This window comes from Pseudophryne corroboree, chromosome 5 (genome assembly GCF_028390025.1).
Source record: "Pseudophryne corroboree isolate aPseCor3 chromosome 5, aPseCor3.hap2, whole genome shotgun sequence".
NCBI classification, from domain to species: Eukaryota; Metazoa; Chordata; class Amphibia; order Anura; family Myobatrachidae; genus Pseudophryne; species Pseudophryne corroboree.
In genome coordinates, this window is record NC_086448.1 from 793956819 (window position 1) to 794100997 (window position 144179).

At 45.9% G+C, this 144179-nt stretch overlaps 1 long non-coding RNA gene across 1 annotated transcript; it reads left to right on the plus strand.

Annotated features, from left to right (window-relative positions):
• The first annotated feature begins 2191 nt into the window (after window positions 1-2191).
• LOC134929475 (uncharacterized) lies at window positions 2192-120385 on the plus strand. The gene is made up of 3 exons (XR_010178580.1): window positions 2192-2324; window positions 118699-118770; window positions 120250-120385. It is a non-coding gene; the product is annotated as an uncharacterized LOC134929475 (long non-coding RNA).
• Window positions 120386-144179: the final 23794 nt, after the last annotated feature.

The following is a 144179-nucleotide window of genomic DNA, read 5'->3' on the forward strand; positions in this document are numbered from 1 at the left end:
CTTTGCAAGTGTACGATCGCAATGTGCAGCCGAGCGGGACAAAAACGTTTTGTGCAGTTTCTGAGTTGCCCAGGACTTACTCAGCCGCTGCGATCACTTCAGCCTGTCTGGGTCCGGAATTGACGTCAGACACCCTCCCTGCAAACGCCTGGACACGCCTGCGTTTTTCCAAACACTCCCAGAAAACGGTCAGTTGCCACCCACAAACGCCCTCTTCCTGTCAATCCCCTTGCAATCGGCTGTGCGAATGGATTCTTCATAAACTCTGTCGCTCAGCAACGATCCACTTTGCACCCGTACGACGCGCCTGCGCATTGTGGTGCATATGCATGCGCAGTTCGGACCTGATCGCATCGTAGCGAAAAAACCTAGCGTGCGATCAGGTCGGAATGACCCCTATAATCTCTTTCCTTCTCTCAAAATATCTCAGAATGTAGCCCTCGCTCTGACCAGGATTTTTGCTTCTCACCCACACTGTTTTTCGGCCTTCATCTGCAGAATTTACTCCTTCGTACATCAGGATTTCCCCTTTTTCCACCCAGCCTTCCAGTATTCCCTGAAATCTCCTCTCTTTCGGTGGGTTTTTAAAATTCTTTAATCATTCACATCAGGTTATTTTACAGGATTGTCCACTCTCCACAAAGTTCACTGAAAACTTTAATTTATCCTGCCCCCATACTTACACTTCCATCTGACTTCACTCCAACATTGGTGTTGGCCACTAACCACTGATGATCAGAAATCATCGATAGTCTGATGGTGATGGTAACTAGTTTCACCATTGATGGGAGGCTACTAATGTTGAACATCGGTGGTAGGGCCGCCACGGCTAGCACCGGCTACAGTCTGTGTATGGGTTGGCACCATCTGCTCATGCCCGAAAGTTAAACCATCAATGGCTCAACCACTGATGGTTACGAGTAGATGGTATACAGCCATCTTTTTCTGTTGCTTCATTCATACCCACTCTTCTTTTATTACTGTATTTTTACCCTGCCTCCTCTCATTGCAGAGTGTTTTTCCTAGTTTTTGACAGCTTGCTACATGGACATTTGGGTCGTCCAATGAGAATACAGATGTCTGTAACATTTTTCCTGGAAACCGCTGTCATGATTATGGTCCATTCTCCCATGAGCCTGGCGCAGGGCCGGAGCTACCATTAGGCAGCTGCCTATGGGCGGGGGACCTGAAGGGGCGGCCAGCAGCCGGCCAATGGCATCAGCAGTATTAGTTATGAGTCACGCTGACTGATTACAATATGCAACAGGCCCCAAAGAAGAAGGAGGTGTTCCGGCTGGAGAAGAGCAGGGGGAGTACGATCACTCCACTTACCTCCCCTGCTTCTCTTTATAGTGGCGCTATCCTCCTGTGTGAAAATAGAAACACAGTGGTCTGGTGGCAGGGGTATGTGATCTGCCCTTCAGATCTCCTCCTCCCCTCTTTTCTCCCCTGCTTCTACTGGCCAGGCGCCGCACTGCTCCACATTTGACTTACAGGCTCTGCCTCTGCACAGCACACAATCTGTCCTCCCCTGCAGGCAATAAGTGATGTCCCATCTCCCCGCCCCCTTCCATAATCCCTGCTTCAGCTCTGTAGTCTGCCCAGCAAGTCCTCTCTCCTGCTCTGCACACAGCATGTCCCGACTCGAGTCTCCCCCTCCCCCCTGCTGCTCTGCACAGCAAGTCCGCCCTCCCTCTCTCCTGCTCTGCACACAGTCTGTCCTGGGTCCCTCCCTCTCCTGCTCTGCAGAGCAAGTCCACTCCCCCTCCCTCTCTCTCCTGCTCTGCACACAGCATGTCCCGACTCGAGTCTCCCCCTCCCCCCTCCTGCTCTGCACAGCAAGTCCGCCCTCCCTCACTCCTGCTCTGCACACAGTCTGTCCTGGGTCCCTCCCTCTCCTGCTCTGCAGAGCAAGTCCATTCCCCCCCTCTCTCCTGCTCTGCACACAGCATGTCCCGACTCGAGTCTCCCCCCGGGCCCTCCCCCCTCCTGCTCTGCACAGCAAGTCCGCCCTCCCTCTCTCCTGCTCTGCACACAGCCTGCTCGGGGTCCCTCCCTCTCCTGCTCTGCACAGCAAGTCAACCCCCCCTCTGCTGCTCTGCACACAGCCTGTCCCAAGTTTACCCCCTCCTCCCCCTACCCTCTCTCCTGCTGTGCACAGAATGGCATCCCTTGCAGGCAGAAGGTCCCATTTCCTAGCCTGTATTAAGGAGTCCCAGCCACTTCCTGCACTCCATGGCCTGTACTTCCTGGGTCCTGGTCTGGATGCTGCTGCAGCTGATGTGTGAGGGAACACAGAGCCTCCTGCAATGCTGCAAACAGAGGTAAGTACCTGACGGGGCTGTGTACTTATTTATGTTATGTGGGTGAAGCGGAGGGTGTACACCTATACTGCTTGGGGGGTGAGGTGGGTTGAGGGGTGTAATGTATCTGGGGGGTGAGGTTTGGGGGGTATAGTAATTCATCAGCGGGTTTATAGATATATTATCTGGGGAGAGGAATAGGTTGAGGGGTGTAATATATCTGTGTGGTTAGTAGTTTTATATATATATATATATATATATATATATATATATATATATATATAGTGTGAGGGTGTAGTACTGTCACATGGGAGGCTGATGAAGGGGAGGGCCAAAAGTGTAATTATGCACCTGGGCCCACCACTCCCTAGTTCTGACACTGGTAGCAGTAGATTAGCAATGAAGCAATATGTTAGTGGCAGTGAAGAGAAATGTGTGACAGCTCATTATGTTATAGGATGGACCCTGCTATCAGTGTGATTGGACGATCATTGATATTAGCGACAGCCCTGTGTGCTATGGGATCGGGCTATCACTAGTGTGTACACTGTACAGATGGTCCGGACTATCAGTCTGTAGCGGTGATGGGGAAGCCATCCTCTCCCCTGGATACAAGTCACACTTCCCCACTGAGCTAACCCTGTGCCACAGGCGACATCCAGCATGGTCTGGCAGCTATGCCTCTGCAGCAGGGACAAGATCCACGAGCAATACTCATCGGTGCGACTTTGCTACACCGATGTAGTAATGCCAGACCAGAGCTGCTCGGACATCTGCATAGTGATCCGAGAGCACCTCAACCGCCACCCCAAGGGAGCGGGTCTGGTACACACTGTCCACCATGGTTGCCTGCGATGCGCCTGGAAGCCGAGACAGCAGTAGCGCCCACTGTGCACACTGCACTCTGCAGATACACTACCGCTCCCCCACACGTCCCCACATTCACTGACCATACACAGGAACAAGCCAACCGGCTGGACAATCACAGGTCCCCGCGCAGTGCCAGTATAGTGAGGTGGAGCTGAACCCTGACACAGATCTATCACCTGCACACAATTTTTGCATCTAAGGGTGTGTGAGTGGGGGACGGGGATGTGGGGCGACATAAGTTTTGCCTAGGGTGCCAAATTACCTTGCACCGGCCCTGGCCTGGTGTGACATGGTTTGATACAAAGTTAATCAAAGCAACTCTCTGGCCTGTTACACTATGATTATACTTCCCACAATGGCCCTCATTCCGAGTTGTTCACTCGTTCTTTTTTTTTCGCATCGCAGCGATTTTCCGCTAACTGCGCATGAGCAATGTTCGCACTGCGACTGCGCCAAGTAAATTTGCTATGGAGTTTGGTATTTTACTCACGGCATTACGAGGTTTTTTCTTCGTTCTGTTGATCGTAGTGTGATTGACAGGAAGTGGGTGTTTCTGGGCGGAAACTGGCCGTTTTATGGGTGTGTGTGAAAAAACGCTACCGTTTCTGTGAAAAACGCGGGAGTGGCTGAAGAAACGGGGGAGTGTCTGGGCGAACGCTGGGTGTGTTTGTGACGTCAAACCAGGAACGACAAGCACTGAACTGATCGCACTGGCAGAGTAAGTCTCGAGCTGCTCAGAAACTGCACAGAAAAACCTTTTCGCAATATTGCGAATACTTCGTTCGCAATTTTGCAAAGCTAAGATTCACTCCCAGTAGGCGGCGGCTTAGCGTGTGCAATGCTGCTAAAAGCAGCTTGCGAGCGAACAACTCGGAATGAGGGCCCATATCTGTCCCACTCACGATTATCTTGCCATTACCACTAAGGGTTAATAAAGAAGCCATTCAGCTCGCCTGAAAATTACAGTTATCACAATTATTACATTCAACGGTAATTTACTCATATGCTGTATATGCAGCATGTACAGTACCTTGGTCTTTCTCCTTCTTATGTTCCTTGATAAAAACACAGAAATCGTGCTAAAATTAAGGATTTATAATTTGAGTACAAATACACCAATGCTTAACGGTTACAAAATGATACACACAGATTAATATGCAAAAAGTGTCTAAAAATAATAAAAAAATGGATTGGTGCATCTCAGCCTCATGCAGGCTCTTCTTAGAACATGGACACTCCCTGCCAGGTCTCCCTGCCATTTACAGGCTACTAACGCCATATGCATGAATAAAATCACAAAGGACGGTAAGAGTTGTGCTTTGCAATGATAGGACTTTCTGGGTTAAGGACCCGGAGTCCTATCTAGTGATGCACGCACCACAAGGGGTGCTGGCGGGGATCCCACTGTATCCAAGTCACAGAATCTATTTCATTCTGGGGCATGGTGCCATAGGTGCCGATTTATGTTTTTGCTGGTGGGTGCTCAGCGGGAGGCGGCAGCGGGAATGAACGGGCGGCGGCGACAGTGACTAATGCCCATTACACAATATGCCACACACCGTAATGCCCATTACACAACATGCCACACACAGTAATGCCCATTACACAATATGCCACACACCGTAATGCCCATTACACAACATGCCACACACAGTAATGCCCATTACACATTATGCCGCACACCGTAATGGCCATTATACATAATGCCACACGCTGTAATGCCCATTATGCCACACACCGTATTGCCCATTATACATTATACCACACACCGTAATATCCATTATATATTAAGCCACACTCCATAATGCCCATTATGCCACACACCGTAATGCCCATTATACATTATGCAACAAACCGTAATGCCCATTACACAATATGCCACACACCGTAATGTCTATTACACATTATGCTACACACCGTAACACCCATTATGCGTTATGCCACAAACTGTAATGTCAAATACATATTATGTAAACAAAGCGCCTTGAGTCCTATTGGAGAAAGAGCGCTATATAAATAAAATTATTATTATTATTATTATTATTATTATGCCACAAACAGTTATGGCCCTGACACCATTACAAATGATGCCACACAGTAAGGCTTCTAATTACTTTAAATTACCTGACTGTTGTCAAGGGTCTCCTGCACATTGCCAGGGGTTTCATGCGCATTTCCAGGGGTTTCATATGCATTGTCAGGGGTCTCCAGCATGTTGCCAGGGGTTTCATGCGCATTGTCAGTGGTTTCCTGTGCGTTGCCAAGGGTTTCCTACTCGTTGCCAGGGGTTTCTAAGCATTGCCAGGTGTCTGCTTCACGTTGCCAGGGGACTCCTGGCTGCTGCCCCAGTAAAGTATAAGAGGGTGGGTGCGGGCATCAATAACTATAAAAGCAGCCCCCGCAGTGGATTGAGATGCACTGGGGGCTGCGGAAGCGCTTTCGTACAGTGCAGTGTTCAAAAAACCCTTAAAATGCCTTGGCGGCTGCCATTTTTTGTTGTTTTTTATACATTGCAATGTACAGAGGCACTAGCACCGGTACTTGTACAGGGGCAGCGGTTCCGTGGGTGCTCATCATTGTCCGTGGGTGTTCGGGCCTAGGAGCACCCATGGAATCGCACCTTTGCATGGTGCATATGCGGTTCACGGGCAAACCTCCGGAAACTGCATTTTCTGAGGTTTGGGCGCATTTTAAGCTTCCTGCATCCCGCCCAAAATGTTAATTAGGGTCTTTGTGAATCGCACACATGACTTGATAAGATTTCTCTATCGTCCTAAGTGGATGCTGGGGTTCCTGAAAGGACCATGGGGAATAGCGGCTCCGCAGGAGACAGGGCACAAAAAAGTAAAGCTTTTACCAGATCAGGTGGTGTGCACTGGCTCCTCCCCCTATGACCCTCCTCCAGACTCCAGTTAGATTTTGTGCCCGAACGAGAAGGGTGCAATCTAGGTGGCTCTCCTAAAGAGCTGCTTAGAGAAAGTTTAGCTTAGGTTTTTTACTTTACAGTGAGTCCTGCTGGCAACAGGATCACTGCAACGAGGGACTTAGGGGAGAAGTAGTGAACTCACCTGCGTGCAGAGTGGATTTGCTGCTTGGCTACTGGACACTAGCTCCAGAGGGACGATCACAGGTACAGCCTGGATGGTCACCGGAGCCGCGCCGCCGGCCCCCTTGCAGACGCTGAAGAGAGAAGAGGTCCAAAATCGGCGGCTGAAGACTCCTGAGTCTTCATAAAGGTAGCGCACAGCACTGCAGCTGTGCGCCATTTTCCTCTCAGCACACTTCACACAACAGTCACTGAGGGTGCAGAGCGCTGGGGGGGGCGCTCTGAGAGGCAAATAAAAACCTTATTAGAGGCAAAAAATACCTCACATATAGCCCACAGAGGCTATATGGAGATATTTAACCCCTGCCTAACTTCAAAAATAGCGGGAGACGAGCCCGCCGAAAAAGGGGCGGGCCTATCTCCTCAGCACACAGCGCCATTTTCTCTCACAGAAAAGCTGGAGAGAAGGCTCCCAGGCTCTCCCCTGCACTGCACTACAGAAACAGGGTTAAAACAGAGAGGGGGGGCACTGATTTTGGCGATATTGTATATATATAAAAGATGCTATAAGGGAGAAACACTTATATAAGGTTGTCCCTATATAATTATAGCGTTTTTGGTGTGTGCTGGCAGACTCTCCCTCTGTCTCCCCAAAGGGCTAGTGGGTCCTGTCCTCTGTCAGAGCATTCCCGGTGTGTGTGCTGTGTGTCGGTACGTGTGTGTCGACATGTATGAGGACGATGTTGGTGAGGAGGCGGAGAAATTGCCTGTAATGGTGATGTCACTCTCTAGGGAGTCGACACCGGAATGGATGGCTTATTTAGAGAATTACGTGAGAATGTCAACACGCTGCAAGGTCGGTTGACGACATGAGACGGCCGACAATCTATTAGGACCGGTCCAGGCGTCTCAGAAACACCGTCAGGGGTTTTAAAAACGCCCATTTACCTCAGTCGGTCGACACAGACACAGACACGGACACTGAATACAGTGTCGACGGTGAATAAACAAACGTATTTCTCATTAGGGCCACACGTTAAGGGCAATGAAGGAGGTGTTACGTGTTTCTGATACTACAAGTACCACAAGAAAGGGTATTATGTGGGAGTGAAAAAACTACCTGTAGTTTTCCTGAATCAGATAAAATAAAATGAAGTGTGTGATGATGCGTAGGGTTACCCCGATAGCAAATATTGGCGTTATACCCTTTCCCGCCAGAAATTAGGGTACGTTGGGAAACACCCCTTAGGGTGATAAGGCGCCCACACGCTTATCAAGTGGCGTTACCGTCTCCAGATACGGCCGCCCTCAAGGAGCCAGCTGATAGGAAGCTGGAAAAATATCCTAAAAAGTATATACACACATACGGTGGTTATACTGCGACCAGCGATCGCCATCAGCCTGGAGATGCAGTGCTGGGTTGGCTTGGTCGGATTCCCTGACTGAAAATATTTTATTCATGTAGAGCATTTAATAGGATGCATTCTATATATATGTATGTGAGATGCACAGAGGGATATTTGCTCTCTGGCATCAAGATAAGTGCGTTGTCCATATCTCCCAGAAGATGTCAGGGACACGACAGTGGTCAGGTGATACAGATCCCATACGGCAGATGGAAGTATTGCTGTATAAAGGGAAGGAGTTATTTGGGGGTCGGTCCATCGGACCTGGGGACCACAGCAACAGCTGGGAAATCCAACCTTTTTTACCCCAAGTTACATCTCAGCTAAAAAAGACACCGTCTTTTCAGCCTCAATCTTTCCTTTCCCATGAGGGCATGCAGGCAAAAGGCCAGTCATATCTGCCCAGACATAGAGGTAAGGGAAGTAGACTGCAGCAGGCAGCCCTTTCCCAGGAAAAGAAGCCCTCCACCGCGTCTGCCAAGTCCTCAGCATGACGCTGGGGCCGTGCAAGCGGACTCAAGGTGGGGGGGTAGTCTCAAGAGTCTCAGGGCGCAGTGGGATCACTCGCAAGTTGACCCCTAGATCGTACGAGTATTATCCCAGGGGTAAAGATTGGAGAGTCGAGACATCTTCTCCTCGCAGGTTCCTGAAGTCTGCTTTACCAACGGCTCCCTCCGACAGGGAGGCAGCATTGGAAACAATTCACAAGCTGTATATCCAGCAGGTGATAATCAAAGTACCCCTCCTACGACAAGGAAAAGGGTATTATTTTTCCACACTATATTGTGGTACTGAAGCCAGACGGCTTGGTGACACATAGTCTAAATCTAAAATGTTTTGAACACTTACATAAAAGGTTCAAATCGAGATAAAGTCACTCAGAGCAGTGATAGCGAACCGGAAAAAAGGGGACTATATGGTGTCCCTGGACATCAAGGATTACCTCCATGTCCAAATTTTGTCCTTCTCATCAAGGGTACCTCTGGTTCGTGGTACAGAACTGTCAATATCAGTTTCAGACGATGCCGTTTGAATTATCCACGGCACCCCGGGCCTTTTTACCAAGGTAATGGCCGAAAAGATGTTTCTTCAAAGAAAAAAGGCATCTAAATTATCCCTTACTTGCACGACCTAAAAAGGGCAAGTTCCAGAGAACAGTTGGAGGTCGGAAGAGCACTATCTAAAGTAGTTCTTCGACGGCACGACTGGATTCTAAATATTCCAAGAATCGCAGCTGTTTTCCGACGATACGTCTGCTGTTCCTAGGGATGATTCTGGACACGGTTCAGAAAAAGGTTTTTCTTCCCGAGGAAAAAGCCAAGGAGTTATCCGACCTGTCAGAAACCTCCTAAAACCAGGAAAGGTGTCTGTACATCAATGCACAAGAGTCCTGGGAAAAATGGTGGCTTTTTACGAAGCAATTCCATTCGGCAGATTCCATGCAAGAATTTTCCAAAGGGATCTGTTGGACAAATGGTCAGGGTCGCATCCTCAGATGCACCTGCGAATAACCCTGTCGCCAAGGACAAGGGTATATCTTCTGTGGTGGTTGCAAAAGGCTCATCTATTGGAGGGCCGCAGATTCGGCATACAGGATTTGATCCTGGTGACCACGGACGCCAGCCTGAGAGGTTGGGGAGCAGTCACACAAGGAAGAAACTTCCAGGGGGTATGGACGAACCTGGAAAAGTCTCTTCACATAAACATTCTGGTACTAAGAGCAATCTAAAATGCTCTAAGCCAGGCGGAACCACTCCTGCAAGGAAAACCGGTGTTGATTCAGTCGGACAACATCACGGCGGTCGCCCATGTAAACAGACAGGGCGGCACAAGAAGCAGGAGTGCAATGGCAGAAGCTGCCAAGATTCTTCGCTGGGCGGAGAATCACGTAATAGCACTGTCAGCAGTGTTCTTCCCGGGCGTGGACAACTGGGAAGCAGACTTCCTCAGCAGACACGATATTCACCCGGGAGAGGGGGGTCTTCATCCAGAAGTCTTCCACATGCTAATAAACTGTTGGGAAAGACCAATGGTAGACATGATGGCGTCTCGCCTCAACAAGAAACTGGTCAAGTATTGCGCCAGGTCAAGAGATCCACAGGCAATAGCTGTGGACGCACTGGTAACACCTTGGGTGTACAAATCAGTATATGTGTTTCCTCCTCTGCCTCTCATACCAAAGGTATTGAAGATTATACGGTGAGGAGGAGTAAGAACAATACTAGTGGCTCCGGATTGGCCAAGAAGGACTTGGTACCCGGAACTTCAAGAGTTGGTCACGGACGACCCGTGCCCTCTACTTCTGAGAAGGGACCTGCTACAACAGGGTCCCTGTCTCTTTCAAGACTTACCGCGGCTGCGTTTGACGGCATGGCGGTTGAACGCCAGATCCTAAAAGGGAAAGGCATTCCAGAAGAAGTCATTCCTACCTTGATTAAGGCAAGGAAGGAAGTCACCGCGAAACATTATCACCGCATTTGGCGAAAATATGTCGCGTGGTGCGAGGATCGGAGTGTTCCGACGGAGGAATTTCAACTGGGTCGTTTCCTACATTTCCTACAATCAGGATTGTCTATGGGTCTCAAATTGAGATCTATTAAGGTTCAAATTTCGGCCCTGTCAATATTCTTCCAAAAAGAATTGGCCTCAGTTCCTGAGGTACAGACTTTTGTTAAAGGAGTACTGCATATACAGCCTCCTGTGGTGCCTCCGGTGGCACCGTGGGATCTAAATGTAGTTTTAGATTTCCTCAAATCCCATTGGTTTGAACCATTGAAAAAGGTGGATTTTAAATATCTCACATGGAAAGTGACTATGTTACTGGCCCTGGCTTCCGCCAGGAGAGTATCTGAATTGGCGGCTTTATCTTATAAAAGCCCTTATCTAATCTTCCATTCGGATAGGGCAGAACTGAGGACTCGTCCGCATTTTCTCCCTAAGGTGGTATCAGCGTTTCACCTGAACCAACCTATTGTGGTGCCTGCGGCCACTGGCGACTTGGAGGACTCCAAGTTGTTGGACGTTGTCAGAGCCTTAAAAATATACATACTATATGCACCCAACAAGTTGGGTGCCCCTGCTTCTAAGCAGACGATTGCTCGTTGGATTTGTAACACAATTCAACTTGCTCATTCTGTGGCAGGCCTGCCACAGCCTAAATCTGTTAAGGCCCATTCCACAAGGAAGGTGGGCTCATCTTGGGCGGCTGCCCGAGGGGTCTCGGCATTACAATTCTGCCGAGCAGCTACGTGGTCGGGGGAAAACACGTTTGTAAAATTCTACAAATTTGATACCCTGGCAAAAGAGGACTTGGAATTCTCTCATTCGGTGCTGCAGAGTCATCCGCACTCTCCCGCCCGTTTGGGAGCTTTGGTATAATCCCCATGGTCCTTTCAGGAACCCCAGCATCCACTTAGGACGATAGAGAAAATAAGAATTTACTTACCGATAATTCTATTTCTCGGAGTCCGTAGTGGATGCTGGGCGCCCATCCCAAGTGCGGATTATCTGCAATACTGTACATAGTTATTGTTAACAAATTCGGGTTATATTGTTAAGGAGCCATCTTTAAGAGGCTCTTTCTGTTATCATACTGTTAACTGGGTTTAGATCACAAGTTGTACGGTGTGATTGGTGTGGCTGGTATGAGTCTTACCCGGGATTCAGATTGCCTCCCTTATTGTGTACGCTCGTCCGGGCACAGTACCTAACTGGAGTCTGGAGGAGGGTCATAGGGGGAGGAGCCAGTGCACACCACCTGATCTGGTAAAAGCTTTACTTTTTTGTGCCCTGTCTCCTGCGGAGCCGCTATTCCCCATGGTCCTTTCAGGAACCCCAGCATCCACTACGGACTCCGAGAAATAGAATTATCGGTAAGTAAATTCTTATTTTCTCAGTCAAGGAGAGAGAGATAGCACCATACTTCCAGGTATGGACAACATACACATAACATAACGTTTCATAGTGTCATCTATTTCCTGACCAGATGCTTCAAATGGGAATTTACAATCTGAGACACTCTGATTTTGTGGGTCATAAAATGGTGATGGGACTTCAGAGTAGGGGGGGGGGGAGTCTTATACACACAATCTTTACAAGGTTATCTGCCCTTTTCTGGCCTGTTCTGGCTTCAGAGATATCAGAAAGAGATCAGAGGTTGTAAATGTAATTCTACCCATAAGCACCTCTGCCTCACAGGTCACCTAAAGGACAATGGCCCAAATGTATTAACAAGAGATAAAGTGGAGAGGGATAAATGGCCAGACAACCAGCTCCTAACTGTCATAATATTCAAACACAGCCTGTAACATGGCAGCTAGGAGCTGATTGGCTGGTACTTTTATCTCCAGCGACTTTATCTCCATCCAAGGATTATTAAATAGACCCCTTAATCCATCTCCACGTTATCTCTTAAGGCTTAATATATTTGGGCCAATATTACGTTGAACCCACACACAAGTTTTGAAATAACATCTATCATGGTTACTGCCGCGCAAAACCATGACATAGTGGGGGAACTGAGTGATGAAACCTGGTGGTGGTTAGATGATTTTGTCAGGACAACGTTTAGCATCACTTTATACAATGGCCCTCATTCCGAGTTGATCGCTCGCAAGGCGATTTTAGCAGAGTTACACACGCTAAGCCGCCGCCTACTGGGAGTGAATCTTAGCTTCTTAAATTGCGACCGATGTATTCGCAATATTGCGATTACACACCTCGTAGCAGTTTCAGAGTAGCTTCAGACTTACTCGGCATCTGCGATCAGTTCAGTGCTTGTCGTTCCTGGATTGACGTCAGAAACACACCCAGCGTTCGCTCAGACACTCCCCCGTTTCTCCGGCCACTCCTGCGTTTTTTCCGGAAACGGTAGCGTTTTTATCCACACGCCCATAAAACGCCGTGTTTCCGCCCAGTAACACCCATTTCCTGTCAATCACACTACGATCGCCGGAGCGAAGAAAAAGCCGTGAGTAAAAATACTATCTTCATTGTTAAATTACTTGGCGCAGTCGCAGTGCGAATATTGCGCATGCGTACTAAGCGGAATTTCACTGCGATGCGATGAAAATTACCGAGCGAACGACTCGGAATGAGGGCCAATGTAAGGATACCACACTAAACAAGTGCAGTCATTGTGATGGCAACTGGCTCACCATTAACATCTAGCTTTCAGCTTTCAGTGGTTCCTTCCCAATAGCAATGAGCAAGGACCAGCGTGGGAATGGCGTGTACTGAAGTGTTCACAATTATCTGCTCTGCTGCTTTCAGAGTATATAATGGGGAGGGTTACATAACTCAGTACATTTGATTGAAGGATCTGCCTACAAAATATAGGATCTACACTTATGTAGCCAACTATTTGGGGGAGAGGGGTCCTTCTCAACACTGGCCAATGACTTGGGTTGTCTGCTCTTCACTTGCACTATCACGTGGTCTGCTTAACACACAAAGAGCTCAAAACCGCCATTGATGTGTGACATTTAGAAATGTCCAAAGTGCAAATGGTTTCACCTAAAAACCACAAAACTGCACCATAAACAATGGAAAGTTATCTGGCCAATCAGAAGATGAGGAGGCAATAATAAATAAATGTATTATGTGGGCAATCATTATGTACTGAATAATAGGGGAGAAAAATCTTAACAATTGTCTTATGGGGCAATATCATTTATGAAAATGTTATGGTGGTGTGGGATTAATGAGCAATTCACTTACTTAACCGGCTAATATTTTTTCACAAAAAAACGCTCAAACATTTTCGGGCATTTTTGTGATTGAATTAGGTTAACAACATCCATTTGAAACATATCTAACACAATTTTATAAAAAAAAATATATATATCTTTTTTTACAATTTATTAATAAACATTGGTTGAAAATTGATGGTCAAACTATGGGTCAATTGGTGATTGGAACATTGCAACCATCAGGAACTTACATTTTCCCAGCGGCTGCCTCTCTCTGAAGCCATGGGGGGAGCAAGGGTAAGGGGAATTCTGTTACATTACACTGGTGACCGATAATCTCTGCAGCCGCAGAGTAGGGGGTGCTGCCGGGGTACCTGATCAGCAGTGCTTGCCGGTACGGCAGTCACTGGTGAAGGGAACCAGGAAGCACATAGGGTCCGGGAAGCATAAGTGCTATCTATTGCATAAAGGTCCAGCCAGATTGCAAAGGTTCTTGGTGGGCTGTATGATATGGTGACACAGTAATGTTGGCGGATGGGAAAGTGAAGAACGAAAAAATATGTGAGCATATGAGTGGATTCTACAGTGGGGATGTAATTGGATAGAAAAATTTATGAAGGTTACGTGGGCAGTTCTGGAATTTGTATTTATTTAAAGTTTCATTAAGCACTTATTTGCAAATTATGATAAAACAATCCACAGATTCTGTTGGAATGGGAAACCTACCGTGTCATCAACACTCAAACACAGGTAATTAAAGCAGATAAAGTGGAAATCCACACGCAGCTGCTTCCTCCTATCACTAAATTAAGTAAGTGATGTTTCAAAAGTTAATATACCAAAGATATCCCAAAGATCGGAGTCTGATTAAAAACAGTTACAATTGGGCACTTCTCAATAATGTGTCATTCACAGGGATGGTCTAAATCTTAATACAATTAGTCAAGAACAATAAGAATAGAAAAAAATACATGAATAATGTAGTATAGCATCTTTTCTATCTCGTAAAATTCACCACATTCTTATAACTCACCAGCATGGCCATAACTAGGAATGGGCAGGTGGTGCCGCCATCTGGGGTGCAGGGCCTAATCCATAGCATATTCGCTGCCCCATGGCACCTATATTTGGTATGCAGGGTGTCTGGAACTGTACCCTACAGCCTAGAAAGCTGCTTCCTGGAGCATCATTTGGATGCTCTGGAAAGTCAGCGTCACCCTAGTCCAGGAGGCATGTTGCAGCAGAGTCACCCGAACCATCCTTAGGATGCTCAGCTTCTCCCGCTGCTGCCGGCAGCCCTAACCCCTCTTTATGATGTTATGAAGTCACACATTTAGTGAATGGGGGCAGCAAATGACGACTAGCCACTGTGTCATGAGCCACCGCTGTGGATCATTCCTGTTTGCATTCTGTTTGTTTTTATGTTCGCATTCAAGGTTTTCTCATGTACCTGTTTAGGCCATTATGTGGTGAGTATGTGTAATTGCAGCATGTCTCCTGTATGTGTGGCCTGTGCAGTCTCACCTGTCAGATAATTAGGCCATTACCTTGTGTCTGGCTTCCAGCCATCCTGATTGGGGCTTGCTTTCTTTATTACCCAGCCTGCCCTTCACCGAACGCCGGTGATAGATACATGTTCCTGTTTGTACTTGAATCCTGAGTTCATTACCCATCACCTGAGTTCCTGCTTCAGTTAGAACCTGTCAGCTCGTATGAGATCCTGTCTGCCTGTTTTGGACCCATGATCCGAAGACCTTGTCAGATTGGTACCTGACCAAGAACCAGCTGGTCTTGTATTCAGGTTTTTGTGGAGTTTCCACACAAACACTGCTTGCCTGCATTTCTGTATTGTGATACCTTTGAGCATTGTTGCTTTCACAGTTTATTTAGTAGCTTATAACACAAATGAGCAATGTTGCTTTTCCAGTTTATTAAGTTGCTTATAACATCTTTGAGCATTGTTGCTTTCACAGTATTTAGTTTGGGTTTCCTCTTGTTCATTCTCGGTCTCGGTTGGTGCCTTGTTATCTCGTAAGACCTGGGGGCATCGGAGTCTGGGCGGACCTAATTCACCCATTGAAACGCGGCTGCTATAGGAGAAGACTAGCTTTGCAGGTGCAAACCGACCACTGGGAGGAATAATAGAGTCAGAGGCTAGAGTAGATACTCAGATCGTAACACACTGTCTTTATATAGGAAAAATAACTCCTAAACCCTTCATCCTTTTTCAAGGTGGGATACAATCAGTTTTGAAAACTGGTGCTATCTACATGTTTGAAGAAAACCTGCAGTCATTGGGCATGGTACTTAAACCCTAGATTGCACAGTAAAGCCTTAAATTGCATACACACGGTACGATTTCCGTATGATATGAACTATATAGTCCATATCGCATGGAAACATAGTCCCTCATTCCGAGTTGTTCGCTCACAAGCTGCTTTTAGCAGCATTACACATGCTAAGCCGCCGCCTACTGGGAGTGAATCTTAGCTTATCAAAATTGCGAACGAAAGATTCGCAATATTGCGAAAAGACTTCTCTGTGCAGTTTCTGAGTAGCTCGAGACTTACTCTTCCAGTGCGATCAGTTCAGTGCTTGTCGTTCCTGGTTTGACGTCACAAACACACCCAGCGTTCGTCCAGACACTCCTCCGTTTCTCCAGTCACTCCCGCGTTTTTCCCAGAAACTGTAGCGTTTTTTCACACACTCCCATAAAACGGCCTGTTTCCGCCCAGAAACACCCACTTCCTGTCAATCACATTACGATCACCAGAACGAATAAAAAACCTCGTAATGCCGTGAGTAAAATACCAATCGTCATAGCAAATTTACTTGGCGCAGTCGCAGTGCGAACATTGCGCATGCGCAATTAGCGGAAAATCGCTGCGATGCGAAGAAAATTACCGAGCGAACAACTCGGAATGACCACCATAGAGCCTAATTCAGATCTGATCGCAGCAGCAAATTTGTTAGTAAATGGGCAAAACCATGTGCACTGCAGGGGGGCAGATATAACATGAGCAAAGAGAGTTAGATTTGGGTGGGTTATATATTGTTTCTGTGCAGGGTAAATACTGTCTACTTCATTTTTACACTGCAATTTAGATTTCAGTTTTAACACACCCCACCCAAATCTAACTCTCTCTGCACATGTTATATCTGCCCCCCCCCCCTTCCCTGCAGTGCACATGGTTTTGCCCATTTGATAACAAATTTGCTGCTGCGATCAGATCTGAATTAGGCCTATAGTGCATATCACACTGTGTGTATAACCTTGCAATGCCGATGTGCAGTCCTGCATCGCAAGAAAATAAAGTGAGTGCATGCAGGGCCGATACTGTCTACATGCCACCGGGCACAATATAGTCATTATCGACCGCAACACCCCGTCGCACTGTGTGTACGCACCTTTAGAGGAAATTGCAGGTCTTTCTACTGATTTGGACCAGAATTTCAAGGCTCTCAAAAGCGCATTGGACATTGAGATTCCGTGAATAGTAATTTGCATTGTCAACCTCTTGACAATTTCTTTTGTTTCGTTCGATTACTATGATTAAGGATGTTCTCTTATTGTGTTTATAGATATTTTGGGTCTACTATAGTAGAGTTTGATTTATTGAGTTACTTACTGTACCTTGAACGTATGATCATAGACATGATACCATTGCTACATTTATTGCTGTATATTGGAAAGCATTTTACCTATGTTTGCACCTTTGTTTTGCGTGTTGGTCTGACAACAGGGGCGTCATGCGCAATGCGTCATGATGTCTTCGGAAGATGGCAGCAATATCCCGGTAGCAGTTGCAAAAAGGGATGATTATCAGCTTTCGGGCCAATGGTGGCGGTATTTCTGACACAGCGCAGGTTGTGACCTGTTCGTGTGCTGCTGTGGTGAAGGTGTATCGTGACTGGACAAATGGCGCCATTGCGAATTACCGACGTGGAAACTGTGGAGCACCACGTGCCAATGATGTGAGAGGTGAACGTCGGCTATGAAGGTGCGTGAGGGGCGACCAACGGGCTATAGTGGAGCAGCTCACCGTCACAATGAACCTGGGGGCTACCAGACGTGTGTCTAAAATGACAGTTCAGCCCATCCAGCTGCTGCCCGTGCTGCACACGGCGGTTACTCTGGCTATTAGCTGGTGGTCATAATAATGTGACTCCACCGTGTGTATATATTTATAAATGGTTTTGTTCAATGCAAAGCCTCATCCCCAACCATGGCCGGATTAAGGCAAGAGCGAAAGGGGCGGTCGTCCCGGGGCCCCCACACATTAGGGGCCCCCACTCCCAGCTCCTGAAGCTGTCAGATGAACCCACCTGTAGCCTTAATTGGAATGTCCGGGTTTCCCTCACATACCAGCCTGCTCCATCACTCACTTGCTGGTCTTCACTACAAACTCCACCTACTACTGTCACTCCAAGTCAGGCCACTCCTCCTGGGGCTGTCTTGAGCAGGGACTCACAGTACTGTTGAGCGGAGGAGAGTCCACTTCCTTTCCCCGTTGTCACCGCCGATGCCGCCTACTTCTCCGGCTGTCGCCGGGACCCTGCAGTGACACTGAGACTGCACCGCTCACACTTTGGAGGTCACCGGAGACTATCAGGGCTATCACCATGCAGCAGCCAGCACCGTGTTGGGAGCAGCAGCTGGCACTGTGCTCCTTGTCCCCTCCCTGGTCGGTCACCCACCGTTATTGATCCACCTGCCCGCTCATCATCACTGCCAGGAGGAGCTGCGAGTCGATCCCCGGCAATATAGCAGTAGCCCGGGAGCCTAGCATGCTGTAGGGATGGCAAACCTCATTAGGCAATAGTGAGTGTATAGTTATATATATACTGGTGTATGTGCACATTTTGCACGGGGGTGGGGAGGGGCGGTTGTTGAGCAATTTTATTAATAGCGGCCCCCACAACTTCGGTGCCCATGGGCCCACACCAGTGGCAAGCACAGGATTTCTAGAGGGGGGTTTCCAAATGTAATCCAAGTCTACCACTCTGCAGAACATGGAATACAGTATTAATATGTAACACTATAGACGGTCTATAGTATAGACTGCATCAAACATTTAAATAATATAAATAAGATAAGTGGTCATGAAAAAGGTTAAACATACTATAATAAATAAATACGCCAACACAATGGAACCAGTACTACACTTTCTAAGCACACATTCTCCCACCTCATGATAAGGCTCCTGTCTCTTCTTCCTGGTAGCTACTCTCTGGTCCAGTGCACTGATTGAGTGCTCAGATCCACACACAGCAAACTTGGTAGAAGAACCTGCTACCACTGGGCATGTGTAGCAGCTCTGCTCTGTCCCTTAACTTGCATGATGTGACAGCAGCTCTAGTAATCGTATTATATACCGTTGCTATTGTTAAAATTTGAGCCAATTGCCAAGAATGGGGTGGGGGGGGTCCGGGCTACCAGACACCCCCCCCCCTGCATTTGCCTATGCCCACCATCCTTAATCCGGCCCTGTCCCCAACTGTCTGCATCCCTGGGCTCCAGCCCTTTCTTTAACACCTGTGTGTTCTTTAAACCATATCAGTTTAGGCCGGTATTGTTTTGTGTAAAATACTGAATATAAGCGAATAACATTTTTATATTGTGATAACCAATGTTCTTATAAAGGTGAGTTACTTCCAACTTAAAACCAATCACAGAGAATCACAGACCAAAAAATGAATCACCTCATTTTAAATCAGCTTGTTCCTTGCAAAACATCCATTTGAAGGGTATAGTATACAGTATGTTATCAGTAATCTTACGTACTGCGTGTCTCTAGAGATACTACTGTATGCGAGTGCAATGTATTTAAGCGTACATTCATCAATTTTTATATCTCTTTGCTGTGAACAGCGCGTTGCACTGAAGTTGATTTCAAACATATTGTTTTCCATAACTCTCTACAAAATCATTACAAACTATTGAAAGTTTAAATCACAGAAATTGTTAGAAAAAAAATATAAGACTTACTTTAACTGTCAAGGGAAAGTAGTTATAGATTGCAAAGACGTAATAGAGAAAACTCAATGTTTGCTCTGCATTTTGTGATTGCTCAGATGTTATCCATGATGGTAGGAATTCTATTATTCAGAGCGCACAAATAAACAGAAGAGCACAAAACAAAACCATCATTTAAAATGATGACATGTTTAAATAAATAGGAATTCAGTAATATTACATACTTTATTTCAAGGACAAATATATATGCCTGTGTATTCCTAAGATAAACAACATAACTGAAATAAAACCTACAGGTGGGTACACACTAGGAGATGTGCTCGGTCAGCGACATCACCTAGTGTTTCCCTCCCAGGCCGGGCCGCCCAACGGCGTGCATACACACTGTGCGATATCGCTTGCCAAGACCCATGGGGCCGTGCATTGCTTGTCGTTGGCTGCACACACTGGGCGATATACTGTAGAAAACTATATCGCGCAAGGAGCGTAAATGAGCGATATAGTTTACTATATCACTAAGTGTGTATGCACCTTTACTTTTACTTACTACCCACCAAAAGAATCAGAATTATTCAACTTGGTTAAAATTCACTTAAATTTGGCGGTTCTCGAGGGCTGTATTCATAGTACGATTTCTGATTCAATCTGGTGTAACTGTTGCTTCACCTTGCCCTTGAGCAATGAACCTTGAACTCATTGGTTGCTGTACACAGACAAATTCATATTTATAGTTTAAAGACTTTAAAATAAACTCTAATATGTTTGTTGCCTGTTATATGGATACATTTTATAATACAGTACAGTTGCTCAAATTTCACAAATTTGATTCTTAGAGCTTTACTGAATAGGCTTGAAAACCATTTTTTTTTTATTGAGTTTCTAATTGTAATGCTAAAATAAATAAAGAAAGAAAGAAATGATATGCACTGGAAAAGAAATATGGATGATGTTAACAATAAATAGGTTTGTCAAGCCAAAATGGTTACTATGGAGGGGTAGCGCTGTTCCTGAAGAAGTCCCAGCTTTGATGAGACGCGTTGGACTATGTGATTCCAATAATGTAGTAACTGGCTGGTCTAGACTAGCTAGAGCAGGCTAAGATTATTATAGAAGACTAATATAGATTGCTTAGAACTTAAGCACGGATCTCTCCGTGTGTATGCCCCACAGCGATAGCCGCACATCGCTATCATCGGTGCTAGATCTAGCAGGTCACTCACTTCAGCGCTGTGTGAAGTGAGCGGCCCCCCAAACCCCCCCCCCCCCCCCTCGCTCAGCACACATCGCGGCTGTGCTGAGCGGGGGGAGAGACGTGTGCTGAGCGGTCACTGATAGATCGCTCAGCACACATCTCTTAAAGGGGGGTACACACAGAGAGATCAGTGCTTAAATTCTAAGCAATCTCACTAGATTGCTTAGAAGTGAAGCACTGATCTCTCCGTGTGTACCCCCTACAGCGATAGCGATGCGCAGCCCCGCGCATCGCTATCGCCGGTGTTAAATTGGTGCCCCCCCCCCTACCCCTCGCTCAGCACACATCGCGCTGTGCTGAGCGGGGGGGAGAGATGTGTGCTGAGTGGTCTGTGTTAAGATCGCACATCTCTCCCGTCAGTACCCCCTTTGGCGTGTTACAAAGGACACATAGGCAAACGCAGGGGGGGGGTTCTGGTTGCCCGGAAACCCCCTCCTCTTGGCAAGTGGCTCAAATTAGGACAATAGCAATGGTATATAATATGATTACTAGAGCTGCTACCTCATCATGCAGTGTAAGGGACAGAGCAGAGCTGCTGCACATGCCCAGTCTGTGTGTGTGGTTCTCAGTCCTCAATCAGTGCAATGGACCGGAGAGTTGCTACCAGGAAGAAGAGACAGGAGCCTTACCCTGAGGTGGGAGGATGTGTGCTTAGAAAGTGCAGTATTGGTTCTATTATGTTTGTGTATTTATTACAGTATGTTTAACCTTTTCCTGACCACTTATTTATATTATTTAAATATGTTTGATACAGCCAATACTATAGGCAATCTATAGTGTTAAATATTAATATGGTATTCCATGTTCCGCAGAGTAGGAGATTGTGGATTGCATTTGGAAACCTCACTATAGAAATCCTGCGTTTGCTACTGGGACACTTTGTAACTGATATGCTTGGCACTTTAATTAATTTTATAACTGCGTTTATTTTACCTTGTCTTGTTTGAAGCACAATAAGTACAGTACTGTGAATTATTCCTTTTGGCGCAGCCTGTCTTCACTGTATCGTATATTATTTTTATAGCACACATTTTGTAAAACTAAGAAAGGCTATGGCTTTTGTAAAGGGGAACTTTATGATGTTATTTGATTGCATTATAGCTGCTTATTACTGTAAGCGTGCATACTGTCAGTGTGTTGCATTTGATCTTTGACTAAGACCAAAGGGCTTTTGGGATCTTAGAAACACCCAGGGGCCCGGGCACATCTAGCTTTTGCAATTTATCCCATGTGATTGGAACCATATAGACCAGGGGTGGGCAATTATTTCAGCTGGGGGGCCGCTTAACACTTCCAGCAAATATTCGAGGGCCACACACAAAATACTCAAAAAGAGATCCCTTTTTACACATTACGGCAGACAGCGTCCCCTTTTTAACATTACGGCAGACAGCGCCCCCGTTTTTACACATTACGGCAGACAGCGCCCCCGTTTTTAAACATTACGGCAGACAGCGTCCCCTTTTTACACATTACGGCAGACATCACCCCCGTTTTTACACATTACGGCAGACAGCGCCCCCTTTTTACACATTACGGCAGACAGCGCCCCCGTTTTTACACATTACGGCAGACAGCGTCCCCTTTTTACACATTACGGCAGACATCACCCCCGTTTTTACACATTACGGCAGACAGCGCCCCCGTTTTTACACATTACGGCAGACAGCGTCCCCGTTTTTACACATTACGGCAGACAGCGTCCCCGTTTTTACACATTACGGCAGACAGCGCCTCTGTTTTTACACATTACGGCAGACAGCGTCCCCTTTTTACACATTACGGCAGACAGCGCCCCCGTTTTTACACATTACGGCAGACAGTCCCTACTCCCTTTCCCCCCCTCCCCTAAACCCATATTGCAGTTTTTAACTCCCCTCCCTGCCCACCCCTAAACCTATATGGCAGCTTAAGCAGTGATCCAGGGGCTGGCTGGACAGGAGGTTTACCTGTTTGTCACAGTGGCAGACGATCCCTGCTGTCCGATGATCTGCGCTGCTGCCGGCCGGAGTCACTGCTGATGTGGCCTCTCCTGCTCCCGCTCGCTGCCCGCCGCTTCCTCTCCTCACTGGCCGCCCCTTCTCGGCTGCCGCTCCTGCTCACTGCAGTGCCCGCCCCCCGTGCCGCCCAGCGCATGATAACAGAGGAAATCCCGGTCAGCTGACCCTGTGACGTGACCGGGATTTTCAGAGCGGCGCCGCGTCTGAGAGCAGTGCAATGACAAGCGACATGTCGGGCCACTTGTCATTGCACTCTAGTGGGGCTCAGCGGGCCAGGCAGGATCGGTCCGCGGGCCGCATCCGGCCCGCGGGCCGCCTGTTGCCCACCCCTAATATAGACCCATATAGTAGCTAATTCAAAGTTGGGAAGCAAAAAAAAAAGCAAGCAATGTTTCAGCATGATTTGTCCAGGTACTTGATCTTTCTTACTTTTGGGGTCTATTCATGAAGCAGTGAAAAGAATGGAGAAGTGAGCTAGTGGAGACGTTACCTGTGGCAACCAATCAGCATTGAAGTAACGTTTATCAAGTGCATTTAATAAAATTATATGTAGTAGCTGATTGGTTGCCATGGGCAACTTCTCCACTGGCTCGCTTCTCCACTCTTTTCACTGCTTCATGAATAGACCCCCCCTATTACCACCGCAGACTCTTATGGTAAAGAAATAAAACATATTGTTCTGGTAACATTTATGAACATTTTTACCTTCTAAACACCCATTTCCCCTAAAATATTATCTAATTTTCTTTAAAAATGTCTGTAAAGATGTTTTGTTCATTGTTGTTAATGAAATATGAAATAATGTGCTGGAAGAATCATATTATGCACACAGCACAATAAACCCTTTGTTCTATTTTATATTTTTGGCAAATATATGGAGATTTTCAGGACATGCAGAAGAGAAGGTCAGATTTCATTCTCTAGTGGTTTAAGATGTCATTCAGTCTCCAAAACAATTGGCACCAGCTTTTAATTACACAGTATGAAGCCTTTTTTTCACCTTGATGACGGATTTGCTGTTTTTTCCTCTTTGCGGAATACAATTGATTGAAGGATAAATGAGACATTGTTTAATATGTGCTTAAAACTGAAAATGGCGAAACTTTGGTATAACAGGTGATGAAACCCATTATCTCCACGCCATACCAAAAAAGGTGGGACTACACAATAGTCTCATCAGTAAATAGGTATCGTGGTTAGGGCTATCTGCGCAACCTCTAGATGTGGTAAGAAGGGTAAATTTGTTGCAGCCTCAAAACTAGATTCCTGTTTTAGTTGTAGTATAAATGTAATGATCGAAAAAAGTGTTTTCGGCGCAAACCTTAATAGGGTGGAGGGGGAGGGGGGGGTTTATTAGAATAATAGATGAAGTGAGAAAAAGAAGAGAATAGAAAATGATTCATTTGGGGGAAATTCAAATGTTTGAAAAGTCAGTTGGGTGTCTGTCTATTAGATCGGAAAAAACAGACTCCCAACTGACTTTTCAAACAATTGAATACCCCCCATTGTATAAAATCTAATGTATTTAATGTGTTTCAATAAAAACAGATACTGTACCTTAAAAACATGCGTTGTGTATCATTGCCAATAGCATCTTGTTCTTTAAAATAAACAGCTGTTGCATATAATTCACTACAATAGTATTAATTGGGGGATGCGGTTAGCATACTGGCGGTTGGGATGTCTGCAGTCGAAAATTCCAGCACCAAAATCCCAACCCGCAGCCAGAACACCAGGGCCAAAATTGCTCTCAATGATGATGCCGAAATCCCGACTACCGGCATTCTGATCATAAGTATGCCGTCCGTGGTGGGTTAGGGTTAGGCCGCGGGGTGGAGAGAGACTAAGGGGGACATTTACTAAGCAGTGGTAAGAGCGGAGAAGTAAGCCAGTGGAGAAGTTGTCCCATCAACCAATCAGCACTGAAGTAACATCTATAATTTGCATACTATAAAAATGATACAGAGCTGCTGATTGGTTGATGGGGCAACTTCTCCACTGGCTCACTTCTCCACTCTTATCACTGCTTAGTAAATGTTCCCCTTAGGGAGGTACAGGGAGATGGTTAGGACACTTACCTCACCCGTCAGAATTCTGAGCATCGCAATGCCACTGTCAGTTTTCTGATCGCCGGCATCCCCGGTTGCCAGCCTCCCATATCTATTCCCTAATTGGTACGGATCTTGTTGTCCAGAGTATATACTGCTTTATTCTACGGAACAGTTATAGCATCCAGCTAGGTATATATCAAACAGATTTCTCAAGTTTTTTTCACAGTGCGATACAAATAAATGGCGTACCAAACGTATCAGATAGTGCACAATACTCAGAATAAACCTAGAAGGGAGTTTTTTCGTGCATCATGTATGTGTATATTCATAAGGGTTAAGTCCCACCTGAACGGAGTAAATATAGTCCAGAGATCTGTTTCCTCCTGCCTGATTGGCTGATATTAAATGAATGTAGGAGTTAGTGGCACCAAATGCACAGTTCAGTCAAAGGTTTGTACCATATCATATAATACATGGGCTCCCATTTTATGGCACTCATCCCTTGCACCCGGTCCTTAGGTATAGTGTGCTGGCCGCCTTTGCTCCGTTCCTCACTTGAGGTGGCCAGAGTCCCCGCAGTATGCTTTGTGGCTGCAGCTTCTCCTCGGTGGCCCGTATGTCGGCATCCTTCCTGGCCTGCCAGAACACAGGCTCAGAACACACGATGATGACTTCCAGTATCGCGTTTCTCCCCCTTGGGGTGTCATCAGGGATCAGTAAATAGTGTTGTTTGGCATGGTATATTATTATTATTAATACACTTTATTTATATGGCGCCACAAGGGTTCCGCAGCGCCCAATTACAGAGTACATAAACAAATAATCAAAACAGGAAAACAGCAACTTACAGTTGATGACAGTATAGGACAAGTACAGGGTAAATACACATAGTTACATCAGCAGATGACACTGGAATAAGTATCAGGTGGCAGAAGATTGCTGGATGTGGTGCAGTTGAAGATTATTAAAGTAAGAAAAAGGATAAGCACATGAGGGAAGAGGGCCCTGCTCGTGAGAGCTTACATTCTAAAGGGGAGGGGTAGACAGACATGAGGGTTAGGATGAGATTTGTACATATAGTCATCTCAATATTTACAATATCAACATGGACATACTGTAATGGCGACATGGTCATTCTATTTACATTGTGATTGTCGTCAGTCACAATGTTGACATTACAAGTTTAGATTGAGGGTTAAATTTAGGGTTAGTTTGGTTGTGGTTAGGGTTAGGGCCCTATCACTAGAAAAATGGTATGTCAACATGCTGACTGACGACATGCACAATGTCTGTTTTACATACTATCAATGGCGACATTCTGATTGTCGACATAACATACTACACCTGTTTTGCATGCAGGATCCCACTGACTGATTACAATACCTCCCAACCGTCCCAGTTTCAGCAGGAAGTCACGTTTTTTGGGCACTGTCTCACCCACAGGCTGGAATGTCCAGTGGGCGGATGGGCGGCTGGGGGAAGTCATAGCACAGCAGCGTGAATGGATGACATGTGCAAGACTGTTTTACTACAAGGAGTTTTAAAGAAAACATCCCAATTTCAAGATTCCATTAGAAAGAATGAATTCTTAGAATTTTGATGTACAATACTGAGCTTCAAAAATAAGATTTTACTTACCGGTAAATCTATTTCTCGTAGTCCGTAGTGGATGCTGGGGACTCCGTAAGGACCATGGGGAATAGACGGGCTCCTCAGGAGACAGGGCACTTTAAGAAAGAATTAGGAATACTGGTGTGCACTGGCTCCTCCCTCTATGTCCCTCCTCCAGTGCAGACAAGTCTCCTGACTTGACCACAGACCCTGGAAATGTCTTCCCTGTGTGACTGCCCCCCACCCTCGGAGGCTTGCATCCGTGGTCACCAGGACCCAGTCCTGAATGCCGAACCTGCGACCCTCGAGAAGGTGAGCACTCTGCAGCCACCACAGAAGAGACACCCTGGCCCTGGGGGATAGGGTGATCAGCCGATGCATCTGAAGATGCGATCCGGACCACTTGTCCAACAGATCCCACTGAAAGGTCCTCGCATGGAACCTGCCGAAGGGAATGGCTTCGTATGACGCCACCATCTTTCCCAGGACTTGCGTGCATTGATGCACCGACACCTGTTTTGGTTTTAAGAGGTCTCTGACCAGAGTCACGAGCTCCTGAGCCTTCTCCTCCGGGAGAAACACCTTCTTCTGGTCTGTGTCCAGAATCATGCCCAGGAAGGGCAGACGCGTCGTAGGAATCAGCTGCGACTTTGGAATATTCAGAATCCAGCCGTGCTGTTGCAACACTTCCCGAGAGTGTGCTACGCTGATCAGCAACTGCTCTCTGGACCTCGCCTTTATGAGGAGATCGTCCAAGTATGGGTTAATTGTGACTCCTTGCTTTCGCAGAAGCACCATCATTTCTGCCATTACCTTGGTAAATATTCTCGGTGCCGTGGACAGACCAAACGGCAACGTCTGGAATTGGTAATGACAGTCCTGTACCACAAATCTGAGGTACTCCTGATGAGGTGGATAAATGGGGACATGCAGGTAAGCATCCTTTATGTCCAGAGACATCATAAAATCCCCCCCTTCCAGGCTTGCAATGACCGCTCTGAGCGATTCCATCTTGAACTTGAACCTTTTCAGGTAAATGTTCAGGGATTTTAAATTCAATATGGGTCTGACCGAACCGTCCGGTTTCGGTAGCACAAACATTGTGGAATAGTAACCCCTTCCCTGTTGAAGGAGGGGAACCTTTACCACCACCTGCTGGAGATATAATTTGTGAATTGCCGCTAACACTATTTCCCTCTCTATGGGGGAAGCTGGCAGGGCCGATTTGAGGTAACGGTGAGGGGGCATCACATCGAATTCCAGCTTGTATCCCTGAGATACAATCTGTATAGCCCAGGGATCCACCCGTGAGCGAACCCACTTGTGGCTGAAATTTCGGAGACACGCCCCCACCGATCCTGGCTCCACCTGTGGAGCCCCAGCGTCATGCGGTGGATTAAGTGGAAGCCGGGAAGGACTTTTGTTCCTGGGAACTAGCTGTATTGTGCAGCTTCTTTCCTCTACCCCTGCCTCTGGCAAGAAAGGACGCACCTCGGACTTTCTTGCCTCTTTGTGATCGAAAGGACTGCATTTGGTAATATGGTGCTTTCTTAGGTTGTGAGGGAATATATGGCAAAAAATTTGACTTCCCAGCCGTAGCTGTGGAAACTAGGTCCGAGAGACCGTCCCCAAACAATTCCTCACCCTTATAAGGTAAAACCTCCATGTGCCTTTTTGAGTCGGCATCACCTGTCCATTGCCGAGTCCACAGGACCCTTCTGGCAGAAATCGACATTGCATTTATTCTAGAGCCCAGTAGGCTAATGTCTCTCTGGGCATCTCTCATATATAGGACAGCGTCTTTTATATGCCCCAGGGTCAGTAATATAGTATCCTTGTCCAAGGTATCAAGTTCCTCAGATAAAGTATCTGTCCATGCTGCTACAACACTACACATCCAGGCCGACGCAATTGCCGGCCTTAGTAGGGTACCTGAATGTGTATAAACGGACTTCAGGATACCTTCCTGCTTTCTATCCGCAGGATCTTTTAGGGTGGCCGTATCCTGTGTCGGCAGGGCTACCTTCTTAGATAAGCTTGTCAAAGCTTTGTCTACCCTAGGGGAGGATTCCCAGCGTAACCTGTCCGCTGGCGGGAAAGGATACACCATAAGCAACCGTTTGGAAATCTGCATTTTTCTATCTGGAGATTCCCAAGCTTTTTCACATAACTCATTTAACTCATGTGAAGGGGGAAAGGTCACCTCATGCCTTTTTTCCCCAAACATATAAACCCTCTTGTCAGGGACTGGGTTTTCCTCTGAGATGTGCAATACATCCTTCATTGCTATAATCATGTAGCGGATGGCTTTAGCCATTTTAGGCTGCAACTTTGCATCATCGCCATCGACACTGGAGTCAGAATCCGTGTCGATATCTGTGTCAACAATTTGGGATAGTGGGCGCTTCTGAGACCCTGACGGCCTCTGCGCTGTAGGATCAGGCATGGGTTGAGACCCTGACTGTCCCAAGGCTTCAGCTTTATCCAACCTTTTATGCAAGGAATTAACATTATCATTTAAAACCTTCCACATATCCATCCAATCGGGCGTCGGCGCCGTCGGCGGCGATCCCACATTCATTTGTACCTGCTCTGCTTCCACATAGCCTTCCTCGTCAAACATGCCGACACAAGCGTACCGACACACCACACACACAGGGGATGCTCTATTTGAGGACAGAACCCCCACAAGGCCTTTTGGAGAGACAGAGAGAGAGAGAGTATGCCAGCACACACCCCAGCGCTATATGACCCAGGAATTACACAGTAACTTAGTGTTTACCCAGTAGCTGCTGTATATACTGATTTTGCGCTAAATTTATGTGCCCCCCCCGCCCCTCTCTTTTTACCCTCTTTCTACCGTGAATCTGCAGGGGAGAGTCAGGGGAGCTTCCTCTCAGCGGAGCTGTGGAGAGAAAATGGCGCTGGTGAGTGCTGAGGAAGAAGCCCCGCCCCCTCAGCGGCGGGCTTCTGTCCCGCGATTTTGTGTAAAATAATGGCGGGGGCTCATGCATATATACAGTGCCCAACTGTATATATGCCCACTTTGCCAAGAGGTCTCTAATTGCTGCCCAGGGCCCCCCCCCTGCGCCCTGCACCCTACAGGGACCGGAGTGTGTGGGTTTAATGTGGGAGCAATGGCGCACAGCTGCAGTGCTGTGCGCTACCTCATATGAAGACTGGAGTCTTCTGCCGCCGCTTTTGAAGTCTTCTTGCTTCTCACGCCGGCTTCTGGCTCTGCGAGGGGGACTGCGGCGCGGCTCTGGGATCGGACGACCAAGGGTGCGTTCCTGTGTTCGATCCCTCTGGAGCTAATGGTGTCCAGTAGCCTAAGAAGCATGACCTATCCACAGTGAGTAGGGCTGCTTCTCTCCCCTCAGTCCCACGTAGCAGAGTCTGTTGCCAGCAGATCTCTTTGAAAATAAAAAAATCCTAACAAAAAACTTTCTATTTAGCAAGCTCAGGAGAGCTCACTAAGGTGCACCCAGCTCGTCCGGGCACAGATTCAAACTGGGGTCTGGAGGAGGGACATAGAGGGAGGAGCCAGTGCACACCAGTATTCCTAATTCTTTCTTAAAGTGCCCTGTCTCCTGCGGTGCCCGTCTATTCCCCATGGTCCTTACGGAGTCCCCAGCATCCACTAGGACGTTAGAGAAACATATTTTTCAGCATGGGTGCACGTTACTTAAAAGGTGCACACATCATGTGAGTCACTAGATCCCTGACGTTTAGCCAGTTCATCATGTTGCAGAATTAAAGGCTATAGCCTATGTTGCTGATATTTTATCATATTTAACCGCTTAGTGTCCACTCTATGCAGGGACAGATTGGGAACTTAAAGCAGCCCTGGAATTTTTTATTTTAAAGTGGCCTCTTGTAGATTGGTCAAACTCACAAATAGGCGGAATCCAACTTAGAGATTTGCGGCTCTGTTCTCCAGAAATCCAAATCCACTCGAATTTTGTGCATCCGAACCTAACTAAATCACTTTGTCACTGCCTCTCCTTGCACCATAAATTCCATTTCTACATCCACAGAAACCCCTTATGCCTGCAACTCCAATTTTACCTCAAATCCCATCATGTTCAACTCTGAGTCCCTGCTTTATGGCTGTGCACTCTCATCATACTCACCACAAACCCACAAACCCCATCAATAGCTCCATTTATTGCATTGTACCTTCATCTAACACACAATGAGCCCACGTCAACATCCATGTTTCTGTACCCCATCTCACAAATTATGGGCATCTTCTCTACTTCCCAGAATCTCTCATTTTCCACTCTATCTCAGAGTTCATAAAACTCATATTTGTATGTCTCTGCCCCCCACCTTACTGGCCATGCATGCATCACCTGAACATTGGGTCTGTTCATGAAGCAGTGAAAAGGTTGGAGAAGTGAGCCAGTGGAGAAGTTGCCCATGGCAACCAATCAGCATTGAAGTAACATTTATAATTTGCATACTATACAATTGGACGGAGCAGCTGATTGGTTGCCATGGGCAACTACTCCACAGTTTCACTTCTCCGCTCTTTTCACTGCTTCATGAATAGACCCACATATGTGGCCAGCCCTATGATGAGAGGGATCAAGTCATGTCTCTTACTAGAGACTATATTTACCGCAGTATAGAATTCTGGAAGCAATCCGGCCACTAAGTTTAGGAGGCCTCATTAGAACATCTGCCAACCTGGAAAAGTCCCAGTAGGGTATATGGCTTATCTGCATCTAGATCTACATTATGTTGCACTGGACCCTACTGCAACTGTACTGTAGATTTTGTAGGCCTGTTGAGTGGGTGCTTAGCTTTTCCCCACAAAGGTGAAACTGGGTAATCACTAACAGCATCTGGCTCAGGTAGTGGTCCTCAGAGTCTTCTGATTAAGCTACCGGGCCCATGATCATTAAACATGATCAGTAAAACACGTCGCTGAATGGCAGAACTGTTAATACAGAAGTGGGACTTACATATAAGAAAATATAATATAATACCAACTGGTTATAAAGTTATATGAAAAGGCTAATAAGAGGGAAAAGTATAAAATACAGCGGCATCCCGACCGGCACAATCCGGACACATTTTAGTAAGTGTGCTAATCCTTCTCCTTACCCAACCACAGCTTAACCCTTACCACCACCGCCACCACCCCTTCAGCCTAACCCTAACTTTCCCCCTAGTGCCTAAACCTAACCTTATGCTCCTGAGGAAGCTGGATGCTCCTTAACCAGTGAAACGCGTTGAGCCTATTCCATTCAACATAAACCACCTGGACTCCTGTCTTCTAATCTTGGTACAGTGTGGACACTTACTCCATTTCAGACTTTGCACTGCAGCACTTTATGACCGTATCATCCCTCCAGCAACCAATGGATTGTTCCTAAAGCTGAGACATCATCAAGGGATTGTGGCCACTACATATCCGGTAAGCTTTCTGATGCTAAATCTAGTGACTTAATGAATTTATTGGAGAATGTCCTAGCCAAGCTTTCAGAACCGCATATAGGAGTATACAAGTAGACAATTGTGGATTACGTATAATTTATACAGGTGGCAAAATACAGCTTCTAATGTCTTATATAAGGCTAACAATTTTTTATCATTTTTAATCTATTCTTCTGTGTATTACAGGTAATAAATTGTGATCTTATACAAGTATAACAATTTTTTATCATTTTAATTTATTCTTCTGTGTATTACAGGTTATAAATTGTGATTACTATCTTATATATCTATCTTTTATATATATATATATATATATATATATATATATATATATATATATATATATATATATATATATATATATATATATAGAAATCCAATAAATGAACGGCACTCAGAGACAGCAGCAGGTCAAATCGTGTATTAGTGTCTACGATCGTTTCGGAGCACAAAGCTCCGTCGTCAGGACAAATATCAAGACAGTATATCAACCAACATACAACCATTTACCCCCTTAAATACCTTAAAACCACTTAGTGCCGCTGCCCGCCGCGTCCACGCCCGCGTCTCACTCCCGGGTCTGTAGCCACTACCGCACTTCCGCTCCTGACGTCAGCCGTTGTCTAGGGAACCACTCAATGCGTTCCACCTAGGTCCATTTGCGTTCCAGGACCAGGAAGGGACGGACCTTTGCCGCACGGGGGGAGGAAGGGCTAAAAAACAAAACAGAGCAGCAGACACATCAGTACATTAAAACAAAAATAACAAACAACATAACTGCATAGAATGAATGAAAAACAAACATAAATACAAATATAGACATTAATCAGAATTATTCAGGACAAGATATAATACTGGATGCCCCTCTTTAGTACCCCCTACACTAGCGAATTCCAATTAATTTTTTCATTCAAGCCTCCTGGGGCACTAGTACCCAATCTAGTGATCCACCTTGCCTCTTTAAGCAAGAGCTGTTTGGCTCTGTCACCACCCCTAAGGGTTAGTGGTACGTGATCGATCATGTAATATCGAAGCAAATCGAGGGTATGGCCTGCACCTTTAAAATGTTTCGCCACCGGTTGATCTATAGGTTTACCCTCCAGGATGAGCTTAATCGCTGATCTATGTGCCGCCATGCGTTCAGAAAATTTGCGAATAGTTTGACCCACATAGAATAAACCACAGGGGCACACAATGACATAAACCACAAAGGAAGTGGAGCAGGTTAACACAAACCTAATCTCATAGTTCTTATTAACATGGGGGTGTTTGAATGTTTTACAATTAAGCATGTATTTGCAAGTAGCGCAGCCGCTACATTTGTAGCAGCCGGGTGACTTGTAATACACATTAGGGTTTCTCAAAACACCCATGCCAGTAATATCTGTTCTTACCACTATGTCTCTGATGTTTCTTCCACGGCGGAAGGACATCAGCGGAGTGGATTTATGAAATACTTTGAGGTCAGGGTCGGATGCCACAATCGGCCACAAGGCCTTGGTGGCCCTACTAACACCTGTACTGGAGGATGTAAAATCACTAGGAAATGGTACCCTTTTCTTTAAATGTTTAATGGTGGGATTAAGTAAGGTATCACGAGACATCCCCAACACTTCTTCTTTTTGTGCTACCAACATTTTGGGGTCATAACCACGGGCAACAAAGTTAGAAACTAATGTATCCAATTCATCTGGTATCTTAGATGGATCAGAGGCAATGCGTGCTACTCTCATCATCTGAGAGCGCGGGAGGCCCTTCTTGAGAGGTTCAGGATGGTGGCTAGACGCCAGCAATAGGGTGTTACGATCCGTAGGTTTATGAAAGACCTCAGTGGACACCTGTCCATTCACCAGCCGGATATTAACATCCAAAAAATTTATTTCTGAGGTACTACACGTATACGTGAATTTAATGGAAGACTCAGAGCCATTGACTTCATCGATGATGTTAACCAAGGCATCCTGACCCCCACCCCACAAAACGAAAATATCATCAATATAGCGACAAAACATCAAGATATTATCACTTATATCAGAATTATCAAAGAAAATTTTACGTTCTTGCTCAAACATGAAGATGTTAGCATATGACGGGGCCACAGGGGACCCCATCGCACATCCTCTGCGCTGCAAAAAAAAGGAACCATCAAATAAAAAATAATTCCGATTCAAAGTCAAATCAAGTAAAGCAAGAAATAAATCATGTTCAAACACACTAGATGGAAGCTCAGCCTCCAAAAATTTCCTCACAGCCAAAAGACCATCACCATGAGGGATGGACGTATATAGGCTGCAGACGTCCAAACAGCAAAGTAAAGTTCCGTCAGGAATATTGGACAACGCTTGCAGCTTCTTGAGAAAGGAGGTGGTGTCTTTCAAATAAGTGTCCCGGTGAGGAAGCAAGGGTTGCAGGATAGAGTCCAATAACAAGGCTACTGATCGGTACAAGGACTGTGGAGCCGAGATGATTGGGCGTCCGGGGGGCCTTTCATGGTTCTTATGTAATTTGGGAAGCGTATACAGAAGAGGGACCTTAGGATACTTAATGTTTAACGCTCTACAAATTTTATCAGGAAGTTTACCTGACATTTTAGCTGTATTCAAAATCCCCTCGAGCTCCTTCTGAAATTGAAAGGTAGGGTCCACAAGCAACTTCTGATAAACTTCCCTATCTGATAACTGGGAGTAGATATCATCCCTATAGTATTGTATGTCCAAAACAACAATGGCACCGCCCTTATCGGCGGGCCTAATCACTATGTCCTCATAGGTAGCGAGGGACTTAAGAGCCTTGGTTTCTCTTTTTGACAAGTTAAACTTCATCTTGGCTGGAGCGGCTGTAAATTTTGTAATGGACTCATCTAGTAATCTATGAAATGTTTTAAGTGATGCGTTCGAGGACACAGGATCAAATGAGGATCTTGATGAACGTTTCAAAAAATTGGAGAAGATTGAGGAATCACAGGAATCCGGAGAGTTCTGGAAAAACTCTTTGAGCTTGAGTCTCCGTGAGAAAGAATGGAGGTCCTTAGACCAATTAAAGGCATCATGTAAATTGGTGGGGACAAAACTCAGTCCCTTGCTGAGGACTGAGATCTCGGCCTCCTCAAGATTTCGTTGTGACAAATTGAAGATCAGCGCTGCTGTTTCAGTGTTACGACTCTTACCCCTTTGTTTTTGGCCACCCCGGCGGGTGGCAGAGAGGCTGTAGGGTTTGCAATTGCCCGGGTACGCTCCCCTAAAGGGGTCCCTCTATTACCAAAACCATCGTCGCCTTCTGATGCTGCAAATTCACTATCTGAACTTGAGTGAGGCACATCTTTATCTCTTGCAAAAGATCTTTTTTTATGCCATGGTCTTCGGGCTCTAGGCTGTTTCCGGAATGAATTGGTGGACTCTCCCCCCGACAGCCATCGGTATACCTGATAGTCCTCATAGTCGGCATCTACAGCCAATTTCTTATTCCTTTTAAACTTCAACAGCTCGTTTTTATACTGTTGGCATTGTGTCTCCAATTTCCTGATCCAATCCTGTGAAGGGTCATCCTTCAAATTTTTTATGTGATCCTTTTCAAATGCCACGATTTTAGATCTCGTAGCAATCAGTTCTTTATTTGCTTCGTCAATGACTAAAATCATAAGGTCAAATGCGCATTTATTTAAAATCGCCACCCACTTACGCACAAACTCTGGGTTATTGCGCCCAATAGTAGGGATGTTACGCACCCGGAACCCTCTGGGGATTTTGTGTTCCCGGAAATACTCAGAGAGAGAAGTCCCATGTAGGAGATAGTCAATTTCTCTACGTTTGAGTCTCCAGATTTGATGGAATAAAGTTTCAACATTACCAGTTGTATCAGAATCAGCCGGGCCTTCCTTGAATAAAATCTGATCAATCTCTGTTTGTGTGAAACTAAAAGTCTCTCCCAGATCCGAAATCTTCGTATTGCGACAACCAGGAACATCCTGGGGGAGAGATGTTGCAGTATCCATGCTAAATAAATAGCCACTGGGATAGCAGAGAGTAAACACCGTATGAATCAACAGCTTATTAATATTATGGGTGCCATGCAACGTGTGCTTATATGCAAAGCACAAACATACAGGTACAGCAGCAGCCGGCACTCCTCCAAAACGTCAACTTGCTCAGGTGCCAGATCAATCAATATGTAGAAATCCAATAAATGAACGGCACTCAGAGACAGCAGCAGGTCAAATCGTGTATTAGTGTCTACGATCGTTTCGGAGCACAAAGCTCCATCGTCAGGACAAATATCAAGACAGTGTATCAACCAACATACAACCATATGATACACTGTCTTGATATTTGTCCTGACGATGGAGCTTTGTGCTCCGAAACGATCGTAGACACTAATACACGATTTGACCTGCTGCTGTCTCTGAGTGCCGTTCATTTATTGGATTTCTACATATTGATTGATCTGGCACCTGAGCAAGTTGACGTTTTGGAGGAGTGCCGGCTGCTGCTGTACCTGTATATATATATATATATATATATATACACTCTTTTCCTAACCCTGCCCCCCCCCCCCCCTTCCACCCGCAGCCTAACCCTAACCCTCTCCCTCATACTTACGTTCAGGATGCAGAATGTCGGGATTCCAGTGTCGGGATTCTGAGCGGTGTTGGGATCTTCTGACTGCCGACATCTTGGGCACCAGGGTGTCAACTACATCCCCTTTAGACACCCCATCAGTCGCACCATAGAAACTTGCCCCAGCCCACTGGATATCTTACTGGACCTTATTTAGAAATAATTTCCAGGAGTCTTCTACCCCATATGCAAGTTGACGGATTTCTGATTTATTTTGCTAAATTCCTTTACAGAACCCAGTTTTCAGATGATTTATAGAAAGAGTCATTAAAGGTCAAACCGTCAATTTTCCCCAGATGTGCTCAGAGACGCAACAACAGCTGTAAGGAATGATGCATATAATATATTTAGGGGGAGATTTGTCAAATCTTGGAGAGAGATTAAGTTTAGAAGTTGCCCATCAGAACCAATCAGATTCTGTAATTTTTTTTAGCACAGCCTGTGATATTACAGAAGCCGATTAATTGGTACTTTATCTTTCTCTGCTTTATCTCTCTCCAAGATTTAATAAATCTTCCCTTAGTATGAACTGGAAAGGTATTTTTAAGTTTTAATATACAGGTATGTATTATTACCTAATCAAATCCATGCAACCCAGCCAGCCTAAGGGGTCTATTTATTAAAATTGTTTTTACTAAAATAATGTGAAAAGGGTGTGAAAACACCCTTTTTCACATTATTTTAGTATCACCTGAATGTATTAAAGGGCATTTGGAGCAGTTTTCATGAAAAACTGCTCCAAACCCTTTAATTCACTTTTTTTTAGTAACCCACATCACATTCCCCATACTTATAATGGGAAATGTGATATCGCCAAATTTACTAAAAAAAAAATGTGAAAAAATACTGCAGTGTGCCCTGTGATAAACGAGTTCACAGGGCAGCACTGCGGTAATGTGGCATTTGCCCAGCTTTTTTTTCCGGTGAGCGCTGCCGGGCGCCGGGTCCCCCATGTGCTGCAAAGTGACCCCGGTGCAGTGAAGTGATGCTACAAAGCAATAGCGCACTTTACAGCACCGGGGGTCACCGCAGCGCACAGGATCCGGCGCCGGGCAGCCCAGCAGGAACAGCGCGGACCGGCTCCCTGGACTGGTGAGTATATTGATCTTCTTGGGGAAGGGGGGGGTAGCGGCGCACGGGGGTAGTCGCGACGGGGGGGTTGACCAGACAGCGGCGGTAGCGGCGATGTGGCGGGGGCGGCACATGCGCAGCAGGACATCTGGGTGTTTTGTCCGAAAAATACCCCATTGATGCTGCGGAGTATCATCGCAGGGACAGAGCTTGACCGCAAGCTCTGTCCCTGCACGCGATAATTGATACATCCCTGCGATGTAGTCAATTATCGCAGTGCGAGTTGGGGTGATTTTATCACCTGTCATCCGCATCCTGGATGCGGATGGTGATAAATAGGCCCCTTAGTATTTTACACAGAAACAAGCTTCAAGGAGATTAAACAGACGCCATTGCTATGCTGAAACGAGGCATACTGTAGTAATGTTTCTGGGGGCCTGCTTACTTAAAGGACCATCAAACCATACAATGGGGGTAATTCAGACTGGATCGCTGCAGCGGCAGCGATCGCAGTTTGAATTACTCAGTGGAGTGCGCACGCGCAGTGGCCGCACTGCACGTGCGCACTCCGGGAGCCCAGGGAGATGCTATCAGCATCTTACTGGCTGCGATCGCCTCTCCCTGATTGACAGGCAGAGGCGATCGCGGGACGGGAGGGGGCATGCCAACGGCGTTAGAACATCGTTGGCGGGCCACGGTCCGGACTACGGAGGTGTGTCCGGACCGTTGGGGGGGGGCGGGCCACAGCGGCTGCGCAACGTCACACGCAGCTGCTACGACCTGGGACGTGGCGGGCAGCTCCCTGCCAGCATGCAGGAGCTGCGCTGGCCAGGAGCTATTCGCCAGGTACAGAAGCATCGCCGCCATGCCATGCTTTTGTACCTGTGCGTGGGGGTAGGGCCAGACATGCGGAGCGGACTTAGGCCCAATGTTCAAATACATTGTTCAGCAATTATTGGACTTTCCTCTGTAGCTCTGTTAAAGAGAAAAATATTACCTCCGCCCCTCTTGCAGATACAGCAGGGAACTTCCTTCCATATCTTTAGGACATTGCCATGATGAGATAATGTGATACCCTGCTAGTGTGATGTATTACTTAATGTTCTCCCACTTCCAGCTCTTGCTAGAGAATAAGGACGAAATGCATTTTATATGCAAGTAGGTGACTAAACACCTGAGCCTGGGGACGCTTACCTCTGGGCAAGGAAGGGTTAATGTTTCTGTAGGAGGCTTTGTGTGAGGTGGGGTGAGGTCAGTTTAGCATACAGAATTAGTTATAGGGGATGGGGTTTTCAGGTCCACCTCAGATTGTTGTAGACATCCATTTTAGGGAAATTTTTCCTGGTGGACGTTACCCACCCTCCCTCCCTTGTGTAGTTGTCTGTTGTTGGTGTCAGCTTTCGTGGCGGGAAAGAACGGTTGCAGTTGCCATCTGTTTTTATGAGCTTGAGGTGCTCTCCCCTCCAATACATGTCTTAGGCTGATTATACCCTACCGGGGTCAGCGGCACCACCGGTCCAGGTGGGCCTCATGTTGTTGTGTCATTGAGGTGGGAGGTGGATACCTCGAGCAGGGTCATGGGGGTGGTTGCCCCCCATGTGGAAAATTGAGGTGGGTATGCAGTTGGTGATATTGCACTGTGGGGTCCGTTCTTTCTGTGCCACCATACTTTTCCTGGTTTCCTTTCTTCCTCTTCCATTTTAGTATTATAGTTATATAGATATGCTAGTCAGTTAAATCCTTAAATAGTTTCGTTTTAAATTAATAAAGCTGACCTTACTTTCCCCTTATACAAGTCTCTGTGTCTTTATTTACTGTTGTGTACGGTGTATTGATTGACCCAGGTACAATCAAGAGGGGGCATTCATCAGGTGGTGGGGGGTTTATGATCTGCAGCTGTATAGAACTACGGCCCCCATGATGCACCAGGACATAAGAGGCAGAACACATGCACAATAGAGGAAATAAAGCAAGCAAATCGGAGGAGGCAGTGAGATAGCAAGCAACAAGCCTGCTCAGGAAAATTGCAGTGAGATACGCTGGGGCTGAGCATGCGAGGATAGTGGATGTGAGAACCAGATCAGGGCAGTCATCCATCCTGTGTCAGCAATGCCCCGTGCCCCTAAACAGGTAATATTATGATGTCACACTGAGGGGGCATCCTTGTGTGCTGCCCCCCAGCAAGTGCCGCCCCTAGGCCAGTGCCTATTGGGAAATCCACCACTGCCTGCAAGCCAAACGTAGGTGCTGTGGGGAAAGGGTGTCGTACATTGTCATCATATAAAATTCTGACATACAGAACATTGACAGCATAATGTCAACATGGTCAGAACAGTGGGGTTTTAAATGTAAACCTATACCCTAGTTGCAGTCTAACCCTAACTTTAATCTAACACTAATCATAATTGAAGTATAATATTGACCCTAATCTACTGTAACTCTAACTGCAGCCTAACCCTACTATAACCCTAACCTTAAAATCATGTGTCAATATACTGAGTGATTGTCGACATTCTGTCAATGTTGACATTATGCCAGTGGCCTGGTCTAACCATTTTTTCTAGTCATACACTTTTGTATCCTGTGCTGCAGAGTGTGTATCTTCTCCTGAAGAGTCTATCCCATGTACTCAGGACTGCAATGTGCTTTCCCAACCTGCCGAATCCGATCCCCCATGGGTGGATTCTTTAAGGGGAATGATATCACAGATTTCATCAAGGATGTCACATAATGAGAAAGAGACGCAGTTTTTGAGAAAGTCTGTAGAGGGTTTGCCTCAATCAGCTCATACTCCCTCAAATACCCCACCTACATACCCTAAAGATCGTACACTTGCCCAAATAATGCAAGTTGACACTGATACCGACTCTGATACAGGGGACGGTGATGGGGATATGCAGGGGGGGATGCATCCCTTGCTAAGGAGGTGCAGTTGATGATTGAAGCCATTAGGGATGTTTTGCATATTACTGAGAAGGTACCTGAGCCAGAAGAGGAATCTTGTTTTACGGAAAATAAGAAATCCTCCCTCACCTTCCCTGCTTCTAAAGATCTGAACTCTTTATTTGAAAAATCCTGGGAAAACCCACAGAGAAAATTCCAGATCCCTAAAAGAATTCTCATTGCTTTCCCTTTTCCTGAGGAGGATAGAAAGAAATAGGAAAACCCACCTATAGTAGACGCTTCCGTATCTAGGTTATCTAAAAAGGTGGTTTTACCTGTCCTTGGTTCAACCGCCCTAAAGGAGCCGGCTGACCGCAAGATTGAGACTACGCTCAAATCTATATACACTGCTACAGGCGTGGCGTTAAGGCCCACTATTGCTTGTGCGTGGATTTCTAAAGCCATAGAAAAGTAATCAGGCACATTACTAGAGGACTTAGATGCTATGGATAGGTGTGACATTGATTTGTTTTTGCGTCACGTACAGGATTCTGCTGGATTCATGGTAGAGGCCATGAAAGACCTTGGAATGCTGAATGCAAGGACTACTTCCGTGGCAGTATCAGCACGCAGAGGACTCTGGCTACGCCAATGGACTGCGGATGCAGAATCCAAGAAAGGTGTGGAGAACCTACTTTTCACAGGTCAGGCTCTGTTTGGGGATGCATTGGATGCGTGGATTTCCACGGCAACTGCGGGTAAGTCAACCTTTCTCCCCTCAGACTAGGAAATCTTATCCTACATCTACGCTGCAGTCCTTTCGGACTGCAAAATGTAAAAAATCCAAATCCCCTTCCACCTTCTTTAGGGGCGGCTGGGGAAAATTAAAAAAACCTGCCCCAACAGGTTCTCAGGAACAGAAACCAGGTTCACTTTCCTCAAAATCTTCAGCATGATGGTGGACCTCCCAGCCTGGGGATCGGGCAGGTGGAAGCAAGACTAAAAAATTTCAGTCACATCTGGGCGTCATCAAGCATAGACCCCTGGGTGACGGAAATTGTTGCCCAGGGCTACAGACTGGAGTTCCAGGAACTCCCACCTCACAGATTCTTCAAATCAGGCTTAACAGTTTCGCTGACAGAAAGTGCTATCCTACAGGAAGCCATTCAAAAATTGGTCAAAACAGATGTTATTGTCCCAGTTCCACCTCACCTACACCACAGGGGTTATTATTCCAACCTGTTTGTGGTGCCGAAACTGGATGGTTCGGTAAGGCCGATTTTAAACCTAAGGTCATTGAACCCCTACTTAAGAGAATTCAAATTCAAGATGGAATCTCTGAAAGCGGCGATCTCAGGTCTGGAGGAAGGGGAATTCCTAGTATCCCTGGATATCAAGGATGCGTAACTTCACATTCTGATCTGGCCGCCTCACCAGGCTTATCTCAGATTTGCGCTGCTGGATTGTCACCATCAGTTCCAAGCACTGCCGTTTGGCCTCTCCACAGCACCGAGAGTGTTCACCAAGGTCATGGCAGAGATGATGCTACTCCTCCGCAGGCAAGGAGTGAACATAATTCCATATCTGGACGATCTCCTGATAAAAGCGTCTTCCAGGGAGAGGTTGTTGCAGAGTATTGCTCTCTCAACTTGACTACTCCAGGATCATGGGTGGATCCTGAACCTCCAAAAGTCACATTTGGAACCGACAAGGAGACTGCCCTTCCTGGGGATGATACTTGACACGGATGTGCAGAGAGTATTTCTACCGGTGGAGAAAGCGTTGGTGATCCAATCAATGGTATGGGATGTCCTGAAGCCAGCCCGGGTATCGGTTCATCAGTGCATTCGCCTACTGGGGAAGATGGTAACCTCCTATGAGGCTCTTCAGTACGAAAGATTCCATGCAAGGTCCTTCCAACTGGATCTCCTAGACAAGTGGGCAGGATGACATCTTCACATGCACCAGCGGATACACCTGTCGCCGAAAGCCAGAATTTCACACCTCTGGTGGCTGCAAACTTCTCACCAACTTGAGGGCCGCAGGTTCGGGATTCAGAATTGGATCCTTCTAACTACGGATGCAAGTCTAAAAGGTTGGGGAGCAGTCACCCAAGGGGAAGCTTTCCAAGGAAAGTGATCAAGTCTGGAATCCATCCTTCCTATAAACATTCTGGAAATAAGGGCCGTATACAACGGCCTTCTACAAGCGGCACATCTTCTGCAAGATCAGGCCATTCAGGTTCAGTCAGACAATGTGACGGCAGTGTCCTACATAAACCGACAGGGCGGAACGAAGAGCAGAGTGGCAATGACAGAGGTAACAAGAATCCTCCTCTGGGCAGAAAAGCACGCAGTGACACTATCAGCAATCCTAATTCCGTGAGTGGACAACTGGGAAGCGGACTTCCTCAGCAGACACAATCTCCATCCAGGAGAATGGGGCCTCCACCCGGAGTTATTCGCAGAGGTGACAAACCATTAGGGTGTACCTCAGGTGGACATGATGGCCTCTCATCTCAACAAGAAGCTTCAGAGGTCTTAGCTTGGAAGAGCATTCCGAAAAAGGTCATTCCTACCCTAATTCAGGCTAGGAAGGGAGTTACTTCTAAACATTACCATCGAATTTGGAAAAAGTACGTATGTGTCTTGGTGTGAATCCAAGAAGTATCCAATGGTGGAGTTTCAACTATGATGGTTTCTCCTCTTTCTGCAGGCTGGTGTGAATGTGGGCCTACGCTTGGGCTTCATTAAAGTCCAGATTTTGGCCTTGTCCATTTTCTTCCAGAAACAATTGGCTGCCCTCCCTGAGGTTCAGACTTTCTTGAAAGGGGTTCTGCACATCCAACCACGCTTTGTGCCTCCTACGGCACCTTGGGATCTTAATGTCGTGCTGCATTCCTGCAATCGGATGTAAAGGAACCTTTACAGGAGGTGAACGTCAAGTTTCTTACTTGTAAGGCAGTCACACTGTTGGCATTGGCATCTGCTAGACGTGTGTCAGAATTGGAGCCCCTACTTGATTTTCCATGAAGATAGAGCTGAGCTCAGAACGCGTCAGCAATTTCTTCCAAAGGTTGTGTCGGCTTTTCATATCAACCAACCTATTGTGGTGCCAGTGGCTACTGACTCCACAATTACCTCAAAGTCCTTGGATGTGGTGAGGTCTTTGAAAATTTATGTGAAGAGAACTTCTCATCACAGGAAGTCGGATGCTTTATTTGTCCTTTATGATCCCAACAAGGTTGGGTGTCCTGCTTCTAAGCAGACAATTTCTCGCTGGATTAGGTTCACTATACAGCATGCTTATTCTACAGCAGGCTTGCCGTGTCCAAAATCTGTAAGGCCCACTCTACTCGTAAAAGTGGGTTCTTCTTGGGCGGCTGCCCGGGGTGTCTCGACTTTACAGCTTTGCCGAGCAGCTACTTGGTCTGGGTCAAACACGTTTGTTAAGTTCTACAAGTTCGATACTTTGGCCTATGAGGACCTCAAGTTTGGTCAATCTGTTCTGCAGGAACCTCAGCACTCTCCCTCCCATACTGGGAGCTTTGGTACATCCCCATGATACTACATGGAACCCAGCATCCTCTAGGATGTAAGAGAAAATAGAATTTAATTACCTACCAGTAAATCCTTTTCTCGTAGTCCGTAGAGGATGCTGAGCCCCCGCCCAGTGCTTCATATTCCTGCATTGTTACTTGGTTCAGTTTTGTTGTTTCAGCCGTTGCTGAATTGTTCCAAGTGGGTTAGCTGGGCTTTCCTTTTTGTTATGTGTGAGCTGCTGTGAATCTCACCACTATCTGTCTGTTTCCTTCTCTCGAAGTATGTCCGTCTCCTCGGGCACAGTTTGTCTGGCAGGAGGGGCATAGAGGGAGGAGCCAGCCCACACTATTAAACTCTTAAAGTGCCAGTGGCTCCCAAAGGACCGGTCCATACCCCCTGTTAGTAAATGGACCCCAGCATCCTCTAGGATTTACCGGTACCATACAGGTCAAAAAGACTGCAGTAAACTTAACTACTGTGACAGGTCCCGCCCCTGCCCGTGTTTATGCCAATCAAGTCTGACCTCCTTTTTAACATTACTGCATAGCATTACATGTATATTGTTTAGCTGAGTAATACACAGCCTTTGATATACAGTACTGTATATTATACTGTATATATTCATTTTTAATTATTAGCTTTACTTTCTCTTTAAGAAAAAAAATAAAAAATAAAATCAGATTTACAAGCTCTTTTATTTATCTCAATAATTCTATTTCCATGTAATCATTTCCAACAACTAATATTCTGGACGTTCTGAATATAGTGTTGGGAACAGATAGTGTAGATGGTGTAGATGCCACTTGTCAGTTTATTTTTTAGTGGTTTTAAAGACATATTTATATATTTCAACTCAGACAATGGGGGAATGTAATAGGGTGTGAGAATTAGATAAAGAGAGATTTTGTGAGCGTTCTCCTAGTTTATTTTTTAAAGTGGCAATCCTTTACATGGCAAAATGCACCTGCGTTTGCCATGTAAAGGATTGCCACTTTAAACACAAAAAAAACAGAACTCTCATAAAATCTCTCACTTCTTGATTCTCATACCCTATTACATTGTCTATATATTGTAGTGCAGTGAGATCTGTGCTGGTTCTTAAAATACAGGGGAACCCTATGCAATTTTCCCCCTGTATTTTTGGAACCAGGACCTGGGCTGGTTATGCTTGTGGGGGGCCTCCATGCGGTTTGTTTTTTTAATATTTAACCAATAGTACAAGACTACATGTTCAGGAGGGGATCCTGTCTCTAGGTCAACAGTAACTAGGTCGACAGGGTCTCTAGGGCGACATGTTCTAGGTTGAAAGGTCAAAAGGTCAACATAAGTTTTTCACAATTTTTTTCCTTTTTTGACCATTATCACACTTAACGATCCACGCGGACTACAATTAAGAATAGTAACCTATGCCGAACGCAGCGGTAGTGGAGCGAGGCACCTTGACAAAAGCGTGGCGAGCGAAGCGAGCCATGCGAAGGGACACGGTACACTAACTAGGCTTCACGATCACTGTACGGAGAAAACGTTACCAAAAAAAACCATAAAAAACTCATGTTGACTTTTTTACCTGTTGACCTACACCATGTCAACCTAGAGACCCTGTCAACCTAGTAACTGTCGACCAATAGTGGTTGACCTAGTTACTGTCGACCTTGCATACCAAAAACAAACTGAATAACCCCTTGCGCTATTTAATTAGAGGCAGCATGACATGAATACACTCAATAAAATAATTATAAAATAATTTTAATATTTAAAAAATCAATCATGTATAGGTTACATAGACATAATCATAAAAAATTGAGTTAATTAGTATGCGCATACAAGTAAAAAAGCTGAATGTTAAACCTACTAATTGAGCATAAGAGGTGGATCATATAGCTACTAGTGACCACATAGGGCTAATTCAATAATCATAAGTTGACAATGTCCTTAATTTTTGTTCTCAGAATATGACAGTCCCATTAGATGTGCTCATAAATATTTAATGATTGATTATCATGTGGTGTGATAAAAATAAATATGGAGCTTTAGTTTAGGTATATACCAATATATGAGTTTAACCAATTGCTCATAAGGATGAATAGTTCTTTACATGTGGAAAAGATATCCAGAATATATGGAGGAAATTTGTATATCACCCGGGGCTTGGTGCACAGCAAGCACCTGTAGAAGAAAGCTCCCGTCTTCCACAGTCCGTAATTGGCGTCCTCCGTCTCCCACTGTGTCTGGCTCTCATACACACACCTTGGATCGCTTGGAGAGAGAGAGGGGTTGGTCCGGCTCCCGGAGCTCTGCGCACCGCAGGCGCTGATCAGTTGATTTTGCTCCCGTCTTCAAGCCGCCGCATATAGCGTCCTCCCGTCTCCCGCTTGTCAATCTCGAGCAGTGCTGCACATCAATGTGGACCTATAAGCAATGTCCACTGGGTCACCTAGGGCACCTTCCCTGACGCGTTTCGCTTCTAATTGAAGCTTCCTCATAGAGGACCTTGCATACCACACCCGTTCAGGAGTGCTGAACAACCGATACACACAGCCAAATGCAACTGAATACACCATCAGAAAACACATAGTAAATTCCTGGTTATCATTGTGAAATACGGGGCCTAATTCAGATCTGATCGCAGCAGTAAATTTGTTAGCTAATAGGCAAAACCATGTGCACTGCAGGTGGGGCAGATATAACAATCTAACTCTCTCTGCACATGTTACCTCTGCCCCCCCCCCCTGCACTGCACATGTTTTTGCCCATTAGCTAACAAATTTGCTGCTGCGATCAGATCTGAATTACCCCCATGATCAATTTGATCGTGTCCGATCAATCATGTCCGTATTTAATCTCGGGCAAACGCGGGTTAGACACGAATCTTAGTAAATTTCCCCAATAATGTCTACAAATATGATTTTGACTGTTTAAATGTCAACATTTACAGGACGTCGACATGTTCACAATGTTTATGTATGTGAAATTATGACATGTGAAATACATAAGACTGCTGCACACAAAACAAGTGCATCTGCTGCGGGGGAGAGGGGCTGTGGGGGGGATTTCATGGCTATTTAAAGTTGCTACAAAAATGTATGTTCTACTATTAAAACAAAACGGTAAAAGTGAATTATGTGCAGGACATGGAGGAACATTCAGAGAATGCAGAGAGTTTTTCTGGGCATGCACCTGTAAGCCCCTGGTATGTGGTGTAATTGACATTTATGGCATACTATACATGACTGAATTCCAGCCTGCTGTCACATTGTATATGCTGCACCGCCTGTAGCCGCAGATGCATGTGTTAGGCTATTTCTGCTCTTATTGCAGTATCATTGTATGGACTGGCTTCAGACCTAGTAATACTGTGCTTTCCAGGAGTTATGGTTACTGTAATTATATGCATAGTGTGTTTTTTGTTCCAATTACAAAATAACTAATTTCCTTAGTGATTGTCTAAAAATGATAACAAAATGTGAGAAGCTCTAATATAATAGAAGCATAGAGAGAGGGTTTAACCATTTAACGTACTCATATTTTCAAAATTCTCATAAATTGCTGAAGTTTTAATTAAATAGTTAAATAAAATCTATTTAACCCTCCGTCAGGCGCACCTCTGGGACTGCCGGGTTCAGGCGCAGTGCGCCTGACAGGCGCCTGTTAAAAAGATAAGATTTTACTTACCGGTAAATCTATTTCTCGTAGTCCGTAGAGGATGCTGGGGACTCCATAAGGACCATGGGGAATAGACGGGCTCCGCAGGAGATAGGGCACTTTAAGAAAGCTTTGGATTCTGGGAGTGCACTGGCTCCTCCCTCTATGTCCCTCCTCCAGACCTCAGTTAGAGAAACTGTGCCCAGAGGAGATGAAAAGTATGAAGAAAGGATTTTTGTAAATCTAAGGGCAAGATTCATTCCAGCCCACACCAATCACACCGAATAACTTGTGATATACTACCCAGTTAACAGTATGAACAATAACATAGCCTCGGTTCAAACCCGATCAACTATAACATAACCCTTATGTAAGCAATAACTATATACAAGTCTTGCAGAAGAAGTCCGCACTTGGGACGGGCGCCCAGCATCCTCTACGGACTACGAGAAATAGATTTACCGGTAAGTAAAATCTTATCTTCTCTAACGTCCTAGAGGATGCTGGGGACTCTGTAAGGACCATGGGGATTATACCAAAGCTCCCAAACGGGCGGGAGAGTGCGGATGACTCTGCAGCACCGATTGAGCAAACAGGAGGTCCTCCTCAGCCAGGGTATCAATCTTATAGAACTTTGCAAAGGTGTTTGACCCCGACCAAGTAGCAGCTCGGCACAATTGTAGTGCCGAGACCCCTCGGGCAGCCACCCAAGAAGAGCCCACCTTCCTAGTGGAATGGGCCTTAACCGATTTAGGCAATGGCAATCCTGCCGAAGAATGCGCCTGCTGAATCGTGTTACAGATCCAGCGAGCAATAGTCTGCTTTGAAGCAGGAGCGCCAACCTTGTTGGCCGCATACAGAACAAACAGATCTTCGGTCTTCCTGATCCTAGTCGTTCTGGTCACATAAATCTTCAAAGCCCTGACCACATCCAGGGACTCAGAATCCTCCAAGTCCCGTGTAGCCACAGGCACGACAATAGGTTGGTTCATATGAAAAGATGAGACCACCTTGGGCAGAAATTGAGGACGAGTCCTCAACTCTGCCCTATCCACGTGAAAAATCAGGTATGGGCTTTTATATGATAAAGCCGCCAATTCCGAAACCCGCCTTGCAGAAGCTAAAGCCAACAACATGACCACTTTCCAAGTGAGGTATTTCAACTCTACTGTTTTGCGTGGTTCAAACCAAGGTGACTTGAGGAAACTTAATACCACGTTAAGGTTCCAAGGCGCCACCGGAGGTACAAAGGGAGGCTGAATATGCAGCACGCCCTTCACAAAAGTCTGTACTTCAGGAAGAGAAGCCAATTCTCTTTGAAAGAAAATGCATAAGGCCGAAATTTGAACCTTTATGGACCCTAATTTTAGGCCCAAATTCACTCCCGTTTGAAGGAAGTGAAGCAGACGGCCCAACTGGAACTCCTCCGTAGGAGCAGTTCTGGCCTCACACCAAGAAACATATTTTCGCCATATACGGTGATAATGTTTCGACGTCACGTCCTTCCTAGCCTTGATCAGGGTAGGAATGACCTCCTCCGGAATCCCTTTTTCCGCTAGGATCCAGCGTTCAACCGCCATGCCGTCAAACGCAGCCGCGGTAAGTCTTGGAACAGACAGGGCCCCTACTGCAGCAGGTCCTGCCTTAGAGGAAGAGGCCACGGATCTTCTGTGAGCAACTCTTGCACATCCAGATACCAAGTCCTCCTTGGCCAATCTGGAACAATGAGGATTGTTCTGACCCTTCTTCTTATTATTATCCTCAACACCTTGGGTATGAGAGGTAGAGGAGGAAACACATAGACCGATCTGTACACCCAAGATGTCACCAGAGCGTCTACCGCAACCGCCTGAGGGTCTCTTGACCTGGCGCAATACCTCTTTAGCTTTTTGTTGAGGCGGGACGCCATCATGTCTATTTGAGGCAGTCCCCACCGATCTGTGATCTGTGTGAAGACTTCTTGATGAAGTCCCCACTCTCCCGGATGCAGGTCGTGCCTGCTGAGAAAGTCCACCTCCCAGTTGTCCACCCCCGGGATGAACACTGCTGATAGTGCGCTTACATGGCCTTCCGCCCAGCATAGAATCCTGGTCGCCTCTGCCATGGCCACTCTGCTCCTTGTGACGCCTTGGCGGTTTACATGAGCCACTGCCGTGACATTGTCTGACTGAATCAGAACCGGTTTGTTCCGAAGCCATTCCTCCGCTTGGCGTAGGGCGTTGTATATGGCCCTCAACTCCAGGACATTGATGTGGAGACCAGTATCTAGGCTTGACCAGAGACCCTGGAAATTTCTTCCTAGTGCGACAGCTCCCCAACCTCGGAGGCTCGCGTCCGTGGTCACCAGGACCCAGTCCTGAATGCCGAACCTGCGACCCTCCAGGAGGTGAGCACTGCGCAGCCACCACAGGAGAGACACCCTGGCCCTGGGAGACAGGGTAATCCATTTTTGCATGTGTAGATGGGACCCGGACCATTTGTCCAATAGGTCCCATTGAAAGGTCTTTGCATGGAACCTGCCGAGGGGTATGGCCTCGTATGAAGCCACCTTCTTCCCCAGAACCCTCGTGCAATGATGCACTGAAACCTTTTTTGGCTTCAATAGGTTCCTGACCAGAGCTACGAGCTCCTGAGCCTTCTCCACTGGAAGAAAAACTCTTTTTTTGGTCTGTGTCTAGAATCAGGCCCAAAAGGGTCAGACGCGTTGCAGGGACTAGCTGGGATTTCGGTAAATTGAGAATCCAGTCATGCCTCTGCAACGTCTTCACGGACAGAGACACGCTGTCCAGCAACTTCTCCCGAGATCTCGCCTTTATGAGGAGATCGTCCAAGTACGGGATAATTGTGACGCCCTGCCTGTGCAGGAGCACCATCATTTCCGCCATTACCTTAGTGAAAATTCTCGGGGCCGTGGAAAGACCAAACGGCAACGTCTGAAATTGGTAGTGACAGTCCTGTACTGCAAATCTCAGGAACGCCTGGTGAGGAGGGAAAATCGGAACATGAAGGTACGCATCCTTTATGTCCAGGGACACCATCCAATCCCCTCCCTCCAGGCTGGCGATGACCGCTCTGAGCGATTCCATTTTGAACTTGAACCTCTTCAAGTACAGGTTCAGGGATTTCAGATTTAAAATGGGTCTGACCGAACCGTCCGGTTTCGGTACCACAAACAGGGATGAATAATAACCCTCTCCTTGCTGGAGATGAGGAACTTTGACTATCACCTGTTGAATGTACAATTTGTGAATTGCAGCTAACACTAGCTCCCTCTCCGACGGGGAAGCCGGCAGAGCCGATTTGAAAAACCGGCGAGGAGGCATGTCCTCGAATTCCAGTCTGTATCCCTGGGAAACAATCTCTATTGCCCAGGGATCCACCTGTGAGAGAACCCAGACGTGGCTGAACAGACGAAGACGTGCCCCCACTTGATCTGAACCCCCCCCCCCCCCCCCCCCGGAAAGCCCCAGCGTCATGCGGTGGACTTTGCGGAAGTAGGGGAGGACTTCTGCTCTTGGGAACTAGCCAAGTGCAGCTATTTTCCCTTGCCTTTACCTCCGGCAAAAAAGGACGATCCTCGTACCTTCTTGCTTTTATTGGAACGAAAGGACTGCATTTGATAATGCGGTACCTTCTTAGCATGCTGCGGGGGAACATAAGGTAAAAAATTCGATTTACCGGCCGTAGCAGTAGAGACAAGGTCCGAGAGGCCTTCTCCAAACAACTCCTCCCCCTTGTAAGGCAATGACTCCATATGCCACTTTGAGTCGGCGTCTCCCGTCCACTGTCGGGTCCACAAGAGTCGCCTAGCAGAAATAGACATAGCGTTTATTCTGGAGCTTAGTAAACAAATGTCTCTCTGAGCATCCCTCATATACAAGGCAGCATCTCTGATATGCTCAATGGTCATTAGAATGGTATCCCTATCTAAGGTGTCAATCTCCGTAGATAAGGAGTCTGCCCATGCCACGACAGCACTACCAACCCAGGCCGACGCCATGGCCGGTCTAACGATAGTTCCTGAATGTGTGTAAATGTGCTTCATGGTAATTTCCTGCTTGCGATCAGCAGGATCCTTGAGGGAAGCAGTATCCGGAGAAGGCAGTGCCACCTTCTTGGATAAGCGTGTCAGTGCCTTGTCTACTTTAGGTGAAGATTCCCATCGTATCCTATCCTTCTGTGGAAAAGGATACGCCATAAGAATCCTTTTGGGAACATGTAGTCTCCTATCCAGAGACTCCTAAGCCTTTTCGCACAATTCGCTTAGCTCAAATGAGGACGGAAACGTGACCTCAGGCTTTTTCCCTTTATACATGTGAACCCTCGTGTCAGGGACAGGGGGTTCCTCAGTGATATGCAAAACCTCTTTTATGGCAATAATCATGTATCGAATACCCTTTGCCACCTTCGGCTGTAATTTTGCATCCTCATAGTCGACACTAGAGTCAGTATCTGTGTCGGTATCTGTGTCAGCGACCTGGGATATGGGGCGCTTTTGAGACCCTGAAGGTCCTGGCGCCACAGGGACAGGCACGGTCTGGCTACCTGACTGATCCCTAGCCTCAGCCTTGTCTAACCTTTTATGCAGGAGATTCACATTTGCATTTAAGACATTCAGCATATCCACCCAGTCCGGTGTCGGCGTTGCCGACGGCGACCTGACATTCAAACACTCCCCCTCCACATTAAGCGAGCCTTCCTCGTCAAACATGTCGACACACACGTACCGACACACTTCATACACACAGGGAAACTCTTTTCTGAAGACAGTATCCCTTTGGAGAGACAGAGAGAGAGTATGCCAGCACACACCCCAGCGCAATGACCCTGGAGACCAACACAAAATGTTTTTCCCAGCAGCGCTGTATAAAATCTTATCCGCCAATTATGTGCCCCCCCCCTCTCTTTTAAACACCCCTTCACCGTGTGTAAGCAGGGGAGAGTCCGGGGAGCTTCCTCTCAGCGTTCTGTGGAGAGAAAAATGGCGCTGGTGAGTGCTGAGGGAGAAGCCCCGCCCCCTCAGCGGCGGGCTTCGGTCCCGCTCAAATTTGTGTAAAAATGGCGGGGGCTCTTTTATATACATGTACAGTGCCCAGCTGTACATGTATATATCTTTTTGCCATGTTTTGAGGTGTTAATATTGCTGCCCAGGGCGCCCCCCCTGCGCCCTGCACCCATACAGTGACCGGAGTGTGTGAGGTGTATGGGAGCAATGACGCGCAGCTGCGGTGCTGTGCGTTACCTCAGTGAAGCCGCTGAAGGCTTCTGCCGCCTGAGACGTCTTCTTGCTTCTGTTCTTCTGGCTCTGTGAGGAGAACGGCGGCGTGGCTCCAGGGGTGGACGCCCAGGACGAACCTGTGTTCACCCCCTCTGGAGCTAATGGTGTCCAGTAGCCGAGGAAGCAGATCCTATCATTTAAGTAGGTCTGCTCCTCTCTCCCAGGTCCCTCGATGCAGGGAGCCTGTTGCCAGCAGTGCTCCCTGTAAAAATAGTAAAATCCAAACAAAAATGCTTTCTAATGCAAAGAACTCAGGAGAGCTCCCTGCAGTGCGCCCATCTTCCTCTGGGCACAGTGTAAAACTGAGGTCTGGAGGAGGGACATAGAGGGAGGAGCCAGAGCACACCCAGAATCCAAAGCTTTCTTAAAGTGCCCTATCTCCTGCGGAGCCCGTCTATTCCCCATGGTCCTTACGGAGTCCCCAGCATCCTCTAGGACGTTAGAGAAATCGTCATTAGCACCTAATTAACTCAATTCTAACGCTCTTAAAGTGATCAGTGACCTTCATTAGGACGTACAGAGAGAGAAATCATAGGTTTTACAGCCATTTCAGCAGAAAATCTGAAGCAAAAAAGAGAAAACAGGAACATGAGTATAAGTTTGGGTGCAGTGTGCCTGAGAGGCCGCCCTGGACAAACCTACATATTGCCGCAAAATATCCACAACCTTTGTCATTTTCACTCATAAAATGAGCAAAAAAGCAATTAATAGATGAAAATAATAAGAAAAATTGAACCGTCAAAAGTCGGAGGGGTGTGGGCGCAGTGTGCCTGAGAGGCCAGGAGGGTCACTACTGCACTCCACGCAGGCGGCGGGAAAACTGGCTAGGGGGGGTTTCCATCAGCACCTAGAGATAGGAAGGTACTAGGAGGAACAGGCCCCTGACCCCCCTTGGGACGGAGAGGGGAGCGAGAACAGCTTTGCGGCGCCTGTCAGGCCAGCTGCGCCTGACTGAGGGTTAAAAGTCTACTTAGCATTATTTTAGCAAAAAGAGATTACTAGGAGCTCTCTAGCACCACCCTGTGGTCATGTTTAGCAGACCCCTGCGCCATTATACTGAGAACCTTGGAGTATTTTCCAACCAGTCTTGTAGATTCATCCATAGCATTTTTGTACCCTTCTACTATTGATGCCCCTGAAGCTTAATTCCCTCCCTCTGTGTTGCATATTCCCATCACCGCTATAGCATTATCCGCCACCGGATATACTGTACATCTACCCCAATGTCATGCGTAGAGCAGCGGAGCGGGTGTCTGGGGGGAGTGAGAGATTTCTGTACCTGGAGTGCTGAGATCGGCACAATGATGCCCAGAGGTGGCATCATTGTTGCGCTCGCCACCCCACCACCGGCACCTTCGGTATGCCGATCGGCGGTCTCCTGACCGCCGGTCACGCAATACGCACCCAGGCTCCAGACCATCTCTTTGGAAAATAAACAACTTTTATGTTCCTGACTATGGGACTAATTCAGACCTGAACGCTGCTGTGCGATTTTGCAGAGGTCTGCGATCAGATAGCCGCCTGCCCATAGAGAGTGATAACCCGCCCCATGCAAGTGTGTGAATGCATGTGTACGCCGTGCGAAAACTTCCCCAGACAGCGGACAGCTGCAAATCCATTCGCAGCTCACTCACCATCTAATTATTTTTCCAGTGTGTGCAGTGTGTGCGCAGCCCAGGACTTACTCCTACAGTGCGATAAGAACAGGCTGATCAGGGCCGGAGCTGACGTCACACACCCTCCCAGAAAACGCTTGGGAACGCCTGCGTTTTTCCTGACACTCCCAGAAAACGGGCAGTTACCACCCACAAACGCCTCTTCCTGTCAATCAACCTGTGTTCATTTAGCGATCAAAAAGAATGCAGGATTTTTTCACAGTTTGGCCTGCGCATTACGATCCGTACGCATGTGCAGTCATTCGATAATCGGCCGCTGTGAGATTGCGCACAACAGTGATCGGGTCTGAATTGGGCCCTCTATCTCCAGCAAATTAATCTTTATGGTTGCATAACTTCTATACATTCCCAAAACCAGTTGTCTCCTGCATTAATTGTACAGGTTGGAAGCATATTTTAAATCCTCTCTCCTCCAGCACAAGACTGAAAATGTAAAAAAAAAAACCTCTTTAATACATCAGCTACAAATCCCCATCTCACGTACCAAAAAAGAGTTGTTAAACCACAAAGACAAAACTATAATCTATGCACGAGCCAACGAACAATGCACCTATCAGCATTCGCAATCAGCCAATCACATGCAATTACCTATTGATGGCTAATTGACCACACTTTTTACTTTGCAGCCTAATCTATCTAGTCCCCGCACCTGTAAGAATATAGGCTCATTTGGCCAAGGTTATATTTATCTAGTATCCTCACAATCTGGGGCGCTGCGTAAAATGTCAGCACTTTCTGTATAAATACAGTATAATAAGGATTTGCATTTCTTAAGACCCACTCGTCCTTAATAAGCCTTGACATTATATAATTTGCATTCATATTTACTAATAGGTCATCTTCCCCACAAAATATACCAATATTAAATTAGTAGGATTTACCTTTAATAAATAGGCTTCCTTTGTCCTCAATGATCCCTGATTTTAACTAGCATACTTATTTAATAAATAAAAGTCTAAAATGAACACACAAAGAAATTCCCTTATTGCGTTATATGATTGAGAAATAGCAACTAATGCAAATGTAGACTGGAAACTCCTTTCTAGAGGAAAAATATAAATATGAATAGAAATAATACTGTCATTATTTCTTTTCATATTTAATACATAGGTAATTTCCATCAAGCCAACCACAAGATTAAATTAATATATATAATTCACATTTAATGAATATTATTATTTATTTATTAACAGTTTCTTATATAGCGCAGCAAATTCCGTTGCGCTTTACAATTGAATAGCCTTATTTCCCTTCAAAGGGGGCGATTCAATTGTTATCACGCTCTCCCGTGGCCAAATGCCGGCAGCTATTTCATTGTTTCTGCCGACGGGTGTGCTAACATAATTTCTGCTTGCAAGGTGGCGAGCAGAAATATGTGAAAAGTGACTCATTTAGGCTCACAAATGCCAATTTTTCGCATCCCAACTAATACTTTAGTCATGTTTAGCAGGAACTTCTGGGTGCGATCAGTGCAATAAAACAATGGGAGCAAAAATACTTGCATACCACCCTTCTAAAGTGACGGGGAAGTGCAGTTATGAGCACCCATTAACCAAATGAATCACCCAAAGAGCCTTGCCATCAAATTAATAGCATTCATATTCAAGAGAGACCCCACATTGCCACAGTTGCCCCCAAGTTATAGTAAAATCCTTCATCAACCCTGCATTACATTAATAGCCCCCATATAACATTAATACAATCACATAACACTATCTTCCTCATACCAGTCCCAAACAACACAACTCAAACACACGTCTCCACATAGCATTACCCCCATCATTCCAGTCCCCCACATAACACTAACCACTGCTCACACAAGTCCCTCCAAACATTAACTCTCTGCCCACATCAGGCCCTAAAATTAACCCCTCCAAACCAGTCCCTTTGGCTGATTGCTCAGTTTTCCCATACTTGTAACTATTATAATAATTTTTTATGGGAACTGAACTTAACAATTTACAAATTTGTATCATGCCCAATAATTCTACTAAAATATGACAGTTTTTACTATTATTATTATTATTATTATTATTATTATTATTATTATTCCAAATATCTATCTGCTGAAAATTATTTGGACTCAACTACCGCCTTATATATACATATAAGATATATTTAGCAATGCTCCTCATACTTAAAAACCAATGACAAAACAAAATATATATTTTTATCTTGACCTATTACTTCAAATTCCCAGTTCCCAAAAACTCTCCTCCACACCTGTCAAAAGTTCTGACTTTTCCAGGGCAGTCCCAGGTTTTGGGTACTTAAAAGAGCCAAATGGAATTGGTTTTGGATAGACTGGGGTGTGCATGTGCCTCTGATGGCTTGAGACCGTGGCTTGGGTGGCATGAAGAAGTGGCTTGGATGGTATGAAGGCATGGCTTAGATAACATGAAGGTGTGACTTGGGTGACATGAAGGCATGGCTTGTATAACATAGAAACATAGAATTTTGATGGCAGACAAGAACCAATTGGACCATCTAGTCTTCCCTAAACACATGTACCTGTACATACAATTATACACTAGAGTCAATTTGTGTTGGGAGTATCATAAAAACAGCTAAAGTCAAATAATGTTGGCCTCTTTTTGTTTGTATAGTATTATTAACCTCATTACCATTCATTTCCAGTCAATTTTGACCACATCACAATATTGTTTTCATCCAGCGTTGGCTCTTGCAGGTTTTGGATTCCATATAAGGGAGCCACATCCAGGACTTGGCACAATTGCACTCCCTTTGCTGTTTTTGTCAACGTTAAAAAAAAAAAAAAACACAGCAAAACTGATCTGACACAGATCTTTATCAATAACTAGATAAGGGGCCCAAGGGAGGTAGAGTACTGTATATACGTAGTGGAAGGAAGGATTGATTAGTAATTTAATTTAATTTGTTTTATTGAAAAAAATATAATTAATCATTGGGGGCACTGTTGGCGGTCTTTATTGCATAGACAACATTTTTATTGGCTATATTAGTGCACTATTCTGACTTGTACTAATCCGACTTTTACTTTTTATTTAATTTTACATGCGCTGATTTAGGGCTTAATTCAGCATGAGTTGTAGTTTTGCAAAAAATTGCAAAACTGCAACTCATGTCTCTAGAAGGTGGGGGAGCCGCCTGGCACAGGGCAAGGCCACCCTGCATGCCGGGTCCTCAAACCCCCCCCTCACCCACGCTGTAATGCGAGCGCATAGTTAAACAGCAATGCCCTCGCATTTTAAGGGTAGCCCCCTGCCTCTGCAACCAAGCTGCGAAGGCAGTCGCCGAGCTGCCATGTTTAAGATAGCAGCGGCTATGTGTGACGTCATGCAGCTGCGGCGGGCCGGTGGCCCACCCAGCAAACGGTCCAGACAAGCCTGCATTATCTGGACAACGCCCCCAACATGCTGCGTCGTTGCCCCCTGCTGGGACTTAGGGCCTAATTTAGACTTGATCACTGCACTGCAGATAGTCGCTGCCCAGGGAGAGTGAAAACCCGCCCTGTGCAAGTGTGCGAATGCATGTGTACTCCGGGCAAAAACTATGCCAGACAGCGGACAGCTGCAAATCCGTTCGCGACTCACTCACCATCAAATGTTTTACAAACAACAGGCTGATCGGGGCCGGAGCTAACGTCACACACCCTCTCTGAAAATGCTTGGGTACGCCTGCGTTTTTCCTGACAGTCCCAGAAAACGCCCAGTTACCACCCCCAAACACCCGCTTCCTGTCAATCACCTTGCGAACGCCTTGCGATTGAAATTTTTGCACCATCCTGTCGATGTTTGGCGTCGCACCTGTGCATTGCGGTGCATACGCATGCGCAGTCATTCAATAATGTGTGATTTTGCAAAACAGCGATCAGGTCTGAATCGGGCCCTTAGATTGCGATCACGACGAATAGCGATTTCCGCACTACAGCGTTGGATGTTGAATTAGGCACTTAAGCCGTCTATGCCTCTCCTCTCAATTGTTCGTCCTCCATATCTATCAACAAACACGAACCAAGTGGGGTACAGCACACACCACAAATTGTACAAATTTTTTTCCATCTGCTATGTCACAATACGTGTATGAGTCAGGGATAATAATCTAACACTACGGTTTAATTTAATTAACAGTATAAGATAAGATATGAATAATTTATTGTCACTGTACATGGACATGTATAGCGAAATTACATTCAGTTCTCATGTCATATACACCAGATAAAATACATCACATAAGTTTAGCAAAGTTGAGAATTCAAACCAACAATCACAGAGGGGAAGAAACTATTCCTTAACCCAGTGGTATGACATCTTAAACACCTATAACGTCTCCCCGATGGCAAAAGGGAAAAATACATATTACAGGGTTGACCCCTATCTTCAGTCATCTTGGTTGCCTTCGACAGATTCCTCGCGGTGAGTACATCCGCCAACCTAGGCAAGGGTTGGCCAATGATCCTCTCCGCAGATTTAATCACTCTTTCCATGGCAACAAGATCGGAACACTTGGCATTATCATACCACACCGTGATCGCGTAGGTCAGCAAGCTCTCAATCACGCAGCGATAAAAGTTAACAAGAGTAGATTGCTGCAGACCTGCTGCTCGGAGCTTCCGTAAGAAAAAAAGACGCTGCAGAGCCTTCCCGACCACAGACGTGATATGCAAGGACCATGATAAATCCTCCGTGAATTTGATCCCCAAAAATTTCACATTGGTGACCCTTTCCCCCTCCTCACCATTCAAAATCAATGGACAGATGCTAGTTTTTCTTACTGTTTAATAACAGGTTGTTTTTTACCCCTCACTCGGCGAGCCTTCTCACAGTGTTGCACAATACGTGTATGAGATGAATACGAAAATATATTACTGTGGTACCACCTTCACCCACAGTGTCGCACAATACGTGTATTAGTCAGGAATAGTAATCAAACACTGTGGTTTAATTTCACCAACAGTGTCGCACAATACGTGTATGAGTATGAAATAATAATATACTGCGGTCTGACTGGCAGTGTCACAGTACTTATGAAAATAAAATAAAAATTGTACAGTACACTGTGGTACAGCACAAACAAACAAAATATATATATTTTTTAATAATTATATTTTAGGCACAAACAAACAAAAAATATATATTTTTTAATAACTATATTTCAGGCTTTTTAGCTTTTATTGTTTTAACTTTACACTGCGGCGGAGCTCCTGGATAGACGGACAGATCACCCCCTAGGTGGACAAAGCACCCTTCGTCAGCTACACCAGATGACAGACCCTGGAGTGATACTGTTAGGAGTTGGACACACCAGTCCCTGGATGTACACACAGTATACTGGGGGGGGGGGGGGGGGAGAGGTTAAAACTGGGGCAGAGCCCCTGGATGTATATGGAGTCTGGACAGATCACCCCTTGTCAGATACACCACTTAACGACAGACAGAGCACCCCTGGACTGATACACCAGCCCCAGCACTGAGACGGACACATCCATTCAGTGCACTCTCCACAGCTGGAGTGAAACCTGTATAGACTCATAAACCCTCCAAGAATCTGACAGCAAGATGATGACATTTTGCCTCGTTTTGGGATCCGAGCCTGGTCGGAAACACAGAGCCGGACTCGGACACGGATCGGGAAGTTCGGGTGGGTCCGATTCTCGGAGAACGGGACCCAATCATCTCTAGTTGGAAGCCAATTAACCTACAAGTATATTTTTGGATTGTGGAGAAAACCAGCGTACATGGAGGAAACCCCACTCAGACACAGGAAGAATATATAAACTCCACACAGTTAGGGCCATGGTGGAAACTCAGTGCTGTGAGATACTAATGCTAACCATTACACCATCACATGGCTTGGGTGGCATGATGTCGTGGCTTGGGTGACGTGAAGGTATGGCTTGGATGACATGAAGACATGACTTGTGCGCTTCCTTTCCAGCCAGGTATTCTCTACTCACCTGTCCCCACAGTATAACATAGGGATCATTTAATCATTTATTAAACATGACAAAATTATATAGGAAGAAATATTAGCACATTGCGGCTCTAGCTAAGCCTCCGTGAGACACAGAAATTCCCAGACCTTACCTCAGCCAGCCACTTGAGCTATACAAGTCATTATTTTTCAGTATAGCACATGAAAACTAAATGTTTTTTCTTGAAAAAGATACCAGATGGTTCTCAGAATTGTGAACATTTCAGAGCCTTAGATAAATGTATTTTCATGTGTTAAATTGATTACATAAAGCACTTCTCATATCATAGAGCTGTACAATAGGTGGAAATAAGTCCTTAAGATCAACAATGACATCACTGTATTTCCTCGGTACAACGTTCGCAGGGCTCAGAGATGGCGGCTGGGCCCTTACCGATTACACAACAGAATATCTGGCCTAATGCACAAGATTCTTACTTCTGTGTCTGGGCATAATGGGTGTTTGTTATTTCTTATGCATTAAGACGGGGCAGCCTTTTCCCGTGGATATAATCCAGCAAACAAGAGCCTAAGCCGGCCAGAGGCTTTGGAGAATGCACCACGGGTGGTCCTGATTGGACTGTAATCAAGCCTCAGTAAATCTTTCCCTCTGAAGTGCTCAGTCCATCTGCTCCTTCAATTAGCCAAGCGGCTTCCTCGGAGGAGATGGAAAATACACAGAATAAAAGCATCTTATGTTTACCGCCCAGCGGTGCTAAATATGAAAAACATTGATATAATTGCTGGTGATTTAGATGAAAGTCTCCTAATGATTATTATTTTATATGGGCCTGACCTGTGTATGACATGTAGGAGGAGCATAGAAACAAAGGACACTGGAGTGAGGGTCGTATTTATTAACAGTTTATATATCGCACACATATATTAAGCAGCGCTTTACAGAGAATATTTCAGTCATTCACATCAGTCCTTGCACCGCTGGAGCTTACAATCTATTTTGCCTTCCATATTGACACACATATAGTACACACTAGGGTTGCATATCAGTACGCTTTTGCGGTGTGAGGGGAAACCACAGCCCCTGGTGTAAACCCACGCAAACATGGAGAGAACACACAAACTCCACACATAGTCTTGGTCAGGTTCCGTGGCTAAATAAAACCAGGTGAAATGCAGACTTAAAGCCAGCCATAGAACCTGTGTAATTCATTGGTGTCCCGGTTTAAATGGATAGTAAGCCTATCTCAGGGCTGTGAAGCAGTTATGCTAACTACTGTGCCAACCATGCCGTCTAACTGTGACATACCAAAACTCATACAAAGAATGAACCAGGCCCTTCATTATCAAAGTCCCTGGCACAATAAAGACCATCTACAGTATTTTGCCTGCATACAAGAGATTTGGACATGTATGTGCGCAAAAGGGGTTGATGCAAAATTGTTCACAAAGTGGAAATTAATGACTCGCAAAGTATGCACAAAAACAGGATGCTTCCACCCATTTGCTGCAGAGCTGTATCCATCCCCTTCTCTCCACCCTTACACAGGGCCAGATTAACAATGGGGCAGATGGAGATACAGCTCCAGGCCTCCACATAAAAATAGGCCCATCACCATGGCAGCATGATGATCACTACCCACCAGCTGGTCACATGGTCTGCCATAAAGCATAACTATTAAGATTGCATTTCTAATTTTCTCACAATTTTTTATATTTTTACATATGTAGGTAGAAGTTGGAGCTGATAGTGTTGGGGTGTACACGCCCATATGGCTCTGGCCACACCCACACAGCACTGATCACACCTCCCGTTTCTCACAATAGGCCCTTGAATATCTTCAGCTCCAGGCCCATGTGGCCCTCAACCCAAGGCCGTGGAGAGCAATGACGGCACTGGGTACATGGGGAGGAGTGTCTGAATCACTGGGGCATGGTCATTCTTTGTATTCCAATATAGTTTCTAAAATTGGGTACACACTGGCCAATAATTCGACCGTTCTATTGCGATATATTGCGGGCCCGTCGCCCAGTGTGTACCAACGATATGTCTGTGACCGTCATTGCGTCGGCCCTGCAGCACATGGCGGTGCATCGTTGTCTGTGTACGGGCAATCAGCCGACCGCCCGTACACTTCTTGCAGCAGCCAGTCTGATTGACGGCTTATCTGGGTGGGCGCATGTAAATGATCTGCAGATATATCTACCAGTGTGTACCCACCATAAGCCTCTTTAACAGATTATTTGCTAACAGTATTAGTGCATAGGAAGGAGTCTGTGTTTATAATGTAAGGAGCACATCCAGAGCATACTTGACGACTTTTTGGCTGCTCTCTCTCGGCTCAGCAGGGGGGTGGGCTCCGACGAGCAGTGCAGAGGGGGGGGGGGGCAGAGGCTAAGTAGGGGCGTGGCGGAGGCGGAATGGGGGCTTGGCGGCGGGACGCGTCATGTAAGCCACGCCCCCCACTGTGTAATGCCGCTATTACTGTATTGTCCTGCAGGGGGCGTGGCTATGATGGCGCGATTCAACAAGAATCACGTCATCGCCTGCCCGGAACGCCCACTTTACTCTCTAAGTGGGCGGCTGGGCAGGGGGGGAACCCCGAAATCGGGAGACTTGCCTGCTCTTACGGGGGGCCGGGAGGGTCACCCGAATTTCGGGAGCCTCCCGGCCATTCTGGGAGAGTAGGCAAGTATGCATCCAGAGCTGTTTCTCAATATAGAATTATGACTGAAGACAATGTTTAATGCAAAACACTAGAGATGAGCGGGTTCGGTTTCTCTGAATCCGAACCCGCCAGAACTTCATGTTTTTTTTCACGGGTCTGAGCGACTCGGATCTTCCCGCCTTGCTCGGTTAACCCGAGCGCACCCGAACGTCATCATGACGCTGTCGGATTCTCGCGAGGCTCGGATTCTATCGCGAGACTCGGATTCTATATAAGGAGCCGCGCGTCGCCGCCATTTTCACACGTGCATTGAGATTGATAGGGAGAGGACGTGGCTGGCGTCCTCTCCATTTAGATTATAAGAGACTGAGAGAGATTTACTGGAGCTGACTAGGAGGAGTACTGTTACTGTAGAAGTGTAGAGACTGAGTGGAGAGAGTTTACTAGTGAGGACAGTGCAGTTTACTTTATAATCCGTTCTCTGCCTGAAAAAAGCGATACACAGCACACAGTGACTCAGTCACATACCATATCTGTGTGCACTGCTCAGGCTCAGGCCAGTGTGCTGCATCATCTATTATCTATATATAATATTATATATATCTGTCTGACTGCTCAGCTCACACAGCTTATAATTGTGGGGGAGACTGGGGAGCACTACTGCAGTGCCAGTTATAGGTTATAGCAGGAGCCAGGAGTACATAATATATTATATAGTGAGTGACCACCAGACACACAGTGCAGTTTATTTAATATATCCGTTCTCTGCCTGAAAAAAGCGATACACACAGTGACTCAGTCAGTCACATACCATATCTGTGTGCACTGCTCAGGCTCAGGCCAGTGTGCTGCATCATCTATTATCTATATATAATATTATATATATCTGTCTGACTGCTCAGCTCACACAGCTTATAATTGTGGGGGAGACTGGGGAGCACTACTGCAGTGCCAGTTATAGGTTATAGCAGGAGCCAGGAGTACATAATATATTATATAGTGAGTGACCACCAGACACACAGTGCAGTTTATTTAATATATCCGTTCTCTGCCTGAAAAAAGCGATACACACAGTGACTCAGTCAGTCACATACCATATCTGTGTGCACTGCTCAGGCTCAGGCCAGTGTGCTGCATCATCTATATATATTATATATCTGTCTGACTGCTCAGCTCACACAGCTTATAATTGTGGGGGAGACTGGGGAGCACTACTGCAGTGCCAGTTATAGGTTATAGCAGGAGCCAGGAGTACATATTATATTAAAATTAAACAGTGCACACTTTTGCTGCAGGAGTGCCACTGCCAGTGTGACTGACCAGTGACCTGACCACACTGACCACCAGTATAGTTAGTAGTATACTTATATTGTGATTGCCTGAAAAAGTTAAACACTCGTCGTGTGACTTCACTTGTGTGGTTTTTTTTTTTTTATTCTATAAAAATAAAACTCATTCTGCTGACAGACAGTGTCCAGCAGGTCCGTCATTATATAATATATAATATATACCTGTCCGGCTGCAGTAGTGATATATATATATTTTTTATATCATTTATCATCCAGTCGCAGCAGACACAGTACGGTAGTTCACGGCTGTGGCTACCTCTGTGTCTCTGCACTCGGCAGGCAGTCCGTCCATAATTGTAATACCACCTAACCGTGGATTTTTTTCATTCTTCTTTATACATACATAGTTACATAGACATCTTCTCTTTATCAACCAGTCTATATTAGCTGCAGACACAGTACAGTACGGTAGTTCACGGCTGTGGCTACCTCTGTGTCTGCACTCGGCAGGCAGTCCGTCCATAATTGTATACCACCTAACCGTGGTTTTTTTTCATTCTTCTTTATACATACATAGTTACATAGACATCTTCTCTTTATCAACCAGTCTATATTAGCTGCAGACACAGTACAGTACGGTAGTTCACGGCTGTGGCTACCTCTGTGTCTGCACTCGGCAGGCAGTCCGTCCATAATTGTATACCACCTAACCATGGTTTTTTTTCATTCTTCTTTATACATACATAGTTACATAGACATCTTCTCTTTATCAACCAGTCTATATTAGCTGCAGACACAGTACAGTACGGTAGTTCACGGCTGTGGCTACCTCTGTGTCTGCACTCGGCAGGCAGTCCGTCCATAATTGTATACCACCTAACCGTGGATTTTTTTCAGTCTTCTTTATACATACATAGTTACATAGACATCTTCTCTTTATCAACCAGTCTATATTAGCTGCAGACACAGTACAGTACGGTAGTTCATGGCTTTGGCTACCTCTGTGTCTGCACTCGGCAGGCAGTCCGTCCATAATTGTATACCACCTAACCGTGGATTTTTTTCAGTCTTCTTTATACATACATAGTTACATAGACATCTTCTCTTTATCAACCAGTCTATATTAGCTGCAGACACAGTACAGTACGGTAGTTCACGGCTGTGGCTACCTCTGTGTCTGCAGTCGGCAGGCAGTCCATAATTGTATACTAGTATCCATCTCCATTGTTTACCTGAGGTGCCTTTTAGTTGTGCCTATTAAAATATGGAGAACAAAAATGTTGAGGTTCCAAAATTAGGGAAAGATCAAGATCCACTTCCACCTCGTGCTGAAGCTGCTGCCACTAGTCATGGCCGAGACGATGAAATGCCAGCAACGTCGTCTGCCAAGGCCGATGCCCAATGTCATAGTACAGAGCATGTCAAATCCAAAACACCAAATATCAGAAAAAAAAAGGACTCCAAAACCTAAAATAAAATTGTCGGAGGAGAAGCGTAAACTTGCCAATATGCCATTTACCACACGGAGTGGCAAGGAACGGCTGAGGCCCTGGCCTATGTTCATGGCTAGTGGTTCAGCTTCACATGAGGATGGAAGCACTCAGCCTCTCGCTAGAAAAATGAAAAGACTCAAGCTGGCAAAAGCAGCACCGCAAAGAACTGTGCATTCTTCGAAATCCCAAATCCACAAGGAGAGTCCAATTGTGTCGGTTGCGATGCCTGACCTTCCCAACACTGGACATGAAGAGCATGCGCCTTCCACCATTTGCACGCCCCCTGCAAGTGCTGGAAGGAGCACCCGCAGTCCAGTTCCTGATAGTCAGATTGAAGATGTCAGTGTTGAAGTACACCAGGATGAGGAGGATATGGGTGTTGCTGGCGCTGGGGAGGAAATTGACCAGGAGGATTCTGATGGTGAGGTGGTTTGTTTAAGTCAGGCACCCGGGGAGACACCTGTTGTCCGTGGGAGGAATATGGCCGTTGACATGCCAGGTGAAAATACCAAAAAAAATCAGCTCTTCGGTGTGGAGGTATTTCACCAGAAATGCGGACAACAGGTGTCAAGCCGTGTGTTCCCTTTGTCAAGCTGTAATAAGTAGGGGTAAGGACGTTAACCACCTCGGAACGTCCTCCCTTATACGTCACCTGCAGCGCATTCATAATAAGTCAGTGACAAGTTCAAAAACTTTGGGTGACAGCGGAAGCAGTCCACTGACCAGTAAATCCCTTCCTCTTGTAACCAAGCTCACGCAAACCACCCCACCAACTCCCTCAGTGTCAATTTCCTCCTTCCCCAGGAATGCCAATAGTCCTGCAGGCCATGTCACTGGCAATTCTGACGAGTCCTCTCCTGCCTGGGATTCCTCCGATGCATCCTTGCGTGTAACGCCTACTGCTGCTGGCGCTGCTGTTGTTGCCGCTGGGAGTCGATGGTCATCCCAGAGGGGAAGTCGTAAGCCCACTTGTACTACTTCCAGTAAGCAATTGACTGTTCAACAGTCCTTTGCGAGGAAGATGAAATATCACAGCAGTCATCCTACTGCAAAGCGGATAACTGAGGCCTTGACAACTATGTTGGTGTTAGACGTGCGTCCGGTATCCGCCGTTAGTTCACAGGGAACTAGACAATTTATTGAGGCAGTGTGCCCCCGTTACCAAATACCATCTAGGTTCCACTTCTCTAGGCAGGCGATACCGAGAATGTACACGGACGTCAGAAAAAGACTCACCAGTGTCCTAAAAAATGCAGTTGTACCCAATGTCCACTTAACCACGGACATGTGGACAAGTGGAGCAGGGCAGGGTCAGGACTATATGACTGTGACAGCCCACTGGGTAGATGTATGGACTCCCGCCGCAAGAACAGCAGCGGCGGCACCAGTAGCAGCATCTCGCAAACGCCAACTCTTTCCTAGGCAGGCTACGCTTTGTATCACCGCTTTCCAGAATACGCACACAGCTGAAAACCTCTTACGGCAACTGAGGAAGATCATCGCGGAATGGCTTACCCCAATTGGACTCTCCTGTGGATTTGTGGCATCGGACAACGCCAGCAATATTGTGTGTGCATTAAATATGGGCAAATTCCAGCACGTCCCATGTTTTGCACATACCTTGAATTTGGTGGTGCAGAATTTTTTAAAAAACGACAGGGGCGTGCAAGAGATGCTGTCGGTGGCCAGAAGAATTGCGGGACACTTTCGGCGTACAGGCACCACGTACAGAAGACTGGAGCACCACCAAAAACTACTGAACCTGCCCTGCCATCATCTGAAGCAAGAAGTGGTAACGAGGTGGAATTCAACCCTCTATATGCTTCAGAGGTTGGAGGAGCAGCAAAAGGCCATTCAAGCCTATACAATTGAGCACGATATAGGAGGTGGAATGCACCTGTCTCAAGTGCAGTGGAGAATGATTTCAACGTTGTGCAAGGTTCTGATGCCCTTTGAACTTGCCACACGTGAAGTCAGTTCAGACACTGCCAGCCTGAGTCAGGTCATTCCCCTCATCAGGCTTTTGCAGAAGAAGCTGGAGGCATTGAAGAAGGAGCTAAAAGGGAGCGATTCCGCTAGGCATGTGGGACTTGTGGATGCAGCCCTTAATTCGCTTAACAAGGATTCACGGGTGGTCAATCTGTTGAAATCAGAGCACTACATTTTGGCCACCGTGCTCGATCCTAGATTTAAAGCCTACCTTGGATCTCTCTTTCCGGCAGACACAAGTCTGCTGGGGTTGAAAGACCTGCTGGTGACAAAATTGTCAAGTCAAGCGGAACGCGACCTGTCAACATCTCCTCCTTCACATTCTCCCGCAACTGGGGGTGCGAGGAAAAGGCTCAGAATTCCGAGCCCACCCGCTGGCGGTGATGCAGGGCAGTCTGGAGCGACTGCTGATGCTGACATCTGGTCCGGACTGAAGGACCTGACAACGATTACGGACATGTCGTCTACTGTCACTGCATATGATTCTCTCAACATTGATAGAATGGTGGAGGATTATATGAGTGACCGCATCCAAGTAGGCACGTCACACAGTCCGTACTTATACTGGCAGGAAAAAGAGGCAATTTGGAGGCCCTTGCACAAACTGGCTTTATTCTACCTAAGTTGCCCTCCCACAAGTGTGTACTCCGAAAGAGTGTTTAGTGCCGCCGCTCACCTTGTCAGCAATCGGCGTACGAGGTTACATCCAGAAAATGTGGAGAAGATGATGTTCATTAAAATGAATTATAATCAATTCCTCCGCGGAGACATTGACCAGCAGCAATTGCCTCCACAAAGTACACAGGGAGCTGAGATGGTGGATTCCAGTGGGGACGAATTGATAATCTGTGAGGAGGGGGATGTACACGGTGATATATCGGAGGGTGAAGATGAGGTGGACATCTTGCCTCTGTAGAGCCAGTTTGTGCAAGGAGAGATTAATTGCTTCTTTTTTTGGGGGGGTCCAAACCAACCCGTCATATCAGTCACAGTCGTGTGGCAGACCCTGTCACTGAAATGATGGGTTGGTTAAAGTGTGCATGTCCTGTTTTGTTTATACAACATAAGGGTGGGTGGGAGGGCCCAAGGACAATTCCATCTTGCACCTCTTTTTTCTTTTCTTTTTCTTTGCATCATGTGCTGATTGGGGAGGGTTTTTTGGAAGGGACATCCTGCGTGACACTGCAGTGCCACTCCTAGATGGGCCCGGTGTTTGTGTCGGCCACTAGGGTCGCTAATCTTACTCACACAGTCAGCTACCTCATTGCGCCTCTTTTTTTCTTTGCGTCATGTGCTGTTTGGGGAGGGTTTTTTGGAAGGGACATCCTGCGTGACACTGCAGTGCCACTCCTAGATGGGCCCGGTGTTTGTGTCGGCCACTAGGGTCGCTAATCTTACTCACACAGCTACCTCATTGCGCCTCTTTTTTTCTTTGCGTCATGTGCTGTTTGGGGAGGGTTTTTTGGAAGGGCCATCCTGCGTGACACTGCAGTGCCACTCCTAGATGGGCCCGGTGTTTGTGTCGGCCACTAGGGTCGCTAATCTTACTCACACAGCTACCTCATTGCGCCTCTTTTTTTCTTTGCGTCATGTGCTGTTTGGGGAGGGTTTTTTGGAAGGGACATCCTGCGTGACACTGCAGTGCCACTCCTAGATGGGCCCGGTGTTTGTGTCGGCCACTAGGGTCGCTAATCTTACTCACACAGCTACCTCATTGCGCCTCTTTTTTTCTTTGCGTCATGTGCTGTTTGGGGAGGGTTTTTTGGAAGGGACATCCTGCGTGACACTGCAGTGCCACTCCTAGATGGGCCCGGTGTTTGTGTCGGCCACTAGGGTCGCTTATCTTACTCACACAGCGACCTCGGTGCAAATTTTAGGACTAAAAATAATATTGTGAGGTGTGAGGTATTCAGAATAGACTGAAAATGAGTGTAAATTATGGTTTTTGAGGTTAATAATACTTTGGGATCAAAATGACCCCCAAATTCTATGATTTAAGCTGTTTTTTAGTGTTTTTTGAAAAAAACACCCGAATCCAAAACACACCCGAATCCGACAAAAAAAATTCGGTGAGGTTTTGCCAAAACGCGTTCGAACCCAAAACACGGCCGCGGAACCGAACCCAAAACCAAAACACAAAACCCGAAAAATTTCAGGCGCTCATCTCTACAAAACACATCCATCCACTGGCTTGTAGGACAACAAATGAAAATAGATTAACAAAATTATCATAGACACAGATACAGGAATGATTACAATATATAGAATGTCATAGACAAGCTTTGACCCAATCCAAGTTCACCCAAAACTGGAGAAAAAGGATACAGGGCCTAATTCAAGTTGGATTACAAATCGCGATCCAACCGGAATTTTTGCATTCGCCTGCCGGGCGCCCTGCACATACGACCACGGGCTGGTCCGGCAGGAGCCTGCCACAATTTCAGCAATCACGCTGAAATTGCGGTGCGATCGCAATTTCAGCGTGATCACGGTGGGCGGTGGGCTGCATGCTTGGTCGGCCTTGCCCTGCGATGGGCGGCCCAGCATACGAGCAAACGGATTGTAAATTATGCTATATACAATACAGAGGACATTCTAGCATTTACTATTCAATGCAGAGAGCATTCTTGTTAAATATAGACAATATGAAGCAGAAACTAATGACCACTGTACAATACTGTATACATAATACAGAGAGCAGAGACTTAACCAGGATAAACCGTGCCACCTTTCCACACAAACAACTCTATGAGGTGAGCTAGTAGATAAGACAACGTCGTATGTGTGCTTTGTGCAGCTCTCTCTGTATGAGTCACGGCTACTCTGTACATACAGTATATGCCATTTTCATATGTCTTTCAGGAATTTGGCATGTACACTCCCTGCAATGTGCAGAAAAACACAGTGTCAAAAGACAGAGTGCTCTAAGGCTTATAATAAAGGCACACAGAGCGCCCATATGCTGTTAGCCCTTGAATCTCACCACCCGGCCCTTTGTACCTAGGGCACCACAGCAGCCGGATTGATTGCTATGCGTATAGTCACAACTCTGAGCATTTTCATTCAGTCTATAGCAGGCATTCCCGACCTCAGTCCGCAAGGTACACTACCAGTGCAGGTTTTAGTGATATCCAGGCTTCAGCACAAATGGTTAAATCAAAATAACTGAGGTACTACTTAAGACACCTGTGCTCAAGCATGCATATCACTAAAACTTGGACTGTTAGGCTACGGCCACACATAGCGGCCAAGCGGGCCCCATTCAGCGGGACCCGCTTGGCCGGAAGGAGACTGCACTATGCAGGCGCCCACACATGTGCGGCAGTTCCGTCGCCACCGGATCCAGGACGACGGGATTTCAAGGTGAACACATATATTTCAATGTATGTGTTGACACAATGTGGCTGTGCCGCACTGTGCTCTATTATTATTTATTTATTACCAGTTATTTATATAGCGCACACATATTCCGCAGCACTTTACAGAGAATATTTGGCCATTCACATCAGTCCCTGCCCCAGTGGAGCTTACAATCTATATTCCCTACTACATGTACACGCATTCACATTAGGGTAAATTTCCTTGGGAGCCAATTAACCTACCTGTATATTTTTGGAATGAAATCCTGTGTGTCACTGGCCGGATCCTGTTCTACGGGATCCAGCAGAACAGGATCCGTGTGCACACAAAACTCCCCGCCCGGCCGTTCAGCGGGATCCGCTTGGCCGCTATGTGTGGCCGTAGCCTTAGTGCATACCTCCCAACATGATACTCTCCTGGAGGGACACAATGCTCTGCTCCTGGACTTTTCTCTTAATTTGTGATTGCAATCACCTGTGTTGAACAGGTTATTGGATAATAAAGGTGTTTTAGCACAGGTGATGACAATCATACAGTAAGAGTTAGAGATGAGCGGGTTCGGTTCCTCTGAATCCGAACCCGCCCGAACTTCATGTTTTTTTTCACGGGTCCGAGCGACTCGGATCTTCCCGCCTTGCTCGGTTAACCCGAGCGCGCCCGAACGTCATCATCCCGCTGTCGGATTCTCGCGAGGCTCGGATTCTATCGCGAGACTCGGATTCTATATAAGGAGCCGCGCGTCGCCGCCATTTTCACACGTGCATTGAGAGTCATAGGGAGAGGACGTGGCTGGCGTCCTCTCCGTTTAGAGAAGAGAGAGACACAGTAGAGACGAGAGAGACACAGTAGTAGTAATTTTGGGGAGCATTATTAGGAGGAGTACTACTATACTACTATACTACTTGCTGAAGTGATATAGATTAGATAGTGTGACTGTAAGTGTATTGTATTATCTGACTTGTGGGGGAGACACTGACAGTGGGGAGCAGTTAGAGTCTGAGAGCAGGACTCAGGAGTACATATAACGTACAGTGCACACTTTTGCTGCCAGAGTCAGTGCCACACTGCCATTGTTGTGACCACACTGACCACCAGTATAATAATATATTTTGTGATTGTCTGCTTAGGACTTAGGAGTACTAGTTGCAAGTTGCAACGTGAGTGACCTGACCACCAGTTTAATAATCAATCACCACCAGTTTAATATATATATATATATATATATATAATTGTATATAATATATATATATATATATATATATATATAATATTGTATACCACCTACCCGTGGTTTTTTTTTTTTTTTCATTCTTCTTTATACATACTACCATAGTAGCTTACTGTAGCAGTCTGCGGTGCTGCTGACCTGACAGTGTCCAGCAGGTCCGTCATCAGTCATTACATAATAAATATATATAGTACCTGTCCGGCTGCAGTACTAGTGATATTATATTGATTTCATCTCATTATCAATAATTTATCATCCAGTCTAGACTCTATATTAGCAGCAGACACAGTACGTTAGTCCACGGCTGTAGCTACCTCTGTGTCGGCACTCGGCAGTCCATCCATAATTGTATACCACCTACCCGTGGTTTTTTTTTTTCTTTCTTCTTTGTACATACTACTATAGTATAGTAGCTTACTGTAGCAGTCTGCGGTGCTGCTGAGCTGACAGTGTCCAGCAGGTCCGTCATCAGTCATCATTACCTAATAAATATATTATCTACCTGTCCGGCTGCAGTACTAGTGATATTATATATACATACATATATATATTGATTTCATATCATTATCATCCAGTCTATATTAGCAGCAGACACAGTACGTTAGTCCACGGCTGTAGCTACCTCTGTGTCGGCACTCGGCAGTCCATCCATAATTGTATACCACCTACCCGTGGTTTTTTTTTTTCTTTCTTCTTTGTACATACTACTATAGTATAGTAGCTTACTGTAGCAGTCTGCGGTGCTGCTGAGCTGACAGTGTCCAGCAGGTCCGTCATCAGTCATCATTACCTAATAAATATATTATCTACCTGTCCGGCTGCAGTACTAGTGATATTATATATACATACATATATATATTGATTTCATATCATTATCATCCAGTCTATATTAGCAGCAGACACAGTATGTTAGTCCACGGCTGTAGCTACCTCTGTGTCGGCACTCGGCAGTCCATCCATAATTGTATACCACCTACCCGTGGTTTTTTTTTTTCTTTCTTCTTTGTACATACTACTATAGTATAGTAGCTTACTGTAGCAGTCTGCGGTGCTGCTGAGCTGACAGTGTCCAGCAGGTCCGTCATCAGTCATCATTACCTAATAAATATATTATCTACCTGTCCGGCTGCAGTACTAGTGATATTATATATACATACATATATATATTGATTTCATATCATTATCATCCAGTCTATATTAGCAGCAGACACAGTACGTTAGTCCACGGCTGTAGCTACCTCTGTGTCGGCACTCGGCAGTCCATCCATAATTGTATACCACCTACCCGTGGGTTTTTTTTTTTCTTTCTTCTTTGTACATACTACTATAGTATAGTAGCTTACTGTAGCAGTCTGCGGTGCTGCTGAGCTGACAGTGTCCAGCAGGTCCGTCATCAGTCATCATTACCTAATAAATATATTATCTACCTGTCCGGCTGCAGTACTAGTGATATTATATATACATACATATATATATTGATTTCATATCATTATCATCCAGTCTATATTAGCAGCAGACACAGTACGTTAGTCCACGGCTGTAGCTACCTCTGTGTCGGCACTCGGCAGTCCATCCATAATTGTATACCACCTACCCGTGGTTTTTTTTTTTCTTTCTTCTTTGTACATACTACTATAGTATAGTAGCTTACTGTAGCAGTCTGCGGTGCTGCTGAGCTGACAGTGTCCAGCAGGTCCGTCATCAGTCATCATTACCTAATAAATATATTATCTACCTGTCCGGCTGCAGTACTAGTGATATTATATATACATACATATATATATTGATTTCATATCATTATCATCCAGTCTATATTAGCAGCAGACACAGTACGTTAGTCCACAGCTGTAGCTACCTCTGTGTCGGCACTCGGCAGTCCATCCATAAGTATACTAGTATCCATCCATCTCCATTGTTTACCTGAGGTGCCTTTTAGTTGTGCCTATTAAAATATGGAGAACAAAAATGTTGAGGTTCCAAAATTAGGGAAAGATCAAGATCCACTTCCACCTCGTGCTGAAGCTGCTGCCACTAGTCATGGCCGAGACGATGAAATGCCAGCAACGTCGTCTGCCAAGGCCGATGCCCAATGTCATAGTACAGAGCATGTCAAATCCAAAACACCAAATATCAGTAAAAAAAGGACTCCAAAACCTAAAATAAAATTGTCGGAGGAGAAGCGTAAACTTGCCAATATGCCATTTACCACACGGAGTGGCAAGGAACGGCTGAGGCCCTGGCCTATGTTCATGGCTAGTGGTTCAGCTTCACATGAGGATGGAAGCACTCAGCCTCTCGCTAGAAAAATGAAAAGACTCAAGCTGGCAAAAGCAGTAGCACCGCAAAGAACTGTGCGTTCTTCGAAATCCCAAATCCACAAGGAGAGTCCGACTCCAATTGTGTCGGTTGCGATGCCTGACCTTCCCAACACTGGACGTGAAGAGCATGCGCCTTCCACCATTTGCACGCCCCCTGCAAGTGCTGGAAGGAGCACCCGCAGTCCAGTTCCTGATAGTCAGATTGAAGATGTCAGTGTTGAAGTACACCAGGATGAGGAGGATATGGGTGTTGCTGGCGCTGGGGAGGAAATTGACCAGGAGGATTCTGATGGTGAGGTGGTTTGTTTAAGTCAGGCACCCGGGGAGACACCTGTTGTCCGTGGGAGGAATATGGCCACTGACATGCCTGGTGAAAATACCCAAAAAATCAGCTCTTCGGTGTGGAAGTATTTCAACAGAAATGCGGACAACAGGTGTCAAGCCGTGTGTTGCCTTTGTCAAGCTGTAATAAGTAGGGGTAAGGACGTTAACCACCTCGGAACATCCTCCCTTATACGTCACCTGCAGCGCATTCATAATAAGTCAGTGACAAGTTCAAAAACTTTGGGTGACAGCGGAAGCAGTCCACTGACCAGTAAATCCCTTCCTCTTGTAACCAAGCTCACGCAAACCACCCCACCAACTCCCTCAGTGTCAATTTCCTCCTTCCCCAGGAATGCCAATAGTCCTGCAGGCCATGTCACTGGCAATTCTGACGATTCCTCTCCTGCCTGGGATTCCTCCGATGCATCCTTGCGTGTAACGCCTACTGCTGCTGGCGCTGCTGTTGTTGCTGCTGGGAGTCGATGGTCATCCCAGAGGGGAAGTCGTAAGACCACTTTTACTACTTCCACCAAGCAATTGACTGTCCAACAGTCCTTTGCGAGGAAGATCAAATATCACAGCAGTCATCCTACTGCAAAGCGGATAACTGAGGCCTTGGCATCCTGGGTGGTGAGAAACGTGGTTCCGGTATCCATCATTACTGCAGAGCCAACTAGAGACTTGTTGGAGGTACTGTGTCCCCGGTACCAAATACCATCTAGGTTCCATTTCTCTAGGCAGGCGATACCGAAAATGTACACAGACCTCAGAAAAAGAGTCACCAGTGTCCTAAAAAATGCAGTTGTACCCAATGTCCACTTAACCACGGACATGTGGACAAGTGGAGCAGGGCAGGGTCAGGACTATATGACTGTGACAGCCCACTGGGTAGATGTATGGACTCCCGCCGCAAGAACAGCAGCGGCGGCACCAGTAGCAGCATCTCGCAAACGCCAACTCTTTCCTAGGCAGGCTACGCTTTGTATCACCGGTTTCCAGAATACGCACACAGCTGAAAACCTCTTACGGCAACTGAGGAAGATCATCGCGGAATGGTTTACCCCAATTGGACTCTCCTGTGGATTTGTGGCATCGGACAACGCCAGCAATATTGTGTGTGCATTAAATATGGGCAAATTCCAGCACGTCCCATGTTTTGCACATACCTTGAATTTGGTGGTGCAGAATTATTTAAAAAACGACAGGGGCGTGCAAGAGATGCTGTCGGTGGCCAGAAGAATTGCGGGACACTTTCGGCGTACAGGCACCACGTACAGAAGACTGGAGCACCACCAAAAACTACTGAACCTGCCCTGCCATCATCTGAAGCAAGAAGTGGTAACGAGGTGGAATTCAACCCTCTATATGCTTCAGAGGTTGGAGGAGCAGCAAAAGGCCATTCAAGCCTATACAATTGAGCACGATATAGGAGGTGGAATGCACCTGTCTCAAGCGCAGTGGAGAATGATTTCAACGTTGTGCAAGGTTCTGATGCCCTTTGAACTTGCCACACGTGAAGTCAGTTCAGACACTGTGTTGCCTTATAGGTAATTGTCTGCACTTAGTATAATATTAGGGCAATGGATATTGTCTGAATCAAAATATAATTCATTATAAATAGGCGATGTTACCATAGTGGACAGTATACTGGATATATATAGTAAGGAATAGATATGAAATAAGTTTGAATGTATGAGGTAATGTTTAGCTGATTTAAGAGATTAGGTTTGTGTATGTGTTTATATAGATATACTGTATATTTGTGTTTTACAGCAAGATGGTAAAAAATAGTGTAGGGAACAGGTTTATTCTGCTCTAGTCATAAATAAGGCCAGAGAGGTTACAGTAAGATCAAGAGTCATTGTAGAGAAAAGGTATTAGGCCATAAATGATAATAGGTATGTGACAGAGCTCTGTTGGTCATTGGAATTCACAGGTGTGCTTACAGTAGATCAGAATCTACTGGTTTGTCTATTGTCCAGTGAAGGTTAAAAGCTAGGGAGTATAAATTAACTACTATGAAAAGAGATCACATCCATTGATAAAACATTGTGTAACCGACCCCAGGAAAACTTGTCAATACAACAGAACTTTGGATGAAAAGACATTCCAGATTTTACAATACTATACTTGCTTAAGGCAGTGTGGACACCACACTTTTATGACACCATGCCTCCGTGAACAGGACACGACAGCCCAGTTCAATGTTTGTTTTATTACACCTTGGAATCTGACAAACCTATAATTACCTATTCCATTGGAAACTATGAGAATATGATAGTTTGAATTGGTAAAATATGAGATAAAAGGACCAGACTTGTAGTTAGGAGTTAGAAGGAAGAGGGAGAGGGAGAAGAAGAAGGAGAAGGAAGGAAGTCAGTCAGGAGGAGAAGTCATGGAGAACATGCAGAAGGAATGATTCTTGGGATGGCAATCTTTAACTTGCAAGTATACATTTTATGTTAGCAATTGAAACTGTTTGTGAAACTTATGTCATGTTGTTTTATGTTATGTAACGAAGGAAGCATATATAATTATAATTAGTATATATATCACTACTGTGTATATCTTATTCTGTACGATTTGATCTGCCTGTAAATAAAGAATCATATAAAAAGAGCGGTAATATTCAAGCTTGAACTCTCTTTAAGGAATCTTAACTTAATAACTTCATAAGTCATATGTATAAGGACTGCATATATGTATCAGCCAATTAGTTTGTAAGCCTGACATAATATATTTGCAGATATATATGATAAATGCATATTAATTGAAATATATCCATATATTAAATACCATATATGATATATTAAATATTAATATTCATAAATATGATTCCATAAAGCAATATTGGCGACCACGAATTGGACTTGTTATTACTGAATCTGATTATCTGATCTATAATATTTATGAGGAGTAGCAGATGCTATAAGCTGGCTACCAAATCTGCAGAATCACGGTGGGGATGTATCTATGAAAATTTATTACCATTGTGTAATGTCAATTTTGTATTCTGTATAACCTAGGATAAATGTGTTAGTGCAATATACGTTATTTTAACTAACATAATATCTATTAGGAAGCAGCACCAAAGGCTATAAGCCTGCTGGCAAAATACAAGATCACAGTGGAATAGGTTACAAATGAGAATAAAGAATTTAAAGGCCTAGAATAGAAAATGTGCACAGTGGAAAAGAGTATTTCCAAATAAATGTATAAATGTACCAGGTATTAGAGTTTAACCTTAAGACACCGGTCAATCTTAAGGAGAGGATACCTTCAGTACTAAAAACAAAGAATATATAAATTTAGCATTGAAATGTTAAAAATGCAAAAGTTTTCTGTAGCATTTAGAAAAATGCGCAGAACTGCGGCTCTAGAAGCCAAACAGAAATGTAAAGAAGAATCAGGTTCACGTCTTCGTAAGGCGTGCCTGACCATTAATGCAAAAATGCATTCGTTATTTAAGTCCCTTAAACAGAAAAATAAACAGAAAAAGTTTGGGGCAGAAGCGAAAAGCCTGACAGTTTGTAATCAAATTGTCAAGATCTCTGATGAAGAGATAACATCCAGCAAGCAAGCTGAGATAGAAACACCAAACAGGAATAGTGTTGAGGTATGTGAAACTCTGTACACAGAGTCTACAGGAGTCAGAAATGACTTAATCAGTCAAGATCCTAAAATTAAGGAAAGTTACATGTTGCAGGACTGCATCAATGTGCAGCGCATGGAGTCTGCTATGGTCACACAGACCACCAGCAGAACAGCCTCTGTGGTAAAGGAAGAAAGTAGCAATGTGCCGGATGTGTCTATCATCAGACAGCACATTAATGTAAAGGAGGTAGCAGCAATAGGAGATGTCCCCTATACTGTGTCTAGTAAGGGGGAAGATCATTGTAACTCAGATTATGAGTATTCTGCTGAATACACTCTCAGAGTTCCCAATGTAAATGAAGAATTTGTTATGCCCTTAGGCAAAGGTGAATTGTCAGCAGATTTAAACACTGATAGCAGCAGTACAGTGCACACAGGGGTGGGGAAGTTCCCCATGGTGAAAACTCCCATGGCAACCAGAGTTGCAAACCTTGAAATGTATTCACCTGGAAACATGTTTAAAGGGAAAATCCATGAAATTAATTCAGGAATGCATGTTTACAAACAAAGTTCCCAAACTTATGTAACCCCCACAGAGCACTCAGAGACTTCTAGTGATGGTGCAAATGTTTGCATGCTCTCAGAGAGACCACATGCAGAGTGTCATTCTGCAAACCACACACCAATTAACAATGACAAAAAGGATCACCAGGATGAAAATGTTTTTATGCCCTGGTGCCATAACCATTTTATTACAGGTGTGGAAAGACAGAAAGCCCTGGGACCTGCAATACATATTTGGCAAAGTTTAACAAGTTTCTCTCCCCACAAAAGTAGGTTTTTTCAGAAGCTCCAAGATTCTTCCAAACTAAGGAGCCACACCAAGCAGCAAACGCTATGGTTAAAGACAGTCTGGGACCAGGCTGCATCACAAGGGAGTATGGTCACAAGTGAATACGGTAGTATCATTCCTTTACTTGTTAGATCCAATGAAGCCATTGTTTGCTTTGATGTTCAAACAGCCACAGTTTCCAAATTAAACCTGCATCATATCTGCAGCGACAATTGTGCTGTCATTGACACACAATGTGACAGGAAAGATTGGCACAGGCCAGAAACAATTGTTTGTTTGTTATTCAATCGTTAAAAGACACATTTGTAAATTCTGTACCTGATAACATGCAGCAGATAGGACAGAATGCATAGCAAGCTATGTTAAATCACTGTATAAATATCTGTGATAGTCATTGTATGTATTTTTGTTTGATTCATAGTAATCCTGGCAACCTGTATACAGAATGGTGCAAGACTCCAAAAAGACTCCAATTTACAAGGGAAAAGGTCTTCATTAACCCTTTCATCGCTGCTATCCAGCAAAATCTACATAGCATCCCTAAAGACTGATATATGGACAAATCCTCAAGGATTTTTCCAGTTTCACAAGAAAGGGGAAGGTTTTCATTAACCCTTTCATCACAAGTAATCATTACTTGTCTTTCAAACTACATGTACACTCCCACAACAGTGTACAGCACATCTCATCACTGTGATTATACAGAACTGTCTCATCCCTTCATATACCTTAATCACATATATGTAAACATTTGTCTGAGATATATTTTATATCATTGCATATATACCTTGTAAATATTTTATGTTTTTTTTATATATTACACAATAGATACTACCTATGCTTCCTTCGTAAAAGCTTCAAAAGTAATTAAATATCTAATACAGGATGGTATACCACGTTATAACAAATTGGGCCGAGATTATTAAGTGGGATGAATAATTCTCTTAATAAAGACTGTCACAAGTCTAAGATAATTATTTGTAGCATAACAGGGTCACTGTATATGCACATGGCTGCATATAAAATAATATTGGATGGAATTAGATATATTTAAAGCCATTCCTAAATGATATTTAATATCTGTTTGAAGCAAAATTATATTCATTTATTGTATTGATAGGATGTTACTATATACACATCAAAAGCATTTTAAATAATTATTAGTCAAAATATAGGTAGGATAGGAAACGCCTTTATATGGGTTAAACTGGTATAAGTTTATGTAAGATTGAGATGTATAAATAGGTACAAGGTAGAATAAGGAGATTTAAGACTGCATGGTAATTTATTCAGTGAGGAAATACAGAACAGAGTAGGTGTACTACTCACAGCCATTTGTGGTACTATTGCCCGAAGACAATTAAGACCTACTATTAACAAGCAAGGAAAGAAAGAAAGAAAGAAAAAAAAAAAAAAAGACTGTTTCATATATGCCTGTTCTATTCAAAATCACAACCTGTTTGTGCAAAAGCAATATGGACACTGGTCACAACTGCGGCATTGGATAAACGCAAAGGAAACAGAACTGCTAAAGACTGTATAAAGACTATTACTATTACTGAGGGTCGTCACAAGTACTGAATGTTCAAGACACAGCACTCGACGTACACAGCCCTCTGCCTCAAACAGCGAAATGGCAAGCAAAGGAGCAGCTGCTACGAAGAATTCTACTTCTAGTAATGGTGCAAATGTTGCAAACGCAAGGCCATAATGCAAACGCAAGGCATCTCCAATTGCAAGCAAACCACGCAGATGACAGTCTTATCCCAGTAAATTGCTACATACAAGAACAGCAAAAATGTCCAAACGTACTGATCCAGATACAGAAAAAAAGGTCTACAATTGGGCTATGGTATTCCAAATGTCTGTAGAAATTAGTTTTCCTCATGAATACTGAATAAAAACCTCAGTTTTGTCTGCTTTAGTTAAAAAGTAGAATAAGGTTAGGTAAGCTAAGAATTTTTAGAGATTTTTAAAATCATAATGGTTATTATTATTACACTTATGGTATATATTATGGTTACAACGAAAGTTATGTTTGAAGGAATATTTTGAAATGTATTTGGAAGCAATTACGCTAGTTTAATGTGTGGCCAATCAAAAGAATTTCTCATGGCCACAAGGGGGCGACTGTTGCCTTATAGGTAATTGTCTGCACTTAGTATAATATTAGGGCAATGGATATTGTCTGAATCAAAATATAATTCATTATAAATAGGCGATGTTACCATAGTGGACAGTATACTGGATATATATAGTAAGGAATAGATATGAAATAAGTTTGAATGTATGAGGTAATGTTTAGCTGATTTAAGAGATTAGGTTTGTGTATGTGTTTATATAGATATACTGTATATTTGTGTTTTACAGCAAGATGGTAAAAAATAGTGTAGGGAACAGGTTTATTCTGCTCTAGTCATAAATAAGGCCAGAGAGGTTACAGTAAGATCAAGAGTCATTGTAGAGAAAAGGTATTAGGCCATAAATGATAATAGGTATGTGACAGAGCTCTGTTGGTCATTGGAATTCACAGGTGTGCTTACAGTAGATCAGAATCTACTGGTTTGTCTATTGTCCAGTGAAGGTTAAAAGCTAGGGAGTATAAATTAACTACTATGAAAAGAGATCACATCCATTGATAAAACATTGTGTAACCGACCCCAGGAAAACTTGTCAATACAACAGAACTTTGGATGAAAAGACATTCCAGATTTTACAATACTATACTTGCTTAAGGCAGTGTGGACACCACACTTTTATGACACCATGCCTCCGTGAACAGGACACGACAGCCCAGTTCAATGTTTGTTTTATTACACCTTGGAATCTGACAAACCTATAATTACCTATTCCATTGGAAACTATGAGAATATGATAGTTTGAATTGGTAAAATATGAGATAAAAGGACCAGACTTGTAGTTAGGAGTTAGAAGGAAGAGGGAGAGGGAGAAGAAGAAGGAGAAGGAAGGAAGTCAGTCAGGAGGAGAAGTCATGGAGAACATGCAGAAGGAATGATTCTTGGGATGGCAATCTTTAACTTGCAAGTATACATTTTATGTTAGCAATTGAAACTGTTTGTGAAACTTATGTCATGTTGTTTTATGTTATGTAACGAAGGAAGCATATATAATTATAATTAGTATATATATCACTACTGTGTATATCTTATTCTGTACGATTTGATCTGCCTGTAAATAAAGAATCATATAAAAAGAGCGGTAATATTCAAGCTTGAACTCTCTTTAAGGAATCTTAACTTAATAACTTCATAAGTCATATGTATAAGGACTGCATATATGTATCAGCCAATTAGTTTGTAAGCCTGACATAATATATTTGCAGATATATATGATAAATGCATATTAATTGAAATATATCCATATATTAAATACCATATATGATATATTAAATATTAATATTCATAAATATGATTCCATAAAGCAATAACTGCCAGCCTGAGTCAGGTCATTCCCCTCATCAGGCTTTTGCAGAGCACTACATTTTGGCCACCGTGCTCGATCCTAGATTTAAAGCCTACCTTGGATCTCTCTTTTCCGGCAGACACAAGTCTGCTGGGGTTGAAAGACCTGCTGGTGAGAAAATTGTCAAGTCAAGCGGAACGCGACCTGTCAACATCTCCTCCTTCACATTCTCCCGCAACTGGGAGTGCGAGGAAAAGGCTCAGAATTCCGAGCCCACCCGCTGGCGGTGATGCAGGGCAGTCTGGAGCGACTGCTGATGCTGACATCTGGTCCGGACTGAAGGACCTGACAACGATTACGGACATGTCGTCTACTGTCACTGCATATGATTTTCTCAACATTGAAAGAATGGTGGAGGATTATATGAGTGACCGCATCCAAGTAGGCACGTCACACAGTCCGTACTTATACTGGCAGGAAAAAGAGGCAATTTGGAGGCCCTTGCACAAACTGGCTTTATTCTACCTAAGTTGTCCTCCCACAAGTGTGTACTCCGAAAGAGTGTTTAGTGCCGCCGCTCACCTTGTCAGCAATCGGCGTACGAGGTTACATCCAGAAAATGTGGAGAAGATGATGTTCATTAAAATGAATTATAATCAATTCCTCCGTGGAGACATTGACCAGCAGCAATTGCCTCCACAAAGTACACAGGGAGCTGAGATGGTGGATTCCAGTGGGGACGAATTGATAATCTGTGAGGAGGGGGATGTACACGGTGATATATCGGAGGATGATGATGAGGTGGACATCTTGCCTCTGTAGAGCCAGTTTGTGCAAGGAGAGATTAATTGCTTCTTTTTTGGTGGGGGTCCAAACCAACCCGTCATTTCAGTCACAGTCGTGTGGCAGACCCTGTCACTGAAATGATGGGTTGGTTAAAGTGTGCATGTCCTGTTTATACAACACAAGGGTGGGTGGGAGGGCCCAAGGACAATTCCATCTTGCACCTCTTTTTTCTTTAATTTTTCTTTGCGTCATGTGCTGTTTGTGGAATGTTTTTTGGAAGGGCCATCCTGCGTGACACTGCAGTGCCACTCCTAGATGGGCCCGGTGTTTGTGTCGGCCACTAGGGTCGCTTATCTTACTCACACAGCTACCTCATTGCGCCTCTTTTTTTCTTTGCGTCATGTGCTGTTTTGGGAGGGTTTTTTGGAAGGGACATCCTGCGTGACACTGCAGTGCCACTCCTAGATGGGCCCGGTGTTTGTGTCGGCCACTAGGGTTGCTTATCTTACTCACACAGCTACCTCATTGCGCCTCTTTTTTTCTTTGCGTCATGTGCTGTTTGGGGAGGGTTTTTTGGAAGGGCCATCCTGCGTGACACTGCAGTGCCACTCCTAGATGGGCCCGGTGTTTGTGTCGGCCACTAGGGTCGCTTATCTTACTCACACAGCTACCTCATTGCGCCTCTTTTTTTCTTTGCGTCATGTGCTGTTTGGGGAGGGTTTTTTGGAAGGGCCATCCTGCGTGACACTGCAGTGCCACTCCTAGATGGGCCCGGTGTTTGTGTCGGCCACTAGGGTCGCTTATCTTACTCACACAGCTACCTCATTGCGCCTCTTTTTTTCTTTGCGTCATGTGCTGTTTGGGGAGGGTTTTTTGGAAGGGCCATCCTGCGTGACACTGCAGTGCCACTCCTAGATGGGCCCGGTGTTTGTGTCGGCCACTAGGGTCGCTTATCTTACTCACACAGCTACCTCATTGCGCCTCTTTTTTTCTTTGCGTCATGTGCTGTTTGGGGAGGGTTTTTTGGAAGGGACATCCTGCGTGACACTGCAGTGCCACTCCTAGATGGGCCCGGTGTTTGTGTCGGCCACTAGGGTCGCTTATCTTACTCACACAGCTACCTCATTGCACCTCTTTTTTTCTTTGCGTCATGTGCTGTTTGGGGAGGGTTTTTTGGAAGGGACATCCTGCGTGACACTGCAGTGCCACTCCTAGATGGGCCCGGTGTTTGTGTCGGCCACTAGGGTCGCTTATCTTACTCACACAGCTACCTCATTGCGCCTCTTTTTTTCTTTGCGTCATGTGCTGTTTGGGGAGGGTTTTTTGGAAGGGACATCCTGCGTGACACTGCAGTGCCACTCCTAGATGGGCCCGGTGTTTGTGTCGGCCACTAGGGTCGCTTATCTTACTCACACAGCTACCTCATTGCGCCTCTTTTTTTCTTTGCGTCATGTGCTGTTTGGGGAGGGTTTTTTGGAAGGGACATCCTGCGTGACACTGCAGTGCCACTCCTAGATGGGCCCGGTGTTTGTGTCGGCCACTAGGGTCGCTTATCTTACTCACACAGCTACCTCATTGCGCCTCTTTTTTTCTTTGCGTCATGTGCTGTTTGGGGAGGGTTTTTTGGAAGGGACATCCTGCGTGACACTGCAGTGCCACTCCTAGATGGGCCCGGTGTTTGTGTCGGCCACTAGGGTCGCTTAGCTTAGTCATCCAGCGACCTAGGTGCAAATTTTAGGACTAAAAATAATATTGTGAGGTGTGAGGTATTCAGAATAGACTGAAAATGAGTGTAAATTATGGTTTTTGAGGTTAATAATACTTTGGGATCAAAATGACCCCCAAATTCTATGATTTAAGCTGTTTTTTAGTGTTTTTAAAAAAAAAACACCCGAATCCAAAACACACCCGAATCCGACAAAAAAAATTCGGTGAGGTTTTGCCAAAACGCGGTCGAACCCAAAACACGGCCGCGGAACCGAACCCAAAACCAAAACACAAAACCCGAAAAATTTCCGGCGCTCATCTCTAGTAAGAGTAAGAGGGAAGTCCAGGAGCAGAGCCTTCTGCCCTCCCGGAAAGGGTCATGTTGGGAGGTATGTTAGTGTGCCTTGAGCAGGCATGTCCAAACTGCGGCCCTCCAGCTGTTGTGAAACTACCTATCCTAGCATGCCCTGACACTGTTTTTCTGTCAGAGAATGCTAAAGGTTTGTCAGGGCATGCTGGGATGTGTAGTTTCTCAAAAGCTGGAGGGCTGCAGTTTGGACATGCCTGGCCTTGAGGATCAAGGTTGGGAATGCATCGTCTATAGCAGTACTGGCCAACCTGTGGATCTCCAGCTGTTGTGAAACTACACATACCAGCATCCCCTTCTACAGTTCTAGCATTCCCTAATAGCAAAACTGTGGCAGGGCATGCTGGGACTTGTAGTTTTACAACAGCTGGAGAGCCACAGGTTGGCCAGGCCTGGTCTATAGGCTACAGCAGAGGTTCCCAAACGTGGTCCTCAAGGAACCCTAATGGTCCAGGTTTTATGTATATCCATGCTTGGCCACAGGTGACAAACGGGTCTATTTACTAACCCTTGAGAGAGATAAAGTGGACGAAGATAAAGTACCAGCCAATCAGCTCCTGTCATTTTTCAAACACAGCCTGTAAGGTGGCAGTCAGGAGCTGATTGGCTGATAATTTATATCCGTTCACTTTTTCTCTTTCCAATGCTTAGGGGGACATTTACTAAGCAGTGATAAGAGCGGAGAAGTGAGCCAGTGGAGAAGTTGCCCCATCAACCAATCAGCAGCTCTGTATAATTTTATAGTATGCAAATTATAGATGTTACTTCAGTGCTGATTGGTTGCCATGGGCACTTCTCCACTGGCTCACTTCTCCGCTCTTATCACTGCTTAGTAAATATCCCCCTTAGTACAGTGTTTCCCAACCTCAGTCTTCAAGGCACACTTATACCCCTTTCACATCGCACAAATAACCCGGTATCGACACGGCATATTGCCGTGTCGAAACAGGTCAGTGTGCGATGTGAAAGCACTTTGGCCGAATTAGTGGGTCGTCTGACCCGGTAATTCAACCCGGTTAAAAAGAAGGGTTATTACCGGGTTGAATACCGGGTCAGGTGCAGTGTGAATGGGAGCCGCTTCGATGCGACACGGCTCCTGGGAGCTCCCATTCACAGCATAGGGAGAGGCGGCGCAGGAGATGAGCTTATCTCCCAGCGCCGCCTCCACCCCCGCTGCTGCTGTGCCCCCTGCTGCTATGGCAACCGACCAGCAGAGAAGAGCAAATGCCAGATCCCACCCGGTAAGGACACGTTTCTCTTAGCGGGTGGGATCCGGCATTTGCGATCTGAAAGCGACATAACAGTCCTGGTTTTAGTGATATCCATGCTTGAACACAGGTGACTTAATTAGTACCTCAGTTATTTTGATTTAACTATCTGTGCTGAAGCATGGATATCACTAAAACCTGCACTGTTGGTGTGCCTTGAGGACCGCAGTTGGAAATGCCTGGCTTAGTACATAGACCCCTTAATTAGTACCTCAGTCAGTTTGATTTAACCATATGTGCTGAGTCATGGATATACTTAAAACCTGCACAAGAAGAGAGCCTGGATGACCGTGTTTGGGAACCTCTGGACTACAGCTAGTAGTCTAGTGATCTATACCATAGGTTCTCAAACTCGGTCCTCAGGACCCCACACAGTGCATGTTTTGCAGGTCTCCTCAGAATCACAAGTGAAATAATTAGCTGTACCTGTGGACCTTTTAAAATGTGTCAGTGAGTAATTAATACACCTGTGCACCTGCTGGGTTACCTGCAAAACATGCACTGTGTGGGGTCCTGAGGACCGAGTTTGAGAACCTGTGATCTATACAATATAAAACAGAATACTAGCTACAAACATATAATATAAAATATACATTAATGACCACAATACAATAAAAGCCCTGTTCTGGGCAACACCATACAATGCAGATCCAAACTCTGATGGAGATGTGTATCTTGTTCTTGATACCACTGCACTATGCTGACACCAAACCCTTGGTAACTAACTATACAACAAACAGGCAGAAAACATGTGCTTCATTCGTGCCTATACAATGAGGACCTAAAATCTCTATAAATTGCAGGCCCCAAATTTCTGGCATGTACACACTTCAGTCTTCTATGGAGTGCAGGACACTTGTGCAGGTGCCTCTGCAGACTATGGGGTTTTTTCAGAGTTGTTGTTAGCAGCAAATTTGTTAGCAGTTGGGCAAAACCATGTGCACTGCAGGTGGGGCAGATATAACATGTGCAGAGAGCGTTAGATTTGGGTGGGTTATATTGTTTCTGCGCAGGGTAAATACTGGCTGCGTTATTTTTACACTGCCATTTAGATTTCAGTTTGAACACACCCCACCCAAATCTAACTCTCTCTGCACATGTTATATCTGCCCCACCTGCAGTGCACATGGTTTTGCCCAACTACTAACAAATTTGATGCTGAGATCAACTGTGAATTACCCCCTTTGAGTCTTATTCTTATTGTTAGCAAACCAAAAAGGTTTGCAATTGGGCAAAATCATGTTGCACTGCAGGTGGGGCAGATGTAACATGTGCAGAGAGAGTTAGATTTGGGTTGGGTGTGTTCAAACTGAATTCTAAATTGCAGTGCAGAAATGAAGCAGCCAGTATTTATCTTGCACAGAAACAATATAACCCACCCAAATCTAAATCTCTCTGCACATGTTACGTCTGCCCCACCTGCAGTGCACATGAGTCCTAATTCAGACGGGATCGCTGCAGCCGCTGTGCGATGCTTTTGCACTCTTGTGGAAGGGGGGTAGGGCCAGACATGCAGGGCAGAATAGCCCTGTGCTGGACGTCCCCCGGCATGTCTGTGAAATTTAACACCTCTACGATCAAATCTGAATTACCCCATTGCTTTTGCCCAATTGCTAACTTTTTTGGTTTGCTAACAAACCTGAATAACTCCCTAAGTGTTTCCCTCCCTCCATGATTATTCTGTGATTACTGTCTTCTCACAGAGACTTACATGCGTAATCTTCTTAGCGTCTCACAGCTCATCTGGCAGACAATGGCTATAATGAAACTCTCTGGCAAGGAAGCTTTTTGTGTGAAGCCAAAGTATCCAATGGTTACTTTGTTATAACGTTAAACTGAGGAGTTTGTTTTTAAAACGAGCCAAGAGGCTGATGCATAGTAGAATCAATAATGTATGATTTGAGTGCACGGTTTGAACCCCGAGTCCTAGAGGAGGGGGTGGGCCCCCAAGCAGTGGGGCCCACCAGGTAGTTCCCCTGTTCCCCCTATGGGCTAGTCCGATCCTGGTTGCCAGATAGAGCACAGTGATATACTATTTTGGAGGGGGTTTAGAATGAAATACCTACAATCAAAATCCCAACAGCAATTGACCGACAGTCAAAATACCGACAAGGTCAAAATACCGACATTTAAAATGTCGGCAGGTCAAAAAGTCAACACCGCCTTTTCATTAGTTTTTGTTGTGTATGTCGACATGGACTCTGTAAAAGTGTACCGCGTCCCCTCGAGCTTCGGGCACACTATTATATTCCCCCTCCAGGGGGGTAATTCAGACTGGTTCGCAGTCTGAATTCCTTTGTGGAGTGCGTGTGCGCACCCCGGGAGCCCAGCGAAATGCTAAAAGCATATCAGGGCTGCGATCGCCTCTGCCTGATTGACAGGTAGAGGTGGTTATGGGGCGGTCGCGGGGCGTGCCAATGGCATTAGAACGTTGTTGGCGGGGCACAGTCCGAACAATGCAGGCGTGTCCGGACCATTGCGGGGGCGGGCCGCGGCGGCAGTGTGACATCACACGCAGCCGATGCAACCCAGAACACAGTGGTTAGCCCCTTCCCACACGCAGGAGCTGCACTGCCAGGGAGCTACTCAGCGGGTGCAAAAGCATCGCCACTGTGCGATACTTTTGCACCCTTGCGGGGGGTCAGGGCCTGACATGCGGAGCGGACTATCCCTGTGCTGGACATCCCTCCACATGTCAGAGAAACTGATCATAGATATGCTAAATTTAGCACATCTACGATCAGATCTGAATTAGGCCCCAGGTCCACTGGGATGGTAAGGTTTGAACAAGTCGATTTCAATGAAAAAATCATGAAAAACTCATGTCTACTTTTTGACCTGTCGGTAGTTTAAATGTCAGTATTTTGACCATGTCGGAATTTTGACCTTGCTGGTATTTTGACAGTCAGTCAATTGCTGTCGGTATTTTGACTGTCGGGATTTTGATTGTAGGTAAATTGACGGCATCCCTTTGAAGGCATTATACTGGGGAAATAAGCAATCTTGTAACACAAAGAAATTTATTTTTCCTTTGTTATTTTAATCCAGTATAGAAAAAAGAAATGTGTATGATACAGTAACAGGGCAGAGAACTAAAGAGATATTTGACTTTCTGCAGCGGGGTACACTGGAATTCCACAGGGAATAACATCGGGGTGTAGATAATTTTGTTGTACGCTTTTTTTTAAATTTTGATGGCAAACATGTTGCTAAATAATATATGAGGAAGGCAGACAGATAATATAATGTTAATGGTAAAAGTTGCTGTCTTCCTTTGCATATTAGGGGCTCATTTATCACTGAGCAGTGCCGTAACTAGACATTTTAGCGCTGTGTGCAAGAAATGGCATTGGCGCCCCCACCCCTTAACGCAAACCGGCGGCAGTGTGCGCCGTAGGCACGCGCAAAAGTATAGGGCGTGGCTTCACGGGAAAGGGGTGTGGCACTGGCCACAAATAATACCAATTCATACAATGGTGCACAGTAGTCTCCATTATTCAATTTACGCCGCACAGTAGCGCCACTACACCAGGTAGTGTCCCTTTTTCACATTAAGGCAGTCAGATTCCCCTTTTTACACATTACGGCAGACAGCGTCCCCTTTTTTACACATTACGGCAGACAGCATGCCCTTTTTACACATTACAGCAGACAGCGTATCATTTTTTTACACATTACGGCAGACCGCGTCCCCTTTTTTACACATTACGGCAGACAGCATGCCCTTTTTACACATTACGGCAGACCGCGTACCATTTTTTTACACATTACGGCAGACAGCGTCCCCTTTTTTACACATTACGGCAGACAGCGTCCCCCTTTTTTACACATTACAGCAGACAGCGTCCCCTTTTTACACATTACAGCAGACAGCATCCCCCTTTTTACACATTACGGCAGACCACGTCCTCCTTTTTACACATTGCTGCAGCCCGTCCACCTTTTTACACATTACGGCAGACAGCATCCCCTTTTTACACATTACGGTAGACAGCGTCCCCTTTTTTTACACATTACGACAGACAGCGTCCCCTTCTTTACACCTTAAGGCAGACAGCATCCCCTTTTTACACATTAAGGCAGACAGCGTCCCCTTTTGTACACATTACGGCAGACAGCATCCCCTTTTTTTACACATTACGGCAGACAGCGTCCCCTCTTTTACACATTACAACAGACAGCGTCCCCCTTTTTTACACATTACAGCAGACAGCGTCCCCTTTTTAAACAGTACGGCAGACAGCGTCCCCTTTTTTACACAGTACGGCAGACAGCGTCCCCCTTTTTACACATTACGGGAGACAACGTCCCCTTTTTACACATTACAGCAGACAGTGTCCCCCTTTCTACACATTACGGCAGACAGCGTCCTCCTTTTTACGCATTGCTGCAGCCAGTCCCCCTTTGTACACATTACGGCAGACAGCGTCCCCTTTTTACACATTACAGCAGACAGCGTCCCCTTTTTTACACATTACGGCAGACAGCGTCCCCTTTTTTTACACATTACGGCAGGCAGCGTCCTCTTTTTTATACATTACGAAAGACAGCGTCCCCCTTTTTTACACATTACAGCAGACAGCGTCCCCTTTTTACACAGTACGGCAGACAGCGTCCCCTTTTTTACACAGTACGGCAGACAGCGTCCCCCTTTTTACACATTACGGCAGACAACGTCCCCTTTTTACACATTACAGCAGACAGCGTCCCCCTTTTTACACATTACGGCAGACAGCGTCCTTCTTTTTACACATTGCGGCAGCCAGACCCCCTTTTTACACATTCTAGCAGACAGCGTCCCCCTTTTTTACACATTACGGCATACAGCGTCCCCTTTTTACACATTACGGCAGCCAGTCCCCCTTTTTACACATTACGGCAGACAGCATGCCCTTTTTACACATTACGGCAGACAGCGTACCATTTTTTTACACATTACGGCAGACAGCGTCCCCTTTTTTACACATTACGGCAGACAGCGTCCCCTTTTTTTACACATTACGGCAGACAGCGTCCCCTTTTTTACACATTACGGCAGACAGCATGCCCTTTTTACACATTACGGCAGACAGCGTACCATTTTTTTACACATTACGGCAGACAGCGTCGCCCTTTTTACACATTACGGCAGACAGCATGCCCTTTTTACACATTACGGCAGACAGCGTACCATTTTTTTACACATTACGGCAGACAGCATCCCCTTTTTTACACATTACGGCAGACAGCGTCCCCTTTTTTTACACATTACGGCAGACAGCGTCCCCTTTTTTACACGTTACGGCAGACAGCGCCCCCTTTTTTACACATTACAGCAGACAGCGTCCCCCTTTTTACACATTACGGCAGACCACGTCCTCCTTTTTACACATTGCTGCAGCCAGTCCCCCTTTTTACACATTACGGCAGACAGCGTCCCCTTTTTACACATTACGGCATACAGCGTCACCATTTTTTTTACACATTACGACAGACAGCGTCCCCTTCTTTACACATTAAGGCAGACAGCGTCCCCTTTTTACACATTACGGCAGACAGCGTCCCCTTTTTTACACATTACGGTAGACAGCGTCCCCCTTTTTTACACATTACAGCAGACAGCATCCCCTTTTTACACATTACGGCAGACAGCGTCCCCTTTTTACACATTACAGCAGACAGCGTCCCCCTTTTTACACATTACGGCAGACCACGTCCCCCTTTTTACACATTACGGCAGACAGCGTCCTTCTTTTTACACATTACGGCAGACAGCGTCCCCTTTTTTTACACATTACGACAGACAGCGTCCCCTTCTTTACACATTAAGGCAGACAGCGTCCCCTTTTTACACATTACGGCAGACAGCGTCCACTTTTTTACACATTACGGCAGACAGCGTCCCCCTTTTTTTACACATTACAGCAGACAGCGTCCCCTTTTTACACATTACGGCAGACAGCGTCCCCTTTTTACACATTACGGCAGACAGCGTCCCCTTTTTACACATTACAGCAGACAGCGTCCCCCTTTTTACACATTACGGCAGACCACATCCTCCTTTTTACACATTGCTGCAGCCAGTCCCCCTTTTTACACATTACGGCAGACAGCGTCCCCTTTTTACACATTACGGCAGACAGCGTCCCCTTTTTTTACACATTAAGACAGACAGCGTCCCCTTCTTTACACATTAAGGCAGACAGCGTCCCCTTTTTACACATTAAGGCAGACAGCGTCCCCTTTTTTACACATTACGGCAGACAGAGTCCCCTTTTTTTACACATTACGGCAGACAGCGTCCCCTCTTTTACACATTACAACAGACAGCGTCCCCTTTTTTACACATTACAGCAGACAGCGTCCCCTTTTTACACATTATGGCAGACAGCGTCCCCTTTTTTACACAGTACGGCAGACAGCGTCCCCCTTTTTACACATTACGGGAGACAACGTCCCCTTTTTACACATTACAGCAGACCGTGTCCCCCTTTTTACACATTACGGCAGACAGCGTCCTCCTTTTTACACATTGCTGCAGCCAGTCCCCCTTTGTACACATTACGGCAGACAGCGTCCCCTTTTTACACATTACAGCAGACAGCGTCCCCTTTTTTACACAATACGGCAGACAGCGTCCCCTTTTTTTACACATTACGGCAGGCAGCGTCCTCTTTTTTACACATTACGACAGACAGCGTCCCCCTTTTTTACACATTACAGCAGACGGCGTCCCCTTTTTACACAGTACGGCTGACAGCGTCCCCTTTTTTAGACAGTACGGCAGACAGCGTCCCCCTTTTTACACATTACGCCGCCATTTTCACTCGTGCATTGGAAATGTTAGGGAGAGGACGTGGCTGGCGTCCTCTTTGTTTATTGTTGAACTTGATTGTGCTTTATTGCTTAATTGTGGGGAGGACTGGGGAGCAGCTGTATAATATAGGAGGAGTACAGTGCAGAGTTTTGCTGATCAGTGACCACCAGTTTTATCCGTTCTCTGCCTGAAAAAAACACTCCTTATCTGTGCTCAGTGTGCTGCATATATCTGTGCTCACACTGCTTAATTGTGGGGACTGGGGAGCAGCTGTATTAAATAGCAGGAGTACAGTGCAGAGTTTTGCTGACAGTGACCACCAGTATACGTTGTCTGCCTGAAAAACACTCCATATCTGTGCTCAGTGTGCTGCTTTATTGTTGGGACTGGGGACCACCAGTATAGTATTATATAGGAGGAGTATAGTGCAGAGTTTTGCTGACCAGTGACCACCAGTATACGTTGTCTGCCTGAAAAACACTCCATATCTGTGCTGCATTGTAGACAGTATATAGTAGGAGTACAGTGCATAATTTTGCTGACCACCAGTATATAATATATAGGAGTACGGTACAGAAGGCCACTGCTGTACCTACCTCTGTGTCGTCAAGTACACTATCCATCCATACCTATGGTGCATTTCAGTTTTGCACAGTTTGCTGACCACCAGTATATAAAATATAGCATTACGGTACAGTAGGCCACTGCTGTACCTACCTCTGTGTCGTCAAGTATACTATCCATCCATACCTGTGGTGCATTTCATTTTTGCACAGTTTGCTGACCACCAGTATATAATATATAGCAGTACGGTACAGTAGGCCACTGCTGTACCTACCTCTGTGTCGTCAAGTATACTATCCATCCATACCTGTGGTGCATTTCAGTTTTGCACAGTTTGCTGACCACCAGTATATAATATATAGCATTACGGTACAGTAGGCCACTGCTGTACCTACCTCTGTGTCGTCAAGTAGACTATCCATCCATACCTGTGGTGCATTTCAGTTTTGCACAGTTTGCTGACCACCAGTATATAATATATAGCAGTACGGTACAGTAGGCCACTGCTGTACCTACCTCTGTGTCGTCAAGTATACTATCCATCCATACCTGTGGTGCATTTCATTTTTGCACAGTTTGCTGACCACCAGTATATAATATATAGCAGTACGGTACAGTAGGCCACTGCTGAACCTACCTCTGTGTCATCAAGTATACTATCCATCCATACCTGTGGTGCATTTCAGTTGTGCGCAGTATATATAGTAGTAGGCCATTGCTATTGATACTGGCATATAATTCCACACATTAAAAAATGGAGAACAAAAATGTGGAGGTTAAAATAGGGAAAGATCAAGATCCACTTCCACCTCGTGCTGAAGCTGATGCCACTAGTCATGGCCGAGACGATGAAATGCCATCAACGTCGTCTGCCAAGGCCGATGCCCAATGTCATAGTAGAGAGCATGTAAAATCCAAAAAACAAAAGTTCAGTAAAATGACCCAAAAATCAAAATTGAAAGCGTCTGATGAGAAGCATAAACTTGCCAATATGCCATTTACGACACGGAGTGGCAAGGAACGGCTGAGGCCCTGGCCTATGTTCATGGCTAGTGGTTCAGATTCACATGAGGACGGAAGCACTCATCCTCTCACTAGAAAAATTAAAAGACTTAAGCTGGCAAAAGCACAGCAAAGAACTGTGCGTTCTTCTAAATCACAAATCCCCAAGGAGAGTCCAATTGTGTCGGTTGCGATGCCTGACCTTCCCAACACTGGACGGGAAGAGCTTGCGCCTTCCACCATTTGCACGCCCCCTGCAAGTGCTGGAAGGAGCACCCGCAGTCCAGTTCCTGATAGTCAAATTGAAGATGTCACTGTTGAAGTACACCAGGATGAGGATATGGGTGTTGCTGGCGCTGGGGAGGAAATTGACAAGGAGGATTCTGATGGTGAGGTGGTTTGTTTAAGTCAGGCACCCGGAGAGACACATGTTGTCCGTGGCACGAATATGGCCATTGACATGCCTGGTCAAAATACAAAAAAAATCAGCTCTTCGGTGTGGAATTATTTCAACACAAATGCGGACAACAGGTGTCAAGCCGTGTGTTGCCTTTGTCAAGCTGTAATAAGTAGGGGTAAGGATGTTAACCACCTAGGAACATCCTCCCTTATACGTCACCTGGACTGCATTCTTCAGAAGTCAGTGACAAGTTCAAAAACTTTGGGTGACAGCGGAAGGAGTCCACTGACAACTAAATCCCTTCCTCTTGTAACCAAGCTCCTGCAAACCACACCACCAACTCCCTCAGTGTCAATTTCCTCCTTACACAGGAAAGCCAATAGTCCTGCAGGCCATGTCACTGTCAAGTCTGACGAGTCCTCTCCTGCCTGGGATTCCTCCGATGCATCCTTGAGTGTAACGCCTACTGCTGCTGGCGCTGCTGTTGTTGCTGGTGGGAGTCGATCGTCATCCCAGAGGGGAAGTCGAAAGACCACTTGTACTACTTCCAGTAAGCAATTGACTGTCCAACAGTCCTTTGCGAGGAAGATGAAATATCACAGCAGTCATCCTGCTGCAAAGCGGATAACTCAGGCCTTGGTAGCCTGGGCGGTGAGAAACGTGGTTCCGGTATCCACCGTTAATTCACAGGCAGCTACAGACTTGATTGAGGTACTGTGTCCCCGGTACCAAATACCATCTAGGTTCCATTTCTCTAGGCAGGCGATACCGAAAATGTACACAGACCTCAGAAAAAGAGTCACCAGTGTCCTAAAAAATGCAGTTGTACCCAATGTCCACTTAACCACGGACATGTGGACAATTGGAGCAGGGCAGACTCAGGACTATATGACTGTGACAGCCAACTGGGTAGATGTATTGCCTCCCGCAGCAAGAACAGCAGCGGCGGCACCAGTAGCAGCATCTCGCAAACGCCAACTCGTTCCTAGGCAGGCTACGCTTTGTATCACCGCTTTCCATAAGAGGCACACAGCTGACAACCTCTTACAGAAACGGAGGAACATCATCGCAGAATGGCTTACCCCAATTGGACTCTCCTGGGGATTTGTGACATCGGACAACGCCACCAATATTGTGCGTGCATTACATCTGGGCAAATTCCAGCACGTCCCATGTTTTGCACATACATTGAATTTGGTGGTGCAGAATTATTTAAAAAACGACAGGGGCGTGCAAGAGATGCTGTCGGTGGCCCGAAGAATTGCGGGCCACTTTCGGCATTCAGCCACCGCGTGCCGAAGACTGGAGCACCACCAAACATTCCTGAACCTGCCCTGCCATCATCTGAAGCAAGAGGTGGTAACGAGGTGGAATTCAACCCTCTATATGCTTCAGAGGATGGAGGAGCAGCAAAAGGCCATTCAAGCCTATACATCTGGCCACGATATAGGCAAAGGAGGGAGAATGCACCTGACTCAAGCGCAGTGGAGAATGATTTCAACGTTGTGCAAGGTTCTGCAACCCTTTGAACTTGCCACACGTGAAGTCAGTTCAGACACTGCCAGCCAGTCAGGTCATTCCCCTCATCAGGCTTTTGCAGAAGAAGCTGGAGACATTGAAGGAGGAGCTAAAACAGAGCGATTCCGCTAGGCATGTGGGACTTGTGGATGGAGCCCTTAATTCGCTTAACCAGGATTCACGGGTGGTCAATCTGTTGAAATCAGAGCACTACATTTTGGCCACCGTGCTCGATCCTAGATTTAAAACCTACGTTGTATCTCTCTTTCCGGCAGACACAAGTCTGCAGAGGTTCAAAGACCTGCTGGTGAGAAAATTGTCAAGTTAAGCGGAACGTGACCCGTCAACATCTCCTCCTTCACATTCTCCCGCAACTGGGGGTGCGAGGAAAAGGCTAAGAATTCCGAGCCCACCCGCTGGCGGTGATGCAGGGCAGTCTGGAGCGTGTGCTGACATCTGGTCCGGACTGAAGGACCTGCCAACGATTACTGACATGTCGTCTACTGTCACTGCATATGATTCTCTCACCATTGAAAGAATGGTGGAGGATTATATGAGTGACCGCATCCAAGTAGGCACGTCAGACAGTCCGTACGTATACTGGCAGGAAAAAGAGGCAATTTGGAGGCCCTTGCACAAACTGTCTTTATTCTACGTAAGTTGCCCTCCCTCCAGTGTGTACTCCGAAAGAGTGTTTAGTGCAGCCGCTCACCTTGTCAGCAATCGGCGTACGAGGTTACTTCCAGAAAATGTGGAGAAGATGATGTTCATCAAAATTAATTATAATCAATTCCTCCGTGGAGACATTCACCAGCAATTGCCTCCAGAAAGTACACAGGGACCTGAGATGGTGGATTCCAGTGGGGACGAATTAATAATCTGTGAGGAGGGGGATGTACACAGTGAAAGGGGTGAGGAATCGGAGGATGATGATAAGGTGGACATCTTGCCTCTGTAGAGCCAGTTTGTGCAAGGAGAGATTGATTGCTTCTTTTTTGGTGGGGGCCCAAACCAACCTGTCATTTCAGTCACAGTCGTGTGGCAGACCCTGTCGCTGAAATGATGGGTTCGTTAAAGTGTGCATGTCCTGTTTATACAACATAAGGGTGGGTGGGAGGGCCCAAGGACAATTCCATCTTGCACCTCTTTTTTCTTTCATTTTTCTTTGCATCATGTGCTGTTTGGGGACAATTTTTTTTTAAGTGCCATCCTGCCTGACACTGCAGTGCCACTCCTAGATGGGCCAGGTGTTTGTGTCGGCCACTTGGGTCGCTTAGCTTAGTCACACAGCGACCTCATTGCGCCTCTTTTTTTCTTTGCATCATGTGCTGTTTGGGGACAATTTTTTTAATCTGCCATCCTGTCTGACACTGCAGTGCCACTCCTAGATGGGCCAGGTGTTTGTGTCGGCCACTTGGGTCGCTTAGCTTAGTCACACAGCTACCTCATTGCGCCTCTTTTTTTCTTTGCATCATGTGCTGTTTGGGGACTATTTTTTTGAAGTGCCATCCTGTCTGACACTGCAATGCCACTCCTTGATGGGCCAGGTGTTTGTGTCGGCCACTTGGGTCGCTTAGCTTAGTCACACAGCTACCTCATTGCGCCTCTTTCTTTCTTTGCATCATGTGCTGTTTGGGGACAATTTTTTAATCTGCCATCCTGTCTGACACTGCAGTGCCACTCCTAGATGGGCCAGGTGTTTGTGTCAGCCACTTGGGTCGCTTAGCTTAGTCACACAGCTACCTCATTGCGCCTCTTTTTTTCTTTGCATCATGTGCTGTTTGGGGACTATTTTTTTGAAGTGCCATCCTGTCTGACACTGCAGTGCCACTCCTAGATGGGCCAGGTGTTTGTGTCGGCCACTTGTGTCGCTTAGCTTAGTCACACAGCGACCTTGGTGCGCCTCTTTTTTTCTTTGCATCATGTGCTGTTTGGGGACTATTTTTTTGAAGTGCCATCCTGTCTGACACTGCAGTGCCACTCCTAGATGGGCCAGGTGTTTGTGTCGGCCACTTGTGTCGCTTAGCTTAGCCATCCAGCGACCTCGGTGCACATTTTAGGACTAAAAATAATATTGTGAGGTGTGGTGTTCAGAATAGACTGAAAATGAGTGTAAATTATGGTTATTGAGGTTAATAATACTATGGGATCAAAATGACCCCCAAATTCTATGATTTAAGCTGTTTTTGAGGGTTTTTTGTAAAAAAAAAAAAAAACGAATCCAAAACACACCCGAATCCGACAAAAAATTTTCAGGGAGGTTTTGCCAAAACGCGTCCAAATCCAAAACATGGCCGCGGAACCGAATCCAAAACCAAAACACAAAACCCGAAAAATGTCCGGTGCACATCACTACTTTTTACACATTACGGCAGACAGCGTCCCCTTTTTTTACACATTACGGCAGACAGCGTCCCCTTTTTCACACATTACGACAGACAGCGTCCCCCTTTTTTACACATTACAGCAGACAGCATCCCCTTTTTTACACAGTATGGCAGACAGCGTCCCCTTTTTTACACAGTATGGCAGACAGCGTCCCCCTTTTTACACAGTATGGCAGACAGCGTCCCCCTTTTTACACATTACGGCAGACAACGTCCCCTTTTTACACATTACAGCAGACAGCGTCCCCCTTTTTACACATTACGGCAGACAGCGTCCTCCTTTTTACACATTGCAGCAGCCAGACCCCCTTTTTACACATTCTAGCAGACAGCGTCCTCCTTTTTTACACATTACAGCATACAGCGTCCCCTTTTTATACATTACGGCAGACAGCGTCCCCCTTTTTACACATTGCGGCAGCCAGTCCCCCTTTTTACACATTACGGCAGACAGCATGCCCTTTTTACACATTACGGCAGACAGCGTACCATTTTTTTACACATTACGGCAGACAGCGTCCCCTTTTTACACATTACGGCAGACAGTGTCCCCTTTTTACACATTACAGCAGACAGCGTCCCCCTTTTTACACATTGCTGCAGCCAGTCCCCCTTTTTACACATTACGGCAGACAGCGTCCCCTTTTTACACATTACGGCAGACAGCGTCCCCTTTTTTACACATTACGGCAGACAGCGTCCCCTTTTTTTACACATTACGGCAGACAGCGTCCCCTTTTTGCACATTACGACAGACAGCGTCCCCCTTTTTTACACATTACAGCAGACAGCGTCCTTTTTTTACACATTACGGCAGACAGCGTCCATTTTTTACACATTACGGCAGACAGCGTCCCCTTTTTTTACACATTACGGCAGACAGTTTCCCCTTTTTTACACATTACGACAGACAGCATCCCCCTTTTTTACACATTACAGCAGACAGCGCCCCCTTTTTACACATTACGGCAGACAGCGTCCCCTTTTTTACACAGTACGGCAGACAGCGTCCCCCTTTTTACACATTACGGCAGACAACGTCTCCTTTTTACACATTACAGCAGACAGCGTCCCCCTTTTTACACATTACGGCAGACAGCGTCCTCCTTTTTACACATTGCGGCAGCCACACCCCCTTTTTACACATTACGGCAGACAGCGTCCCCCTTTTTTACACATTACGGCATACAGCGTCCCCTTTTTACACATTACGGCAGACAGCGTCCCCCTTTTTACACATTGCGGCAGCCAGACCCTCTTTTTACACATTACGGCAGACGGTGTCCCCCTTTTTACACATTGCGGCAGCCAGTCCCCCTTTTTACACATTTCGGCAAAAAGGACAGAGAAAGAAAGAGAGAGAGAGATACTTACCATCTCCCCGCTGACAGTCATGCTCCTTGTGCTGGCAGCTCCCTCGGTGCAGGCAGTGAAGAAGGAGGAGGAGGAAGGGGGACTGGAGCCGCAGCAGCGCTATATAATTGGTAGTAGCGCCGCTGCAGCAGTCCCCTCTCCTTCTGTATAGGCTGCCCGGCGCCGCTGTGAATGCTGGGATGGAGCTCCCCAACTGTCATGCGTTCAGCTCCCAACTGTCATGTGTTCAGCTCCCAACTGTCATGTGTTCAGCTCCCAACTATCATGTGTTCAGCGCCTAACTATCATGTGTTCAGCGCCTAACTGTCCTGTGTTCAGAGCTCCCAACTGCCATGTGTTCAGCTCCCAACTGTCATGTGTTCAGCTCCCAACTGTCATGTGTTCAGCTCCTAACTATCATGTGTTCAGCTCCTAATTATCATGTGTGCAGCTCCCAACTGTCCTGTGTTCAGTGCTCCCAACTGTCCTGTGTTCAGTGCTCCCAACTGTCCTGTGTTCAGTGCTCCCAACTGTCCTGTGTTCAGTGCTCCCAACTGTCCTGTGTTCAGTGCTCCCAACTGTCATGTGTTCAGCTCCCAACTGTCATGTGTTAAGCTCCCAACTGTCATGTGTTCAGCTTCTGGGAGCGGATTGGCTGGAGCCCCATTTGCCATATGCAAAAAGTTTTAGCATTTACAATGCGTTTTATCACTCATTGATAAATGTGCCCATATATTTCTTCCCCTCCTCCCCCACCTGTACCAGGAGCAGGGCAGATGCAATAACATATGCCCAAATGTGCTATTGAAATGTGTAAAAAAGTCTGTGTAGATTTTCCCTAATTTAAAAAATTGATAGCATCGATAATTTTAGCTGCAAATGTCACCAAAACAAATTGAAGGAAGCTAGTTTGTGGGCAGTCAGTAGTCAGGAAAACGGTATGCAGTCTAATTGTCAATGTTGACAAATGGCGACATTCATAATGTCATCACCATTGGTTAGGGGTAGGGGTTAGGTTTAGCCACATTGACAACATTTCATCAGCATCGACATTCTGAATGCCGACATGATAGACATGTCAGCCTGTTTATTGCCGACATAATGACCATGCTGATATTCTCATGTGTATATTATGAAATTCAAACTAATATGCCAAAACTCAAGAAAACACAACCTATCTAGGAATTTGTGACATCACTTAGACAAATCCTCTAAGTATAGTTTTAGTAATCAAAATGGCTGCTGTCGGTGTATAGTTGCTGTGTGCACTGTAGCCGTGATGTCCGGAGTTCAACGTGCATGTCTTAAGAGTCTGACTGCTAAAAGAGGTGTGGTCTCTGTTAATGGGTGTGGTCTTGCAAGATATGGGAGTGACAAGGGGAGATCAGATTGTGCATGGTCTACTTTGACCTAATTTTCCCAATCAAAAATATTGGGAGGTAAACTCTCCACCCAATCCCACGCATTACATAAAACCAGGAACTGCAGCACCGCTCAAGCTATCCATTCACAGTGTTGGAGTCCGTCCATGATTCTCATATGGAGACTCCCTCTGTGTAGGGTTATAGGGGAATCCCAAGGGAAAGAGTCATCATATTGCTACCTTTGTTGGAGACAATGGCCCTCATTCCGAGTTGATCGCACCAAGCAACTTTTTGCTGCTGGTGCGATCAACTAATCTCCGCCTATGGGGGAGTGTATTTTAGCATAGCAGGGCTGCGATCGCTTGTGCGGCCCTGCTATGCTTAAAAAGTTACACTCAAAACAAGAGTAGCCCTAGACCTACTTACCCTGTACGATGGATCCAGCGATGATGGGCCCGGATTTAACGTCACTCCTCCGCCCTCCGTTTGCCTGGACATGCCTGCGTTTTGCTTACCACTCCCCGAAAACGGCAGCAAACGGTAGGTTGACGCCCCGAAACGTCCTCTTGCTGTCCATCTTCTTTGCGGTCGCCGATGCGACCGCTTTCTTCTCTGTAAGCGTTGTTGCCCGCAATGTTACGCGTGCGCAATGCGCACGCCGTGCATGTGCATTCCAGACCCGTTCGCACTGCAGCGAAGAACTGCTGCGTGCGAACGGGTCAGAATGACCTCCAATATATAATAGTGTCCTCCTACACCTAGCCTCAATACGCCATATGACATGATTTGCCTGGTATGAGGGAGCTGACAGGTCCTGTCCTCCACTGCAATTCAACTAGGATGCACCAGGAGACTTGCAGATTAATTTGATATGTGACACTTGTATACCTATGTGCGACTGAGTCTGTATATGAAGTAGAGATGTGCGGCGGGCACTTTTCGTGTTTTGTGTTTTGGTTTTGGTTCTAATATTCCCCACTCGTGTTTTGGTTTTGGGTTGGTTTTGCCAAAACCACCCTTTCGTGTTTTGGTTTTGGATCTGGATGATTTTTGAAAAAAACATAAAAGCTAAAATCGCAGAATTTGGGGGTCATTTTGATCCTACAGTATTCGTATTGGATGGCCCCGGATCCCTAGGTTCGGGGGGGTTCGGTTCTCTGAGAACCGAACCCGCTCATCTCTAATATGAAGCACAACGGAACTTGGGGTATAAAAAAGCCGCTACCACGGCATTGTAGCACTTCCTATACAGATTCAGACTCAGTCGCACACACATATACAAGTGTTGCATATCAAATTAATCAGTACAGTCTCCTGATGCAGAGTCACACAGGATCTGGTGCGCCAAGAGGGGCTGTTTGGGATGACGCAGCAATAATGTATGTGGACACATCTGTAGCAGGAAATTGTATGAAAAATGTGAATCCACACATTGGCAAGACCTATAGTAAGATTAGTTAGTGGGCTCATTATATCACTCTAGGTTCGAGGGCGCAATGCTCTTAAAAGAGTATCAGAGGAGGGGGGCAACCCAGCATCAAGACCCTCTCACCAAGTGCTGAATTCACAGAATTGTAGGACTTGGCCAAAGCAATGGACTGAGGCCTCTACGAACCCGTTCACGGTAATAAAAAAATTATAACTTACCCCTCCCTCAGTCTGGTGACATCTTCACATGCTTCCATACAGTGAATCACTGTCAGCTCTCTAATTGGTGGATAGCTCCAGACATCCACCAATCAGCAAGCTGACAGCCATTCACTGTCTGGCTGCAGGGCAGGTAGAAAATGTGAATTACCCACAACTGTTAAGCAATGGTGAGGTCAGCGCACTTGTGGGAGAGAAGGAATGTGAGAGAAAGGGTCAAGATGGAAAGGGATGGAGAAAGAAGGGATATGTCGTAATATAATGATATTTATTAGGGTCATTTGTGAACACTATCATACATCAAATTGTCACATCACTTTCTTCCCATTTTCTTTCATCCCTTCTTTCTCCATCCCTTTACATCTTCACCCTTTCTCTCACATTCCTTCTCTCCCACAAGTGCGCTGACCTCACCATTGCTTAACATTAGTACGGAGGTAGGACACCTCTAGGCCTAGCAGCACTAACACCCCATCCCAGTGAGCGCAGTCTCTCTCCATTTATCTACAATTACCCACAACTGCCTGCATCCCAAGAAATTCTGGAGATACCACCCTGGAGGGGCAGATGCCCTCAGGCCCAGCCTGAACCTACTCGAAGACCCCATAGAATCATGGGGCCCCGGGCAGCTGCCTTGTGTGTCCATATGCTGAGATGGCCCTGCGTTTAGCTCAGGACCCTTGGCATGTACACCTGCTACACTCATTGTAGTTACATCACTGTTAGGTGACCTTTTTAGGTTTTATTTTTCTATCTTGACCTTGAAGCCTAAAATCCTAAAATAGTCCATTAGATATAAAGCCAGTGCAGTGGATAGCCACCAGTTACAAACAAAGTCGCTCCATGCGTTAGACTAAGCATACCGTCTCTTTGATGCTGACAATGCTTGTTTTATCAAACTGATTAAATGTTGCCAACATGATGCTGTCTGTTTCTGTCTGTTTCTGGGAAATCCATTGTTTTTTGGAACTTCTGAAGAAGAGGAAAAAATGATGTATTGTCTACGCCAAAAGACTGCTGACCTGTATTTAGGACCGTCACGTAATGTGTGATTTCCTCAAGATGGTTTGCGGCCCCGTATCCTGTGCTGGGTTTGTTTTTCACTGAAAAGTGATGTTTGATTGGCAATGAGCTACGTTCTGTCATGTGCGTCTGGCAACATGAGCGGTGCAGGTTACAGGGAGGAAGTTATACAAACTCTCAAACTCTGTGCATAGTCTTTCTGTCTGTTTCTCAGCGACGGATTAAACATACCCTAGACCTGGGCAGTGGCCGAGACATGGCGGCACACTTACTACATGGCGTGTTTCAAAACCACTTAAAGGGGCAGTAACTTTAAATATAAAACCGAGCGTGTTTTATTTTGAATGTAATTGTCCCTTTAAGTCCAGTGGAGAAACTGCAGTAAACGCGGCAGCCTTAAAAAGCAAAGCATAGTATATTTATCCCATGATATCTCACTGGGCACATCCGCTCCTGGTTTTGTGGGACAGTCCCGATGTACTTTTTATCAATCTTATTTAGTTCTTTAGTAATAATTGTTCAACGCCATAACTTTACGGTGCCATGTGCTGGCCACACGGGTGGTATTCATGTGACCGCCGGTCAGCTGACCGACAGTCACATGACCTCCTCCACCAGCCCGACGGCTCACTGTCCCGACCACCTGAACTCATGACATCATGATGAGAGGGTGGTGCCACCAGCTGCCAAACAACTGACTTTACCACAGGTGGACTCCAATTAAACTGTAGGAACATCTCAAGGATGATCAGTGGAAACAGGATGCACCTGAGCTCAATTCTGAGCGTCATGGCAAAGGCTGTGAACACTTATGTACATGTGATTTCTTAGTTATTTATTTTTAATAAATTTGCAAAAATCCCCCAAAATTTTTTTCACGTTGTCATTATTGGGTATTGTGTGTAGAATTTTGAGGGAAAAATAAATTTATTGCATTTTGGAATAAGGCTGTAACATAACAAAATGTGGAAAAAGTGAAGCGCTGTGAATACTTTCCGGATGCATTATAAATACTGCTAGTGCATGATAATAAACCAGATTAATGACAGCGATGGACTGTAGAAAATATAGTCCCGTGCAGCATAATGTATAATTCAAGTGCGCAGTCTGGAATCTGATCCCTAGAGAAGGGGGTAGGTCCACAAGTATTGGGTTTCACTTGTACCCCTGTGGGCCAGTCCAATCCTGGTACTGCTGCACGGAGCACTGTCGTGCTTCTTGGTGCTTGCTGTCCCGCTCCCTATGTGTGATGTCATGCGCAAAGGGGAAGGGGCTGGCACAGGGCGCATTAAAACCCTCTTATGGCTCTGAGTGGGATCCGGTCTCTAGGTCGACAGTCAGTAGCGGATCCAGGAGGGGGGCACTCGGGCCCGTGCCCCCCCTGTCATTTGTGGTCTACGTCCCCCCCCCCCCCCCCCCCGGCGCCACACAGGGAGATGTTGGGCGCCCACTGAGATTGTGTTACCAGCGGGCGCCCGTCTCCCTGCACAGCAGCAGCCGGAGGCAGGAGCTCAGTACTGAGCTCTGGCTTCCGGCGCTGTCACTGTGCGGCGTGCGCTATGGGAGAGACGTCAGTCATGACGTCTCTCTCATAGTGCTGAGGAGCGGACGCCAAGAGGAGGACTGCAGCGGTCTGGTAGCGGGAACGGGGCTCGGTAAGTATGATGGTTTTTTCTTCCTTAATGCAGCGGGGGCATCTACTGGGGGCAAACTACGGGGGACATTACTACTGGGGGGCATCAACAAGGGGCATTACTACTGGGGGGGGCATTACTACTGAGGGCAAACTACTGGGGGCATTATTACTGGGGGGCATCTACTGGGGGCATTACTACTGGGGGCATTATTACTGGGGGTCATCTACTAGGGGCATTACTAATGGGGGGTCATCTATTGGGGGCATTACTACTGGGGGCAGCTACTGGGGGACATTTTTACTGTGGGCCATCTACTGGGGGCATTATTACTGGGGGGCATCTACTGGGGGGTCATCTATTGGGGGCATTACTACTGGGGGCAAACTACTGGAGGACATTGTTACTGGGGGGCATCTACTGGGGGAAATTATTACTGGGGGGCATCTACTGGGGGCAAACTACTGGGGGACATTATTACTGGGGGTCAACTACAAAGGGGCTAACTACTGGGGGCATACTACAGGAGGGCATTACTGCTGGCAGCGTAACTACAGGGGCATTACTACTTGGGGGCCAAACTACTGGAGGCATAACTACTTGGAGGCTAAACTACAGGGGTGCTAAACTACTGGGGGCATTACAACTGGGGGCTAAACTACAAGGGGGGCATAACTACAGGGGCTAAACTACAATGGGGCAAACTACAGGGGGGCATTACTACTGGTGGCTAAACGACAAGCAGGCACTACTGGGGGCATTACCACTGGGAGGCTAAACTAAAGGGGGGGGGGGTAAAACTACTGGGGTCATAACTGCAGGGGCATTACCACTGGGGGCATAACTACTAGGGCGCTAAATGACTGGGGGCATTACTACAGGCAACATTACTACTGGGGGCAATACGGGCATTGCATAATGGCCACCACTACTATGGGGTCTATATAAGGGGCACTACCAGTACAGTGGACATTGCATAATGAGCGCTACAACTGTGGGCATTGTATAAGAAGCGCCACCTCACATGCACCGAAGCCGCACGCAAATGTACTTGCCCTTTCCATGGTGCCACCCCTATCATTTTCTTCTGGATCCGCCCCTGTCGACAGTAACTAGTTCGACACTATCTAGGTCGACCACTATTGGTCGACAGTAACTAGGTCGACAGGGTCTCTAGGTCAACATAAAACTAGGGTGTATTGCACCTCAGATGATAGCATATATATGCTTAGAATAAAAACATATAGGAGTGGGTCACCGGTTTTCACCTAAACAGCTTTCAATACATTGAGATTAAATTCTAAATTGTTCAGTCTCTCACAGTTCAGAAAGAGTATGTCCTCCGGCTAATGAGTTCAGCCTCTGTAACCATATATTTAAGGTATAATTTTCCACGTATTGGATATGATTTGAAAGAACCGTACGGTTTCAATTTATTTACTGAATCGCTGTCCTTGCTTTCCTATGCACGGTGGGTAATGCAAAGCCGCTTTCTATCACCCTTTGCACGGGTGAGACATCCGTCGGCGGCACCCACAGGGATTGGATGTTTTCTTTAGCGCAGCACGATGTTAATGAGCTGAACTGCCGTGTATCATCCCTGGTTTAAAGGTAGCTGTGCTCAGCAAGACAGACTGATGATGTTAGAGATGTGTAGAAATAGGAAGTCCGATCTCATCACAAGCAGGCTGATTGCCGGCAACAGGTTGCAGACTGCTTGATGTTGTAGAAAAGCCGGTATATTTCTCCTGTGAGCACTTTGGTAGTCTCAGTAATAATCTCAGTGACCCGTCCTCTCTGTCTCCTCAACGCGTTTCTCCGCACCCCAGGCGGCTTCTTCAAGAGGCAAAGTATTCTCTTCTGAGCACTTTCTATCTTTTATACCCTGTGCTTTGTAATTAGTGAGAATAGGTGTGTACAAAATCACAGCAGGTGCCTCATTCATCACTCTCTTACAGAGCCAGGGATTAGCTCAGGGGATCAGTTAATATGGTCCATTATAAAAATTGTTATAGTTCTACCCATAACAATGATATATAACCTAATACAATTTGATCATAATAATTAATATATAAAAAAGAAAATTGTTGCTAAGCGGACACAACAAAAAACTACATAACTACATAAGTCTATAGAAATCCATAAAGCCACATGTTTAAAAGCACATACACCTCATAGAAAACAAAATATACAGTCATTTCATTTCTTTAATCACAGTAGTGGCATAACAATAAGGTAATAGAGCACTTAGAATGCTTAGGATGTTATTTAATAAATGTTATATTAATATAGAAAAAAAAAATTTTGGGATCAAATAATTAACCAAAACATAACATAATATTATAAGAATACACCCACCCCTTACTAATATTGTGCCTATAGATCTATATAGCGGGGCCACAAATTGACTAAATAATAATATAATTAATTACATTTATTGAAAAGTATACTTTATAATCCGGAACCAGAGATCTCAAATTAAAAATGTTCTATGGCTAAGCACCCAAAAACGCGATCAGACCTGATAAATGGCATGCCTCTAGCTGTATAGGGGCAATGCCAAGTCAGATCGCGGTCATGGGAGCCAACAATGCACATTGAATTAACCACATCAGTCAAACCATATGGCAGAGGCCAATGAACTTCCGTTTCATCGGTGCACAGACAGAATGCGCCCTCCCACCCACCCACATGTGGGATTGGAGCTGAAAAGATAAACCTAACTAACATAAGAAAAAACAAACACAGATACACAAGAATCTAAATGAATTCTAGGTCGATTGTTTCATTCAACCCTTGTGGTTTCAATGTCTGTAATTTCCAAATCCATGCAGCTTCTTGACGGCAGAGTGTTCTAAATCTATCTCCACCTCTAGGGGTAACCTTAATTTGTTCGAGCCCAATTATTTGGAGACAAGCAGGGTTATTAGCATGAGCTTCTGCATAGTGACGGGAGACACTATGGTTCATAAAGCCCCTAAGAATATTTCTCCTATGCTCCATGAAGCGTAATTTAAGTGCCCTAGTTGTTCGCCCAACATAATAAAGCTGGCACGAACACCGCAATAAGTACACTACAAAATGCGTACTGCAATTAATAAAGGTTTGTATTTTAAATTCCTTTTTTGAAACAGACGAAGAAATTTGTTTGGTTTTATTGACAACATGAGTACATGTAGTACACCTGTTGTGATTACACCTAAAGAAACCAACTACCTGTGAACCCACTAATGTTTGTTGCTTACTCATCTCAGTATCACCACGAGACCTCTTGAAAAAGCTGGGAGCCAGTATGTTTCTAAGATTTTTTGCCTTTTTAAATATAATCGTAGGATTTGTAGGAAGAGCAGTACTCAAAACTGGATCAGTCAACAATAACTTATAATTGCGTTTGATTATGCAAGAAATTTTATTCGCTATTATATTTGGATTTGAAAGCCAATTTAAATTCATTTATTTTATGAGTTTTTTTCTTATCATTTTTGGATATAGAGTTCTCAATAGGTTTTTTTAAAGGGGGATCTTGTACCCTTATATTACATGAATTTTCATTCACATCTCCAACCTCATTATCTAATGGTACATTATTTATCTTAAGAATATTCTCCCTGTTCAACGTTTGTGAATATGCAACAGCCTCTTCTAAAATGCTCTCAGGATAGTCACGTTCCCTTAAAGAAGTGATAAGTTCCTCAGCTTGTTCAGCAAATGTACAATCTAATGTACAATTACGTCTAATCCTATACAGTTGACTTTTGGGTACATTATTTAACCAGCTTTTCTTGTGATTACTCGTATATGGGATATAGCTACAGGTGTCAACAGTTTTTTTATAAGATGACACTATCAGTTTTTCCTCTACCACCTCCACCGTAACGTCCAAAAAATTAATACGTGTGGGATTGTGTGTACAGGTGAAGGATAAACCATATTTATTATTATTAAGAAATTCAACAAAATTGGTAACTGTGTCAACATCCCCTTTCCAAATGAAAAACAGGTCGTCGATATAGCGACAATAGAGGACCAGGTTCGCAGAGTAGGGGCCTTCCCAGATTAAAGTCTGTTCAAGGTCACCCATGTAGATGTTAGCGAAACTCGGTGCGAACCTGGTCCCCATCGCTGTACCGAGTACCTGTAGATAGTGACAGTGATCAAACAAAAAGTGATTGTGTGTTAAAATAAAATAAATAGCAGAAGTGATAAAGTTGCGTTTCATCTCTGAGTCCATTCCGGTTTTAATGAGTGCAGTATCCACAGCTTGCACTCCTTTAGCATGTGGAATATTAGTGTACAGAGCTTGTACATCACAGGTGATTAGTATATAATCAGAGGTCCATTTATGGCCTTCAACTAATTGAATAAACTCAGTAGTATCCCGGATATGGGACCTCAGAGATGTTGCGCAAGGTTGTAAAAAGTGATCAACATAATAGGATAAATTAGACGTAAGACCCCCTATCCCAGAAATAATAGGTCGCCCTGGGGGATCGTGGAGTGTTTTGTGAATTTTGGGGAGGTGATAATATGTCGGGACGATAGGGTGGAGGGGGTAGAGGAAATTAAACTCATCCTGAGTAATCACACCCTCAAATTTAGCATTTTCTAATAGCTTTTTTAATTCTAGCTGATATTTACGGGAGGGGTCTGCAGTTAATGCTTGATAGAAATTTTTGTCCAATAATTGGCGTTTGGCTTCTTTTAGATAATCACATGTGTCCTGGACCACTAGTCCCCCCCCTTTATCTGCTGGTTTAATTGTGAGTGTCATATCATTAGCTAGTAATTTAAGGACTCTCCGTTCCTCACTATTTAGATTATATAAACACGAATGTGTCTTAGTATCACATAGAGCTCGAAAATCATTCAAAGATTGAATATAAAAAGTTTCTATAGCACTAGTCCTATGTTGTAAAGGATAAAATTGAGATTTATTTTTAAACACAGGTTCTGAGGTGTTATTAATGTCAAAAATCAAAGTTTCTGATATAATCTGGGTTTCACAAGCTGCACTCTCTATAAGTAACTCATTAAGTATAGTCAGACCTGATTGATCATCTCGATCTAGTATTACTTGTGTCTCAGGTTTTGATATATTATTAGTGCATGCAAAAAACCTTTTTCTACATAGACTCCTAACGTACCTATTGAGTTCTATAAATAATTCAAAAAAATTTGGCTTTGTAGTTGGGGCAAAATTCATACCCTTAGCTAATACCTTGATTTCCAATTGATTAAGGGGTTTGGAGGAAAGGTTAAAAACCGTATCGGCACCTAATGGAATCGTTGGTTCTTTCTTCCTCCCCCTCTGTCCCCCTCGTCTTCCCCTTCTGGTTCCCTTGCTCTTTTTGGGGTTCCTGCTAGGGGTTCGTATCTGTTGTAGTGTTGAAAATGAGGGGAGGGGGCTAGATCCCCTAATCTCCTGTTTGGATCTAAAAAAGACTCCTGATGGGTTTTAGACTCATATTTTGATTTGGTATAATAATTATTATGGGGATGTTTTTTCTCCCATTTATTGTACCGAACTTCCCTCCACCCGGGTGATCCTGATGGATGAGAGTAAGATTTTCTCATCTGATTCCTTCCACGGTTTTGATATTGGACAGTGGACCTAGGGGAATAATATTCATCTCTTCCCCCATAATCTGTTCTCCTATCATATTGAAGCTTTTCTTGGTTGGAGTTCAGAGGATTGAGTGGTTTTTCCCGTTTCCGATTTTTGGAAAAACTTCTTACACAATCAGACTGATAATCCAATAGATCTCTGGCAAATTTCTTTTCCTTCCTCTCAATCGTCTCTCTCTCATACTCTTCTATTCTCTTATTGACTATTATTTCTCTTTCTTTATAATATGGCTCCTCCTTATGTTTAACCAATTGTTCTTGTACCACCTTAATCTCTTTTTCAATCTCTATGAGTTTGGATTCTCTATAATCAATTAGTAATTGCATTAATGCCATAGAACATTTATCCAAAACATTCTCCCACTGTATTCTCAGTTCCGGATTATCCTGAAATGATAGACTCTTAAAGACATTCATATTGTATAAACACAGTGCTGACCTGCTGCCCAATATATATGTTTCTTTGTGTTTTTTATTTTTATTTTTCTTTGCTAGCTTAATAAATTGTTTTATTATATTTGGCAGCACTATTGGATTTTTAAGCGCCGACCTGGTGTTTGTTTGTTTTTAATTGCTAATTGCTAAGGAGGCTGGCTACCTCCTTACCAGGTGGCTGCTGATTCCAATTTATATTCACACAGTTCTGCCCAGCGCCAACAAACCTTATTTTTTGTTTCTTGTTCTAAATTGCCAGAGTTTTTGGGCAGCAGGTCAGCACTGTGTTTATACAATATGAATGTTGCTTGCTATGCGGACAGAATACAGCGTAGACATGAAGTACTTAAGAAATACACCTCTGAGAATGTTAATAAGAAAAAAGACAATCCAGTGCATGATGGATTTTTTCAGGATTCTAGCAGACTCGAGGAATTATTGAAAGCAGAATGTAGACACTGGTGGGATAAAACCACCCTTACTAAATATATTGAAAATAACAAAATTCCTCGAGGTCTGCGGATCTTTAAGAGTCTATCATTTCAGGATAATCCGGAACTGAGAATACAGTGGGAGAATGTTTTGGATAAATGTTCTATGGCATTAATGCAATTACTAATTGATTATAGAGAATCCAAACTCATAGAGATTGAAAAAGAGATTAAGGTGGTACAAGAACAATTGGTTAAACATAAGGAGGAGCCATATTATAAAGAAAGAGAAATAATAGTCAATAAGAGAATAGAAGAGTATGAGAGAGAGACGATTGAGAGGAAGGAAAAGAAATTTGCCAGAGATCTATTGGATTATCAGTCTGATTGTGTAAGAAGTTTTTCCAAAAATCGGAAACGGGAAAAACCACTCAATCCTCTGAACTCCAACCAAGAAAAGCTTCAATATGATAGGAGAACAGATTATGGGGGAAGAGATGAATATTATTCCCCTAGGTCCACTGTCCAATATCAAAACCGTGGAAGGAATCAGATGAGAAAATCTTACTCTCATCCATCAGGATCACCCGGGTGGAGGGAAGTTCGGTACAATAAATTGGAGAAAAAACATCCCCATAATAATTATTATACCAAATCAAAATATGAGTCTAAAACCCATCAGGAGTCTTTTTTAGATCCAAACAGGAGATTAGGGGATCTAGCCCCCTCCCCTCATTTTCAACACTACAACAGATACGAACCCCTAGCAGGAACCCCAAAAAGAGCAAGGGAACCAGAAGGGGAAGACGAGGGGGACAGAGGGGGAGGAAGAAAGAACCAACGATTCCATTAGGTGCCGATACGGTTTTTAACCTTTCCTCCAAACCCCTTAATCAATTGGAAATCAAGGTATTAGCTAAGGGTATGAATTTTGCCCCAACTACAAAGCCAAATTTTTTTGAATTATTTATAGAACTCAATAGGTACGTTAGGAGTCTATGTAGAAAAAGGTTTTTTGCATGCACTAATAATATATCAAAACCTGAGACACAAGTAATACTAGATCGAGATGATCAATCAGGTCTGACTATACTTAATGAGTTACTTATAGAGAGTGCAGCTTGTGAAACCCAGATTATATCAGAAACTTTGATTTTTGACATTAATAACACCTCAGAACCTGTGTTTAAAAATAAATCTCAATTTTATCCTTTACAACATAGGACTAGTGCTATAGAAACTTTTTATATTCAATCTTTGAATGATTTTCGAGCTCTATGTGATACTAAGACACATTCGTGTTTATATAATCTAAATAGTGAGGAACGGAGAGTCCTTAAATTACTAGCTAATGATATGACACTCACAATTAAACCAGCAGATAAAGGGGGGGGACTAGTGGTCCAGGACACATGTGATTATCTAAAAGAAGCCAAACGCCAATTATTGGACAAAAATTTCTATCAAGCATTAACTGCAGACCCCTCCCGTAAATATCAGCTAGAACTAAAAAAGCTATTAGAAAATGCTAAATTTGAGGGTGTGATTACTCAGGATGAGTTTAATTTCCTCTACCCCCTCCACCCTATCGTCCCGACATATTATCACCTCCCCAAAATTCACAAAACACTCCACGATCCCCCAGGGCGACCTATTATTTCTGGGATAGGGGGTCTTACGTCTAATTTATCCTATTATGTTGATCACTTTTTACAACCTTGCGCAACATCTCTGAGGTCCCATATCCGGGATACTACTGAGTTTATTCAATTAGTTGAAGGCCATAAATGGACCTCTGATTATATACTAATCACCTGTGATGTACAAGCTCTGTACACTAATATTCCACATGCTAAAGGAGTGCAAGCTGTGGATACTGCACTCATTAAAACCGGAATGGACTCAGAGATGAAACGCAACTTTATCACTTCTGCTATTTATTTTATTTTAACACACAATCACTTTTTGTTTGATCACTGTCACTATCTACAGGTACTCGGTACAGCGATGGGGACCAGGTTCGCACCGAGTTTCGCTAACATCTACATGGGTGACCTTGAACAGACTTTAATCTGGGAAGGCCCCTACTCTGCGAACCTGGTCCTCTATTGTCGCTATATCGACGACCTGCTTTTCATTTGGAAAGGGGATGTTGACACAGTTACCAATTTTGTTGAATTTCTTAATAATAATAAATATGGTTTATCCTTCACCTGTACACACAATCCCACACGTATTAATTTTTTGGACGTTACGGTGGAGGTGGTAGAGGAAAAACTGATAGTGTCATCTTATAAAAAAACTGTTGACACCTGTAGCTATATCCCATATACGAGTAATCACAAGAAAAGCTGGTTAAATAATGTACCCAAAAGTCAACTGTATAGGATTAGACGTAATTGTACATTAGATTGTACATTTGCTGAACAAGCTGAGGAACTTATCACTTCTTTAAGGGAACGTGACTATCCTGAGAGCATTTTAGAAGAGGCTGTTGCATATTCACAAACGTTGAACAGGGAGAATATTCTTAAGATAAATAATGTACCATTAGATAATGAGGTTGGAGATGTGAATGAAAATTCATGTAATATAAGGGTACAAGATCCCCCTTTAAAAAAACCTATTGAGAACTCTATATCCAAAAATGATAAGAAAAAAACTCATAAAATAAATGAATTTAAATTGGCTTTCAAATCCAAATATAATGTAAAAGCGAATAAAATTTCTTGCATAATCAAACGCAATTATAAGTTATTGTTGACTGATCCAGTTTTGAGTACTGCTCTTCCTACAAATCCTACGATTATATTTAAAAAGGCAAAAAATCTTAGAAACATACTGGCTCCCAGCTTTTTCAAGAGGTCTCGTGATGATACTGAGATGAGTAAGCAACAAACATTAGTGGGTTCACAGGTAGTTGGTTTCTTTAGGTGTAATCACAACAGGTGTACTACATGTACTCATGTTGTCAATAAAACCAAACAAATTTCTTCGTCTGTTTCAAAAAAGGAATTTAAAATACAAACCTTTATTAATTGCAGTACGCATTTTGTAGTGTACTTATTGCGGTGTTCGTGCCAGCTTTATTATGTTGGGCGAACAACTAGGGCACTTAAATTACGCTTCATGGAGCATAGGAGAAATATTCTTAGGGGCTTTATGAACCATAGTGTCTCCCGTCACTATGCAGAAGCTCATGCTAATAACCCTGCTTGTCTCCAAATAATTGGGCTCGAACAAATTAAGGTTACCCCTAGAGGTGGAGATAGATTTAGAACACTCTGCCGTCAAGAAGCTGCATGGATTTGGAAATTACAGACATTGAAACCACAAGGGTTGAATGAAACAATCGACCTAGAATTCATTTAGATTCTTGTGTATCTGTGTTTGTTTTTTCTTATGTTAGTTAGGTTTATCTTTTCAGCTCCAATCCCACATGTGGGTGGGTGGGAGGGCGCATTCTGTCTGTGCACCGATGAAACGGAAGTTCATTGGCCTCTGCCATATGGTTTGACTGATGTGGTTAATTCAATGTGCATTGTTGGCTCCCATGACCGCGATCTGACTTGGCATTGCCCCTATACAGCTAGAGGCATGCCATTTATCAGGTCTGATCGCGTTTTTGGGTGCTTAGCCATAGAACATTTTTAATTTGAGATCTCTGGTTCCGGATTATAAAGTATACTTTTCAATAAATTTAATTAATTATATTATTATTTAGTCAATTTGTGGCCCCGCTATATAGATCTATAGGCACAATATTAGTAAGGGGTGGGTGTATTCTTATAATATTATGTTATGTTTTGGTTAATTATTTGATCCCAAAAAAAAAATTTTCTATATTAATATAACATTTATTAAATAACATCCTAAGCATTCTAAGTGCTCTATTACCTTATTGTTATGCCACTACTGTGATTAAAGAAATGAAATGACTGTATATTTTGTTTTCTATGAGGTGTATGTGCTTTTAAACATGTGGCTTTATGGATTTCTATAGACTTATGTAGTTATGTAGTTTTTTGTTGTGTCCGCTTAGCAACAATTTTCTTTTTTATATATTAATTATTATGATCAAATTGTATTAGGTTATATATCATTGTTATGGGTAGAACGATAACAATTTTTATAATGGACCATATTAACTGATCCCCTGAGCTAATCCCTGGCTCTGTAAGAGAGTGATGAATGAGGCACCTGCTGTGATTTTGTACACACCTATTCTCACTAATTACAAAGCACAGGGTATAAAAGATAGAAAGTGCTCAGAAGAGAATACTTTGCCTCTTGAAGAAGCCGCCTGGGGTGCGGAGAAACGCGTTGAGGAGACAGAGAGGACGGGTCACTGAGATTATTACTGAGACTACCAAAGTGCTCACAGGAGAAATATACCGGCTTTTCTACAACATCAAGCAGTCTGCAACCTGTTGCCGGCAATCAGCCTGCTTGTGATGAGATCGGACTTCCTATTTCTACACATCTCTAACATCATCAGTCTGTCTTGCTGAGCACAGCTACCTTTAAACCAGGGATGATACACGGCAGTTCAGCTCATTAACATCGTGCTGCGCTAAAGAAAACATCCAATCCCTGTGGGTGCCGCCGACGGATGTCTCACCCGTGCAAAGGGTGATAGAAAGCGGCTTTGCATTACCCACCGTGCATAGGAAAGCAAGGACAGCGATTCAGTGAGTAATTGAAACCGTACGGTTCTTTCAAATCATATCCAATACGTGGAAAATTATACCTTAAATATATGGTTACAGAGGCTGAACTCATTAGCCGGAGGACATACTCTTTCTGAACTGTGAGAGACTGAACAATTTAGAATTTAATCTCAATGTATTGAAAGCTGTTTAGGTGAAAACCGGTGACCCACTCCTATATGTTTTTATTCTAAGCATATATATGCTATCATCTGAGGTGCAATACACCCTAGTTTTATGTGATATATAATATTGTGGTCCAATATCAGTTTTTATTTTTATTATTTTTTATATATGTTTCTTTGTGTTTTTTATTTTTATTTTTCTTTGCTAGCTTAATAAATTGTTTTATTATATTTGGCAGCACTATTGGATTTTTAAGCGCCGACCTGGTGTTTGTTTGTTTTTAATTGCTAATTGCTAAGGAGGCTGGCTACCTCCTTACCAGGTGGCTGCTGATTCCAATTTATATTCACACAGTTCTGCCCAGCGCCAACAAACCTTATTTTTTGTTTCTCTAGGTCAACATGTTCTAGGTCGACAGGTCAAAAGGTCGACATGAGTTTTTCTTAGTTACTGTCGACCAATAGTGGTCGACCTAGAGACTGTCGACCTAGTTACTATCTACCTTGCATACCACACCCCTCTGAGTACAGTGTTGAATTAAACTAAAAAAAACAGATTGTTTTAAATATCTGATAGAGAAAGCAAACAAATGCATAGACAAAATGTGAAATAACTTAACATCGCCTTTTAAGGGTTATAATGTTCAATTGCAAACTTTATACCCTAATTATTATTTACTCCTTTGTAAATGGGAAGCGAGGTATGTGTGGTTTCACAAGTTATGGAGGGTAATTATTGTTTTCTCAGTATTTGATTTCAGCACAGTGAAAAAAGAATGTGGCAGAATTCCGGGAAAAACACATGAACAAAATAACACTGGTGAGTATCTTGCCACAAGACTGTTGGACCTCAGCCACCGGCTGACATCAAAGCTAGAACATGTTCTGCAGCCTCTCTCTGCAGCTCAGTGCTGAAAGGCCGGATAATCCGTCTGGGAATGAGGCTACGGAACACGCACGGTCGTTTTAAGCAAATAACTGTTTGGTGAACTACAGACGGGCTGGGTGTGAGCTCGGTAGAGAGAAATAAAAAGTTCTCAACACCAGCCAGAATTAGCTAGAACAGTATTTACAATATGGAACACAAATAATGATCTGAGCTAAGCCAATTAAAAATATAATAAAATATAAACAAACAAACATACACTCTATACCAAAAAAAATAAATATATATATATATATATATATATATATATATATATTTTAGATTCAATGTCGGTTATTGATGAAGTCTTAAACACAATTTGTGCAATAGAAAAGCATTGATGTCAGTGTGGTTTCAACTGCAAAGGAAATAGAAAAGTGTGATAAGTAAATTGAAGTCATTTGACTAGAACATTTATCATTGCGATGTTTATCATTTCCAGAAAAACAAACACAGCGCCTACGAATACATATCATACGTATGAAATAATCTTCATTTCCACAGACAAGATTTAGAGATTTCTACCTGGGAATTTCGTACCAAAAATACATTTCTATTTTCTATATAAGACGCAATCATCTAATCTATTCTTGATTTCCGAGCATTAATTGTTAATATTAATTCAACGGAAGCATTTCAAATGCAAATAAATAAAACTGCATTATATTCAAGTTTAGTAAATCTGTCACGATTAGGGTAAGCGCACAAAGCTTAATCTAAAGGGCCCTACAGACTGGGCGACCCGCTGCCGAGCTGCCCAACCACCAATACGGCAGACGGGCGACCCGGCGGAGGGGAGGAGGTGAAGGGGGTAGTGAAGTTTCTTCACTGCCCCCGTCATCATAGCAATGCATGCTAATATGGCATAAGCGACGGGGCACCAACGATGAACGAGCGCGGGGCCTCGCATCGATCATCGTTGGTGCCTACACACTGCACGATATGAACAAGGTCTCGTTCATTAATGAAAGAGAACGTTCATATCGTGCAGTGTTATCTGCCGGTGTGTAGGGCCCTTAAGTAGTACAACATATAACATGCTGAGATTTACCCAGGGGCGGATTGGCAAATGAAAGTGGTCCTGGGGCACATCGGCATTAAATGGTCCCACCATGCTCCACTACGGAGAAGTATCAATATACTAGGATATCCGGATGATAGTTCGACAATATGTTAGTCGACAGACACATGCATTAGGTCGTCAAGTACAAAAGGTCAATAGGTACAAAGGTCAACAGATGAAAGGTCAACAGTGCTTGAGGTCCACAGGTTCAAATGATCGATGTGACAATGGTCAGCGCCTAAATGATCGACACGTGTTTTGTTTGGTTTTACACATTTTCTCAACAATTGTCTGATTTACTATCCACTTAGACATCTATTGGGAATAGTACTGTAACCTGTGGTGAGCAAAGGGATGAGGAGCGAGCAACCGTGTCCGAAGAGTGGCGAGCGAAGTGTTGGTACACGTCTGCACTAATGGTGGTCACATAACATGAAATATTCAAGATTTGGCCCAATTGTAAGTCTGATCATTTATCTTTAACCTAATTCCATTGCTCTTACGCACTTATTTATGGTAGTACATCTGGGATGTGTTTAGCATCCGATGGACAGGATACCGGTGGTCATGTGACTAACGCCGAAATCCAAATATCACTCGGTAGACCAGTACCGGAACACCGATATCCCGAATTTAAGTATCGGGGTCACTGTTAGGGTTAGGGCCAGGAAGGGAGGGTTAGAGCTAGGCACTAGGGGGAGATAGTTAGGCACTGTGGGTGGTTAGCACTAGCCACCATCCTCAGAGGGTATGCTAGAGGAGAGGGGGCTTAAAAATACCTACTCCAAAGTTGGAATCCTCCATGTCGGGATGCCAATGTCAGTCATGTGATCGCCAGCATCCCGACGAGTGGAATTTCATACCGAACTCGTATATCTGGCTCTTTATAAGTAAATGTAATAATGTAGTTACCAACATTTTCAGCTTTTTTTCTCACACATGATTCCATCTTGGTGAAATGCGTTGTGTCTAACCCTAATGCTCCCTACCTGCAGCCTTACCCTCCCCTCCACAGCCTAACCCTTCCTCTAGTGCTTAACATTAACCTCCCCTCCGACAGCCTAACCCTAACCCTCCCACCACAGCCTAATCCTAACCTCCCATCCCGCAGCCTGACCCTTACCCTCCCCCTAGTGACTGACCCTAACCTCCCCTCCTGCAGCCTAACCCTAACTCTCCCCCTAGTGCCTTACCCTAACCCTTCCATCCACAGCCTAACCTTAACCTTCCCTCTAGTGCCTAAACTCTAACCCTCCCACCTGCAGTCTAACCCTAACTCTCCCCCTTGTCCCTAACCCTAACCTCCCCTCCCGCAGCCTAATCCTAACTCTCCCCCTAGTGCATAACCCTAACCTCCCCTCCCCTCTCACAGCCTAATGGTTCTAACCCTAACTGCTCACTCAACTTTCATAAGCTTTCCTATCCGATTGTATCCCCAATGCACATATCCTCCACATATTTTCTCTTTCTTCACTTTCCCATCCTTCTGACCGGGGTTCATCATTGCTGTGATGTGATATCATGCAACCCACCTAGAACCTTTGCAATCCGGTGGACAACTATGCAATAGATAGCACCTATCCTTGTGTATACATGCCTATTTCCCTATACATTGTAAGCTTGCGAGCAGGGCCCTCCTACCTGTATGACTGTTTGTTTATTACCCAGTTTTGTTTTATCATTGCATCCAATTGTAAAGCGCAACGGAATTTGCTGCGCTATAAAACAAATATAATAAATAAAATAAACCCTCCCCTCCCACAGACTAACCCTAACTCTCCCTCTACTGCCTAACTCTAACCCTCCCACCCACAGCCTAACCATCAAATCCCGCAGACTAACCCTAACTCTCCCTCTACTGCCTAACCCTCCCACCCGCAGCCTAACCTTAACCCTCCCTCCCCGCAGCCTAAACCTAACCCTCCCCTCCCACAGACTAACCCTAACTCTCCCTCTACTGCCTAACCCTCCCACCCGCAGCCTAACCCTAACCCTCCCCTCCCACAGGCTAACGCTAACTCTCCCTCTACTGCCTAACTCTAACCCTCCCACCCACAGCCTAATCCTCCCATCCCGCAGACTAACCCTAACCCTCCCTCCCCGCAGCCTAATCCTAACCCTCCCCTCCCATAGACTAAGCTTAAGCCTCCTCCTAGTGCCTAACCCTTCCACCTGAAGCCTAACCCTAACCCTCCCACCCAAAGCCTAACCCTCCCACCTGCAGGCTATCCCTAACCCTCCCACCCGCAGCCTAACCCTAACCCTCCCACCCGCAGCTTAACCCTAACCCTCCCACCTGCAGCCTATCCCTAACCCTCCCACCCGCAGACTAACCCTCCCACCTGCAGCCTAACCCTAACCCTCCCACCCACAGCCTAACCCTAACCCTCCCACCTGCAGCCTATCCCTAGCCCTCCCACCCGCAGCCTAACCCTAACCCTCCCACCTGCAGCTTAACCCTAACCCTCCCACCTGCAGCCTATCCCTAACCCTCCCACCCGCAGCCTAACCCTCCCACCTGCAGCCTAACCCTAACCCTCCCACCCACAGCCTAACCCTAACCCTCCCACCTGCAGCCTATCCCTAACCTTCCCACCCACAGCCTAACTCTAACCCTCCCCCCGCAACCTATCCCTAACCCTCCCACCCGCAGCCTAACCCTAACCTTCCCACCTGAAGCCTAACCCTAACCTTCCCACCTGCAGCCTATACCTAACCCTCCCACCCGCAGACTAACCTTAACCCTCCCACCCACAGCCTAACTTTAACCTTCCCACCTGAAGCCTAACCCTAACCTTCCCACCTGCAGCCTATCCCTAACCCTCCCACCCGCAGCCTAACCTTAACCCTCCCACCCACAGCCTAACACTAACCCTCCCACCCGCAGCCTAACCCTAACCTTCCCACCTGCAGCCTATGCCTAATCCTCCCACCTGCAGCTTAACCCACCCGCAGCCTAACCCTAACCCTCCCACCTGCAGCCTATGCCTAATCCTCCCACCTGCAGCTTAACCCACCCGCAGCCTAACCCTAACCCTCCCACCCGCAGCCTAACCCTAACCCTCCCACCCACAGCCTAACCTTAACCCTCCCACCCACAGCCTAACACTTACCCTTCCACCCGCAGCCTAACCCTAACCCTCCCACCCGCAGCCTAACCCTAACCATCCCACCTGCAGCCTATGCCTAATCCTCCCACCTGCAGTGTAACCCTAACCCTCCCACCTGCAGCCTATGCCTAATCCTCCCACCTGCAGCCTAACCCACCCGCAGCCTAACCCTAACCCTCCCACCTGCAGCCTATCCCTAACCTTCCCACCCACAGCCTAACTCTAACTCTCCCACCCGCAGCCTATCCCTAACCCTCCCACCCGCAGCCTAACCCTAACCTTCCCACCTGAAGCCTAACCCTAACCTTCCCACCTGCGGCCTATTCCTAACCCTCCCACCCGCAGCCTAACCTTAACCCTCCCACCCACAGCCTAACACTTACCCTTCCACCCGCAGCCTAACCCTAACCCTCCCACCCGCAGCCTAACCCTAACCCTCCCACCTGCAGCCTATGCCTAATCCTCCCACCTGCAGCCTAACCCTAACCCTCCCACCTGCAGCCTATGCCTAATCCTCCCACCTGCAGCCTAACCCTAACCCTCCCACCTGCAGCCTATGTCTAACCCTCCCACCTGCAGCCTATGCCTAATCCTCCCACCTGCAGCCTAACCCACCCGCAGCCTATCCCTAACCCTCCCACCCGCAGCCTATCCCTAACCCTCCCACCTGAAGCCTAACCCTAACCTTCCCACCTGCAGCCTATCCCTAACCCTCCCACCCGCAGCCTAACCTTAACCCTCCCACCCGCAGCCTAACACTAACCCTCCCACCCGCAGCCTAACCCTCCCACCTGCAGCCTAACCCTCCCACCCACAGCCTAACCCTAACCTTCCCACCTGCAGCCTATCCCTAACCCTCCCACCTGCAGCCTAACCTTAACCCTCCCACCCGCAGCCTAACACTAACCCTCCCACCCGCAGCCTAACCCTCCCACCTGCAGCCTAACCTTAACCCTCCCACCCGCAGCCTAACACTAATCCTCCCACCCGCAGCCTAACCCTCCCACCTGCAGCCTAACCCTCCCACCCACAGCCTAACCCTAACCCTCCCACCTGCAGGCTATCCCTAACCCTCCCACCCGCAGCTTAACCCTAACCCTCCCACCTGCAGCTTATCCCTAACCCTCCCACCCGCAGCCTAACCCTAACCCTCCCACCCGCAGCCTAACCCTTCCACCTGAAGCCTAACCCTAACCCTCCCACCCAAAGCCTAACCCTCCCACCTGCAGCCTATCCCTAACCCTCCCACCCGCAGCCTAACCCTAACCCTCCCACCTGCAGCTTAACCCTAACCCTCCCACCTGCAGCCTATCCCTAACCCTCCCACCCGCAGCCTAACCCTCCCACCTGCAGCCTAACCCTCCCACCCACAGCCTAACCCTAACCCTCCCACCTGCAGCCTATCCCTAACCCTCCCACCCGCAGCCTAACCCTAACCCTCCCACCTGCAGCTTAACCCTAACCCTCCCACCTGCAGCCTATCCCTAACCCTCCCACCCGCAGCCTAACCCTAACCCTCCCACCTGCAGCCTAACCCTAACCCTCCCACCCACAGCCTAACCCTAACCCTCCCAGCTGCAGCCTATCCCTAACCTTCCCACCCACAGGCTAACTCTAACCCTCCCCCCCGCAACCTATCCCTAACCCTCCCACCCGCAGCCTAACCCAAACCTTCCCACCTGCAGCCTAACCCTAACCTTCCCACCTGCAGCCTATCCCTAACCCTCCCACCCGCAGCCTAACCTTAACCCTCCCACCCACAGCCTAACCTTCCCACCTGAAGCCTAACCCTAACCTTCCCACCTGCAGCCTATCCCTAACCCTCCCACCCGCAGCCTAACCTTAACCCTCCCACCCACAGCCTAACACTAACCCTCCCACCCGCAGCCTAACCCTAATCCTCCCACCTGCAGCCTATGCCTAATCCTCCCACCTGCAGCCTAACCCACCCGCAGCCTAACCCTAACCCTCCCACCCTCAGCGTAACACTTACCCTTCCACCTGCAGCCTATCCCTAACCCTCCCACCTGCAGCCTAACCCTAACCCTCCCACCTGCAGCCTATGCCTAATCCTCCCACCTGCAGCCTAACCCACCCGCAGCCTAACCCTAACCCTCCCACCCGTAGCCTAACCCTAACCCTCCCACCTGCAGCCTATCCCTAACCTTCCCACCCACAGCCTAACTCTAACTCTCCCACCCGCAGCCTATCCCTAACCCTCCCACCCGCAGCCTAACCCTAACCTTCCCACCTGAAGCCTAACCCTAACCTTCCCACCTGCAGCCTATCCCTATCCCTCCCACCCGCAGCCTAACCTTAAACCTCCCACCCACAGCCTAACACTAACCCTCCCACCCGCAGCCTAACCCCAACCCTCCCACCTGCAGCCTATGCCTAATCCTCCAAACCTGCAGCCTAACCCTAACCCTCCCACCTGCAGCCTATGCCTAATCCTCCCACCTGCAGCCTAACCCTAACCCTCCCACCTGCAGCCTATGCCTAACCCTCCCACCTGCAGCCTAACCCACCCGCAGCCTAACCCTAACCCTCCCACCCGCAGCCTAACCCACCCGCAGCCTAACCCTAACCCTCCCACCCGCAGCCTAACCCTAACCCTCCCACCCGCAGCCTAACCTTAGTCCTCCCACCCACAGCCTAACACTAACCCTCCCACCCGCAGCCTAACCCTCCCACTCGCAGCCTAACCCTAACCATCCCAGGCATACTTACATTTGGGATTCTGAGCAGTGTCGGGATTCTGGTGCCAGTCCTCTGACTGCCGGCATTGTGAACATCGAGATGCCAACTAAACCCCGACCACACATTTCATGCGCCTCTGACACATCAATTAGTGACTATTATTTTCCTGTCACTGTCATTGCTAGTAATGGTGCGGGTGTGCGGATCGGAGACTCATGGATTTCCATATAACCTTCACTGTAAATGTTCCGAGACTAATGCACTCATCCTGTTACTGGAAATTACATCATTTGCTGCAATGTGATGTTTGGCTCAGTTCATTATTATTATTCATTACCGTATTTATTTGTTTGGTCAACTATCAAAACAAGGTGGCAAACGTTTCAGCTGTGAGAAATTTTTATTTGTTTGTATGATTTTTTTTTTGTTCTTACCTAGAATTCTTATTGCATATTTTGTTAAAGGTGTCTTATGTTTTCGCAGCATTTTCATAGGTTTTAATCTTCCCAAAAGCTAGAGTTAAATGTATTTAGCTTGACAGTATGAAAATGTGGTCTAGAGATTTATTTGTGATAAAACATGAACGATCTTCTGCAAATCTCTGTGTTGTATCCCAGTACGGTGCTCTGCTGTGTTTTGCTGTGTGATGTCACCACATGATACAAGACACCCAGGTGTGGGGGCCCAGGCCAGCTAAAATGCCCATCGATGGTGCCATCGGTGAAAACCATTGATGGCACTTAAACCATTTATGGTGGACCATTGATGGTTTTCACCACTCATTGGCCACCACTGGCAGATGTTGGCCGGACTGTGGGCAAATAGAAAAAACAGAGGCAGGCATATATATATATTTGGTTCTACTGAGACATCGACGGCAGAGAACCACTGGCTCTCTGTCATCGATGGCAAAACTATTGGCCATTGGCAGTTAGCTATTGATGTTTGACACCTATCAATGGTCAATGGCCATTCCTTGGTAGTGTGGCCAATCCCACTTCATAGTAGCATCTACCTAGGGGCCCTCATAGTCACAACAGACCAAAGGCAGAGTCTCACAGCGGTAAAGTGTGCAGCTCATTCTAACAAAACTTAGGGGTCTATTTACTAAGCCTTGGAGAGTGATAAAGTGGATGGAGATAAAGTACCAGCCAATCAGCTCCTAGGTGTCATTTTTCATACCCAGCCTGTAACATGACAGTTAGGAGCTGATTGGCTGGTACTTTATCTCCGTCCACTTATCTCCATCCAAGGCTTATTCTTTATTAAGATTGTCTACACATGTAGTTCCCAAACTGGGTGCCATGCACCCTGGGGTGCTGCAGGGCACTTGCAGTGGTGCCACAAGTTGGTGGTCCTGACATTGGCCCTCATTCCGAGTTGTTCGCTCGCTAGCTGCTTTTAGCAGCAGTGCACACGCTAAGCCGCCGCCCTCTGGGAGTGTATCTTAGCTTAGCAGAAGTGCGAACGAAAGGTTAGCAGTTCTGCTATTAAGTAATTCCCTGCAGTTTCTGAGTAGCTCCAGACCTACTCCTAGACTGCGATCACTGCAGACTGTTTGGTTCCTGGTTTGACGTCACAAACACGCCCTGCGTTTGGCCAGCCACTCCCCCGTTTCCCCAGCCACTCCTGCGTTTTCATCTGGCACGCCTGCGTTTTTTAGCACACTCCCGGAAAACGGCAAGTTACCACCCAGAAACACCCACTTCCTGTCAATCACTCACCGATCAGCAGAGCGACTGAAAAGCGTTGCTCAGCCCTGTGTAAAATTGCATAGTTTTGTGTGAAAGTACTTAGCGCGTGCGCCCTGCGGCCCATACGCATGCGCAGAACTGCCGGTTTTTAGCCTGATCGCAGTTCTGCTAAAAACGGCAGCGAGCGAACAACTCGGAATGACCACCCAAATCCGGTTATTTAGGTCAATATGACCAGTACTGGTAGCTGCCAATAATAATATATACGGACAGAAGTGAAACCCTGTCCACCAAGAAAGTTTGGGAGCCACTTACCTACACTACTATATTAATGTAGAAAAAGCTGACAGGAGTCCTGCAGCCTTGATGTCTTGTATATAGTTTGGGAAATGTAGAATATGCACTATATTCATCCTATTTTATGTGCTTGACAGGAGGTTCTGTGAGAACGGCGTGACATAATCTGAAAGATGCCTTTGTTTCGGTTATAGAATATTCCTCATAAAGGCTGGGTATTGTTTTTCGGGCGTCTCACAGCGACGTAAGGCTGCCTTTAACAATGTCATGTTTTTCTTTCTGTGTTCTTTTTCTTTTTCTTTTGAAGATAGCAGATAGTCAGTGTCCCAGAAAAAATCTATTGTCCGCACAATGAAATGGTGTGCCAAACATGTGCGGTGATGCACATCCTGTACCGTCACAGACAATGGGAGAGCAGGGCGTCAGTAAGGTAAGAGTGACGTGACCACCACCTCAAGCCTAGCATTGCTGCTGCTGTCAGACACAGGGACAGGCGATAGGAGTGTCACCTCCCCTCCTGGAAGGCCGAGCATGCGGTTATTAATAGCTTCGGAGAGAAAGTTAAATATTTGATTACGTTCAGTAGCAGGACACTGGTTACCCGGGGCGAGCGTGTACAGCTCTTTGTTTTACAAGAACTCAACATAATAACGTTGGAACTTGAAGCCTACAGGAAAAAAAAAGTTAAGGAGTTGAGGTTTGGAGCTGTTGCTCACCCGAACCGCCCGCTACCAACCGAGACTGTTCTCTATCTAGCAAGACTAATTTTTTATGTTAGTTCCATTTTTGTATTAGTGTTATCAGGGTCGGATCTAGCCTTTGTGGCGCCCCAGGCGGAAAATAGGGGTGTGGCTTTCTTACAGGGGCGTGGTCAGTTATGCCCGCTGTAGAGTTGTGCCCCCATTTGTGCCCCCTGTACAGTAGCACTGCTTACAAAAAAAAAAAAAAATGAATACTTACTATCCCGCTCCTGATTCCCGACCGCTGCAGACCTCCGCCGGCACCGCTCCTCTCCTCGGATCTATGGGAGAGACGTCATGACGTCGCTCCCATAGCACAGCATAGATAGACACTAGAGGTCAATTATGACCCCTAGCATCTGTGCCAGTCCCACAATGCTGTGCGGTGCAAAGGTCCTCTCCACGAAGGGAAACTAGACGGGTAGCGTCTAGTTCCCTTCACAGTGGGGACACATCGGGGGGGCACTGCCAAACAGTAGCGGATCTTGCCATGGTGCCGCACCCTCCGGATGGCGCCGGCGCCCTCCGAAAGGCGGCGCCACGAGCAAAAGTCCTGCTTGCCCGTGGTAAGATCCGCTACTGAGTGTTATATTGATGGTGTGACAACTTGGTGAGTGAACAGTGAATATCCCTCTCAGGTTCTCAAGTCAGGTCTTAAGTGGCAATAGGGCTGGTTTCATTCCTAGCAACGTTTATCGCAGCAAAATGTACAATAGTTTTAGGCAGGTGTGGAAAAAATGCAGCAAAGTAAGAATGCTTTCAAAAATAGACCTGTTAATACTAGTTTATTTTTATCAATTAACAAAATGCAAAGTGAATGAACAGAAGAGAAATATAACTCAAATCAATATTTGGTGTGACCAGCCTTTGCCTTCAAACCAGCATCAATTCTTCTAGGTACACTTGAACACAGTTTTTGAAGGAACTCGGCAGGGAGGTTGTTCTAAACATCTTGGAGAACTAGCCTCAGACATGTGGATGTAGGCTTGCTCAAATCGTTCTGTCTCTTCATGTAATCCCAGACAGATTGGATGATGGGGGCGATTCAGTTCTGGACGCTGCTGTGCGTTTTCGCACAGCGGGCAATCAGGTAGTCACTGCGCATGCGTATGCAACGCAATGCGCATGCGCGTCGTACAACAACAAAGGGCATCGCCGGTCAGCGATGGGATGGTGCGAAAAATCCGATGGTAACTGACCGTTTACTGGGAGTGACCGGAAAAATGCAGGTGTGTCCAGGCGTTTTCAGGGAGGGTGTGTGACGTCAGCTCCGGCCCCGATTAGCCTGTTCTCATCGCACTGGATGAGTAAGTCCTGGGCTGCGCAGACACTGCACAAAGTGGATTTTTGCAGCTCAGCGTACACATGCGATCACGCACTTGCACGGGCGAATGTACACTCCCCCTGGAGGCGGCGACTATCCGAACGCAAGACCGCAACATTGGCAGCCCAGCGATCAGGTCTGAATCACACACGATGTTGAGAGCAGGGCTCTGTGGGGCCATATCATCACTTCCTGGACTCCTTGTTCTTCTTTACACTGTAGATAGTTATTAATGACATTGGTTGTTTCTTTTGTGTTCTACTGCAGAATAAATTTGGAGCCAATCGGATGCCTCCCTGATGATTGAGGAATAAGTATCTGCCTGTGTAAATATATATATATATATATATATATATATATGTGTGTGTGTACTATCCATATGCGGCGGCACTCAGAATAAACAGACCAGGCAGGTTTGGTTTACCAACGTTTCATTGCTCTAATAGCGGCATTTTCGGCAGGGTGCAGAATATATATACATATACATGCTTGCTGTTACATGTATATATACAGTCCTTGGTAAATAAGCTTCCTATGTTCCCAGCTTCCCAATTTTGCATGGCAAGTGTTAGCCAGGAGAAGCGATAGCTAGGGAGAATCTACACTGATAGCACCCATTTTTAGACGAGAGCGGGCTTTTCGCTACTTACTAAACACGTCTAAAAGTTTTTAAATAAGATGCATAAACAGGGAAACTATATCAGAAAGGCCTGCTGGGGCTTATATCTTACTAGAAACATGCCAGGCTATTTATTTATCCAAGACAGACTTTGAGTGTGGGCAGACTTTCACATACATATGGCAGTGTGCAGGGCCTGGGGTTTAAATTGATCAACGACCTATAGTGAGAAGCATAAGAGGTGTGATCAGTGCTGTGTGGGTGTGGCCAGAGCCATGTGGGCGTGTACACCCCCTACTCTATCAGCCTCATTGTTTACCTAAATGCGTAAAAGCGGAAAATGTTCATAATTTTGCCAGGAAAATAGAAATACAAGTTTAATATTATGATTTATGGGTGAAATTGTGGCAAGCTTGGCAACAGGTCATCATCTTTCCATCATGCTGATGGGCCTATTTTATGTGCAGGCCTGGAGCTGTAGTCCCATCCGCCACATTGTTAACCTGACCCTGGCAGTGTACTATGCAACCTAGGCAACCTATATTTCTCAGAATGGACTGAGACCAGGGGCAATTTAAGAGAGGAGGGGGCCCGTGTGCAGGCTTCCTGCCTGTTCCATCATCCCTGGCAGCACATGCGCAGGTCTCCAAGAAAGTGGCTCCAGTGCCTTGTTCTCAGGGGCATCTCTATTGCGCATGTGCAAATACCGGGAAAATGGCCGCCGCAACATTTTCACGGTGATTTCTGTCTGCAGTACTGGCAGCCAGGGGCTGGCTGGGCAGGGGGGCAGGGTGCAATTTAAGTGTTCCAGGCAGGTGCGGTTCTTGGTGCGGGCAAGTAGTGCGGCCATAGTCACCTCGCAGGTGCCCGCCGCCTACCCGCACCCCGCTCCCCGGCTGCAGCATACGCCGTGGGCTGTGTGGGCGTCCGCTGCAGCCGGCGCACCTGTCAGACGCTAGAGGTCATTATTGACCTCTAGTGTCTGTGCGGCACTGCTATGGGAGAGACGTCATGACGTCTCTCCCATAGAGAGGAGCCACGGGTGGCCAGACGGAGCAGCAGCAACGGTTGGGAAGCAGGAGCGGGGCTGGTAAGTATTGTTTTTGTGTGTGTGTGTGTGTGTGTGTGTGTGTGTGTGTGTGTGTGTGTGTGTGTGTGTGTTTGTAAGCGGCTACTAAGGAGTACAGCAACAGGGGGCACAACTACTGGGGCAAATCTACTAGGGGCATAGCTATAGGGGGCACAAATACTGGGGCAAATCTACTGGGGGCATAGCTACAGGGGGCAAATCTACTGGGGCACAGCTACTGGGGGCATAGCTACAGGGGGCAAATCTACTGGGGCCAGCTACTGGGGGCATAGCTACAGGGGGCAAATCTACTGGGGCACAGCTACTGGGGGCAAATCTATTGGGGCAAAACTACTTGGGGCAAATCTACTGGGGGCACAGCTACAGGGGGCATAACTGTGGCCACTCCCCTCCCCTATGAAGCCACACCCCTATTTTTGCCGGGTGCGCACTGTTTTACCCAGGGGGGGCACCAGTGGAAACTTTCGCACTGGGCGCCACAAGGTGTAGAACCGGGCCTGGTTCCAGGGCCACCTGACTTTCCCTGTGGAAAGCCGGGCCTCTTGCTTGAGTCTGCTCCCCAGGCTGAAAGTTGCCAGCCAGCCCCTGCTGTCAGCCACAGGACTCCTGAGGGGTAAGTATAATTATATGGGTGCAGGGCGTGCCGTGTGGATCCACCTGGACCCAGGGACCCGTCTGCATGCTGCACCCTGCACCCATTACAGATCCGCCAATGACTGAGAGGTTATTGAATGACATGTAAGCTAATATAGTTCACCCGGTTCAACAATATGAGAAGATATGATTTTTTTTTTCATTCTTTAGAGTTACATTCAGTTTAAACATTATGGGGGAGATTCAAATGTTTGAAAAGTCGGTTGGGTGTCTGTCTATTAGATAGGAAAAAACAGACTCCCAACTGACTTTTCAAACATTTGAATCTCCCCCTATATATTGCTTTTCAATATATCAACCACGTGAAATAAATGTTTTCTATCATGTCCAAAACATACTTTATTCTGCATGCTGATCTCATCTATACCCAGTCTGTAACGTACAGTACTCAACCAATCTTTGCCACGGTTTTTCTTTCTGGTGGTTGATTTAAATTTTGCCGCCTAGGTGGTGAGATCTAATTCCCCAATATGTAATGTAAGCTATTTACAGCTTTAGATTTTACGTAGGATCCTTATGCTGGAATCTAGATATTAATTATAAACAGTAGCACTTATAGCAGTGGCGTAACTAGAAATTTTTCTCCCCCAAGCCAAAAAATTCTCTGGCGCCCCCCCATCCCCCCCATAATTGGCACTAGTAAAGTGATGAATCCGCACGCGCCGCAAAAAGGGCGTGGCTTTGTTGAAATGGGCGTGCCTTCACATAAAGGGGCGTGGCATTGCAGGAAAAGACTACCTTATACCCCAGTTTTGCAACATGCACGCCCAGACGTTGGCCACCACAGGAAAGAAAAATTATCCTGATTCATGCCCCTTACATTATTTGTCATTTTTCCTCCTTATAGTAATGCCCAGTATACATTATGCCACATACTGAAAATGGCCCTTAGACAATATGCCACACACAATAATGCACATGACACAATATGCACACACCATAATCCCCCCGACACATTATGCCACACACCGTAATGCCTGTGACACATTATGACAGGAATCGCAATGCCCGTTAAGACTGCGTAGGGAATATAATGTGACCGAGCAACATAAACGCACCGTCTGGGCTTGCGGAGCGCCACTCAATGCATCACCTTGGCTCGGAAGGGGTTAATGTTTTATGGTGGGAGGAACGTAGAGAGAAGGTCCAGGAGGCTGATTGGCTGGATTGTGGATAGGGGCTGGCCTGTCATGCATATAGGCTGCTGACCGGGTACTTCCTGCCTCTTTTCCAGCTCTTCTCGTGAGGCTGCAAGTACTGTTCCCATTTATATATTCATAATCTTTATTCTCTCTCATACTTCTCCACATACCCCCTTTAAACTTATTTCACTCCCTCTCCTCTGTTCCTTTCCCTCCTTTATCCTCATCTACTCTTTTGCTCTCTTTACCTTCCTATCCCTTGTCCTGTGCGTCCTGAACCTTTCCCCCATGGCCGCCAGAATCCGACCCAGCCGCACCGCTGGCCTCCACGTCCAGCTCCTGGACGCCTCTGATGTCCAGCCGGCCCGGGGAATGCCTGCTGCGGCTGCCGTCCGGGAGACTCGGGGCGCGCGCGGCCGGGCTCGGCCGCCCGCTCGTTCTCCCCCACGCGTGCGCTCTCCGTCCCCGCTGCTAGGGCATTAGTGGCAGGGGGATAGAGGGAATATGCGGCGGCTTTCCAGGGACGGTGTTCTGCCGTCCCTGAGCCCGCCACTAATCGCTACCCACGGCCGCTCCGATCACGTGGGGCCGGGACGGAGCTCCCAGCCCGCGGATCGGCAGCTTGATTCCAACAGGGGGGGCATCACCTAGCAGGATAACTCTGCTACTGGGGTTAATGGGCGGGCGGGGGGTCGCACGGCTGCCAGACACGTGCAGTCTAGGCAGCGCGCGCGTGCCGCTTTTCACCCTGCCAGCGGGGGGGCCCAGATGAGGCCTGACACATCTGGCACGCTCTCCCCTTCGGCCGGTCGGGTCCGGCCTGCGCTCTCCCCCGACAGGGCGGGGCGTCGCCCCCGCTCAGCTGCTGCACATCCCCCTTTGCCGGTTGCGGATAGGGCAGGGCCGGTTAGAAGGGGGCGTTCTGCGTCGGCCCGCGGTGGGGCAGCCCACCTGGCCTCTCCTGCCGTGGGTGGCCCCGGAGCGCCTGCCCCTTCCGGGTTCCCTTGCATGGCGAATGGCGCTGCTGCCGAAGCCCGTGACCGTGCGGCTCCTACCGGGGTCACTCACCCCATCAGGGGGAGGCGTGCGCTGGTGGAGGGCGACCGTTCTTCCCCTCCCCGTGTCCTGTTGTCGCCTGCCGACGTCGCTGCGGATGGCTCTCATTCCGACGTCGCGCTGCCTCCTTCCAGTAGTGACGATTCTCCGGTTTCTCATCCTGAGGGCAATTCTCGGGATAGGAGGTCGCGGCGCTGGCGGTTTGCGCGAGGTTCATCGCAGCGGGACGGCTGTACCGTGATACCCGACAGTGAGGGATCATCCGGGTCCTTGCTCCCAACGGGAGGTTTACGAACCTCCCGTGGGGCGCACGACTCGCGTGGCGGCTCTGATCTTTCTACGCCTGCCTCTGCGGCTGCACCCTTGGTGGACGCCACCGTTCTGTCCGCCATTTGTGCCGCTGTTGTGTCGGCAGTGACGCCCTTGTTATCCCCCGTACCCGAGGGACTGGGGCGGCCCGCTGCTTCTTTGGCGAATAGCATTGCGCAGGGTTCGGAGCTTATTTCGCAGGCCGTTGGTGCGCGTGTCCTTGGCCTCGTGTCTGGCCTAGCAAGGGCCTCACGACGAACACGCTGTTGCTGGAAATGTTTCCCATTCTTGTTGCTTTGGAATTGTGGTGCGATGCCCTGCGTAACAAACATGTTATCTTCTGGTGCGACAATTTGGGCGTGGTTTTTGCCATAAACCGCCAAAAATCCACGTCCTTGCCGGTCCTGCTGGTCCTTGCGCAGATAGTCTTTCTATGTTTGGTGAACAACATTACGTTGCGAGCCAAGCATGTTCCTGGCGTGCGTAAAGAAATTGGGTCTCTTTAGTTAGTTTTATTCTGCTTTTTAGGTCCCTTTAGTTAGTTTTTCTGCCTCTTGGGTTTTTGAGTTCGGTGGCGGTGGCAGGTTGGTAACCTGGCAGTTGGCCGGTTTCTGAACGGTTACTTAATTTTAATTATGAGTTCAAGGTTAGTAAGCTTGGGTGTACTTTTAGGTTAATTTAATAGTTTTAGAATTAGTTTACGGGCATCACTTTACCAAGTGGGTCCATATAATTGGTATAAACATATGTGGATGGCGGGGCTGGTGGCCCAATTTTTTACCCCGTAGGGGCGGAGCGTACCTCCGTCCCTACAACTGTTGGTGGGCAGGGGTATTGGCAGAAGGTCGACCCCTGTCCTTGGATTTTTTGATTTTCAATGTCCGGGGTGGAGGCAGGAGGCCGATCCCGGAACATCTGGGGCTGAAGGCTCCCTCACACATATGGTTTTTATTGCTTGTTTTTTCTGTATTATAATGTTGATCACCCATGTTACGTTTATCATGTTTAACCGTTCTTCTCCCCGCCACCTTAGTTAGAGAGGGAAGTCTGCATTTTAGTTTTAGTATTTAATAGGCCTTCCTCTCAGTCAGAAAATAAAAGCTGACCCCTTTCACGCCAATTACAGTTGTTGTGTCTTTATTTTATAAGATAAGTGTGCTTGAGTGGCGCGTGGATGCATCTGACGTGTGAGGTTTAAGACTGCGTAGGGAATATAATGTGACCGAGCAACATAAACGCACCGTCTGGGCTTCCGGAGCGCCGCTCAATGCATCACCTTGGCTCGGAAGAGGTTAATGTTTTGTGGTGGGAGGAACGTAGAGAGAAGATCCGGGAGGCTGATTGGCTGGATTGTGGATAGGGGCTGGCCTGTCATGCATATAGGCTGCTGACTGGGTACTTCCTGCCTCTTTTCCAACTCTTCTCGTGACCCGCCCTCCCGCCCTGGGGACTTGTTTTTGTTCTACCGTTGGGTTCATTGTGTCTGCTTTTGGTGGCCGGTTTCTGAACGGTTACTTAATTTTAATTATGAGTTCAAGGTTAGTAAGCTTGGGTGTACTTTTAGGTTAATTTAATAGTTTTAGAATTAGTTTACGGGCATCACTTTACCAAGTGGGTCCATATAATTGGTATAAACATATGTGGATGGCGGGGCCGGTGGCCCAATTTTTTACCCCGTAGGGGCTCCGTACCTCCGTCCCTACAACTGTTGGTGGGCAGGGGTATTGGCAGAAGGTCGACCCCTGTCCTTGGATTTTTTGATTTTCAATGTCCGGGATGGAGGCAGGAGGCCGATCCCGGAACATCTGGGGCAGAAGACTCCATCACACATATGGTTTTTATTGCTTGTTTTTTCTGTATTATAATGTTGATCACCCATGTTACGTTTATCATGTTTAACCGTTCTTCTCCCCGCCACCTTAGTTAGAGAGGGAAGTCTGCATTTTAGTTTTAGTATTTAATAGTAAAGAGGACATTACCAGGGTAATGGGTTCGGCACTTTTAAGATGAGATGCTTCATGTTAAAAGCTGCTGTTTAAAGGGGTAGTTAGCCCCTGAAGATAACAAGAGGAAGCAGTATATACAGCGGTTATAAACTGGATATGGAAAAACAATTATGTTTTATTACATAAAAATTGTTGCAACAACTAATTTAAAAATCAATTCATGGATGTACATCAATATATATGAAGAATAAAAATAAACCTAAAAATAAAAAATAGGGCAAGCACAGCAATTAGTTTGGTATATTACCATACAGGAAGTCAGGCAAAGATTGTTTGTATGGACTCCAAGGAACTTATGCCACAGTCCTGGGGGCAGTTTTCAATGCTGGCAGATGAAAGTCCACATTAATCATAAGGACAGACCTTAACTTTGTTCCGAGCAGCAACCCAGTCCTATTGGAAGTTTGGTCTCCTGTGCTTTTTGTGGATGTCTGCCGAATCCCCGTTTTCGCTTGTTTGATGGACTTCTAGGCTTGTTCCAAGTGTAAAGTAGTGGAGTCTGTAATGCCCAGCTTCTCTTAACCAACGCGTTTCGCTGTATCAGCAGCTTTGTCAAGGTATGTGTGCCTGTAAAAGGGCACCTCTATAACAGGCACACATACCTTGACAAAGCTGCTGATACAGCGAAAGCCTGTGACACATACCGCAATGCCCGTTATACCCTATGCCACACACCGCAATGCCCGTTATACATTATGCCACAATGCAATACCCCTGAGACATTATACCACAATGCCCGTGATATAATATACCACCCACCGTAATGCCTGTGACACATTATGCCACACACCGCAATGTCCGTGATACATTATGCCACACACCATAATGCCCATTACACATTAAGTCCTACAGTAAGGCTTCCAATTACTTTTAAATTACCTGCTCGTTGCCAGGGGTTTCATGCTCTTGGTTCCATGCACGGTGCCAGGGGTTTTCATGCTCAGGGTGTCATGCTCGTTGCCAGGGGTTTCATGCACTAGGTGTTATACTCGTTGCCAGGGGTTTCATGCTCTTGGTTCCATGCACGGTGCCAGGGGTTTCATGCTCAGGGTGTCATGCTCGTTGCCAGGGGTTTCATGCTCTTGGTTCCATGCACGGTGCCAGGGGTTTCATGCTCAGGGTGTCATGCTCGTTGCCAGGGGTTTCATGCACTGGGTGTCATGGTCGTTGCCAGGGGTTTCATGCACTGGGTGTCATGCTCGTTGCTAGAGGGTAATGCTTGTTGCTAGGGCTGTGCTACCAGTGCCACATATGCCCCCAGTGCCAGATATTCCCCCACAGTGCCAGGTACACACATGCCCCCAATGCCAAATATGCCCCCCCCCCCAAGTGGCAGGTACACATATACCCCCCAGTGCCACATATGCCCCCACTCAAGTGCCAAATATGCTCCCCCTCCCCCAGTGCCAAATATGCTCCCCCTCCCCCAGCGCCACATATGCTCCCCCAGTGCGAGTTACAACTCCCCCCCCCCCCCCGCTCCCCTGCTGTTTTGTGAAGGAGGGACACAGAGGGCACAGCGCGCGCCTCTCCTGTGTCCCTCCTGCGTCTCCGGCGTGTCTGTTAAATGAAGTGCCGGTTCGTGAGCCAATCGGAGCTCACGAACAGGCACTTCATTTAATAGACACGCCAAAGACGCAGGAGGGACACAGGAGAGGCGCACGCTGTGCCCTCCGTGTCCATCCTTCACAGCAGCAGAGATCAGTGGCGGCTAGGGCGCCAGCGGAGGGTTGGAGGGAAGGAGGGAGACAGCAGATTGACATGCGGACGGCTCGTCCGCATGTCAATCTGCGCTAAATCAGTGGTGGCGCCCGCCGCAGCCCTGCGCCTCCAAGCCACCGCGAGGGCTGCGGGGGCAGTAGTTACGCCACTGACCTATAGAATGGCAAGTTCCAAGTAGCAGTCCCCAGGTCTGCCAAAGAGACACAACAATAACCCCTGAATGTGGCATATTTTGTTGACATTCAACAGCAGTATGGATGATGTATTGGTTAGAATTATTTCTCTCAGCACTGCGGTCATGGGTTCGATGCCCACCACAGCCCTATCTGTGTTGAGTTTGTATATGCTCCATTCTCTATATGCTTGCGTGGGCTTCCTCTGGGTAGGTTAATTGGCTCCCCACTGTATGTTAAAAAACATTCACCCATGTGTGTAAGTGCGTGTGTACATGTGTTTATGGCAGACTAGATGGGCCACGTGGTTCTTATCTGCCATCAAATTCTATGAAATCTATGAAACATGATTTGAATGTCAACAAAATATCTAGTGGTGACTTACCTGGTATGGTGGGTTCGGCAGCTCCAGCGATGTCTTCCAGGTTCGGTGGTGACGTCCTGGTGATTTATCCCAGACCTGCGGTTATGACAACTGGGCCATTGTCAACACATTGCAATGCATTATAATTTATATTTGCTAGCCAACCAGATGCCAGTCATAGGGGCAGATGTACTAAGACTTGAAAAGTGATAAAGTGGAGAGTAATAAAGTATCAGCCAATCAGCTCCTGCCATGTCACAGGCTGTTTTTGAAAAATGACCGTTGGGGGCTGATTGGCTAGTAGTTTATCACTCTACACTTTATCACTTTTGAAGGCTTAGTACATCTGGCCCTTAATGTGTTATAAGAAGTCATCCCACAATAATATAATGTGTATTGTGATCTCTCCTGGTGGAGTTGTCAGGGAGATGATAAAATCTGGATTATTCGCAGAATAATTTACTTGCAAATAATCCTTCATGACCGCTCCCTTATTAATGCCCTTTGTACGGCAGTATCTTTTGTCTGAGTTATTATTTATAATTCACTGAGGTGGTAGCGGTGTGGAAAGGGCTTATAATAATAAGGTGGGAAGCGAGTCCAGTCTCCTTGTCATGGGGGATTTGTAGAAACGGAATTATCGCTAAAACGTATCCAGACTTTTACAGATGCCAGTTACATTAAATCGGCTGGTTATCTAGGTGGCACAAGGCCATGCAGAGTTCACACCCAGGTTTATCTGGTCCCGCTCAGACAGGCACAGCCTGCAGTAACATCTGCTAGAGACATTTCCAAGCGCAGAAGGCAACGCCTGCATTTCACATATTTATTTTTATTTAAAAACAAATTTAGAATTTTTGGAAAATGCAAAGGTAAAAACGTTATGTATGTAATTCCCAGGACAATCTTCAAATTACATGTATGCAAATAGCATTCTCTCACTTCTGGCGAAAGGACAATTACTGTAATACAAGAAAAGACCAAGATATCTGATGGCACCGGGTGTAGTACGGCTGACCGGCGGTCTCCTGACCGCCGGTCAGCTTACCGACGCCGGGATCCCGGCAGCATACCGATCCCGGCGGGGAGGGGCAAGTGCAGCAAGCCCCTTGCGGGCTCGCTGCGCTCGCCACGCTGCGGGCTCGGTGGCGACCTGCGGTCGCCACGGGTTCTATTCCCACTCTATGGGTGTCGTGGACACCCACGAGTGGAAATGGTCCCTGTTGGTCGGCATGCCGACCATCGGGACAGTGACCCGTCGGGCTGGTGGAGGAGGTCATGTGACTGTCGGTCAGCTGACCGGCGGTCACATGAATACCACCCGATGGCACCAGTATGTAATAATGGTATGAGACGTACAGCCACTCCCAAAATAAGGATTTGGGGGGTGCGGTCTGTGTACCCAAATAGTTCTGTGAACCAGAAAAGGAAAGAAAGTGGGGTCCCTCTGGTGCACTTCTATATAAATATCCGTCTTTATTGGTTTATACTATACTGTATTACAATTTACTACACAGATAAACAAAAGCAAAATGTTAAAAAGGGAGCAAAGTATAAACATACTGTATATGTGATGACTGACATAGGAAAAAATAAGGAATAATAGTGATTAATAAAACCAGACCCCATAAACTACTAATAAGACTCACAGCTTGATACGCTGTCAGTACAGTCATTTGCAATCCTGTACCTTTTACATAAATTATGACCTTAAAAAGAACTGATTCCTATTCTTAATGGCATTCAGTTTGATAGGGATGCGTTTTGCATCCCGGCAGTTGGGATGCCGTCAGTCATGTGACCACGTGGAATATCGGTGCCGGAACACCAACCACCAACATACCGACGGTAAGTATCAGGGTCACTGTTACGGTTAGGGTACGGCGGGCTTAGGGTTAAGCACTCAATGGGAGGGGGGGGCGGTTAGACTTAACTGCCACCCCCCTCGAGTCTTAGCCCTAGCCGCCACCCCCAGAGTCTTAGTCCTAGCCGCCACCCCTGGTGGGTTAGGGTAGGGGACAGGGGAAGGGTAAAATAATTACCCCATCCCCTGCCGGTATTCTCAATGTCGTGATGCTGGTGTTAGTCATTTGATAGGTAGTACTGTATACATTGTGGTACACTGCATACATATGACAGAATTGCGTCATTTTGGTTCAGAGATCCTCAGTTTGTGGCATTATGTCGTGCTGGGGTTGGAGTCTAATGACAACAAGAGTCACTGACAGTGGCTGTGTCTAAAGATGCGGGACTGCTCACACAGGAAGCCAAACCGAGAAACTGAGCGGTGGATGTATTATACCAGTGATGGCTAACCTTGACACTCCAGCTGTTGTTGAACTACACATCCCAGCATGCCCTGCATCAGTTTTGCTATTTGGCCATGCTAAAACTGATGCAGGGCATGCTGGGATGTGTAGTTCAACAACAGCTGGAGTGTCAAGGTTAGCCATCACTGTATTATACTGAAACATATTGTGCGGGTAGAACGCCTCCTGCTTGGCTTACCGAGGCGAAGCTGGAAGAGGCAGCGATGAGATGTATTAACATCTCGGATGCCAGAGCAGGGGACTGCAAACTCTCCCCTCCAGCGATCCCTGCTAGAATCCACAGCTTAGTGCTGATGCGCTGTGTCTCTCTCCCCAGCCGGCTCACTGGGCATGTGCGAGATCTCACTATTATCACAAGACCTCCTATGCACACCGGAGCCGGCAGCCACTGCAGCCAGGGACAGCACTGCCCTGCTGTGGTGAATGGACATTGGGGAGAAGCGTTACGTCGCACACAATGGCACTGATACCGCTTCTCCCCCATAACGCAAGATAATACATCTACCCCTGAGTCTGATTTAGGGCTGGTGTAAATATTAATGGTTCATAGGATGGTGCATAGAGATGCACTGAGACCGATTTGTACCGCACCAGGTGATTGTCGCGGTATGACAGTCGTCGGTTGTGGCATTAGCATAAAGGCGCAGGCGTGGCTGCGGCAAAAGACACGGCATTGTAAAAGAGATACTTTCCTATCAATTTCTGTAGTAAGGCAGAAGGCATTTTATATGCCTTTTAGAATTTAAATTACTTGGCTGTATCAGAAAACATTTATGAGTAAGAGTTAAAAAATGGATGAGTTGCTGTTTTATAACAGTGACTTCTTGTCGGTAAGTTTCTTGCCTCTCTGGAAGATCTCACCTCCCCACCTGATTACTGTGATTGTTGGCTGTATGATTTTGTGGGAAAGAACAGTGACAGTGCTGGTCTTACTGTAGGTCTTCAGGCGCGCTCCCCAGCAATACATGGATTTAGGCTGATTCTTCCCAACTGGGGTCAATGAAACCACTGGTTCTCGTGGATACCTTTTTTAGTGGCGATGGGTCGGCAGTTGGCTCTGATCTTAGCCTTGCGTTGTTGGTGATGGGTTCAGAGTTGGCCCCTATCTCATCCTGGAACTGCTTGTGATGGCCCAGTTGGCTCTCCTATAAGCCTCCAGTTGACTATGGGCTGGCAGTTGGCCCCCATCCAAGTCTTGACTTGGTGATACGCTGATAATTGGTCCCCACCATTTACACCTTGAATTGTTCTCCGTGGGCTAACAATTGCCCTCCTTGAGTGATTGACGTTGATTTCTCAGTTGGTCCCCATCTAAGCCTTGACTTGTTGGTGATGGGCTCATAGTTGCCACCCCTATAAGCATTGAGTTGTTAACAAAGAGCCGGCATTTGCCCCCCGTCTAAGTCTTGAGTCACTTCTTTGTTTTGAGCGACAGAAAGCCTAACTTCACCCCCGGTCTGTGCATCACTGTTGTCCAACTATATAACACTAACATTTGCAAGGGAACTAGAGCCATTTGGCTTCATTCTGAGTCAGATGTATCACTAGATATGGACGCATCTCACATATTTCAGCATACGAAGCATGCACCAAAGAAAGCAACTGGCAACAGCATGACCAGCCGTACGCTTACAGAGAGAGATCACCCCTATGAATGTATCAACAGACCAACTTTATGAGAAATGGGCATTCCTGGGCAGTGACCTTGTGAACTCGCAGAACTCTTCCATCTCATTGTGAGTAGAGATGAGCGGGTTCGGTTCGTTGAGATCCGAACCCCCCCGAACTTCACCTATTTTACACGGGTCCGAGGCAGCCTCGGATCTTCCCGCCTTGCTCGGTTAACCCGAACGAGGCCGAACGTCATCATCCCGCTGTCGGATTCTCGCGAGATTCGTATTCCATATAAACAGCCGAACGTCGCCGCCATTTTCACTGGTGCATTGGAGATTGAACGGAGAGGACGTGGCTACGTTCTCTTCCTGAAAAGATCCATATCTGTGCTCAGTGTGCTGCAAATATCTCTGCTCAGTGTGCTGCAAATATCTGTGCTCAGTGTGCTGCAAATATCTACGTTCTCTGCCTGAAAACGCTCCATATCTGTGCTCAGTGTGCTGCAAATATCTACGTTCTCTGCCTGAAAAGCTCCATATCTGTGCTCAGTGTGCTGCATTGTGGGGACCACCAGTATATAATTATAGTACAGTACAGTAGACCATTGCTGTATCCTGCAGCTCCGTGTCAGACTCAGTTCTAGACAGTATCCTGATCATCAGTGCTCAATATCTGCTGCATTGTTGTGTGACCAGTATATATTATATATAGTAGTACAGTGCAGCATTTTGGTGACCAACAGTATATAGTTGTACAGTACAGTAGTCCATTGCTGTATCTAGCAGCTCTGTGTCACTGCAAGTATCCATCCATATCTTTGCTGCATTGTTGTGAGCAGTATATATAGTAGTACAGTGCAGCATTTTGGTGACCAACAGTATATAGTTGTACAGTACAGTAGTCCATTGCTGTATCTTGCAGCTCTGTGTCACTGCAAGTATCCATCCATATCTGTGCTGCATTGTTGTGAGCAGTATATATATAGTAGTACAGTGCAGCATTTTGGTGACCAACAGTATATAGTTGTACAGTACAGTGGGCCATTGCTGTATCTTGCAGCTCCGTGTCACTGCAAGTATCCATCCATATCTGTGCTGCATTGTTGTGAGCAGTATATATAGTAGTACAGTGCAGCATTTTGGTGACCAACAGTATATAGTTGTACAGTACAGTAGTCCATTGCTGTATCTTGCAGCTCCGTGTCACTGCAAGTATCCATCCATATCTGTGCTGCATTGTTGTGAGCAGTATATATAGTAGTACAGTGCAGCATTTTGGTGACCAACAGTATATAGTT